The following is a 144,179-nucleotide window of genomic DNA, read 5'->3' as shown; positions in this document are numbered from 1 at the left end:
AAACTACGTTGCGTATGTCCTTAAACACTGCGGAAAATAAGCAACCTGTATTAAGAGACACCTGTCATATGTGACATTTTTTCCTTTCTCTGTTGGAAGGTCTCTTAATACAGGTTTGACTGTATGTTAAATTTCATATTGCTGTTCTACAGTTTGTAAAATAACCAAAAAAACAAAAACACTTTATAACATCATTTAGCATTAGTAGTGTTAAGTGACTTCTTAATTATGTGAAGACATCATGTAAGTAAATATATTTTCTATATTATAAATTCTATATTATAAAAAGGCTGAATTCTTTCCTCTAATTTCAGTAATGGTAATGGTTTTCAAAAGGTTATCAATCTTTAAAACCACGTACATTGCAATCAAGATTTAAATGAAAAGTAAAACTCCTCTCCTAATAAAACTTTAATTTACTGCAATAAGTAATCAGATTTTACCAAGGTCATCTATCAGTTTATAATTAACATCGAATAAACAAATTATGTTAAGCTTAATTTATGTAGCAAAATAAAAAACAGAAACGTAAGGCTTTAGAGAAGATTCCACTTTCCAGTATAGACCTTCCTTGGAAAGCTGACACATAAACCGTGGAATGTATAGCAGTAGCAACTTATCAAAAGATCTTCACAATTTTAGCATATTAGCATTTCTGGATCGAAGTATGTAATTGCACTCACTGTGTACTTTTGAAATTTGACCACCTGTAAATATCCTCCACCAGGGGATGCTTCCATATAACCTAAAAAATACTATTTAATCCCTCTTTGTTTGATAAAGCAATCCAAAAAACTCATTTGTGTAATCTAGAATGGGATCTCGGTCTAATGGAACACTGCATGCGTGTTTATTACATTTACATTATGTGTCAAAAGATAATGAATATTTTTGTAGACATTCACATCATTAATGAAAGATCATATTTGAGTCGCTATGAGTGTTGGTTACCTAATAGATGTATAATAACTTCTAAATGGGGTAAGCATGGTAAGTACATGTGTAAAATAAGGTGGTTCAAACAAGGCATTTCAGATTCAACTTCATGCAAAATTAATCTCATCATATTTTATTTAGTATAAATGGCATTGATAAGCAATGTAATAAAATATATCGTTGATGTTAGAAGATTTAATAAGATAAGAATTTCTACGTAGCATAGCAAAATGATCATATTACTTGGAGTTAGTGCCTTCTTCAAAGACAGAAGTACATAAAAAAACTTAACGAGGATCCAAATAATCCATTTATTGAAAAAAATTATTCCATTTTTATTTCTCCATTTAGAGAAGAATCTCGGATTATGTAATATAAATCAGCAATATGACATATTTTGCTTCAATCTCATCTCTTGAAATGTTGAAAATTCCTGGGAAACTGACTGAAATGTGATAAATTACGTTGATAAATAGGCTGCTATTTCAATTTACGTGCATATTTCAGTAAACACATCCCCTTATCAATTTTCTCTCGCCCCCCTATTCATTCAAAATTCGATTACCTAAACGAATGTCGAAAATCGGCTATATAGGAATGAAAGAGTTCATGGACGGTTAATTAAGGAAATTGTTATACAATATTACTGCAGATTTATACATGTACATGTTTATGGAAAGACTGAAATTTAACATGAAATTCAAAGACGCGAAAACTTTATTATTCTATCTAATCTTTCCCCTGTCTTGGATACAACTCGTAAAGTGAAGTTATTTTTATTTTTTTATGAGAACAGATTTCGAAATCATACTCAGAAGCCATAAGTGATGTGATAAACAAACGTAATAGAAATGATAATAAAATTGTTTGTGTCTACTGTGGTATCATTTTAGTTCGGGGGTGTCAATGTTCGCGCATGGGTAAGAAACATATTTTATTGGTTCGAGGGGAGGACGTAATTTCGTGGGTAACAGATAAATATATAAATCTGGTAATAAATACATGTATGTTGACAAAATAATTGTTCGTGGGAATGTAAATTCGTGGATAAGTTTGACCGACGAAAACCACGGACATTGATTCCCAACGAACAATGATGATTCCACAGCAATTAATCTTTTTTTTGAGTATTCTACAGACTTAAAACTGAAAGTTCTATATTTTAGAAATTTTGCATTTTGAAAAAAAGTTGACGATTGAACTTGCATAATTAAGTTTTCAGAATTTCATGAAATTTTAATGTGTATGATATATTGAAGACTTGAGCATATACGTACATGATTTATGATCGATTATTTCTAAAATTTGCAAAATTTTATCTTCGATAGTTTTGGAAGAGATCATCCAACATTTTTTAAAAATGATTTTTGCTTAATTACATGTTGAATCAAAAATCATGTGTTTCTTTACAGATATTTGTACAGTGTATCATAAAGCGAAAGATTTAGATAAAATATATGATTATAGCAAAGAAATGACAAACTCAAGTGCACTGTAAAGCAAGAAAAGACTGTAAAATATAAGTGCTGGAATTTATCGTCCACTAGTACCCTACCTTCAAAATTTCAGACCCGGGGACAGGGGACTTCGATGTCCCCGAGCCCGATGTTTATTCATATAGTATTATATAGTAGGCCTAAAAACTGGAGGGCTATATCACGGAAACTAGAGATGGTACCATCACCATTTTTTCATAGAAGTGGTAACTGACCACTAGTAGCCTACCCTCAAAATTTCAGACCCGGGGACAGGGGACTTCGATGTCCCCGAGCCCGATGTTTATTCATATAGTATTATATAGTAGGCCTAAAAACTGGAGGGCTATATCTCGGAAACTAGAGATGGTACCATCACCATTTTTTCATAGAAGTGGTAACTAACCACTAGTACCCTACCCTCAAAATCTCAGACCTTGGGACAGGGGACTTCGATGTCCCCGAGCCCGATATTTATTCATATGGTATTATGTAGTAGGCCTAAAAACTGCAGGTCTATATCTCGGAAACTAGAGATGGTACCATCACCATTTTTTCATAGAAGTGGTAACTGACCACTAGTACCCTACCTTCAAAATTTCAGACCCGGGGACAGGGGACTTCGATGTCCCCGAGCCCGATGTTTATTCATATAGTATTATATAGTAGGCCAAAAAACTGGAGGGCTATATCTCGGAAACTAGAGATGGTACCATCACCATTTTTTCATAGAAGTGGTAACTGACTACTAGTAGCCTACCCTCAAAATTTCAGACCCGGGGACAGGGGACTTCGATGTCCCCGAGCCCGATGTTTATTCATATAGTATTATATAGTAGGCCTAAAAACTGGAGGGCTATATCTCGGAAACTAGAGATGGTACCATCACCATTTTTTCACAGAAGTGGTAACTGACCACTAGTAGCCTACCCTCAAAATCTCAGACCCCATGACTTATGTTTAAATTTTGAATTGAGAACTGCGTTCTGGAATGCAGTTCACTTTTGAATTGCGAATTGCGAACTGCGTTCCAAAATCTGATTGCCTGTCAAGGTCACGCGAATTTTATTTTTAGCCTAAAACTTGTAAGCAACATTGAATTTGGTGCAAACAATATACGGAATACCTTCTGCTAATGTTTTTGAAGATTGTTAGAGTATCAAAATCCTCGATCTACCGACATTCATTTCTTTTAGACTAGAGACCATGGTAACTTCTTCAACTTATCTGCGAATGTGTACAATAAGGAGGAAGAAGTGAACTATTTTCTTCTTGGGGAAGACAAACTTTCTTCCACTAAAAGTAGATTTTAACCGTTTTTTTCTGCAGGTAAAATCCGTATTATAATGAAAATTGCGGATAGGCGGGCGGCTGCTAAAACGGTACATCATTTGTCCGGATAACACCTCGTGCAGTTTCCAAGATAAGGACATTTTATTTTCATACACAATTGTACATGTATCAGAAATGTGCATACTGCATGGATTTTGATTTGATATATTTTTTTTTAAATACTAGCTGTTGAACATAGTCTTTTTTTTCAAAATATTGCATATAGGGTAACCTATTTGTTCGGAAAACTCTTACAGTTTTCCAGATATAATTGTTTATATCCACAAATTTTCCCTGTTGTGAGAGGAGACAATTCTGGCTATTCGCAGCTTGTTTTTGCTTAACCTCTTGTATATAGTATTAAAAAAGAACTATTGGGTGAAAATGTCATTTATTGAAACTAACAAATGACTAAAACTACATTTACATATTACATAGACTTATATAACAATTAATTGGCTGGGCTTAAAACAAAATATACAGTAAATACAAATTGACTAGCTAAACATGCTGACTAGTCACATGACATAATTCTTACTAATCACATGACAAAAATAGCCCAGCCAATAGTAAAAATGGTAAAAACACTTAAGAAGCAAAAAGGTGGTGCACAAAAAAGCCAGTGCACAAAAAGTTATAAATGTTAAAACATACAAATAATAATAAACATCTAATCTATACATTCTTCATAAGCAAAATTATATAAGTTAAATGAGTTAGATTGCAAGTATCACACAAAAAGGCATTGGAGGGGAAGAGGTGGTTGTTGGAAAATTCCGTGACTTCCTCTCCGATTGAAAATGGATAATTTTGGCAGATCAGTTGTGCAAACTTTAGAAATGTACATACTACATGGACTTTGATTTTGATGATTTTTTTAAAATTATTTTTAATTTTTTCAAAATATTGCACGTAGGGTACACCATTTGTCAGGATAATTTCGTTTTCAATTTTAAAGACAGGATTTTTTAAATTTTGCAGATCAGTTGTGCATATATTAGAAATGTGCATAATGCATGGATTTTGATTTTTGATAAATTTTGAGAAAAAAAGCATCTGTTAAGCTTAGTTTTTTTCTCCTTTTTTGTTTGTTTGTTTGTTTGTTTTTTTTGCAAAATATTGTATATGTAGGATACATATTCATTTGTCCGGATAACTCCTCTTACAGTTTTCAGGATAAGAAGTTAATAGTTTGCATACATCAGAAATGCGGATATTATTCAGATTTTGATCTTTGATCATTTATGGGGTAAATGCCATTTTGTTGAACTTGGTCATTTATATGCAAATATCCTATTAATAGGGTACATTGATTTTATTGGGATGTCACCTACAGTTTTCAGAATAGAAAGTCTTTATAATAGACGACGTTCACATTTAAAAGAGTTATTTCTCTTCTGGGATCAATATACATATATAGGGTCAATCGGCTAAAGGTGCTGTTTTCCCTCTATGAAATTACCAACTTTATGACGGCAGTTTCTGATGAATAAAATCTGTTATGTTTATGTTCGTTATGTTTTCTTTGTTACCCCGTACTTTGTCATAAAGATACGGTATAAAATTGTCAAAAGACGTTTAAATATTTAAAAAAAAAATACAAGTAAGTTCAAAGGATATAGTGAGGAAAATTGGTATTTCACGACGAAAATAACTCTTGCAAATTGTCTACTGATATGAGAAAGACCAGTAATGTATTGTTCACACGAAAAAACATGGTTTGCTGCCACATTGACAGTTTTACATTTGCTGAGGTTCATTTTTTTTTCCAGTTTATGCGTCACATTGTCGCTTTAATTACGCCATACTCTTGTGTATGTTTGAATACTTAATATTCTTCTTGTATCTACCATTAAAATCGAATAATGATCTTCAACAGATGCTGGTTATCGCCCTTGATACTGTTTTTCTTTCGGTATGTTTGATTGTGAAATACTCTTTATGAATGTTTCCTAACTGTCGATATCGATGATGTCGTTTTTGTGTCAAATGAAGCTTGTTTAACAGTTTGTCGTTGATCTTGTTTCGTGTTTCTTTACACATGTGTATTTTGAATATACATTTTGTTTAGGGAGTTTTCATTGCTTTTGATATCGACGATATCGTCTCAGTATCGAATCAAGATCAATCACCTGTTGATAATTGCATGTATGCCCTTGCTGTTGTTTCATTTTACTTGTATATTTGAATGCATTTCGTTACAAAATACATGTACATGTATGCACTACTGTTGATGTCAACGATTCATATCTACATGTATATCGACATGGTCGTTCAACAGATAATTTTTTATAAAGCTGTTGCTTCTAACCCTAATCCTACCCTTATCCTAATTATAAACTTCTAATATCTAACCCTTACCCTAAATATGACTTGCCAGTTAATTTATTAATTCTTGTGTTAATATCAGTTCGATTTCAACAACGCACACAATCTTAAATGTATTGTTTCTGAACTTGGAAAACAAATTTACAATCACGATCGATATCACCATTTTATCGTTGAAATTGACGATTTTGACATATATTACTCAGACTATCTGTTATCCATAAACAAGAATGACCAGAATCGATATTGATACGTTATCGACATATTGTGGATATCGAGGATATAGACATTGATAACGGTTTTGCATTAAAAAAAAAATCTATTTGCTTCAATTAAAAAATAAATATCGATTTTGACAATGCACATGGTCTTTGGTATATGGTATATTGATGTCCTTTATTTTCATGTTCAAAATAAAAATTTGACAAAATTACATGTACAATATTGATAAATTATCGACAAAATATTCTCGATATTTTCGATAAAGACTTCTCATAAGTCTTTTGAAATGTTATCCTTAAATTTCAAATACAAATTTTACAGGTTTTGTTTGATATCGATACGATTTTGATATTATTGTCGATATTAAAATCTTACTCGGCCTTGAACATGTATGGCGTTGCAATTTCTGAAAAAAATTCTTTTCTCCATGAATTACATATAGAGCAATAGGAATATGAGTCAATATAGAAATTATCAAGTCAAAGAGATTTGAGCAGGATCATGCAAAACAGACTGAAAATCCATATACGAATGTATGCTTGAAATACCCTCAACGGGATTTTTGTAATACACTTACTAAAATGTGTTACAGACCTAAGTAAGATGTTTCATAAATATATAACCTCTGTGCTGTCGTTAAAAGCATGAACTTACTGAAGAGTGCATCGACAATCGGTGTGAAAAAGTAAACTGTGAGATTTTCGGTTAATAGCGTCGCTCAGACAAAAACATATCTTTTCATCTGACAGTTATGATGCAGGGATGAAGTAGGAGTGCTCGTAATTAAACTACACAGTTCCTAGTTGTCACTTCTCTGTAATTTACAAATCCTACTGATAATTGTTGATGGTGTGCGGTTAGTCAATAATGACCGAGAAGACATTAGAATGTTAATGTCCAACAATTCACTGTCTCCATAATACATGCGGCATGATAACAAACAAATTAAGAACTCTAGTGTCTCGATATTTGCAAAAAAAATTTTCATAATGTATCTCATATAAAAATGTTAGTATTATATATGCACATTGATGTACTTTAAATTCATATCCTAAGTTCATGTGAAATTTACAGGAAAAATGCCCAAAATGAGAATAATATCATATACAAATTTAAATTGAAAAATTCTAAATTTTTGTAGAAGACAGATTATCACGATGAAATTTGACTGTTTTAGAGATGTGTCAAGTTTCTAAATTAATGTTTTATGTTTTTAAAACAACTCTTTCTAAATTCTTGAGCTTTCCAAATTATTTTCTGTATTAAATTTACACCTTCTAACCCTTATTGAAATTAAAACATCGGCGATTTTAGGTAATCCAAGATAATTGGGTTTGACACTTGTCCCATGGCCGTAGGAACCGGGGGTGGGGAGGGGGTGCCCCAATAATTTTGCCGATATATGGAATACTATAGAATGCATAGCTACTATATGCTTGTGCCCCCTCAATAATAACGTTTGATGACCTTTTTTTTTTGTCAAGGAATTCTTGAAAGTTAATAGTATCCCTCCAACTGATAATATATGGTTGTGCCCCCCCCCCCCCCCCGCAATGAAATTGCTTCCTACGGGCCTTTGTCATCGTTTGATAGTGCTAAATTATCTTTATGCAAAATAACATCAAAGGCTCGATAATCTGATACTCCATTATTTCAAAAGTTTACGCAAGTGTCAAAACTTTTTATCTATATATCTCTAAATGTCAGTTTGTCATGCCATACTATAATTGATAAATATATTGTTGAATTTGTTTTGGATGATGAATCGGACAGCCGTCCCGAGCACACCGACCTGTATCTTAATTTGTCAGTTCCATATTAAAAATTTTAACATAGGTCGGAGTTTGTCTTTTTAAGACTCATAGCTAGAAAAGAACGCAAACCGTGTCTGAACAGGATTTTTCAATTTAAATTTGTATATGACAATTATAAAGACCCTGTAGAAAATGTGAACATCTTATTGCTCGCTTGAAGAACTTCTCTCTGAGAGAAGTTCTTCAAGTGAAAAATTCTAAATTTTTGTAGATGACAATAATAAAAATTCCACACTTCTTGATTCTCAAAAACTCCAATGAGCTTTCAGAAAATTTAAAATCACCTTTTTTTTTAAAGATTGCCAACAATCAAAATGTAATTAAATTACCATACTAAATGTTCTACCAAGTCTCTTTCTTTACTCCTCACTAAAATATTATGAGCTAGCAGTGAAGGATATTCAAGAAGTGGTGTAAATAAGATGTGGACACTTAAAAACTCCAAGGAATTTTTTGAAAATTTGAAATCACAAAATTTTAAGAAAATTAATAACATAAAACGTACGACTTTTAAGCACTTCAAACAACCATTCCCCACGATAATTTTAAGTCCAGGCTTTTTGATATCATACGCAGTGGCTTTTTCAATAGAAAATGGAACTCGTAAATTTACTTACATTGTCATTGGTCAATTGCAAATATTTTTTGTTAAAAAAAGCATTCTAATTGTACACACAGGTACTATGAAAAAGATATTCAAAAGATGCTCGAGTTTTTGATTGACAATACAGTTGCATCTATGTAGTTTTTGGAGATCAGGTCTTCCAACAATCTATTGGAATTTCCATGGGTACCAATTGCGCCCCGTTATTAGCAGACCTTTTTTGTATTCATATGAAGCAGAATTTGTCCAAAATCTTATACGTGAAAAGAAGAAAACACTTGCTGTGGCCTTCAACTCGACATTTAGATATATCGACGACGTATTGTCAATTAACAATGGCTATTTCCATTCTTATGTCAATACGATATATCCCGGTGAGCTTGAGATAAAAGATACCACAGTGTGTGACACATCTGCTTCATATTCGGAAAATAATTTTACTTGAAAAAGACGTTAATGGTAATCTAACAACCAAGCTTTATGATAAACGTGATGACTTTAACTTTTCAATCGTCAACTTCCCTTACTTATGCAGCAATATACCTTCATCACCTGCATACGGGGTATATATCTCTCAGTTGATTCGATACGCAAGATCATGCTCTACGTATGAACAATTTCTAAAACGAGGTAAATTATTGACAAACAAGTTGATGAAACAAGAATATCAGCTGTCTCGTTTAAAGTCATCATTTCGTAAGTTCTATGGTCGATACAATGACCTTGTAAGCAAATACAATTTATCATTGAGTCAAATGCTGACTGACGTTTTTCATACTAATTGTTAGGCCATTATTCACACACTGAATTGTCGACGGATTTTTCCGTTATTTCCCGATCATGACAAGGAGCATACGGCGGGTGTGACCGGTCGGCAGGGGATGCTTACTCCTCCATGGCATCTGATCCCACCTCTGACGTTTGGAGGTCCGTGTTTGCTCTGCTCCTATTTTGTATTGTTTAATGGACTTTGAGCCTGAATGCTGTTTGTTATCTCCATATATTTCATTCCATACATACGACTCCATATGTCCCAGTGAACTTGAAATAAAAGATACCACAGAATCTAACACATCTGTTTCATATTTGGACATTTTACTAGAAAAAGACGTTAAAGGTAACTTAACAAAACTTTATGATAAACGTGATGACTTCAACTCTTTTATCGTCATCCTCCCTTACTCATTATGTAGCAATATACCATTATCACCTGCATATGGGATTTATATCTTCCTGTTGCTTCGATACGTAAGAGCATTCTCTACGAACGAACAAACAAGTTGGTGAAACAAGAATATCAACGTTCTCTTTTAAAACCATCATTTCGCAAGTTCTATGTTCGATACAATGACCTTGTCAGCAAATACAATCTATCATTAAGTCGAATGCTGACTGATGTTTTTTATACTGATTGATAAGCCATTATTTACACACTAAATTGTCTACGGGATTTTTTCGTTTACCCGATCATGAAGATAAGGGCCAACTAACAGCTAAATTGCGTGGTGCAGTGGTCAGAGGGTTTTCTCTGGAGTCGCGGAATAAGGAGCTGATCCTTACATTGCGGGTTCTAATCCCACTGCGGGACGTAGAGATAGGTCCTTCGGATGAAGCCGAAATAAACCGAGGTCCTGTGTCGCAATAGGTGCTGACAAGGAAAAATCCCTTACTGGTCAAAGGCCGTAAGTGACAAATACAGCTTAAATTTGCAGCCCTCCTCCGGAAAGTGGCGGGGTCTCAATGTGAGTGAAAAATTCTCGAAGGTACATTAAACAAAAAAAAAAACATGACAAAAGAAATGACTTCAGCTTCTTCATAGTCATGTTTTCTTGTTTATGTAGTAATATTCCGCTCTCAGAGTTTGTGCCTCCAACTTTTTCGATACTGAAGAGCATGCTCTGAGTACGGTCAATTTTTAAACCGAGACAGGTTACTGACAAATAAGTTGATGTTACAGGGATTTCAACAACCTAGTTTAAATTTAACATTTCGTAAGTACTATAATCGTTAAAAATGACCTTGCTACCAAATTTATACAACCCGTCATTGGGTCGTATATTGACTGACATACCTTATACCAATTGTTAGGCCTTTGTTTTTTTAATACTAAATTTGACTACTTTTAAATAATCTGCCGCATTAGTCTTGTTTCAAGACTGTTTGACCTGTGAAGGTTTTCGGGTTTGTTTGTATACAGGGCACTCCCTACTTATTTTCATCACAAGGTACATGTACCTAAATCAATTTCAGGCACCCCCACTTCAAGCCAGTGCTTTATCAATTTATCAATCATTTACCTATTTCAATAAGACATAGTTCGCTTCTAGAGACCTTTTCCCAGAGACTTCCGAACTTTTTCTTCTGAAGTCTCTGGTTTTATCCTACACTATAACCATAACTGGAAGTTGATGTATCCTGTCTAACGTCTTAAAATGTCGCGAGGTAATTTTCTAGGAATAAATGGGTGATTAACAATAAAGAGCCTTGAACAAAGACGTCTGGAACGATATATTTGAAAAGAAAATAGTCTCTGGAAGTCTTATTCAAGTAGGTTAATGATTGATAAATTAATAAAATACTGGCTGGAAGTGGGGGTGCCTGAAATACTTGATATCGCGATTACTTAACTTAATGGAATTCTTTCGCGGTGAAGGTAGGGAACGTGTATTAGCTGGGGACAATGTGCTGTTGCATATCATGCGAGATCGAGCATTGAAGATTTTCAAGGGGGAGATATGAAAGAAGTCCTGGTGAAATATCTTGCGGAACATTCGCTGAACCACGCTAATGAATTTCAAGAGAACCTAGTCCAAATGTGTTACAATTTTATTGATACTTTTTCACTAAGCCGACTCTTCTAATTAAATTCAACCATTTCTTTCTGATAAAAGTTACTTTTGGAAGCTGATAAAATAAAACTCTAAACATTCCAATTAGACAACCAACTATTTGAAGTTCAATCCTTTGCAATACATTGTACTTTTGGCATACTAATTGTTCGAATAATTCGATTGTCGCTATAGCGTAAGTACTTCATGCCCCAAAAATCTCGTGAGATTTAGAGTTTCCTCGACTTCGTTGCAAAAGAGCGTCATTAAGTTAGATAGCTGTGAGGTAATCGCGATACTAAGCATTAAGTTAAGTACCTTGTGGTAAATAGAAGTAGGGGGTGCCCTGTATACGAAACAAGTGCCTGTGGTGGCGGTCATGAGTGATTTCGGGTGGCGGCCCCAAAGCGGAGAAAAAACAAACAAGGTGAGTAAACTTTTTCATATGTATAGAAGTATTAGTTCAGAAAATTATATTTTATGGAAGGGAGCAACTATCAGACAGCCCCCAAAAGTTTAAAACGACATATACAAGTGCCCCGTTTTCTCAAACACTCCGCACTTTTTGGGGTATCACTATCATGATTTCAACAAAATTAAATCTGCACTACATGAGGATGCTTCCATATAAATATGACTAATCATGACTTTGCTTTTCTTGAGAAGATTTTTAAAGATTTTTCCTGTTTTCCTATTTTTGATCGGCCTTTATGACCCCATCCTAACCCTGGGGGTCATGATTTGAACAAATTTGAATCTACACTATCTGAGGATGCTTCCATATAAATATGAATAATCATGACATGACTGTTGTTCTAAAAAGAAATCTATTAAAGATTTTACCTATGTATTCCTATGTAAACCTTTGATTATGGTGGCTTAATCCTACCATAGGAGGGGGTCATGCTTTGAATAAACTTAAATCTATACTACCTGAGGATGCCTCCATATAAATACTGGTATGACTATTCATTACTGCTGTTTCTAAGAGGGTGTCTGATTTTGATCGGCTATTGTAGCCCCACCCTATCCCCGGGGGTCATCATTTGAACAAACTTGAATCTACATTACCTGAGGATGCTTCCAAATCGATATGATTAACCATGGGTTTGCTGTTCATGAGGAGATTTTAAATATTCTTCCTATATATTCCTATGAAAAAAAATGTGATTGCACATTGTGTGAATCCCCCAGCGGATTATGAATTGAACAACCCTGAATCTTCACTGTTTAATTAAGATTTTACATAAGTTTCATCGTATCTTTTCTGGCCCTGTGATTATTAAGAAATTTTTTAAAAATGCCATTAAATTTTCGCTGATTCTTAATTATCTCGCCTTGAAAGAGGGTGTGCTCCTTTATTTGAACAAACTGAAATCCCCTTTACTCAACGATACTTTATGGCAAGTTTGGTTGAAATTGGCCCAGTGGTTCTGGAGATTTTGAAAATGTGAAAAGTTTACAAAAGACAGGCGGACGACGGACACCCCTCGATCAGAAAGCTCACATGAGCATTTGGCAGAGGTGAGCTAAAAAAATTTCAGTGCCTCCCTCCACTGTGTACTCCGGGCCTGGAAAGACTTAGAAAACACGCTATTAGTGTGGTTTAACTGTTAATCTATTTAAGGAATGAATTTAATAGCTACCTATTTTATACAGTATAAAGTGGGTTGGGGCAGTTTACGCTTTATAAACCGCGAAGCAGTTTATAGAAAAGCGTAAATTGTTCCAACCCACTTTATACCGTATAAATTGGGTAGCTATTAAATTCATTTCATATAATTTAATTTTCATTCATTTAGTTTAAGAAAAAAGATGATTACCCTTAAAAATGACTTCAAATTGTACAAAATTCAAATGTAACATCAGGCGGATCGATACGTTTTGACGCAATTAAGTCATTGTGACGTAGGCAACCCAATTCATACGATATAAAGTAAATTTTTTATCCAATCAAATACCGTGTTATAACTAGAATTAAATCATTTTGCTGTGCATATCTGTGTAATCATCTGTAGTCATGGAAATACAAAATTTCCTTTAGATTTTACTTATTACATGTAGTTACCTACAGTTCAGGAATGGGTTTTTAAATTGAATGAATTTTGTTTGTTTATATTGTAAGTGCCTTTGCATCGTTCTGCCAGGATAGCTGACTGGTTGATAAAACTTCCATAAATATCTCAGTCAATGCACTAAAGAGCATCAGTCATTAATGATCAACTTTTAATATTCTATATAAATGTTGTGCACAAATAAGCAAAAATACATTATAAATCGAAACAGTTAGTTCATACCTTCAAACAGTGATATTAATAAATAAATATTAACTGCGCAATATTAGAAATAACCTCTAACTACGCTTGCAATTGTTCAATTATAGGTGTAAGTCCTGTCTTTGATGATCCAAGTTTCTCTTTGAATTCGGTGGACACCTCGTTTTCCCGGTAAGCCGCTGATGCCCCCAAAAGCGCCCCAAGCGCTGCACCCCGGTGACAATTTTCCCCTGAAAATAGAATTATTGGATGAAATTGAGGTTTTATGTGTAGTTTATGACACATGCTTATTTGTGCACTATTATTATCAGAATCCGAGTTTTTCTGTGGCTAAAATTCACAGCCCAAGATTGCCGATCCTGTAGGCTTAGACTGTCGTTTCAGTATTATATGTGTTTCTCTGGGTCTGTGTCATGGGAACTTATCACACTAAACAAGAATAACCGTGACCTCGGTTTCTATGATGGTTCAGAAGACCGGTTATTTCAGTTGCTACCAGAAAAGCTAAGTGTTAGGCGAAAGAAAAGTCACTCCATGTAACTTAAAATCTTACTTTGAACCGCGCTGAAGTAAATTCATCACCTGTTACTAAAGAGAATAGGATGTAATACGCGAAGTTAAAGTTCCTAAAACTTATATTGAATTGATTTGTATATAATGTGCTCAATTTCCGTCACCTTTTTATACAATTTTCAATATCTTTTTTCGCATTTCCGGGTGATATGATCAATTGCTATGTTATTAAAACACCACTGCCATTGATTCTCTCAATGGGACACACGAATCAAATCTCAAGCATTAGTTACCTCCACAATTAGCATTTGCCAAGAGTCCCTCGTTAACGTCATCAGCAAATTCCAACGCTAGGAATAGCATGCTAGACATAGCACCTTCCATGTAACAAGCGGATCCCAAACGACTGGTGGCGGACTGGTACATTCTCAATCGGCTTTCAGACCCTCTCGGCGCTCTAAAATACGAAATAAATTTCAATGTACAACCTGATTAAAAAAAAACCTTACAACTTTCTCCTATTAAACTGGGGGGAAATAGTGACAATTATCCTCAAATTGGGAAAAACTGTCTTTAGTATATCAGAGTGATAAAAATGCATAATGATAATAATCACCATTATCATGATGACCATCATCAAACATTAGCAATAATAACTCATTTCGTTTGAAGTTTACTTCAAATTTGATTTAATATCATAAAATATTTTATTTTCATTTAACACGATATATATTAATTGGGAACATAACTGATATTAACCACATGCTTATTTATTTTCTTGGAATTACTCATTATCTAATTTCATTTCTTTCAAAAAGTAATTCACTTCCATTTGGACTCGTAATCTAGTAAACTGTCTTATACTAGTTTTAATAATCAGTTTACACAACTACAAGTTGCTGTTTGTGTTTATCTAATAAAATTTATTACAATTTTTCCAGCGATTTGTCGACCTCTGTTATTGATTCAATTTTCTTACATTTTATTTTTTTGATTTCAAATTGGGAAAAACAGATTTCTAATTGTAAAATATGGCTAATTTCAGTCGAATATTAGTGGTTTTGTCTCCCCCCTCCCCCCCCCCCCCAAAAAAAATATCGGTCAACCATTTTATAAGAAATTCCCTACGCTCACTCTGTATTTGAATTTTGCTTAAGGGAAACGAAATTTCTCATTTTAAAATATTATATTTCTTAATAAATCTGAAAAAATATTTTCTCTTCTCTTTAAATAAACAGTCACACATTAACCTTTTCTTCAAGAAAATAATTTGTTTTAATTACATATTTTGAAATTTTCATTTCCAATTAATACTTAATCAGATGCTCTTCTTATTGCCATGTTTTCCTCCCGCCTACCCATTAGCTTTGTCTAGGAGATTCAGCACGGATTCCCGTTTCTGTTGTCCTCCTAATTCAGCGTTACTCAGAGTCTTCATGGCTTCCTGTTTCAGTGGGTGTCCGTTTAGTACACCATGCAGCAGTCTGGCGTAAATATCAATAAAAGGAACCAGCCCAGACTCAGGATGTGTAAGTTTCAGAAAGTCTACGGTAGCTTTGGCACATTCTGATTCTGATTTATGTGCGTAGTGAATAATCCATGGAATAGCAGGTACAAGTGCACCGATACTGACCAGCTGGTGATCTAACGGCCCTTTGCTTGCTTTCATGTATCTGAAAAACATAATGCGGTTTTACAAAATAATTCCACGTTTTATAGTGGGATCTAATTGAAGTTTGATGATACAATGCATAAGATGTGATCTTTGTTTCCTTTCAGTCCGAGTCGTATAATTAAATTCTGGAAGGACGGGATTATAAGTATGCAATACTTGTTAAAATTTCTTTATTTCGACAAAAACATGAAATAACAGCCTCTCTATACTGTATTTTTACAGAGCAGTAGGAATATTATAAGTCTTTTAAACAGTTTATATTCAACTATTTTGAATTAATTAACTCGATCTTGGAAACTCTAAACACTGATAATGGAAATATTTTTGGGACGTTGAGAAAACTATATAATCATAAATCAAGTTTATCAAATTTACTTTCAACATGAGACACCTGCCATATTTCCCCAAATAAAAAAAAACATGTAGAAAAGGTTAAGTGAACAGCAAATACTGCTGTTTACTAAAATTGAAAAAATCCATGCATATAACAGAAGATGCCCATGGGCCACATCGCTCACCTGAGCCCTTTGGCTAGGAAAATGCAGAAATCAGTTCCGTATTAAAAAGTTTAAATATTAAATTGGTCCCGGGGGGGGGGGGGGGATTTGAACAACATGACTAATAATATCTTTGTTGTTCTTAAGAAGAATTTTTTTTATCGATTTATCCTTTATATTCCTTTGTATAACTATGATCCCCTGTTATGGCCCCTTTATACTCCCGGGGGGTCATGATTTGATCAAATTTGAATCTACATTGCCTGCAGAGGATGCTTTTATTTTATTATGACCAATCACGGTTTTGCTGTTCTTGAGAATAAGATTTTTTTAAAAGATTTTTCATATGTATTCTTATGTAAAACTTTGATCATCCATTGCTGCCCTACCCTACCCCCTGGGGTCATTATTTGATCAAATTTGAATCTACACTACCTGAGGATGTTTTTATATAAATATGATCAATCATGGCTTTGCTGTTCTTTAAAGATTTTCCCTATGTATTCCTGTTGTTAAATTTTGATAGCCCACTGTGGCCCATCCTACCCCCGGGGGTCATGATTTGAACAAACTTGAATCTACACTACCTGAGGATGCTTCCATATAAATATGACTACTCAAGGCTTTGCTGTTCTTGAAAAGACGACTTTTAAAAGATTTTCCCTATGTATTCCTATGTAAAACTTTGATCGCCCACTATGGCCCCACCCTACCCCCGGGGGTCATGATTTTTAAAAGATGCCATAAATTTTTCACGTATTCGCAATTATCTCCCCTTGGAAGAAGGCGTGGCCCTTCATTTGAACAAACTTGAATCCATTTTATCCAAGGATACTTTGTGGCAAGTTTGGTTGAAATTGGCCCTGTGGTTCTTGAGAAGAAGATGAAAATGTGAAAAGTTTACAACGACGACGACAGACAACGGACAAATTTCGATCAGAAAAGCTAACTTGAGCCTTCGGCTTAGGTGAGCTTAAAATTAGGTAGAGAATCAAAGTTGGTCTAAGATATACCTTACCACATGCTAAAGGACAACTTATTTGGTTACACAGAGCGTTTACCATTAGTTTCTAACCAATTATCGGAGAGTTCCTGGAATGTGTCCTAATAATTTACAATAGCAAGCAGATTGCTGATTCCGCATAGCACAGGTTCAAATTGCAAGTTTTGACAGTTGTTGGTTCATAGCATTTGAATTCTTACACTTTAATGTAAACATTGAGAAAATTAACCCACTGAACAGATTGGTAGTTTTATTTAACCGTATTAGTTATATCCCCTCAAGTTTACATGCTCTTGGAATTATTGAACTTACTCAGAATAAAAAGAAATTCGTGTAATTTTCGACTACTCAGAAAAAAATCCACTTCTACGAATGTTTCTGAGAATGGGTACATTCACTAAATTTTAGTTTTTTAAATGAAATCTCCATTTGAACCGGGTATTTGATTTTTTTTTTTGGTCATACTCGGAGCAGAGAAAACGTGTCTGAGAACTAATGGCAAGTCAATAAAGGTTTCATTGCTGAAATTAGCACAGAATACTGCATTTACTATCAAATTACTGTAAATGTCCTCATTGCTCGACATTACCTAACATTCTATCATTCATTCTTTCACAGAAAGAAGTCGATCAAAATATTTATTTGCAACATGAAAATTACAGTTACGATTTTGCCAACATCCATGACTTCGCATAATTACAAAGGCACAAGCAGAAACAAATATATTACATATTATTAAGCAGTCAACTTATAGTCACTGACTTCTAAGTAAATCATTTGGTTAATAACCTTCCAGTTGTCTCATTAAATATCGATATTTATTCTAGTCAATATCAAATCTTATTGTACCTCATATAAATAATCAATAGTAAAATAGAATCTGATTGGCCGAGACAGTCACGTGACCTCGTGTTTGCCCTGCAACAAAACTTCGTGTTTCACGATTATGACGTCACAATGCGACGACTGAGTTTACTACTGAGTTAGATTGTACCGTTAATTGATTGTGTCAATTTAAACGACGTGTAAAATATAAATATTTAGAAAAGTGTTTCATGGGTGAGATTTTAATGTTACTGGTGTGTAAATTACACTGACTTGTCACGAAGGAATGTTTTTTTTTTTTTATTTTTTTTTTATTTTTTTTTTTTATGAAGCGCGACTAATGGTGTAACTTACTTCTGTTTCATATTGTTCTTATCAAATATTTACTTTATTAATTGGATTTTCTTTATATTTCCTGCATTGTGCTTGATTCGGTATAATTAACAATTTATTGCATGATAGTGAGGGAGACATGAATATTTCTTCCCCCATGAAAAATCATATTCCCCGAGGGTGTTGCCCTCGGGGAATATGATTTTTCATGGGCGAAGAAATACTGTAAACCAACTTTTATTCGCGTGCGAGAAATTTTCACGAGGTTCGCTAGAGCCTCGTCATCGCGAATATTTCTCGCCGCGAACCGGTTCTTAGTCTCTCTTTCTATTAACAACAGATCAAAAAAAAGGCTTGATCGCGAAAATTAATCGCCGCGAACTAATCTTTAAAATTTAAAGTAATGCTACCATTTTTGAAAAGTAGGTACAACTTCATGGTCAAGGTGTAAAAAATCATGGTATATTTGGAAATGTCTTGTCACAGGTAATGAAAATATGTAATAAGAAATCACTATCTTTTCTAATTCAAAAGTTATGAACAATTAAAAAGTAATGTTAAAATTTTGAAAAGTAGGTCAAACTTCAGGTCAAGGGGTCAAAAATCACAGTATATTTGGAAAGGTATTGTCACAGGTAAAGCACCTGTCAAATATGAAAGCCCCGCCTCCCCTCAATCAAAAGTTATAAGCAAAGATAAAATTTTTGAAAAGTAGGTCAAACTTCAAGGTCACGGGGTAAAAAATCATAGTATCTTTGGAAAGGTCATGTTACAGGTAATGTACATGTGAAATATGAAAGCCCTATCTTCTTTTCTCATTCAAAAGGTTAAAGTTTTTTTGACATTTGACAGACAGACAGACGAATGAGATTCAATGTCCCCTTGCTTTCGCGAAAGCTGGGGACAATAAAGGAGAATATATTCAGTGGATATAAATTTATAAATGGAAGGAAAAATGACCATATCCAGTCAGAAATAGACAGTCCAATGAAAAGAACTGCTATTTTAAAAGAACAACAGCAAAGGTTAAGTTAGAGTATAAAATTATCAGTAGGTTTACTGTTTCGCTCTATGGTCCTACAGTATGAAAAGTAAAGTGGCTATAAATCACTATTCTTTATGTGCTTCTAAGCTGACCAATAAGTGAACAATGATCTACTAAAATAGAAATCTTTATAATCATATCTTTCTCTCATTTCGACCGACAGTGCTGCTCAACTTCCATATCATTTCAATCACAAATGAATAATAATTATCCTAAGATAATACAAACTGTTGACTCTGCGGAATTCAAGTTTCAAACCCAACTACTGAAGAAGTAAATACACCAGCCTATGTCTTATCTTTCAACTTACGTCACAAAAATACAACAGACAACAGATCATTCCAATTTTTGTTGTTTTTTCAGCGTCTATGTGCGTCTTGATTTTTGAAACCACAGATCAGAACCCCCCCCCCCCCCCCTACACAAACAAAATTAGTAGTACAGAAATTGAATTTTTTGGTTGAAACCATTTGAGTTATATTGATTTCTTTCTATTTGTCGACAATCTGTCATATAAGGTTCTTTTTAACTATCGTGATTTTTAAAGGAATGTAACTTTCTATGAGATATACTGTATTGATGGCACCATCTTTTGAATGATATGACCATAAAATGAGCGTTTTATTTTACTATGAACAAAAAACAAGTATACACTGACAAAACGTCAAAGATACTCAAGCTGTAAAAAAATCAACTAAGAAGTGTCATATATGTCCTAAAATGACATACTCTGTAAGATGTAGGCTATTGAGATTCAACAACTTCTGTTAAATAAAATACGAAAGTGCGGCTGCGGAGCATCACTCATTATTCCATCGTCATAGAATATAATTCGATATTAAACACTTAATATCTTTGCATACATGTATACAGACGTTTTGAATATAAGCTTCATTTTTGTTTCTAGAAATCTTTTATTTACACAAATAATATTTTTAAGTGCTTTTAAAATGAGTAAATCGACGACCTAGCATCGTTTTAGATAACCCAAGCCCCTCTAAGGCTTGAGTAAAAATATGGCCTGACCAAGTGGAAGGGCGTTAGTTTCGTGATTAGGGGCATTAGAAGTGAAAATCATGAATCTTGCTAATATGACCTTAAACAAGAGGCCCATGGGCCACATCGCTCACCTGAGCACTGTGACTAGAAAAAAAAAAGCAAAAATCAGTTCAGTATTGAAAAGCTTAAATGCATTAAGTGGTCCCGACCTACCCCTAAAAAGGAGGGGGTTGGTTGGTATAATTTGAACAAAATTGAATCTACACTAACTAAGGATGCTTACATATTTCTTTGATTAACTGTGGGGTTTTTTCCTACGAGTTTGAACTTTCATTGTGGCCCAACCCTACCCCCGGGGATCATGATTTGAACAAACTTGAATCAACACCACCTGAGGATGCTTCCATATAAATATGACCAATTATGGCTTTGCTGTTCTTGAGAAGAAGAGTTTTAAAGATTTTTTTCTCTATATATTCCTGTGTAAAACTTTGATCGTCCATTGTGGCCCCACCCTACCCCCCAAGGTCATGATTTGAACAAACTTGAATCTACACCACCTGTGGATGCTTCCATATAAATATGACCAATCATGGCTTTGCTGTTCTTGAGAAGAAGATTTTTAAAGATTTTTCCTATATATTCCTACGTAAAACTTTGATCGCCCATTGTGGCCCCACCCTAACCCCGGGGGTCATGATTTGAACAAACTTTAATCAACACCACCTGAGGATGATTCCATATAAATATGACCAGTCATAGCTTTGCTGTTCTTGAGAAGAAGATTTTTAAATATTTTTCCTATATATTCCTTCATGTATGTAGAACTTTGATTGTCCATTCTGGCCCCACCCTAACCCCGGGAGTAATGATTTGAACAAATTTGAATCTACTCTACCTGCATGAAGATGATTCCACGTGAGTTTCATCTTTCCTGGCCCATTGCTTCTTCAGAAGAAGATTTTTAAAAGATGCCATTAATTTTTCACTATTTTGTAATTATCTCCCCTTGGAAAAAGTTGTGGCCCTAGCTTCATTTGAACAAGTTTGAATCCCCTTTGCCTAAGTATACTCTGTGCCAAGTTTGGTTGAAATTGGCCCAGTGGTTCTTGAGAAGAAGATAAAATTGTGAAAAGTTAACGACGACAGACAACGGACAAATTTCGATCAGAAAAGCTGACTTGAGCCTTCGGCTCAGGTGAGCTAACAATGAAGTCCCGTATCATATTAGGCGTTGGCACAGGATAAAGAATCCTCAATACTATGGTCGTAAGCACCATGCATAGGTTAAATTTGTGGCATTTCACCTAAAAGTCAGGCGCGTCTTCACATGGTTGAAAAATTCTCAGTTGTCAAACACCTGTAACAATATTGTAAAACAACCTACAATCAATCAATAAATCTTATGTCACTAAAACGTTTACTTTAAGAAGGTGTTTCTTCCAGCTATCGCTACTAAAAAATTAAAAAAAAATGTTTTCTTTCGGCTTTGCTGATTATTTAAGTATTTTTGCATTATATCTGTCTAGAATCCTCATCTGAATGACGTATGTGTGAAGAGCCTTAAAACAAAACACGTATTTATCTATGTGGTGGATTCTTGTGACTTATTTATTTACAAGATATAAAAATATACGAAATAATAGTAACAAAATCAAACATAATGCCTTTGCAAGAATCGAAAGGATACAACAGAATTTGTCATTCTAGATTCTGTGTTTAGCTTTAACCTTATTCAGTACATACTCGGCATTGAAAATAATACATTGTACTTTGCTTGTATCAAAGGGTAATCATACTTCAGAAAACTTTAACTCCTATTTTCCATGTTTTACGTGTACATCATCCAAATGTCAAAATAAAGAACAATTGTCTGAAACTATAAGTTATCTCTAAATTAAATTATCCAAGTTTGAAAGATGTGTTTCAAATTAAAATAAATGAAAAAAAAAAATCTTTAAACAAAATTACCAAGAATTTTACACTGTACCCAGTTTTAAGCCGATTTGCATGAGTGCTTCATCTGAAAGGTATTCTTGTGAGAAAGCTATACACTTAAATATGAAAAGTTAGTCCTTAATAGAATAAACAACATGTATTGCTTAAGGACTGATGACGCGTTGCTCGAATATCTGTTTTATACCTCTACATAATATACATCAAATTTATCATAATTATCATTATTTTGTGATTTTTACACGTTTTCAAAATGTCTAAGTAAATAAAGACATCAAAAAATTGTGATATGGGCAATGTTAGTGATTTCCAGAAGGATTACATAGTAAATAGCATCCCCTGGTGTCTTGCACAAATGCCTGGTAAGGTACCTTAATTTTTTGTGAGGAAACTTTTTAAAGTAGCAATACTTCAATGACAAATTCTTGGAAAAAAATATATATTATTGAGGAACGTGTCGCCTGACCTTAAAAAGTAATTATGTTTTATGTTTGTTTATTGTTTAACGTTCCTCTCGAGAATTTTTCAATCATATGGAGACGCCACCACTTGCCGGTGGAGAGTTGCAAATTTTGACCTATACTCGGCACTTAGGGCCATTGAGCAGTGAGGGATCTTTTTCTTGCCAGCACCTACTGCGACATGAGACCTCGGTTTATACGGTCTCATCCGAAGGACCGGTCTCCACGTCCCGCAGTAGAATTCGAACCCGCGACGTAAGGATCAAGTCATTACAGCGCGACTCGAGAGCGAACGCTCTTACCACTGCACCACGCGGGCGACTACTCTACTATAGAAAATGAGAGTAAGGTGTTTGTTTAACAAGAGGCCCAAGGTCCTTAACGGTCACCTGAGTATAATACAACAATTTAGAAGTTAAATACACTGACAGATGAAGCTTTGTTGCCCTAAAGCAAGAGAAGTAGGAAGATCAGGATCAACAAAATAATTAGTCTAGTAATCAGTATCAATTCATAACTTAAGTTCTAATCTGTCCCCCACTTAATATTATCACCATGCAGACTATTAACAAACTATTAGTGCTTCTGTACTATTTTTTAAACCCATATTAAGACCTCTAGCATTGACCTCTCTTATGGTCTTTGAAGAACTTTTAATAAGATAAGTTATTTTTGTCTCATTTTTATTTATCTATTACTTACAGGTCTGCCTGATTCTTAAAACTAAGAAAGTACTTTTTGAATTATACGATAAACATTCTTGCATAATTATCTTATTCTATTAATCTTTCAAATACATTATTTACAGTGATTAATTATCAAAAGTGAATGGAAAAGGGGAATAACTTCTTTCAGTAGAATACAAATTAATAGAGCCCTGTCCAGGACCAGAATGCTTAGACAAATTGTCCAGATGTTCAAAAATCTGGTAGAAATACACTTACTTATATCATTTAAACTTTTACTCAGTTTGCTTTCGATATGTCCAGAAGCAGAGAAGAATTTCACACTCAGTCAGCTACAATGCATTTTCACTACAGATTCAACAAAGCCTTACCCTAACACCAGAACCCAAGACCAAAGGTCAAGAAATTTACAAATTTGGAAGAGTTACCCTCATCATCATAACTATGGACTTCAAAGAATTAACACTTTTCCACTATATTATCTAAAGCCCCCCCCCCCCCTTCCTCGTTATGCCAGAACCCCTGACCCTAGGACCACAAGATTTAAAAATTCTGTTCGAAGCTCCCATCTTCATTATAGCTAAGCAATTTATTTATCAGCTCAACACTAAGGAGCAGACAGGATTAGTTAATGATTAATTAATAGAATTAATGCATTTTCACTATATAATCAATAGAGCCCCCCCACCCCACCCCTCCTCAAGAACCCCAAAAACTGAGGCCATGTATTTAAAAATTTTGGAAGAGGAATCCTTGCCTATCATAATCATGCACTTAGTTTGTTTAAATAATCTCCAGTAGCAAAGAAGAAGATTTTCATAGAATCAATGCATTTTCACTATATAATCAATAGAGCCCCGCCCTAACACCGGAACCCCTGACCCTGGGGCCATGAAATTCACAACTTTTAAAAAGGCATCCTTATGCATCATAACCATGCACTTAGTTTGTTTAAATAATCTCCAGTAGCAGAGAAGAAGATTTTCAAAGAATCAATGCATCTTCACTATATAATCAATAGAGCCCCACCCTAACACCAGAACCCCTGACCCTGGGGCCATGAAATTCACAATTTTTGAAAAGGCATCCTTATGCATCATAACCATGCACTTAGTTTGTTTAAATAATACCCAGGAGCAGAGAAGAAGATTTTCAAAGAATTAATGCATTTTCACTATATAGTCGATAGAGCCCCGCCCTAACACCAGAACCCCTGACCCTTGGGCCATGAAATTCACAATGTGGGAAGAGGCTCTCTTGCTCATCATAACTATGTACTTAGTTACTTAATTTAATACCCAGGAGCAGAGAAGATTTACAAAGAATTAATGCATTTTCACTAGATAGTTGATAGAGCCCCGCCCTTACACCAGAACCCCTGACCCTGGGGCCATGAAATTCACAATGTGGAAAGAGGCACTCTTGCTCATCATAACTATGTACTTAGTTACTTTACTTAATACCCAGGAGCAGAGAAGAAGATTTTCAAAGAATTAATGCTTTTTCACTATATAATCTATAGAGCCCCGCCCTAACACCAGAACCCCTGACCCTGGGGCCATGAATTTCACAATTTTGAAAGAGGCACTCTTGCTCATCATAACTATGTACTTAGTTACTTTATCTAATACCCAGAAGCAGAGAAGAAGATTTTCAAAGAATTAATGCATTTTCACTATATAATCAATAGAGCCCCACCCTAACACCAGTACCCCTGACCCTGGGGCCATGAATTTCACAATTTTGAAAGAGGCACTCTTGCTCATCATAACTATGTACTTAGTTACCTTATTTAATACCCTGGAGCAGAGAAGAAGATTTTCAAAGAAATAATGCACTTTCACTATATGATCTATATAGCCCCACCCTGGGGCCAGAACCCCTGACCCTGGGGCCATGAATTTCACAATTTTGGAAGAGGCACTCTTGCTCATCATAACTATGTACTTAGTTACTTTATTTAATACCCAGGAGCAGAGAAGAAGATTTTCAAAGAATAAATGCATTTTCACAATATAATCTATAGAGCCCCGCCCTAACACCAGAACCCCTGACCCTGGGGCCATGAATTTCACAATTTTGGAAGAGGCACTCTTGCTCTTCATAACTATGTACTTAATTACCTTATTTAATACCCAGGAGCAGAGAAGAAGATTTTCAAAGAAATAATGCACTTTCACTATATGATCTATATAGCCCCACCCTGGGGCCAGAACCCCTGACCCTGGGGCCATGAATTTCACAATTTTGGTAGAGGGCTCAATGCTTATTACAATGATGCTAACAGTTTGACTACTTGATGTCCAGGAGTAAAGAAGAAGATTTTTAAAGATTGCATTATTTTTGGTGGTTTTAGCCCCACCCCTCAGGCCCCAGGGGGGAAGGGACCATGAAATTCACAATTTTTGTTCCCCTTCACCCATAGGTGCTATATGCCAAATTTGGTTGAAATTGGTTAAGCGGTTTCAGAGAAGAAGCTAAAAATGTTCAAATGTTAACGCACGACGCACGCCGACGGACGAGAACGGATGGCAATAGGTCACCTGAGTGACTCAGGTGACCTAAAAAACGATGTGTCATCATATGCCTGCTCGATTACGTAGACTTTTGCTCTATAATTTATTTTCTACATTCTAGTCGGGATCAGAGAGAGGAGATGCAGGAGACTGCGGTTGTTTCTTCGGATGTCAAGAAACTTCTCTACATGCCAGTGCCGTTACGAACAGGTCATCAGTCTAAAACTTGACATTTTGATTTTTTTTTCAATAAGTGCTATTCCAGGAAATTAATATACATCCTGACATTTACATAATCTTAAAATACAGTTAAATAACCTCACATAATCCCGAGTAATACAGCATAATTAATAAATTGCGTAACTACATGTAAGGTATAACGCCTGTCTTCATCATATTACGACTTACATACGGTTGTCTTTCACGCGACAGAAAATTTACTCTACAAAAAAACATATTAACCTTTTACCAATGAATAGCTAGTGACCGTCCAGTTTCTGTGCTCCCACCTATATATCATACATATTACAGTTCTTCTGTGAATGTTTTTTAAAATGATTTTCTAATGACAGTCTTGTATTTGATATTGACATCGTAATGTCAATGGCCACTTAGTAGACCTGTCAGACATTGAAACGTGTTTACATGTATATTCTATGAGGGTGTTGTTTAATCAATCTGGATTTCACACAAAACAATGTCTTTTTGCACGTTTGTCAATTTTTATGGGCTTTCCTGATCTCCTCCCACTTTTTGTGAGCGGCTTTGGAGGATCACGGTTGATTCTATAGAGACATCCGGCAAATGTACCTTACGCAACGGACAACAGTAACTTTGTTTGCTATATCATATTCAAAATTACAATGTATATAAAAAATAAGAATGTAACATATTTTTGTGTATTTGGCTGAGAGAGGTAACAGATACGAGCTCTTGCAATTGAGATAAAAATAAACATAGATGCTGGCCACAAGGAGTTGACCTTTTCACCTGCACGGTTACAGGAAAATGATTCATTGGCGTGCGTTTGTTTACTTGTTTATCAAAAGAGTTAGGATGAAGGAGCAACTCATAGTATTGAAGTGAACAGAGGTCAGTTGATGGTATAAATTAGCTGCGACAAATAAAATTTAAAAATTGGAAATGATTTTTAAAGTGCAGTAGGAAATTAAAGAGTGTGGAGGACAAAATAATGGTAACTAAAAATTCAAATTCAAATTTAAAGCTTTTATTGCAAATTTGAAGGAATATCAAATATGGGGATGTACGGATACAGGGATATAAACGCGGCGGGGTCTGTCTCTGTTTGCATTTTATTCACTTTGTAGATTTGCGCGTGTTTGTAAAATTATTAAATTTTCAGATGGCTCATTTCATTTACAGGTTAAAATATTTTATATTAAAAGTAGTAATAGTTATCATAATATTTAGTATATTGTGTGAAATTATTTATTGTAATTATAAATATATAGTACAAATGGATTGTTTAATTTAATAAAGAGTGCCGGGTAAGTTGAATTATGTCCGTCTCTGGTTGCATTTTATACAGGCTGGGTAACATCGCCACTCCACAACACATGTGAGCCGAATTTGGTCAGGAAAGGTCCTTCCTACATTGGAGGTGGAATTCTAATATCCAAGAGTCATTTCGCATAAATAAAAATTTGTTTAAATTTTATTTGGGTCACTCCGACCAAGCTCAAGGATTGTACGAGTTGCTCCGCTTGGTGTGTTCTCTCATTGGTTCCGGGAGCGTCCCAATGTCATCCTGGACTCTGCTACACTCAAATACTCCGGTGTTTAAGGTTTAGAAGGTATATGGGCTGGAGGCCCGAATGAGGTTGACCCGGTTATGATATACATTGTAGGGGTTCCTGTATTCCTGTAATTCTTTCAAATTATTTATTGTGTTGAAATCAGGAAAGAGATTTTTTTTTAAAATCATTTCTTGTCTCATGCTGCACGAAACAATTTTTCTAAATGAGCGCAGGAATTTGTCTGTTTTAATTGACTAGTCCCCTGATTTGGTTAACGAGCGCCAAGGAAAACCAATGAAGGTGTTTCAGGGACAACTTCGCAAACGATCTTGGATTTCCTAGTGGCAGAGACTGGAATCAAGGAGAGAAAACCAGTGCTAGCGACATTTGTTAAAAAATATTTTTTTATCAACTGTTTCGAGAAAAATTAATTCATAAACGAATGTTACGCAAGGACATAATTAACAATGCTATTCACGTTCCTTTTGAGAAATTTAGTTTTTCTGTGTGAAATCTTACAGTACGTTAAAATGTACTTGCCGATCATTTCTGTGTCGCCTGCAGGGCAGAGCACTTTACTCGACGTTTACTCTCTATCCATCTGTCATACCTCATATCTTGATAATTATAAGAGGTATGGATTTGATATTTTGGTCATGTATTGCTTGCCTAGGCATTATGAACTTTGTAAAATACCTTTTTACCGACCTCATGGCCTTTCAACTTGACCTTTGACCTACTTTTAAAAATTATAGTTCATAATGCCGATATAAAACATATTTAATTTTTATGATATCTGAGAGGTAAGTCTGTGCTATATATCACGTGCACTGTTTGTCATAAGACATTAATATGAAAAATACCAGCGTTACGATTCACTTGACATTGACTTTTGACCTACGTGTACTTTTCAAAAATACTCTGAACGGTTAATATATCTTCTGCCTTCTTAATTTTGAGACGCAGGGATTTGATAAGTAATATATATTACATGTTTATGACCTCATGCCACTGTACTTGAACCTGTATACAATACAGTTATCATACAAACTGAACTTAATTTAAATATAATGAAAATACATTTGAATCGGTACACCGAAATGGATCGTACTTCAAATTAAGTTGCAGTAAAGACAGATAGCCTAGGTCACGCAAGTCGTTTGACCCCCCCCCCCCCCCCACACACACACTCCAGTGATTTTGTATAAGAAGATCGTTATGTAGATGTTTAAGGTAATAGAAAATAAAAAATAAAATATGCCCACCCGCCCCAATCTTTAAAAAATAATTATGTGACCTTAATGCAAAAATCTGAAAGGACAAGGTTGACCTTTTTTCTTTCTCCATCTGCAATTTTTTTTCCATTTCTTCCACCGTCTTCCAGGCGCGGATCCAGGATTTTTTCCGGGGGGGGGGGGTTCAAATAATTTCCAACCCAGAATTTCTTGACAAAATTAAAAAAAAACATGAAAACCTACTTCTTAACAGGGATTCACGTTTTCTAGGAGGGGGGGGGGCAAAATTATTTTTTATTTGCTTCAATATATACATTTAATAACTCTGAAAATTCCGGGGTGGGGTGGGGTTAGGGTTCGGACTCCCGATCCCCGTTCTAGATCCGTGCATGTTCTTTTTTTTTCCTCAAGTGGGACTCACAAATTCTCTGAATTAGCTTGTTTATATTGATTTCGTTTTTCATTTTAGCTTCGATGGTTGAGGAATCACAATTCTATTTCATTGTCACACTTTATGATAAAAGCTATTCTCTCGCAGTCATCAGGTCATTATATGTGAATATTTTTTTTTCTTTGCAGGCAATTGCATGATTTATGAAATCCGGATAGGGCCACGTAGTTCATGATCGGACCATCGAGTATCGATTGAAGGGTCGACGGCACCATGACGATGATGTGCAATGGCGCGCTGACTATGGTGCGATAGCACGACGGAGGATAGTAAACATCGTTTATTGTCATCGAATCATCGCACCATCGTCATCGGGTCATCGCTAACGCACCGGCGCTATCGCATTATCGTCATCGCATTGTCGCGCCATCGCTTCATCTCATCGCACTATCGATTCAAACCTCGATGTTGCGATAGGGAACTACATGGTCCTATCTGGATTCCATAATATCCGGATTCCATTAATAGCTGACCACTCTTAGATTTATTATATCTTTGATGATGCTATAGCAGGCGACCCATGCCTTCCTTAGAGCATTCTAGTTTAAAACACAGGTACCTGAAGCACTTTTACGAAGATTTAAAATTTGGCAATATACGGTGTAATAAAAAATTATTATACTGTATATGACCAAATTTTAATCCAAATCTTGGTACCTTATTTACCTTTCAACGGTCCTAAACCACGTGATCGCAACACGAATGTAATATACGGTTGTTCGGGACTGTTGGAAGGAAAATAAAGTAACAAGGTTAAGAGTAAAATACCCGGTTAATTAACGGATACATGTACCATGCTCTTGGTGGGGAACGTATTTAATGCTAGCAATAATATCCAAAGCGTGCGACAAAAAAGGTGCAGTAAATCGAAGGTTTTTACAATGTTTGGATCTGTAGCTCTATGGTTTTTCTGTCCAGATTGTCTCAACCAGACAGCTACAGTTCTTCAAAAATGAACATTTAACACAACTTTCTAAACTTATTGTTTCCTGGTGCATAAAAATCAAGGTCTTATTTCCCACGACAAAAATTATCATAATTTGCTATTCATAAGGTGATAACTGTCTTGGCAACTGCAACCAAACAACATCCTTTTGAAAGAACGTTTAAGGGGCATATTTTCTATTATCATAGTGCTGGATACTACATAATTATATAAATCGTCTAACCTTTCCTCTGCCCACTTTAATACTTCTTCAGCTACCTTTGGGCGAGTTTTGCTCTCGCTCCAGTCTTTGAAAAATGATCTATGGAATGACTCAGCATATGTATCATTATGGGACCCTGGAGAAGTCATAAATTTCACGTATTGCTCCAGAACTTTACCACGTAATTCTCGTGGATCCATGGTAGCCTTTGGATCAGCTGTTTGCATGGTCTGTAGCATTTTTAGTGCCATTGAGAGATTTAGAGTATTGTCCCCTGGTTTCATTCCTGTCAGAATTGAGAATAAAGAAATTTAATTTGTTCCTATGGTTGTCCAGGAATCAGATAATTTTCTATACACACCTGTAAAACTATTTGATTTCAGGAAACCAGCAGTAATTTGAACATTAAACAGTAAAAGTACATTATTGAGGGAATCAGGAAGAAGCACTTCCACAATAGCAAGCCTAGATTTATTATACTGATACAAACAATGTTATCTGGAATATTTAAGAACCTTTCTTTAGATTAAAGAAATTGCTAGGTGTTTCAAATAGGTGTGTATAAATTCTTCAAACTGGTGCACCCTTTTTTTGCAGAGTGATTTTTCATCCATTTTTTATGAGAGGTAAAATAGTTATGGTTTTTATTTGTTATAAAAAAAAATTTAGATAGTATGGCAAAGGAGGCCTCAGTTTCAGAGCCTTCAGTTTCAGAGTGTGTTCCCTTTATCATCAACAATTTACTTCACATTTTTCAGATTTCAAACACTACACTCTAAGTTATGAATGCACTCTTCGTGCATCTTGGATCCATTTCATCAATTTTTTCATCACCATCTAGCTCCCAGTTTTTTTAATGTTTAAGTGTATAAAGCACTTTTAAGTATGCTGAAGTTAAAGCAAATAATTCTGACACTTTAACTAGTTTGACAATCAGAAAAAAATTGAGCTACAGTAAAACACGCTTATAACAAATTACCAGGGAGTGACAGTTTTGCTTCCTATAAGCATAATTCTTTATATCCGTTAAGAGTTCAATATATTTTCAAATCAAGAGGAATAAAAAATCACCTCACTATAAGCATCAATTCATTATAAGCGTGTTCGCTCTAAGCATGTTTTACTGTTTATGCACAGGCAGAGGATGAGACACAATAAATGTCCTGTCAGTAAACTGTGATAAAAAATAATTATATAATAAGTTTACTCACCTTGATGATAATGGACAGTTCTGTCATTGCTGGTCCAGTATTTAAGCTTATCATGTAGAATTATATCTCCTATTATGGGTTTGCTCTTTTGACCCCATCCAGATCGACCACTGCCTCCTATAATGGAATTACATTCAAATTTAAGGGATATCAAAGATAGCCCAAAAGAGTAGAAGAGTACATATCTTGTCTCCCTTTCTGGAAGAATGATCACAATTACAATTTTGATATGGAAAATTTAAAAAAAAACCCACAATATTGTATGTGACAGTAAGCTACAGAACCAGCTAGTTACCTGTGGCAGATATAGTGAGGATACTCGAGGGATGGTGTTTCTCCGGAGCCCTATAACCAGTCAACCACCCTCCATAACCAGACTTGATGTCTGCTGGATTGTAGTACCAGTGTACTGGCATGGCTAGAGCATCTGCCACAAACATGCCCCACAGGGCTTCCTGCTTAGCCTTCTGTAGTTTGGCAGACATCTTGTTGCTGGGGGATTAAGCAATCTTTTATAATCAATTTCAGACTAAAATGTCCCATTGTAGTTGTGATTTATCAATAAGTAATATCATACAAAATGCACTTCATCCATATGATTCAATTACAAAATACTAGTATCTCACACAACCCATTAATAAGTTTCTTGTTTTTATACATAATATAATAATAAATGCATTAAATGTATTATATTATTATAAAAACAATAAACATGATTAAATTTTAATCATGTAACTTAAAAAAGTACAATTTGGAATAAGAAATTCTGAAAATAAAATCAGTGTAAATGATGGAAGAAAATAAATACCTGGATCAAATCAGTCCAGTTTATTCCACACACACACACACATATGTATACATACCTACTGTTATGATCTGCAGCACCTGGATCCACTGACTGTTGATGGGGACAGTCTACTAAGGGTGTTTTACTGAAGAAGGCAAGGGCAAGAAATGATGAAACAGCTGGAAAAACTTTCCTGGTGGGGCTTCTGTACATCTGAATTACAGTCAAATATATAGTTATTAGACAATATAATAGATACCTCTTTGATGCAGTTTTCACGAAAATTCTGTGAGTGCACATATTATCAAAGATCGGATTAAAATTCTGCATTTTACAAAGTATAACTCATTCTACGTTTTGAAATACCTGATGATCATTGAAAGAATGAATTTTTTTCTGATTTCCAAGATTTCTTGATGTTGCCGCTCGACCTCTGGAAAAGAAATAAATTATAATTGCACTTAATTGTTATATGTAACATGTGTATGATACACCTTACAGCTGTCTTATGCATATAGACTTAGCCCAACCCTCTTATGTAAATTGTTTTCATAACCAAGATCTCCTACACCCATCTCAATTGTTCATACACTGCGATAGCTGCAGAACTGTAGCGTTATGGTTTTACATTTTAGTCTTTGACCAAGACTAAAATCTAAAACCATAACGCTACAGTTCCAAGACTAAAATGTAAAACCATAACGCTACAGTTCTGCAGCTAACACTGCGAATTTCTTTCACTTTGTAATAACTTGGTGTATACCGCAGATACCGGTTTCACTTTGAGAAGAGATTTTACAAAAATATTCTCAAATTGAAGTTATTTGAGCTAGTCATAAAGACAATGATTGTAAAAATCTTTTGCGCCTACATACCTGACCATTCGTGTACCCAAAAATAAACCCCATTTCATGGTTACGAAACAGAATTATATATATATAACAAATCACGTTGTTTTGTTTACAAATATTGGAACTCTTTTCTGTTACGTTCAGATGTAGCTAAGTCGCACAGTGGATTGTCGCTTTGCACTAAAATTTTACACATTGGTTTTGTTGAATGGTTTCTTCTTAATATTAATGGATTTTATGAACTATAAACAAATAATTATAAAATTTGCTACAAATCTTATATCTTTATATTTTAAACCTATGAACAGATTATTTTATCTGTATGAATTTGTTTGTGTTCGCAATTAAATAAAAGAAGCTGTTTATTATTCGTTTCCTACGTAAATACTGTGTAAAATCAAGTACGCTAACGTTGCATTTTTATTTTCGGATTTTCTAATCTGTAAAAAATGAAGTTTATTTGAATTGTAATTTTATTTCATCATATACCTTATGTTATTCAAAATAATTATTTGTTTCATTCATAACATATTTCATTTCTTATCGCTGAATGCATTGCCTTGGGAAAAAAATAATAACAAGAAAGGAAATTCAACAAAAACAGAACACATTCAATTATTAAAAGGTACATATATGATTTTTAGACACTTTTTTAAAAATATATAATAAAAACAATACATGACAAAATCTGTATCACACCCCATATCAACCCTCGACCAATATCAGTCCTCTGGCCTTCGGCCCCCTGGCTGATATTCGAGTCTAATGTTGATATGGGGTGCAATACAGATTTTGCCGGGTATTTTTCTCTATTTATTTCACATATGTATAAAATAATGTTGGTTTGTGCAATATTTAAATACAAACAAAGCATGAAAAATTTTGTTTGATTTTCAAAATTATTTAAAAACCTATTGTAATATTGATTTGAAATTTTGACTTGAGTTTATTTTCAGTTTATGGTGTTGAGGCCTTGTCTTCTTTGTTTGATAAAAAGATTCATCGCTGATTAAAAAAAAAAAAACCTCCGGGGAGGTGTGTGAGTAGGGGTTGGGGGGTTTAAGAGCCCCAAAATGTTTTCCTGTATGACATCGAAGTAGATTTTACATTATTGTTATTTCAACTGTTTCTTTTCGAATTAAAAAAGATAAACTATTTGTAGTAGTTGTAAATAATCTTTGAATCAACATTCATCACATTTAGCATTTTTCGTTTTCAGGAGAGGAAAGAAAACTATCGTTGTATGAATTCATTTTTTTTTTTTGGTCAGACATTAACTTCTGATCTTACTCCTTAAAAAAAAGTAATCAACATTTTTAAAAACATATTTTGGGGAAGTGCATCTACAACACAGGCACTTGTCTTTGTAATAGTTCATGTCTGTCTGCTATGCTTTGGGGTACTATCTCTTATACTACTGAATAAAATTTAATGATATTTTCACATAACCTTTATTTCATATAGTGCCATTGTGTACCTTTTAATTATTTTACGTATTGATCAGACATATTTCGGGTTTCCCACAGCGTAACATGGACACTGCCCTTCTTTTTATAAATGGTACCCATCTCTTTTCTGCAACTCATTCTATACCACTGAATAAAATTTTATTGAAAATTTCACAAAATGTTTATCACACAGTGCCATTGTGGCCTCCTATTTTACTTTTTGATTGAACACTTATTTCAGGTTTCCCATAGCAAAACATGGACACTGCCATTCTGTCTATAATATTAGGGGTACTCCTTTCTTATCCGCAACTCCTCCTATACCACAGAATAAAATTTAATGAAACTTTCACAGAATCTTTATTACATAGTGCCATTGTGCACCCCCTACTTTATGTTTTGATCGAACAGATATTTAGGCTTTCCCATAGCAACAAATTAAATGGACTTTGCCATTATATACTCATATGGGAGCGGGGGGGGGGGGGGGTTCGTTTTGTGACCTCGGTGGTCACAGTACCTCTATATACAAGTTTTATGCTGTATATTAATCATAAACCCTAAAACACATCTTGGACATGAAAAGTTACAGTAGACAAAACTATTTTTATTTATGCTGTATATTCTGTGTTATTATAAATCCTAAAGTACATCTTAGACATGAAAAATTATACTAGACCAATAAACTTTTGTTTTTTAATATTGTATATTTCCAAATTCCATCCTAAAATGTTTTGAAAAGAAATAATAATTTCTAAGATAGCATTTGCTTACATACATAACGCTATCATAATTTACCATATTTATGTTTCTTTACATGTATATTAAAATATGTATTTATTGGCACTTGTGTCAATATCATTATGACTTAAGAGGATAAACTTATATTATAGAAACAGATGCCTTCATGTGATCTAGAGGCATGGAATGTCTAGCAAGAGCAATTGATGGAAAGTGCAGGGTTAATTCCCTTTCCTTGTTTATCTGTTTGTTTTGGTTGTTAGTTTTTGTTTTAGAGGTTCTATTTTATTTAAAGCATTATCTAGTCCACACATTGAGTATAAAAAGAAAGATAACTCAATAGAGTTTCCCGTAATCGTGGCGGAAATTTTTTTTGGTTTAACGTCCATTCGAGATTTTTTCACTCATATTGAGACGACGCCACTCTGCCGGTGGATACCTGTACTAGACACTTATGGCCTTTGAGCAGTGAAGGATCTCTATCGTGCCAGCACCTACTGCGACATGGGACCTCGATTTATACGGTCTCATCCGAAAGACAGGTCTCCACGTCCCGCAGTCGGATTCGAGCCCGAGACCTAAGGATCAACTCCTTACTCCAAACGCTCTAACCACTGCGCAACGCCGGCGACGTTTAAGAAATGAAGAAGACAAACAGACAAACAAAACTCGGCTGTGAAAACAATCGCAAACCCGTTTAGTTTGCAGTAAACTGGTCTGCGAAATGGAAGACTGGAAACTAACTCTTTTTGGTATGTAAAGTGGGAAAGGCAGTATGAAAATTTATGGCTGGAATGGGAATCGTACCTGGGACCTCTTTTTGTACTAGTAAGATGCTTTGACCAAACCGATATTCACGATCCACATAGCCCTAACTACCACATTCCTTTCTCCTTAAAGTCGAAAGACACACAACTGCACTAGACATGATTCTTTAATTTGCCCCTGGCAGGACTTTCACCTGCAAGTGTAGTAGCCCTTTTCACAAAAAAATCTTAAGATTAATTTTTATCGTCAAAATTTTCAGCACTTTAATATTATACAACGGTCGCCAATTAATTAAGCCATCGCTATGATCCTTCAGTCTCACACAATACCTCCACAGTCTCAGTGGTCTACCCAAAACATTCACTTAACGATCGAAAAGGTAATTAGTCTCTCAAAGAGCGCAAAAAGCTCTGTCAACGATCTCTTGGATCTTCTAATGATTCCTCAGAGGTCTTTCAAAGAATGCAAAAATGTTAAGTACGCCTATGGATCTCTCAGTGATCTCCTTTGGTTTTACAGTGATACCTGTTGGTTACACTCGATCTCTCAGATATCTCCGTAGATCTAATGGTAGCAAAAGTAATCGCTCAGCAAACGCCTAGAGATTGCTACGGAAAAAATTGCAACCACAAATCTCTGAAAGATCTCTCAGTGTGCGCTCCTTGATAAACTAGCTCGCCCAATGATCTCGACAGATCAAATGTGGCAATTTCCCCAACTTTTCATCTCGCAATAAACGCATTATGATCTCCCTATGACATTTAAACAGAAACCGACTTTTCTAGTCTTTCTGAGGTTGCAGATCTAGAGAACTGAACCTTCAATGAGCTTCAGGGGCCCCTACTTACATGTAATCATTGGATTTTATATACATTTTATGAAAAGGGGAATTTTTTCTTGAATTAGGTATTGTTGAAATCATCTTCTTTTATTTATTTCATGCTTTGTACCATTCACTCCTATCCCGATTTTCAATAGAAATCATTTTTGGCCCGTGCAAAATCGTATGTTTCAATAAAACAAATTTTAGGACAATAAAACACAAGAATTGGTGTTATAACAGCGTACATAATAATGATGTAGCAGAAAACTTTATTACTATAATTCCTTGATAGAGATATCTGTGCTCTTTGAAGATAAATAAGTCACAGAAGATGTGTTCCTTAGTTGTGAATTTATGTAGACATTGAAACTTTGTTCTTATACAGCTGCTCATAAATCTATAAAGAAATCAAATTTTTAAAAATGTGTAAAACATGAAAAAAATTACGGAATGTCTTTTTTTTTAGACAGACATGAACAATGACTAATGGTTTAAATAAGTTACCCGAAACCTTTATATTTTCAAAAAATATATACATGTATTGGACCAATTTTTCTTACTTTTTTGTTTTTGATTTTGTTTTGTTTTTAAAAATTTACTTATTTTTAAGAAGTGTGTTTGTAGTGAATACTCTAAACTACTAGTAATCGAAATCGAACATACCGTATTTGTAGTCATGATTGTCAAAATTTCAATTAGGTTTGCAGAATTTTCTGGTCTCTTGAAGCACTGGAACAAAACTCCTTTTAAAAAAAAGTAAAACATCAATAAAAACCATGGAAAGATACCAACTATTCAAAGATCTTTTTTAGATCTAAATCTAAAAGAATAACAATAAGGTAAACTCTCAGGAATGACAAAAAAATCTGATGTTTGAATCAAAGCACATGCGTATGAGGACGGCTTGGTCAGAAAGGGTTTCTCAAAAGTCAAAATGTATACAATTGTGCGCCAAATTTCAATCCAGCATCTCAAGTTTAATGATAATAATTAAAAAAAAAGAATATTCGTCTTTATACGGACGCCGGTAGGTGCTAGGTAGAAAAATATTTTATCTGGCGGCCGCCAAATAATTATCTGGCGGCCGCCAGAAAATTATTTGGCGGCCGCCAGATAACTTTCTGGCGGCCGCCAGTTATTCATGTGGCGGCCGCCAGATAAAATATTTTTTCTACCTCGCACCAACCGGCTTCCGTACTCAGGGCCATTGAGCAGTGAAGGATCTTTCGTATCTTATCATGTAGTGGAGGACATAAATTTGTGTTCTCTTCATATCACGAAAACAACGAAAAATAAACCCCCTCGAAAAATACAGTAGGAATTTCACTTTAGACTGGGGCCGATGATCACGCATAATTACACAAAAATAATTAAGTTCGCGTGCCTATAAATGTGATTTACATACCTGATTTGGGAATTGATTCTCCAGCAACATTAAAAGACCCTTTAGAGATGGTGATAATATCACATAATTCCATGTCGAAGCTTAACTGATCCTGTTGTAGTTGCCTGAGGGTCGGGGATGTAGGGCCCTGGAGTTTTGATAGCTTTGCATTGGCATTAATCAATAAATCTTCCTGTGTTCCTATAAAGATGGTCCCGGGGACGTTGTTGTTAAGTGTAAAATATTTGTGTGCAAGACTACCTGAAAAAAAATGAAAATGTCCTTTGAACATGTTGTTAACATTCAGTTTGAGAATAGGCATCATCGAATGAAACTTGGTAAAGCCATGCCTGGAAAATAGTGGATTATGAAAAATAAGCATATTGTCAGTGGATATTTCATCTTTTCCTGTAGAGATTCCTTCTTTTCCTGTATTCTGAGAACTTTAAAAGAACTTCAGGAAATGAAAGATTATATACTCATCATGTAAAGTTCGAATATGCTGGAATTTTTGTTAATCGTCGTTTACTATCAATTTGAAAGTTACAAACGAGCCGCATAAAGGGTAATTAGTAATTTGAACTTTGTAGGAAATTGTTTCATTTCGATATGATGTGAAATTAAAGGCTTTGGTCATTAAAACAATTTCAAATGTTCAAAAGTGATAATTTCTAAAATTATGATGATAATATCAGCGTTGTATAAGGGTTGTCCGGTAAAATCGTGAACAAGTTGTCTACAGTGAAAAATAATTAACACTGCGTTTTAAAATTTTCACTTCTTTTTATTACATTTTTCATCTATATATATATATATATATATATATATATATATATATATAACTCTGATTTAAGGACTAGGGAGACCAGACCATTATATATGGCTTAAGGAGACAATATACAAATTTTTTAAATTTGCTTTTTTCTAAAAAGAAATACCAGATCAAAGATCTATAGAACACCATTTAGTCGACTCTTGCTTTATTTTTTCATAATAAATGCCTCCTAAAAATATATGAAAAAAATGGTCTCCTTAATATTTTATGTTTCTCTCATATGACTTAAGGAGACCAGTGTATATTTTTTATAAATATAACTTGTGGTTTAAGTAGACCATTTTTCTTCCATAGTAATTTCACTTATTATGCATTAATTAACATATTGTTTCCAACCAGAATAGTTGCGGATGGTCATTAGTCAAGGTCAGCAGAAAGATATTTGTGCTAATGTGACTCAACATGATCAGTACAAAACGTTGAATTAAACTAAAGTCATTGCACAAGTGACTTAAATAGAGAGTAGTTGCCCCAGTGGCGCAGTGGTTAGAGCGTCTGCTCTAGAGTAGCGAAGTAAGGAGTTGATCCTTACGTCGCAGGTTCAAATCCCACTGTGGGATGGGGAGACCGGTCCTTCAGATGAGACCGTATAAATCGAGGTCCTGTGTCGCAGTAGGTGCTGGCACGAAAAAAATCCCTCAATGCTCAATGGCCGTAAGTGCCGATACAGGACAAAATTTGCAGATCTCCACCGGCATGTGGTGGTGTCTCCATTTGAGTGAAAAAATCTTGAGAGGAATGTTAAACAACATACAATCAATCAATATATATAGAGAGTATAAGCCCAGAGTAGCTTGTTCTGATATCCACATTTAACTCTCAATGCTGTCGCCCACGTGGTGCAGTGGAAAGAGCCAATGCTCTAGAGTCGTGGAGTTAGTTGATCCTTTTCTCACATGTTTGAATCCCACTGTGGGACGTAGAGACCGGTCCTTCGTACAAACAGAGGTCCAGTGTCGCAGTAGATGCTTGCATGAAAAAGATCCCTCACTGCCCATTGGCCCTGAGTGCCGAGCATAGCTCATTTGCAGCTCTCCATCGGCAAGTGTTGGCATCTCCATATGAGTGAAAAATTCTCCAGAGGGACGTTAAACAACAAACTCTCAATGCCCAAAACAGTTTAACCTAAAAGTGAATGCAGACATAGATTATTCTTTAGACCAAGTATAGTATACTCCATATTGTTTTGTTGAGGACACAAAGTTCACAGTGGACTTCAAGTAGTTTTTCCTGCTATTTATACCAAGCTTCTTTTAAACCATATAGTCACTGAGTGCATTCGCTTTCCAACTAATTGATGAAGTTCTGACCTATCTTTCTGATTTAAGAATACATTTGACCAGTTGAAACCAAGAGTACATGTACTACATAAAATTTCAAGGTTGTGATTAAGATTCAGTAAAAGTTATGCCCCATCCAGTATAGCAATATGTGGATGCCATGTTCAATATACATATTTGCTATCATTAAACTTGCAGAGACCATGAATCAAAATAATTCAAATGCTTAAAAATCATTTTATTTTTACTGCTAGTCAAAATACAGTCACTCAAGCATATCCTTTGTTAATTTGAAAAAAAAAATGATAGTTTAACATTTATTATTAATACCATACCAAAGCACAAGATAGTGCACTTCTTACATAATCCAATGATTCATGCTGTGACTTTACCTATTTAGATGTTTCTTATTTACAGTTCAGTATACATGATATACCAGTACAATGTGACACTAACCTAGTATCAGTTAAATGGATCATTACTATTCTGTTTTTAAGAAGTTTGCAGGGTAAAAAGTATAATAAAATAAAAATGTTGATACATTTATTGATTGCATATGCTAAAAACTTTTATAAAATATCAAACATTGCATTATAACAGCTTTTACAAATGAATTCAATACATTCAGGTACAAAAATCAAATTATTTTCATCCACAGTTTTATCATATTCAGTTGAACAACAGCTACATCTATTATATAAAATGTATGGTAGTTGGCACTGATGGTATATATATCCTGAGCAAAGAAAAAACATACCTAATCAAAGAATACAAAGCTCACTTCTATAAATGTTATCTACTAGTAAGGCAAAGTCTCACTCAACAAACACTCTGGTAATGTATATCACCTGGATCCAAAATCTATGCAAGTTGGTCTGGGTTAGATTTAACTGCTCAATAACCCTGAAAATGTATGTTACATCCAGCATCAGAAGCAGGATACATCATCTATGTTTACTGATCACCAAAGAGTATATTGTTACTTTGAATGAACCTTCTCTAAAAAACTGGTCATTAATCCAGAAAATCTAAGTCAAATCAAGGATTGGTACCCTGAAACATTTACATGTACATACATCATCTTTGCAGGTTTGTTCAACATAGAGTTTATAATTACATGAGAATAGGACTGCTAAAAACACTTAATCTTGTGGAGTCCCCCATGTGGCGCAAAGGATAGAGTTTGTAATCTAGAGCCGCGAGTAAGGATTTAATCCTTAAGTCTCAGGTTCAAATCCACTGGGGATGTGGGGACCAGTCCTTCAGATTAGACCATATAAACCGAGGTCCCGCCTAGCAGTTGATGTGGGCACAAAAAAGATCCCTTACTGCTCAAGGCCCTGAGTGCAAAGTATAGGTCAAATTTTGCAGCTCTCCACCAGCAAGTAGTGGCATCTCCATATGGATGAAAAATTCTTGAGAGGGATGTTAAACAACAAACAAACAAAAACAAAAAAAAAAACACATGAGGAAAATGTAGATCAGGTCAAGCATCTGAAGTAAATCTGTTAATGTGCTTTAATCCATGCAAGTTTGTCAAGGTAGAGCTTAGGAATGAACTTTGCTCCTTAAATTTTAACTGGGATGACAATGCTAGGTATATAATAAGAACTCATCTAGACTGTCCAGAAAAGCTAAAAAATATTTAGCAATTTCTTACTTGCATGATTTAAAAAAATCTGCAATCTAACATTATTTAAAAAAAAAATTCAACACATTTTCTAATTTTCAACAAATTCAATGCACTATGAGACGATTTAACATTTCTTAACCACATACACTGTACTTAAAGTGCAATATACATGCATTATACTGTATGTTAAATCTTTACAGTTTTCTTCAAGTACTCTAATAGTATATGAAATATGAAGATTACAAACAGTGATCAAGCTTTAAAGTCCATTGAAACAATACATAATTAGAGCAGAGCAAACACAGACCTCTAAAAACACCAGGTGCAATGGAGGAGAAAGCATTTCCTGCCATGTGCTCCTTGACATGACTGGGCAAATGGAAAAATCCACAAACAATTCAGTGTAAACAATTTTGATGAAAAACATTAGTCAACATTCAACTTAATGATCGATTGAATTTGCTATAACAATTAATTTACACGTAAGTGTACACACATGTATGCATACTAGATGAATTATTTCACAATATCCAAAATTGGACAATATTAGTTTCTAATCTAGCTAGACAACAGGAAATTTTCATTATTACTTACATTACATGAAACTATTGAAGTCTGTGAGCTACAAATTATATCTAAAAATTATACACATTTTAACAAGTGTTTACAGTTTAGTGTATTTATTATACACAAATGATGACTTAGTAATTGTGACATACTAGTAAAGTCCACAGATTGACCTCCAGATTTCAGCTCAAAGGCTTGAAGATTTTTAGTGGCTCTTTCATCATTTTTTTTTTCACTGAATATTTTCATTTTTATTTTCAAGACGCTGTTTTTGTTGAGGTCTTTTAGCAGTTTGATGCAATCCAAGAACTCCAAGGGCAATTTAAGAACTCCTGAATTTCTTTCTTACCTGGAAAAAATAAAAATTTAAAAGTTTAAAATATATTCAACTTACATGAAGAAAACTAGTAAAACTAGTGATAATGTAATAGACCTTTCAGATGTTCCAAAGCAGCTACATGTATCTAATTAAACTAGAACTGTCCAAAAGGGACAAATACCCCCCGCTGGGTTTTTCAGAGAAGGTACCAAATCACTAATGTTTTCTAGATGTGAGAGGTGTTCACAATTTGCTTAAACATTTAGAGTGAAAATTTAATTACTCATTATATTTTTTTTAATGAATGAAACTAAGGTGCAGCCTCATAAAACATCGATACTAGTCACATGCTAGTAATTACAGTGTTTTTTATTACATTGAAAAAATAGTTTGCAACTATATGTCATCTTTGTGAGACATGACACTCTGCAAATTGATTGTTGAAAAAAAATATATCATAATTAATTATACAAAATCAAATTGATCTTAATATCTTTATATCAAACTCATTTAAAAAATAAAAGGCTGGTTCCAGTAACTATGTATTTTGACAGACATAAATTACAATTCAGAGACTTAGACAACAGAGATCTTTATTTCTTTCTGCCCAATTCCTAGGAGATATAGATAAGACCTGCTTGATCAGAGATGCCCTGACAGCTTCCCACACTGAACTCATTAATTAATCTTTAACTGGATGCATGTCCACTCATTACTCCAAAGGGACAAATGGATTTACACTATGTGCTGTGTAATGTAAAAACTGTTTTTAATACTTTGTGATTTTTTTTAATTTCTAATGAGTAGTTTTAAGCTGTAGTTCACCTTTTTGTACAGATGTTCTAGATTCTATGTCTCAAACCTTAGACATGAACCCGAAATGACTAAGTCAATAAAAATGAAAAAAAAAAAACACCTGTAAAATGCAGAAAAATTATCAAATAATGTTGAAAATACCAGGTGCACATCTTCATAATTATGGTAAATAATAAGCATACAAATTTTCATACAAATCTATGCCATAGTCTCTGGGAACAGATCCAGACAAAACCACATAATAAAAATGAAAAAAACACCTTTAAAATGCAAAAAAATTATCCAATCATGATGAAAATACCAGGTGCACACCTTCATATGGCAAAGAATGAGTGTACAAATTTTCAGACAAATCCTTGCAACAGTTTCCAAGAAATGTTCCGGACAAAATCTCGTCTACAGACAGACGGACAGACAGACAGACGGACAAGCTGATTCCAATATACCCCCCCTAAACTTCGTTTGCGGGGGGTATAAAAATATAAAGTTTGAAGTTTTTAGAGTCACCTGTACTCTGAACATGGGATATATGTATTTGACAGACAGATGAATGAATAGACTGATCACTATAGAGCACCTTAGTCTTTTTTCAATAATCTTAAGTTTATATTAGTGAAAATCAAATAGGAACTAGAGTGTTTCAAGGAACGTATATGTCACCTGCTAGGTATCGTCATTAAAGAGGTAAATAAATCTAAGAGTGGTCAGCTATTAATTTAATATTAGCATGGAGGTTCATGCATTTGCCTGCAAGGAAAAAAAAGGATCCAAAAGTAAAAGACTGGCATAGAATCTGGCAATCAAAGAAAATATGGTTCCCCAGTCCTCAAATGAATAATTTAATTGAAATTATGAGGAATAACTATTTATCATTTTATTGATACACATGTAGGTGCTTCCAACAATCCTCGGAGGAAAGGAATTTCAGACTGTCTTTACTTTAATTGTCACTTTGTCAGTCAACACGATTCATTGTGGAATACTGATCCCAATGTATTTTCATAGTATTTAAATATAAGTTTGTGTGGTAACTGAATTTCATACAGTTTCAAAGTATAGTTTCATGAGCTCAAAAACATATATAAATGCTAATTATCAAAACCCTGCCTCTCAAAATTTGGGAGATATAAGGTGTGACAGACGGACAGACAGACACCAGGTAAAGTGATATCTAAGTGTCGTTCTGCTCTGCAGTTGACAAAAAAATGAAAGTTAGTCAATTTTTGACCATGTATATCACTTCAGTGATGAAAGGAATGCTGAAGTGGTAAGTCTATCCTAATTATTTGAAAATACGGCAACCCCATTTGTCAGAATATAATACATATGCTGTCCAGCCTTAATTTCATTGGCATAAAGCAGCACAAAACACGATTTGATTGGATGGTGCAACTTGTTTTTCTAGGGGGCGCTGTTGCAACCCTGGAAAAGAAAACAGGACTGGGGCTTGCCCTAGGGGGCACTTACTGACCGGAAGTAAACAAACAACAGAAATAGAAATACACTAGAAATATGTCCATAGGACATGTATGCCTGCCGAGTGTATAGTAATGCAACATGAAATTTTGTGTTAGTGTATGAAGTTTGATGAGAATATCTTGAAAAGTTTCTTTAAAATTGAAATTGAAATCTAAAAAAAATGGATATAGATGATAAATTCTCACCAAATTATGTATAGATGCATAGCCTTAGATATCAATATTTTAAATGGTTTTAAAACCATGCAAAATGCAAATTGAAGGAAAGTGAGGTCAAGGTCACAGGAAAGGTCAAAAGTTTTTGAAATAGTTGAATAGGTCTTACTAATTATATATGTATCAGCATAGTAAGTTTGATAAAAAATATCTTGAATGATTTCTTTAAAACTGAGCTAGTCACAAGCGTGGCGCCATGGTTAGAGTGTCTGCTCTAGAGTCGCGAAGTAAGGAGTTGATCCTTATGTCGCAGGTTTGAATCCCACTGTGGGACATGGAGACCAGTCCTTTGGATGAGACCTTATAAACCAAGGTCCCGTGTCACAGTAGGTGCTGGCATGAAAAAGACCCCTCACTGCTCAATGGCTTGAGTGCAGAGTATAGGACAGAATTTGCAGCTTTCCACTGGCAAGTGGTGGCGTCTCCATATGAGTGTAAAATTCTTGAGAGGGCCTGCAGATTACCTGTAATGATTGCGCAGCTATGTTTAGGCTTCCCGAAGCTTTAAAATGGGCTCAAAACATAATATGTCATTGCGAGGTTGGTTTTAGTTTTAATTTAAAAGTATTGAACTTAAGTATTTCCAATTTATATAGAGGATTTCCTCGGCTATGTATTAACATATTTGTTATGATATCACATGACTTTGCTGATCACATGACGGTCATTTATAATTTTTTGAAGTGTTTCATATAAATCGCTTCGGCGCAGTTGATTTACACAACAATTATTAACATTTTGTTATAAAAATAAGCTCATCGTATCCTTGTGTATCCGAAATGTGCTTGGGAAAAGTCATAGTATTACTTAGATACAAAATATTTCCAGAGAAATTCAACTTACCTACAAATTTGAGGGTATTTTCCACACAATATCGTTATCTGTATTAAAACAAAGCCAACACACATTTTTCCCAAGCAAGATTCAGTTAGAGAACAACCTCTTCTTACAGATTTCAACAAAAATTCTCAGATTAATCCTCATTCTTCACCTGCGCCAGACTCTTTTATACACACTAAATAAATTCTACCTCCAACCACGGGTATAAAACAGAGTACATTTCAAAAGTATATTTTTCATAAGCATTTTGAACATGCTGAATTTCAATCAAGGGTAGGTAAGCGGTGTATTTTTAAAATATTCTGACATATACGACTTAAAAAAACCTCTAACGACCCGTGAATTTTGCAATAGCTACCTAGCATTTTACATGCAGTTTCAAATAAAGTGTAAAGTTCATGACACTCTCCCCATCATAACACCTCAAGATTTCAGTGACTTGACGTCATTTTCCATTATGACGTCATATTTTGGTAGTTCAGAGATGTGAAGGCACAGAGTGCACTGTGATATTCTACGGGAAGCCTAACCTACCTGCGTGACCAAAATCCCTACTAGGCTTTAAACTCTTCATTCTTGACCTGTATTTCGTCAAATAAGATTTTTCCAGTTAATTAAGGTAAAATTACTAATTGTTAAAACTGTAAATGATTTTTTTTTTTTTTTTTTTTTTTTTTTAACCTGAGCCAGATTTTTACTTTTCTAAAAAGTGTCTGTATTTGACTGTTGGTTCCACCTATCTCAAGGAAATGATCTGTAAAAGCTAGTAAATGTTAGAAATCATAATCTATTCTCTATCTACTATAATCATGGGAAAAGGTGTTGAAAATTAACAGATGGAGATAAAATCAGCAGTCATATTAAAGGCTTTTTTTCAATAATCAATTTATTAGTGAAAATCATAAAAGTATTAGGCAAAAAGGAAAAATAAATGTTGTCATTAATTAACCTTGCATATCTCTACAATTTTCTGATAAGAAAATTATACCGGATGGATGCAATATAATCACCCTTTGCCTGCCCCTAAATTAAATTATGAAATTTTGATAGATTTTGATCTAGTAAGCAATTATTTAAAACAAGGTTCTTTTAGAGGTGCCTAGGGTCGAAATTCATAGAAAAAAAACTACAAAAAACGTGAAAACCTATTTCTAGCATACTGGTTTATATTTATTACAAATGTCCTCATAGTCAGCATAGCCCAGAACGATAGACCGCAGACTCTCACCATGAACATTTTTAGTGTCCTGGTTCGAAACCATTTGTTGGCACATTTTTATTTTTTCAAACTTTTTACCTGTATAAACACTTAAGAACAAGTGCACTTATGGGCCCCGGTAAAATGTGACAAAATGAAGAATTAAATTAAGCATAATTTTCCATCTCAGATCATTAATTGATATCTAAACCATAAGATTCAACAAATTTTATCGCTGAAATTCATGAATATACAAAGAGCAATGCCATACAATGTGGTAGGGGTCAGCCGACATTCGTGATTTTTTATAGTAAATCGAGGACGGTCATTCATTTCAAAGCTTTTGTTTATTGTCAGCCTAACATTGTACAAACTTGTGCGATTGACAAAAAATGCATTATACATTTATAAAACTTGTGTGAAAGTAGGAAATTTGTACATGATTAGGCTTGTACTTAAAATATTAAAAATGTATGAAAAGTTCAATGTTTTTCCTATAACAAGCAAGAGCTATTTACCTGTATGACCTATGTTGAACCCACCCGTGGAATAAATTATTTAAAATACTGGTAGTCACGTGAGTTCTACCCAGGTAAACATTCCTCAAAGATGCTCACTGTAAAACATAACCACGTTTTGTATCATTATATCGAAGTCAAGCCGCATAGAGAAGTTTGTATGTATTTGGTTTTAGGAACACGGGATGGTTAAGAGAGTTTAGTGTCGTTAAAATGTCATCATAAATAAAAGTGTCAAACATTTTTAACATTCATGCAAGACAATGGTACTGGTATTGAAAGCCACCTAAATACACTTTTTTTCATTTTAAAATTTAAAGGAACTAATGTTAATAGTTATTGTATTATTTCAAACGCAAGCATGCAAATTTCTTAGTTTGATCACTATGGGTACAGGTATCTATACAACTTCATTCTATTTTTTTCTCGGGTAAAATAGCACAAGAAGTATCATTCGGCAAAAGTGGATGCTCTAGTGTATCGAATCAACTGAGAGATATAAACCCCGTATGCAGGTGATGAAGGTATATTGCTGAAGAAGTAAGGGAAGTTGACGATTGAAAAGTTAAAGTCATCACGTTTATCATAAAGCTTGGTTGTTAGATTATCATTAATGTAGAACTAAAGCAATACATGAGAAACAAGAAACTACACACATGTGACCTAAAGTCAGTGACCGGAACATATATCGGTAAGCTTTTTCTAAAGACTGAAACCAATATTGGTCCTATAGGTCATCTCATATTTTTAACTAGAAGTGTTCCTTTGATATACTATATTTTACTTAATTTCTATAGACTTACTATACCCTGAAAAAAAAAGGAGGAAAACAGGAACTACCTGTTTAAATGACCCCGACCACCGAGGTTAATCTAAAGTTTGTCCCTGCCTACCTGAAAAACAGACTGCCTCAGGCAGTCAGTAATTTCCAACTCTGGTTATGAGATGCTAAATGTTTAATATTTACAATTAAATGCTTATATTTACATTTTTAAATTCATGATAGATTGAGAAAGTCGATAAAATCATTTCTATATTAAGTCTGTATACTGTATAGGGGGAAAATAACTCGCGGTGTTAATATTCGCTATATTCACGGTGTGAATAAATCCGTGAATTCAAGAAACAGTGAATAAGTTTTCAATAACCTACATGTTATATTTGGAAATTTGAGAATAGACTACGATATCATAGGTAAATATACGTGTAGTGCATGGTCATTTCAGTAATTACGAATCGTACTTGTCATTCAATTATTTTAATTAAAATGCTTGACATTAATTTAGATCACCCATCAGATAATAACCTGTATTTGTTTAAAAAAAAACAACTTTTTTAATAGCCAACGCTACATGTTTCATCAATCAAAACACTAGGGTCATGGGTTTTAAATAGCCGTACGTAACTATGTTACGACGTGTATTTATTACCTGCATTATCATGTTTTTATCGACATTTTGGTTTTAAAAAATCATTCAAATAACTATTGAACTTGCTGATGTATATATAAATCTACCCTGTTGTTCGTGAAGTGAATACATAATGCTGATTAATGCCTTCTAGCTATGCTATGGATTAAACGGATATAGACATTGAAGGGAGGTACATGTAACCTTAGTTATATACCGATTCTGGGAATTCAACAAACCGCGATCGTGTCAGAGGAGAGAAAAACATGAAAATTACAACCCCTGAAATTAATCCCCTATACAGTACTTCAACCGAGAAATTAGTTGAAACTGGTTCCAGAAAAGAAGCTGAAAATGTTCAATAGTTTACAGACAATACTTGACACATGATGACTGAACAAGAACAGACAGCAATAAGTAATTTAAATGACTCAGGTGAATTATAACCTGTTCAATCTTAGATCCATCTTTTTTCTAATACGAGGGTTGATCCAAAAGTTCATGGAATTTAATTATTTCTAAAATTTTATTGTGATTTGATGAAAGCAAACAATAGGCATATTTATAATATAGAGTCATTATGCAACAATACTGGAAAATTTCACCACGTTCCAATTACCAATAAGGTCACATGAGCTTTCTGAACACTGATAGTTGTAAAATCCGGGGGAGACTTCGACGTAACGTCAAGTTAAGTATGTCATGTCATGTTATAGGAGCATCTCACCCTCATGTTCAATTCAACTAAGTAATTCTACAGAATATTCTGCCTTTTTCTCTTTTTTTCTCTCAAGAAAAGCCTGGGTATCCACCAATCGACTTATCTTTATATTACACTCATATTTCAAAAATGCTCCCCATCTTTCCATATAATGTTCCAATTTCAGTAGCAAAGTCAAGCACAGTACGTCAGTGGTCAACATCCATCAACGCTTAATTTGTCTACGAGAAAAACAGACCCTCCAAAAGCAGCCACACCTTTAATCAACCTCCATGGAAGTTCTATTGTTCTTAAATTTCTCACACCACTGGAAAATCAGTTGCTAAATGCATTTTTCTCCAACCTGTATCAGTAGTATACCCCTTTAAGTCAGAGTGTTCCTAAGATTTTAATAAAACTTATAACTTGACTGAAATGTGACGTTCTCTAACAATTAAAAGATGAACAAGAAATCATCAACTAATAATCTAAATATCAAGTTAAATCAGTAAAACTCTCACAGACAGGTATATTAGTGGTCAAGCAATCGTAATAATGACAAAATTCTCATTTTATTTGCCACTTAGCGCAGGTTTTTTCTTATATCACGTATTAAGAATTAAAATGATAAAGAACGAGTAATTGTCTCCCCTGCATTTTAAAACATCCTTTGCTATGGCAACTGCCATAGAGTTACTATCAATAATATTTAAAATATTTTTTTATTAAAAAAATTCAACAAGTGTCTATATTTTTATTTGTAATTTTCAACCACTTTCACTAATAAATAAATAAAATAAGAAGAAATTCCATGAACTTTCGGATCAATCCTCGTACATGTCAGTCATTAAATTTATATAATATACAGTATGCATAAGGGAGACCAAATGTATTATTACTGCATTAAGGAGACCAACCACTATCCATATGTAAATCAGTATTCAACCACTTTCACTTATAAAAAAATAAAATATGAAGAAATTCCATAAGCATTTGGATCAACCCTCGTACATGTCAGTCATTAAATTTATATAATATACAGTACGCATAAGGGAGACCAAATGTATTATTACTGCATTAAGGTGACCAACTACTCTCCACATGTAAATCAGTTTTCAACCGCTTTCACTAATAAATAAAAAAAATATAAAGAAATTAGTGATGAGACATCGGTTAATTTTCATAATCGATTATCGGTTGGAATTGGTTACTGCTTCTGATGCGATTTCACCGATTATAATCAGATTTCTTCATAGTTTTTGTATACAAAAAGCAGACTATTACAATAATTTCATTTATTTCTTTAACATGAATATATAAAATACATAATATATTATTTTCTTTGTTGTTTTGCTTCTTTTACACTTTCTAGACCTAAAAATATTTACAGTGGACACCCAACATGGCTGCCTAGCGGCAGAAAACGAACTTCAAAAAGTTGTGGGGGGAATTGATCACTCTATATTTAAGGTAAATGTTGACTAAGTTGCATATTTTATATCTCAAATAAAAGTTACAATTAATATTTTTTGAATAAAATGAATCAGCTGATTGATCAAACCAAAGAGCAAACACAAATTTGGCAGAAAAAAATTCACCCGGGGGTAAATTGAATGGGTCGGTCGGGTTATTACAGGAAACAAAAATAATTTTTTTTTAGGCCCTATATATGCATCTTCGGTTCTTAATCACCTCTGCTCCGTGCTAGTTGGCTAGTATCCAATGCAGATGCCATTTTCTTTCATCAAGAAGAAATAAATTTTAAACCAGAAATGGATAATTCCGGAATGTATTGTATTAGAAGTATGTTTCCGATGATCGATTATGAAAAACTATAATGGATCATAGGAATCAGTAGCATTTTTTTTGTCGACAATCGATGTTTTCTGATTATCGGTACAACACTAGAAGAAATTCCACGAACTTTTGGATCAACCCTTGTACATGTCAGTCATTAAATTTATATAATATACAGTATGCATAAGGGAGACCAAATGTATTATTACTGCATTAAGGAGACCAACTACTATCCACATGTAAATCAGTATTCAACCACTTTCAATAATAAATAAATAAAATATGAAGAAATTCCATGAACTTTTGGATCAACCCTTGTACATGTCAGTCATTAAATTTATGTAATATACAGTATGCATAAGGGAGACCAAATGTATTATTACTGCATTAAGGAGACCAACTACTCTCCACATGTAAATCAGTATTCAAAACTTGAGATTTTAATACCCTAATAATTTACCTGTTTAGTTACATGAACTAAATCTATTTACCTTTGTCATAACGCAAGAACTGTTTTACATTCAGCCAACTTTAACATTACACATGCATACAGTGTATGCCATGCATTAAGAAGACCAAATGCATTACTTCAACATTAAAGAAACCAACTACAATGGAACAATTAGACAGTATTCCAAAAAGTTCATTCCAATACCATAGTAATTTCCCTTAATTTGTTTGTATTTAGATGACTTAAATCAATTTATCTCAGCCAGAATTGGAACAAAAAAACTAATCATAAAAGTGGCCAAACACATGAACAGAGAGATGGACATGATGATTCCTATGCTTATATACTCCCAAAGTTGCCAAAGTAGAGCAGATGCAGTGGTTAGAGCTTCTACTCTAGAGTTGCGGAGAAAGAAGCTGATCCTTACATCGCAAGTTTGAATCCCACTGTGGGACATGGAGACCCGTTCTTCAGATGAGACAGAGGTATTAACCGAGGTCCCATGTCACAGTAGGTGCTGGCTCGATAAAGATCCCTCAATGCTCAATGGCCGTAAGTGCTGAGTATAGGACAAAAATTTGCAGCTCTCCACTGACAAGTGGTGGCGTCTCCATATGAGTGAAAAATTCTCAAGAGGGACGTTAAACAACAAACACTCTACACCCAAAACTTTGTTTGCAGAAGATTTTGTGATACATGCTTTACAAGTATACATATTGTTCATAAGGGAATAAAAATGCTATAATATATCATTAAGGAAAGCAACTGAAATTAAATGTGCACTTCTAATTGAACTAAACAAAATTACCCTTTGTCAGAATGTAGATTTATAAACAGGAAGGCTGTTTTTCTTCATTTTTTCCATGTCAGATTCAGACTGTTCTTGAAAAAATTCTGGCATTCACCCTGTAAAAGTGAACAGTGCAGATAATAAAGAGCTTCTAAATAAACTGCATAATATTTAAATGATCCACTTAAAAGGGATAACAAATGCATTTAACTCCATCAAGGAGACCAACTGATATCCATATATATATATAAATCAGTACATGTATTTTAATTGTGATATTTTAATATCCTAGTAATTTACATGTTTAGTTTCATGAAATAAATCTAGCTACCTTTGTCCAATGACCAATGAGCACAAGCACTGATTTTTCCTCTTTTTTCTTAACGGAATCACCAGGGCCAGTCTGCGGTCCATATGATTCTGGCATATGTACACTCTGTAAAATGCATATTTGTACCATGTACAGGCATATGAACAATATTTCTATACTACATACATGCATCATTAAACTTAATAATCTTTTTTTTCCAAAATTCATTATTCATAGTGTTTTGCTGTTAGCAAAATTCAACAAAAACTATACCGTATATATACTTGCCTATAAGGTGGTCCACCTATAAGTCAGTTGTATTTTTTGAGGTTATTTTGGAGGGATTTGCTATTGACCCGCTTATAAATTGGTACAACTTTTTGCCAGAATCAATTGACAATTTCAAATCAATGCTCTGATGTTTTAACCTGGTTTCAAAATACTAATCTTTTTATGACTCACCTATAAGCTGGACATAGAATATATACAGTACCTGCATTATACATGCATTAGGAAGACCAAATGCATTATTGCAATATTAAAGAGACCATTGTGGCAAATGAAATCAATGTATGAATTGTATTCAAAACTACGGGTGTACTAATTTGTCTGAAGTATATCATGATATAATGTGATACACAAAGACTTTAACAGGATATGTACATATACCCACATGCCTAAATGTAACAACAGGAATTATCGTTCTACAATAATTCATTGAAATTGCCAATATGAATAAACAAAAGCAAACTTTGTTTCGATTGTATGAACTTTAAGTTTTCTTTTTCCACTACGGTCAGATAATCTAACTATCCCCCCTGGTTGGCTACCAGGTCCTTCGTTAGACTGCCTTATCAGACATGATATTTACTGAAGATTTGATTTTTGGTACTGACTTTTATACTCAAAATAATGTCTTTAATTGTTTAATTTCTTGAGGTCAATATCACTTTGATGTGTTCAGTGTTTACTTTGATATGTAATGATGTGTATAAGCGTGTATTTTCGATAATTTAAATTTCTAGTACAGTAATCGTCCCCAAGCTGCTGTTTCATTATCGTGTCATAGTATCTCTGAGAGTGCATTTTATTAACACCTCCAAATCACCTGGCCTGCGTAATTAAATTTAACTACCAAAAACAACAGCTTGGGACTAATAAGGTGTGATTATCAGCAATGGTCCCATGAAGCCTGTGCTAGACCTAACGGAAACGTTCAACAGACCGTAAAATTAGCATAATGGGATTATTGTGTACTAAGGTGTGAATTCAGTGGAGAGAGAATTTGTTGGACTTCGAGATAACGCATGTGTTTATAGCACTTGGGACCGTAAATCTACTTCGACAAAAGCGAGGTATTCGAGATTTCCGTGTTCGAGATACCGGGGTTTTTTAAAATCATAAATATAATAAAAACGGCTGGGACCGTTGATTCACTTCGAGATATCCGTGGTATTCGACATACTGGTGTTCGAGATACCGAAGTTTACCTGTATATTGATACATATCTAGATTAATGAATATATCGTATCAAAAACAAGAGGCCCATGGGCCACAACGCTCACCTGAGCACATTGGCTAGGAAAAAGCACAAATCACTTCAGTATTGAAAAGTTTAAAGGGGAGGGGGCTTTGATTTTGAACTACCTGAGGATGCTTCCATATCAATATAACAAATGGCTTTACTGTTCTTGAGCAGAAGATTTTTAAAGATTTTTTTCCTATATATTCCCTTGTTAAAAATTTGATCCCCCATTGTGGACCCTCCCTAACCCCCCCCCCCCATCATTTGAACAAACTTGAATCTACACTACCTGAGGATGCTTCCATATCAATATGACTAAACATGGCTTTCTGTTGATGAAAAGATTTTTTCCTATATATTCCTATGTAAAAATTTGATCCCACATTGTGGCCCCACCCTACCCCTGGGGTTTATGATTTGAACAAACTTGAATCTACACTACCTGAAGATGCTTCCATATCAGTATGACAAAACATGACTTTGCTGTTCTTGAGAAGAAGATTTTTGAAGTTTTTTCCTATGTATTCCTATGGAAAACTATGATCCCCCATTGTGGTCCCACCCTACCCCAAGGGGTCATGATTTGAACAAACTTGAATCTACACTACCTGAGGAAGCTTCCATATCAATATGACAAAACATGGCTTTGCTGTTCCTGAGAAGAAGATTTTTCAAGTTTTTTTCCCCTATATATTCTTATGTAAAACTATGATCCCCCATTGTGGCCCCACCCTACCCCCAGGGGTCATGATTTGAACAAATTTGAATCTACACTATCTGAGGAAGCTTCCATATCAGTATGACAAAACATGACTTTGCTGTTCTTGAGAAGAAGATTTTTGAAGTTTTTTCCTATGTATTCCTATGTAAAACTTTGATCCTCAATTGTGGCACCACCCTAACCCTGGGGGTCATGATTTGAACAAAGTTAAATCTACACTATCTGAGAATGCTTCCATATCAATATGACTTAACAAGGCTTTGCTGTTCTTGAGAAGATTTTTCAATTTTTTTTTCTGTATATTCCTATGTAAAACTTTGATCGCCCCTTGTGGCCCCACCCTACCCCGAGGGGTCATGATTTGATACAATCTTGAATCTTCACTACCTGAGGATGAATCCACATCAATATGACTAATTGTGACTTTGTTGTTCTTGAGAAGAAGATTTTTCAAGATTTTTTTCTACATATTTCTATGTAAAATTTTGATCCCCCATTGTGGCCCCACCCTACCCCTGGGGGTCATGATTTGTACAAAATTTAATCTACACTACCTGAGAATGATTCCATATCAAAATGACTAATTGTGGCTTTGTTGTTCTTGAGAGAAAGGTTTTTAAAGATTTTTTTTCTACAAATTCCTATCTAAAATTTTGATCCCCCATTGTGCCCCCCCCTCCGCCTGGGGGTCATGATTTTGTACAAACTTGAATCTACACTACCTGAGGATGCTTCTATATAAATTATGACTAATTGTGGCTTTGTTGTTTTTAAGAAAAACAATTTCAAGATTTGTCCTACATATTTCTATGTAAAACTTTGATCCCCCATTGTGGCCCCACCCTACCCCTGGGGGTCATGATTTGAAAACTTGAATCTGCACTACCTGAGGATAATTCCATATCAATATGCCTAATTGTGACTTTGTTGTTCTTGAGAAAAAGATTTTTAAAGATTTTTTTCTATATATTCCTATGTAAAACTTTGATCCCCCCTTGTGGCCCCATCCTACCCCTGGGGGTCATGATTTGAACAAACTTGAATCTACACTACCTGAGGATGATTCCATATCAATATGACTAATCGTGGCTTTGTTGTTCTTGAGGAGAAGATTTTTAAAGATTTATTCCTATATATTCCTATGTAAAACTTTGATCCCCCATTGTGGCTCCACCCTACCCCAGGGGGTCATGATTTGAACAAACTTGAATCTACACTATGTAATGAAGGTCTCACCTAAGTTTCAACTTTTACAGCTCAGTGGTTCTTGAGAAGATTTTTAAAAGATACCACTAAATTTTCACTAATTCTTAATTATCTCCCCTTGAAAGAGGGTGTGGCCCTTCAAACTTGAATCCCCTTTACCCAAGGATGCTTTGTGACAAGTTTGGTTGAAATTGGCCCAGTGGTTCTTGAGAAGAAGATGAAAATGTGAAAAGTTTACGACAACGACGACAGACAACGGACAAATTTTGATCAGAAAAGCTCACTTGAGCCTTTGGCTCAGGTGAGCTAAAAATAACTTAATTCCAATACATTTTGGGCAGGCAGTTTTTTTTGCAATTTGCAGGCAATTCTGTGAAAAACTTGGGAATTTCAATCACCAAAGATTATATTTACCGGTAATTGTTTTGAATTAAAACTGATCAAAAATGATATAATCATTAAGGAGGTAGCACATCTTAAATGATTATTACAAAATCATAAAAATACATAGACAACTTTACTTAGTATGTTGATTTTACAGTCAAGAAAAGTTTGAATTTGAAGTGTAATTTTTAAAGACGGTGAGACAATTAAAAATGAGAAAAAAACAATTATTATTTTTATTAAATTCATGCATAATGATTTATAAGACTTTTTTGATAGAATTGTTAAAGAATTCAATATATTGCATATCGCATTAAAAAATGTCTTTCTTTCTTTTTTTTTTTTTTTTTTGCTCAATACACAGCCCTAGCAAAAATGATATACAACAAGGACTTTGATTGGATTATTAACATTCATTCGATTGATCATAATTATTAACTGTTATAGCACTTTCATTTTCAAAATGTTGTTAGCTACATTGTTTGATCACTCTTTTGCATTGATATTATAATTTTATAAAAGAGTATTTTAGCAGAAAAAATTATCAATTTACCTTTCTTGGAATAAAGACATGTTGACCCTTGAGCTGAGATTTTCTCTCTTTCCATAGATTTGTTACACTGGGGTCCACATGATTCTAGCAGAGACCCTGTAAAAAAGGACTTAACTATGGAAAAGCATGAAGAATATATGCCTATTATACATATCTTAAATTCTAATGAAAACAATGTTTTTTAATTAAGATCCATATATTTCTAATGATTGACATAATACAAATTCAAAATAAAATATGCATGTCTATATTATACACTGTACCTTAAGCAGACCAATTGCATTATTACATCCTTCAGGAGACCAACTTAAATCAATGTTTGAGAACTACTTGTGAGAACAATAAATTTGTCTACTTCACAGTACTAAATGTACATGGAATCTATAGGATCATGTTACTTTAATTGACCTGCCTTAGTTCAACACAGTAATCTAACAACTTTTTAAGACTTTTTGAACAGTGCATGTTCCTATCATTTCAAAACCATTACCAGTAAAAATGCTAATATATAGGAAAATGATGACAATTAATTAATATTGTACTTTCAGGTATATTAGATGAATTAATCTGATTCGTCAAGAAACATTTGTTAAAAAGCACTATTATCCACTGAATAATGAAGCCACGCCCAGTGTCGCAACAGTCAACATTGCTTGACGACGGGTGATATTCAAAAAAATAGTGACTGCGCAGATTTATGCGCTCAAGGTTCACTATTATTTGTAATTGTATAAAACATTCAGTATAATATAATAAATATTGCATGTAGTTGAGTGTAATATTGAAAATTTTCACCCCTCGAAAACCAAATACGTCAAAAAGGGGATGGGTTTCTTTTCCAACTTCTACATAGTTTCGCCCCTGCAAAAACTGGTATAGACCTTGGAAATGTTTAAACGGGCTAAGAGAAATCAAATGCATCAAGAGTACTTAATTGTTTTTACCCAAGTTACATGCCAAAAAAGATTCAGAGAGACGTCACATAAAGTTAACGTTGATTTGAACTGAAGTTAGGGTGTCGAAAGTCATTCACGTCCAAAAGTGACATTGATCATGTGTGGTAGATAACAAACTCCTACGGGCTAAATATGCTGCCATAATCAAGTGAGGATCTTTCCCTAATCCTACATATAAATCCATTTAGTACAATATTATATGCACTTAAGCAGCTGTTTATGACATTTTAAAATTATATAAACAAGACCGGTTTATATAATTTATATCAATTTATATAATTAATAATATAATTTATGTAATTTTATCAAGATAAGTGTATGGGGTAGAGGGAGCAGACATTGAGAATCAATGTTGTCGGACCTCATGAAACTAAACTAACAGTCTTCCAAATAACCCGGGAGTCCAATGCCAGGGACCTGTTAAATTTGCAGCCGGGCATGTAAAAATTGCCAAATTACATGTCCGAAGAGGGCATATGTGAATCTTCTTTCATTGTACGATCTTTACTTGCCATTTACTCTGTCCTACCCCCATTATTCGCTTAAACGTTGCTATATGTAATGTCGATGGATTGCCTGTCTACATTCTCGATACGACCTGTCAAATGATTGTCAATCTAATCATTGAAGTGTTTAGTTTAACCTATTTGTTTTCTCGAAGTTGCTTGCTAAATTAAGAGATGTTCATCAAAGCCACATACTGTGGCACTACAGTCATGATCCCATTTCTGAAATTCAGTTCAGCTAAACCGGCCAACAAATGACCAGCATGCAACTCAAAAGTTATTTATGAACAAAAACGCTTTAGAAAATGGCAATCACAGGCCATGGTTGGTTTACAACGCTGAAAAAATTAATATAAACCTTTATTCCTAATGGGGTTTTTTTGTTGCACAATACTTGTAAATGTAAGAATTTTGAGTAGGACATGTACAAATTTGAATGGGCTGGGTAAAAATGATAGGTCTACATGCCCGAAGGGCATGTGCTGAAAAAGAATTGTTGTGAAGACTGAACTAAAGCGACAGCGCCGGGTGATCATATAAAGTCCCCTTTATTACATAATAATTTGGCAAATTATCAACACATCAAGCTAAAATTTCCAACATATCTTAACGGTGAGAATTTTTATTTTTTAAGTTGAAACCTCGTGACCTGTGAAAAAAATGAAATTTGTATCCCATCTAAAGTCTTAAAATGTATCAAGGTAATTTTCGATACAAATTTGCGGTTGGGGTTATAAATGAAGGATAAAACCAGAGACCTCGGAATGGAATACTCGGAAGCCTCTGGTTTTATTCTACCCCCAACTAGAAGTTGTATCCCATCTAAAGTCTTAAAATGTATCGAGGTAATTTTCGTGGAATAAATGAGTGCTTTACAATAAAGAGACTCGACCAGAGATGTCTGAAACGATTTATTTGACAAGAAAAAGGTCTCTTGAAGCGAACGATGTCATTTTAAAGTAGGTTAATGATTGATAATGATACATGAACAAAATACGAGCTTGAAGCGGGGGTGCCTGAAATTGAGTTAGATACCTTGTGGTAAAAATAAGTAGGGGTGCACCGTATATGAAACAAGTGCCTGTGATTGATAGTCTGAAATTTCTCTTCACCTAAATATTAAAAGCTTGCAGTGATCGCTATAAATCTATACAACAGTCAAGTTACAAATGGTAAACTAACATAAAAACAAGATTACAACAGTCATGATTACAGAAGGTATATTTTGAAGACTCTAGGTCAGTAGGTGAATGTAAACAGGTAAACACACGTGGGACAGTCACCGCAAATATGAACCACAAAACGACTTATAACATTAAAATGTAAATATTCATCTGCACACAGATTTTTGCATAATAATAATAATTTTTAAAAGTGTAAATTAAAATATAAAATAAACAAACCTCAAACCTTGTAACAAGGCTTGTTTCCCTACAATCTTATTCTGGTTCTCTGTGGTTCACTGAAAATGCAGGGAACCAGGCTGCGTTATTAACTCGTACACAGATTTGTTGATACGAATAAACCTATAAACATATACGAAATAAAATATTATCATAAAAAATGAAGAATTTCAAATTGCTTGAAAAATTATCTTTATGTAGTTTATAATAAATGGTTGTAATTGTTTATTAATTTCTATCTATCCATTAAAATTTGATACGTATATCAGCTTAATATGTATCCGTCTGAACAATTATTGTTATTACACTCCCTGTCACATCTTCATAGTTAAGCCTGTAAGCATGGTAAGTAGGAATCAATTTCAGTTGAAGGGGACCAAAACCAAACATTTTTCAGTTTCATTTGGTGGGGAGGGGGGGGATATAAACCTTAAATGATTATTTTATCTCTGTCACTGAACTGCTGAAAATAATGAAGGGAACTAGGCTGCGACAATGATTTGTTGACAGAATTAAAATACGAAATAAATTATCATACATACGAAATAAAATAATTTCATGAAAAAATGAAGAATTTCCAATTGCTTAAAAAAAAGAAGCTTTTCATGTATGTGATTTACAATAAATGGTTGTACTTTTATATTTTCTATATATCCATTAAAATTTCACAGTATCAGTATTTCACTATTTGTAAACATTAACAATAATATTAAATAAATGTTACACTCACTGTGGCTTTGACTGAGTTACTGTCACATCTTCATAATTAAACGAGAATATTCCCTTCCGTAAATATTGCTATATATATCTGAACTGTTATCAATTCATCTTTCTTTGGTGAAAGAAAACCTCAGGGATGGAGAATAGGCCCGTACGTAATTTAGTTGGAGGGGGGGGGGGGTGAGCACAACCAAACAACATTTTTCAGTTTCAGGTTGGGGGAGGCTACAAACCAAAAAAATTTTTAATAAGCAAAAGAAAAATACATTATCAGAGGTTATTATTGAGGGGACCCAAAAGCAAAAGAAAAATAGATCATCAGAGGTTATTATTGAGGGGGCCCAAGCATAAAGGAGCAATATTTTCTATAGTATACCTAAATTTCAGCAAAATTACAGGGGGCCTGCCCCCCCCCCCCCCTTCCTTCAGCCATGTATTGTATCAAATCTGCTTCACCCTGATTCAGATTTTTTTTTACAGCATATATATTCTATTAGCAGAGGACCACATTATATTAATAAACAATTATTAAATTACAGCTATTTTTTTCTTACAGGGTCTGTTTCATTTATACTATATCATGATGAACATGTCCTGCATGATGTTTACAGAAAGTTTAATTTAAATTTTTAAGCTCGAAATAGCTGCGTCAACTTGCGAGACTATTTTTTCAACGTTCGGCCTAATCTTTAAATATTTAATTTGTTTGTGGACTTGCATAAAAGAATTTAAAAAAAATATAGGGGCCTATCATTTAACTTTATTTTGAATTTCCTTCAGGATTTTATATACCGAACTATAGTCTAACGATTATTTAAAATCATACTTTTTCTCTTGAAAGCTAAATTACTAGGCAAAAAAAACAAAAAAAACAAAAAAACCAAACGAATGTTTGTCTTGTGTATTCTTAATTACAACTTATTACTGTATCATTTTAGTTACTTACCCAAATTTCTCAACATCCATGGTGTTCAGAGGTCATTTTCTGAAAACTGAAGGGGCATTCCGATGGCATTCGGAACAAATGACGGAAAGCACTTGCTAAGAATTCAAAACATGATTCATAAATTTACAATATTTTTCCTTTTTAGGTTTTTAACATAAAACATGGAAAACTAAGTTAAAGAAACACTCATTTGAACAAATCAAAAGCGGAAAAAATATATATGCTAGATTTTTTGTTTAATTGCATGTTTTTCATGGTCTCCAAAATGCAGAAAAATTATCCTTTGAAATTATACGTAGGTTATAAATTCTTTTCTTTTTTAGGGAAGATGATAGAAATTAGACAACTTTTGAATGTTAAATAACAGAGTTAAAGATTAATAATATTTAATGGCAGACTGTTTATTTATCTATAAAAAGACATTTGCAATACTGATGAGGTCAAAATAATAGGTAGACCGAAAAAGGTCGCCTTAATCCAGTGGTCTCCCTAAGCCAAAAAATATATCCTCCTTGGTCTCCTAAAGCCATATGTCATATATATATATATATATATATATATATATATATATATATATATATATATATATACGAAGTTTCAAATAGATACATGCTGAAATAAGCAAAATATGGGATTCTATGCTATATGAATTGTGTGATATCGGCTTACGGAAAATCACGTCCAAGTGTCTAATGCAACCTCAACTCCACTTTCCCATTTCAAATGCTCAGGCGACTGCTGAAAATTAAGCAAATGCCTTAACATAACTATATAAATTAGGGATGGCAATTTGTAACCGGTTAACCAATTGCTCGGTCAATCTGTTAGTCGGAAAAAATTAAAATATGTAAATTTGAACACAATTTTCTTAAAATTCATTTTTACAAAAGAAACCTTTGAATTAGCATTTTCACATATCTGTTTTAGCTGATTTGGAGGTATTTGTGGCTCTCTGGATTGAGATCGTGGGGTAATTGGTCAGTTTGTGAAATGTTACTGTTTAAACACCATTATATGTTTACCCCCGACTGTCCACCTAGTCCTTGTTATGCCCGAGGACACATAGGGCAAGGACTAGACTTCTCCACTTCTCTCTGTCTTGAGCATTCCTCTCCAGTTCTCCCCATGTTAGTTTATGGTCTCTAATTTCCTTTTTCACAGTCCTTCGCCAGTTGATGTTGGGTCGACCAGGTTTCCTCTTCCCTTCTGCTGTCCATCGCAGTGCTACTTTGGTGATGTTGTTGGCTGGTTTTCTTAACACATGCCCTATCCATTGCTATCTCCGTTTTGTCAATAAAGTTCTCATATCGTCTGTGTTTGCTTTTTCATGGAGTTCCACACTGGCTATTTTATTTGGCCAGAAAATCCTCATGATCTCTCTGAGGCATCCATTGTGGAAACTAGAAAGTCTGCATATGTGCCCTTCTGTCATTCTCCAGCATTCTGCCCCATAGAGTGGGATAGACAGGACGCAGCTGTTATAGATTCTTATTTTCGTCTTTCGACTTATGTCATTTGTTTTCCAGATGCTCATGAGGTTGATGAAAGCACCCCTAACTTTACTTAGTCTGGCCTTTATATCTTTGTCTGCACCCCCATCTGATGTTACTATACTGCCAAGATGGGTAAATGATGTTGTGTTGCTCAGGTTATTTCCATCTTCCTGTATTCTTGCTGGTTGTTTGGTATTTGACATAACTTCAGTTTTCTTGATATTGATTTCAGTCCAATTTTTTTCTGCGTTACTCTGTAATTTTGATGATTTACTTTTCTAGACGTGACAGTAGGGCCAAGTCATCTGCATAGTCTAGATCGTCAAGACTTGTAAAAAGAGTCCATTTTATTCCACTAAGAGTTGATTTCATTACCCCGTCTTTTGCTAGTATAAAAATAAGAGCTGACATCACACAGCCATGTTTCACGCCAGATTTGAAGCATGCATCTAATGAGCTGACTATACAGCAATTAAACTCCAAGTAAAAAAGATTTAATCAGTTCTATTATCTTTGATGGTATTCTATAATGCCTTTAGATCTTTCATAAGCTTTCTCTGTGAATACTGTCAAAGGCTTTTTCACAGTCGATAAAGTTGATTATAAGCTGCCTTTACCACTCTGTGCATAGCTCTATAATGTTTCTTGGGGTAGACACCTGGCCACAACAGCTTTTTCCTTTCCTGAAACCTGCTTGCTCTTGTCTTATTTTGGCATCGACTGTAGTCTCAATTCTGTCGATTATTATTCTGCTGAAAATCTTACTAGGTATTGATAGTAAGGTGATGTCCCTCCAGTTATTGCAGTTAGATCTCCTTTCTTTGACAGTTTGATGATATTTAATTTGGACCATGTCGATGGTATTGTGTTATTATTCCAGTTCTTGATGAATAATGGGTGTAAAATGTCAGCTGCTAGGTTTGGATCAGTTTTAAATAACTCTGCTGGCAGTTGGTCATTTCCAGGTGCTTTGTTGTTCAAAATGGATGTTATTGCTTTGTATATTTCAGCTTTAGATGGTTCCTCTGTTTCAATTTCTAAATAAGTGTCAGCTATGTGTTAGGCTCTGGGCAATTCAATATTACTTCTTCAAAATGCTCTCTCCATCTTTCATCTTACTCTCTTTTGGATGTAATGAGGTTGCCTTGCTTGTCTTTCACAGGCATGTTTGTTTTTCTTCTCCTTCCACTCAACTTTTTTGTTATTTGATAGAGATCTCCCATTCTTTGTTCAGAAGCAGCTTTCTCAGCTTCTATTGCCATACCTTTTATAAAGCTTTTACGATTTTTCTTTGTTGCTTTCTTCACATCTCTATTACAATTGGAATATTGTTCCCTTAGTCTCTCTTTTATTCTTTCCGAGTGGATTTTACATAACTTAGTTTTAACGTTTTTTCTTTTGTCAATGATTTTCCAAGTATCTTGATAAGAATAACCTATTAATCGATCGGAACTTCTTGCTATTAACCAATTAGCAATCCTGTATTCAATGGCCATCCCTAATTTATGTATATGACAATCACTATGGGTAGGATAAAAAGCAAACAGATCTAGTTTAAGAAGTATTTTATTCATGATATACATAGAAGTATATACAATGAACATGGATTGAACAGCACACAAAAGTGGCCTATATTAGTTCTCTCCATTTGAGAATGAACAAATAACTTGGTCAAATAATAACATATTTTCTCTAAGAGATAGACAAGCATAACCAGATAATACAATATTGACATCTCTTAGTTTATCATGATCATTTCATATATGTAACCAAAGAGTTCCTGGCAAGATCATAACACGGGCATTGAAAGAAAAAATGAAGCGAATCTTAAAAAAAACCCCCACTTTTTAAGCATTTAGGTGAACCAACTAAGTTATGATTAAACAAATCTGCATTTAGATTACTTGACAAGTTTCTCAACTGACAATGGAGTATATTTAATATCCTTTGTCCATAACTGTATAATTTGGATTTTATTTTATCATCAAGATTTTTATTTTGTATACTTTGCTTGAATTTAGCTACACTTGTTGCAGATTTCGAGCTATCTGGCAAATCGTTCCATAACTTAATTGTAGATGGTAAAAAGCTATTATAAAATGCAACTGTTCTAGTGATTGGTATGTGATAAAAATTATTATTGCGTAAGGCATAATTATGTGAAACAGGTAGGCACTGTTTAACCATGAAATATGGAGATAACGAACAGTATTCAACCTCGAAAGTCCAATGACACGATACAAATTTAGAGCAGAGCAAACACGGACCACAAAATTTAGAGGTGGGATCAGGTGCCATGGAGGAGTGAGCATCCCCTGCCGACCGGTCACACTCACCGTGTGCTCACTGTCATGATCGGGGAAAATCCGTAGACAGTTTAGTGTATGAAAAATGACCCAACAATTAGCATGAAAAACGTCAGTCAGCATTTGACTCAATGATAGTTTGTATGTGCTGACAAGGTCATTGTATCGACCATAAAACTAGCGAAATGATGACTTCAAACGAGACTGTTCATATCCTTGTTTCGTCAACTTGCTTGTCAATAGTTTGCCTCTTTTTCGAAATTGTTCATACGTAGAGCATTCTCTTGTATATCGAATCAACTAAGAGATACAACAACAATCATCATATGCAGGTGATAAGGGTATATTGCTACACAAGTAAGAGAAGTTGATGATTGAAAAGTTGAAGTTATCACGTTTATCATAAAGCTTGGTTGTTAGGTCATCATGCAAATATTTATGTGTATAATTATTAAGTATTACACGTATGTACAAAAGAGTAAGCTTGTGTTTAATTCTTCTTTCAATCAGTGTTTCCCATCCTAATTCTTTATAGTAATTTTGTTTCGAAGAATAGCGCCTCTATTTGTACACTTAATGATAGATTACTCTGCTCCTCTGTGCAATTATTCCACACTACATTGCCATATTTTAAAAAGGGAATCCCTGTTTTATTTATATTTGAGTCTGCTTCAAAATCAAGGTATTATACGAATAGGTACATGTAACTATTTTCAAAATACTAATTCTAGAATAATAATTTGTTTTCGATTGAATAAACAGGACCTGTTAAAGAGAAATCGTCACATTCAAAGTCTGAAACGTCAAAAAATGTTTGAAATTTTAGAATTGCTTTAGATTTTTCCAAATCGTAATCCGGCTGTATATTCTTCATTCCAAAAATGTCTTCAAGTATTGAATTTGTATCATTGTCAGATTTAGTCAGTTCTTTAAATGCTGAACTAGTATCACAACTTGGAAGCCTTGAAAAGGATGCATGATTTTTTTTCGGCCAAAATTTCAAATGTTTGAAATATTTCATTTAATATATTACGGAGAAAAAGAGGATATGACAATAGGGTGAAACGTATTATAATGAATATATGAACATCAAACGGTTAACTAAATGAACTTTTGCAGAATAGTTTTGGACTGATATCCCTCACCTACAAAATGACCCCCGGGTGTCAAAGATGCAGTGCTTCCATTGAGAGGAACACAGTAGAGAACTACACAGACAAGGTTCGATGTTTCCTCTGAAAACTGCTAACAAGCTCTTTTTGGGCAGTTATTTTATGTCAAAGAAAAATAAACTTGAAAACTAAACAAACTGCTGAATTTAAGGAAAACAAACATTTATTTTAAACGTACATATATCAATTAATATATCTATTCAGTAGAATTTTGGCTATATCCCACTAGCACACATGAGATTATATCATTATAGCATAATGTTACTGGTAATAAAATTGCAGAGACATAACTTTTTACTGTTGATAATTTTCCTTGAAAGCCGCCCCCCCTTTTTGTTACAGCAAAGTTAAATCATGGTAATGTGGTGATGCATTAATAAAATTTGGTTTTAAAACAATTGTAACCTATCCCCCTCCTTTTATGTGACTTATTTCTTGGAGATTTATCGAAAGGTTTGAAAAAAATTTAACAAATAATATTCTTTATATTCATATATTATTTTTATCCAAATATATATATATATATATATATATATATATATATATATATATATATATATATATATATATATATATATATATATATATATATATATATATATATATATATATATATATATATATATATATATATATGACTCAACATGTTTTATTAGATATTTATAGTATGCATTTATTAACTTCAAATTTTAAACTATAGAGCATTTTATTTGCAAATAAGACCTTTTAAAAAAAAAAAATCTGGAAAAATGAAGGGAAAAAATCTTTCCACACTGAAACCATATTTTTAATAAATAATTTTTTTGGTGAAGCAATCCTCCTTAAATTGACGGAATCCATCCTAGAGTAAGCTTAACTAAAAGTCTTCCTATCCCCGATAAAGAATTTTCAGAGCATTATCTTCTTCTGTTAATTTAGTATAAAATGCCTATTGAAAGACTAGTTGCCCCCTTTGTTGCAATATAGTCTAATCTCTCAAATGTTTAATTATGAATTGAAAAGTTTTTCTTTAAAAAAAGTTAGAGCAGCTAGTCCCCATTTTACAAAAGAACTTACGACGAAAACCAAAATGTAATTTTGTGATTAATTTTCTTCTTTACATTAATTTGAAAATGATAGTAATATTTTCAGAGTTTTTAAGAGATATTTTTACACAAGCAAGTTTTTTTTTAACAAAATTAATAATTTTGTAAAATTTTACATTCAGCTAAATTTGTTGGTCTTAGTCGTAAGTTCTTTTGTAAAACGTGGCTGCACCTGAGAATATTTTGACGAAAATATCTTTGAAACCTTAATTTAAAAAGAAAATTTAATTTGATTAAAAAAAAAGTCCTTCTCTATGTATTTGTTAGTTAGTTAGTTCAAATTGCAAAACGTCATTCTTTAAAAATAAATATATAATTTAGTTGTTAAAATGTTACCGACAAATTATGACGAAATAAGCAAACAACACTGAAAAAGGTAATAATAACGGGTTAGTCACTTAATAAAATCCAAAAACAAAAAAAAAAAAAACAACAACAAACAAACAAAAAACAAAAAAACAAAATGACCCTAATACATAAAATTTACATCAAATTAAAAAAATTGCATAATTATTTACTATTTGTTTTAGCAAGTTCATACACAACTGATCTATTTAGCAATTTTAAATATGTATCTAAAATGCACAATCACTTGACTTCATATTTTTTCTTACCACCAAATATGATAAAAGAACTAAAAAGAATAATAAAAAAAAAACAACAAACAAACAACTTCCTACATTGTGCCTTATAGAAAATTAAGAATTTTTAGATTTTTTTCTATGTCTTTTTTTTTTAAATTTCTATTTGATTATTATAAGTTTATTTATCTATTTATTTTTAACGTCAAGTGCTTGGGCTAAAACTGACAATGACGTCAAACGCAGCTATTCTCATTGAGATTCGTGAATTAATTATCAACTATGAAACCATTTATGGGTAACAGATTACCAAATGACACAGTTATAGTATGTTAACTAAGGGAATAGGGTAAAGGCCGACTTGAACACACACAGATCCTGGTCTGTGATCATGAACTGAATCTTATCTTCATTAATAAATACATCAGCGAATTGTATTACTCACGGTCTATTACTATCTTTGTTATATTCCATTAACTAAGGGGATTAAATAAATTTACTATATAAGACATGCACTTCAATTTCAAAATTCAAATTGGTTTTGACTGACATCTGAAGGTTAAGACAAATTTGAAATTTAAGCAAAATGGCATCACGTGTTTTGAGCTGTCTTCTGCTTGTAGCATTTGTTCCTGCTAATGCCTTTTTTCATGTAAGTTGTCCATCAGTATCTTTGATATTAAAATTAGATTGACATCACTGTTGCATACATAAGTAAAATATGAGCCATATATAAAATATAGGTATTAAAGGAGACAAATCTTTAAATCAGTTCAATAAGTAGCAATTTGATTTTTTGTTCTTCGAACTTTTGAATATAATGCGTCTTCAATGTAGTTTATATTAGAAGAGCTGGGTTTTAACCGACGTGCATAATGTAATACAAGTACTCTACAAGATTTCATTGTACATGACATATTTTTATGAATTTATAATATTTGTAGTCTCAGAGTTACTCCTGGGAAACGAATTTACCAAATGACCAGCTTGTGAATGAGTGTGCCAGATACTACCCCTTATTTAAGATAGCCCGCATTGCCTCCACCGATACTAATTTGGCTAATGCAGGCTTTTTTTCATCCCAAACCCAGTACGACATCAACAGGGTAAGTCTATAGGAATGCTTTATAGTTTTGAGTGTATTTTCCAGGTAATAGTTGTTTAATATACAAAGATTTTTTTCACAAATAAGCCCTTCTCATCCTCATTTTATGGATAAAAAACAATGAAATCTTTCAGTTAAAAAAATTTCTCTGTCAGTTATTTTTCAAGTTTTTGTAATATTAAACCGAGTGATTGTCAGTTCTTATAGTTGCATGCTTAAGATAATCATTACATGAAAAAACGATAACATTGTGTCTTGGTTAACTTTTCAGAACAAGATGGCAATCCGTTTCCACGCTCCCGTGGCACAGTCCACCACTTCTACACCAGTTTGCTTCGTTATGGACAGTAACGCTGTGGAAGAAGAAATTACTGGAGAACTCGTCAACAGAGGCGACGTAAGTAATGTCTCAATAACATCGTAGTCTTTTCAAAATTCAAAAATGTATGCTTATTTATTTTTTGTAAAAGACCTGGAGTTTTATCTTTAAAGATTTTGAAGTTACAAAATAGATGGGTGAGAGGTATAAACCTTCTCTTAAAATGATAAAATTTTAGAAATAAATGCTTATAAAATTTTGGCTAAGTCAAGAACCTAAGACTTTTACAATACGTCAATTATTAGGATAAGAAAATTGAAGATATCTGGGAATGTCAATGTTTCATAAAATGATAGGTAATATGGTATACCAAGTAGAGGAATTGTAAAACAATAATTTTACAGGCCCATAGAACACAGGGGTGGGTGGGGCAGGGGGGGGCCCCACTTTTTCTGAGTATAGTATTTTGCTATAGCAAAATTTCCTATAGATGCTGGTTGCCCCCCCCCCCCCCCCCACACACACTATTTGTTGCTGTAAGGTCGAGCTTGGGCAAATTCCAGCATTCGGTTGTCAGATTATTTTGGGAAGTCCCCCCCTTTTGGTCTGTATGGATTTTTTAATATTTTTGTTTTGCTTGTCAGATTTATTTGGGAGGTTGCCCCCCCGCCCACTTTTAAAACCGCTGCTACTGGCCTTTTTGAACATAAATAGGTCATTTCTGGATACATTTAATCTGGTTTGGTTTATACATGTTGAAAGTCCTAACATGTAATATTGGCTAAAAAAAACCTTATAATTTATTGCGTAATGCCAATTGTGATATATACCCACTATCGTCCAGACAATTCAATGTAATCAAGATACATATGTAACTGCAGATGTGAATAAAACATCAGTATGGTAAATGTTCACTAAATTTTAGGCCGGGGAAATAGAGACTGGAGAGGCCTTGACTCGCTTTGTGGAGGTCGCTGACAGGCTGACCATTCAGTCCTCCATGGCCAGCAATGGTTGGTTTACTACTGCCTTTTGTTGTAAAGCCATCAACAAGGGAAACGCTTATCTAATGAAAACTAGTGAGTATTCTCTGTATCTTTCTCACTCGATTTTTTTCTTATTATTTCAAAGAACATTTAAATAGCAAATTAATTATTTTTTGACTTTGAAGGTTCTGTTGCACAAGTGACCCAGTCGTTTATGGTCAGTGGACTCATTGATCCTTCCCAGCCAGAGCTGAACGTGCCTTTCAACATCAATGTCACTTCCGGAATCGTTTTCAACCCTTAAAAAGGAACATGTTTCTAATCGTGTTAAGAATAAGATATACAACTTTTTCTTAACAAACAATTTAAATCTGTGATATCATACTTTGATTTTAGATGTCATTTTTTGGTAATGTTTAAATTCAATTTGAGGCAAACCCTTAAGTTTGCTTTTCAAGTCGAAGTGTGTCCATTTTTCCATGATGATGTCATGAACCTTTTCTTTTTTGTTTGATTATATAAGAATTAAAATATAAAGAGTTCATTTTGGTTGATGTTGTTGAATGTTACCTTTAGAACTTATATTTACATGAAATATTTGAAAGAACACATTTTTCCTCATATATGATACATCATGACGTCATGGACAAGCTCTCAATATGTATTGTCCATCTTTTTGAAGATAGTGAAAAGAATATCATTATTTACAGCAATGAACAGAAAAATAGATCCACACATGGGGAATTGAGGACAAAGAAAAATATATGGTCAAACAAATCGCATAACTTCTGTTCTGCAAGATACCGAGTGGTGATTTACTTAAGTTTTACAGAATTATTTTGTACAGTAATAAACGCCTTCCCCCGTATTGATGTTGATTATCCAAAAGGTCGGGTTTTATTTTATGGAAATTTTTTTTTCTTATTTTATGTTAATCCAACTTTAATTTCATCAAAATTTGAAACATGGAGACAGTTTATTTACTTTCAAATGTAAATACCTGATTTCTTTCCACATTTTGACCTTTGAAATGAACATGGAAAGCTATAACTATCATGTAACGTTATTTCGTTGTAATTCTTCATTAAAAATAGTGCAGCTTTTTACGAAATTAATGCAATTATTCCAAAAAATACAATTGATATCCTCCTATATGGAACAGTAAGTTTTCAAATCATTATATTTTACGATGGGATATTTTTAATGGAAAGAATCGAAACTCAAGACTATCACAACTAACACTGACACTTTTCAAATAGTGGAGCGTTTAAAATTGATACAAAGTGTAATTCAAAGCATGTTTTAATTACTTTATACATAAAAATGCAACCACCCACACACCTCCTCCATGTTTATTTTATACATATCTCAAAATACTAAATGATAGAGAAAGAAAAAATAAATACACACTTTTGCTTTATATCAATTAAGATTATATAATCCGGGAAAAAGAACAAAACATGTTCAAATCGCTTATTGTGCAATAATTCTTTATTAGTACTCCAGCATACTCGAGGTTCACCGCAAGATACTTTTGACTTGCTGTGGTACATGTATATATATATATATATATATATATATATATATATATATATATATATATATATATATATATATATATATATATATATATATATATATATATATAAGGACACACATGCTACAAAAACAAAAAAAATAGATGCATGGATTGTATATATTTTGGACTTACTTCAGTTGTAAATTATGAGTATTTCAGATCTCTAAAATATAAGAAATTGTAATTCAAATATCTTTCTTTTTGCCATCTACAGGATGCATACCTACACATTCACTTATTTCAGTTTCTGACAACTCAGTTTAGAAATTTAATTTCATTTTGATGATGACAAAAGTTTTTTTCCTCGCAATTTCTCCTCATTTTTTTCCTTCTCTCTGTTTATTAATTGAACGAGATCCGGCCATTTCCTGTGCTGTTATAACCTAACACGATATATGCATATACACTGCAAATTTTTCTATTCATATCTGTATTTTTTTTCATTATGTATATTAATATCCTTATAAAAAAAAAAGACAATGGTATGATTAATATATTATGATGTGTGTAAAACGTCTGGCAGTTGTACGTCTGTTATTTGCGGCAGAGTATTTTGGGAGGGGGTGGGAGAGTGCAAACTTATTGTATTTAGAAAGGACATTTTATTAGAACATTTTGTACTTGTCATTTGTAAATGTCATTAAATGGTGATGAATAATTTTATATTAATAATCATATCATGAAGAACATTCCTAAAAATCGAGCAGTAAAACTGAAAACTTTGAAGTAAATAAGAAAAGGAGCCCATGGTCAGAAATACTTTTGTAATGGGGTGTGGACTGAGCCCATAAATATTACAATCGTACGTAGTAGTATTGGTGAGTTGAACAACGTTGAGGTTAGCTGGTCAACTGGAAAGAACTACGGGCAAGCGTAGATTGCAAGGCGGTGGTAAGACAATCAATAAAAAATACCTGTACCTGTATATCCAGAACTATGATCATGAAAAAACGCGTTAAACTCTCTCTCTCTCTCTCTTTAATATTCTGGCTCTTCATATCTTTTTTGACTTTTTGTCTTTCATTTCAATTTTACAATCTTTTAAGACTTTGGCAATATTTAGACTGATCTAAAGACTTAAACATATTAAGATTATATCAGTCTACTCTATAACAAGATTCCAGAACTTATTTTTTTTCATTCATTCTTTATTTCCTCCATCTGGAGATAATGAAATATAAACCATACATTACATCAATATTGCCATTTAAACAGACATATACTAGTATAAACAAAAAGGATATGGAAAAACGTACATGTATTTACAATACCCTCAAAAGGATGTGTTTGAGAAACATAAGTATTAAAAACTAATTTGTTCTGTCTGACAGCTAGGGGAGCTAAAACTGAACGAGAACCCCTGTGATGGTGCGCCGCTGCGCATCGAATTAACAAGCTTAAACTATTAAAATTTAACAAGCCAAAGGCTTCACTACCTATCCGTTTCGTAAATTGAAGAGTGCCCCAGTAGAACAAATAACATTTCACGCTGGGTCAAGCCGCATAACTCTGCAATAGGTGTACATATCGAAACAGTTTGTGATCACGTTCCATCAAGTGTCCCTAATGATTGCAGTGGCTGGACACGCACAAGAGGAATGCTGAAAACATTAGAGAAAGAGCTTTCATAAAATTAAAAAAAATTAACGATCATTTAAATAAGATTTTGAAAACATTCAAATCTTGTTCTTGGCTTACACGAGTGGAAAAAAAGTAGTGGATTGGTTCTGATCACAAAGTAGTTCAATACGACTCAACATATCTTTCATATAATGAAATAAAATCTTGGGCGTATATGTTTAGTCATGGCCTCTAATTACGGATTGCCTGAGGATTGTTAGGTTACCGTGAAAATCGTATCTGTTTATTGTGCATGATTTTTATGTCACGGTCAAATGACAATGCAATCATCGCTCTAGGCACTGTCCACTTTCCCATCTGATATTCTCCTTCTTATCAGGACCCTCTATAATTTCATGTCCGGTGGAATATAAGATTAAGAATGACGAAACATTAAAAGAAATTTGTTACTGCATAAAAACACGAATGTGTGAAAGTGGATGTGTTTTTGAAAATTACAGAAGAAGCACTGAAGCACAAAAGGTATGTATGGTCAAGGCAGGTATTACACATTTTAATAGCCAGAAAATCTTTTTTGTTAATACACTTTTTTCATAGTTTTCCTATTTCAGTAAGGTGTATTCTATACATAAAAACATAGTAATCACGGAAATTAGATAGAATATCAGTTACAGAATGTAAGTACATTGTAGTTATTATATATTTATTTTTTAATTGATTTATGTCCTTTCTTTTGAAGCTCTTTACTTTTGCCCGTTGCTTTCATCAAGATATTTCATATTTTGCATTCTTTCCAATGGTCTTTAACTAGTAAATACTACATAGGCCCTAATGTTAACATGGCCCCTCCTCTATCGCCTAAGTTGTTCTCTCTTACTGTAAACAGTTTTACACAGCGGGGTAATTTATTTTATTCTTTACATCGACTAAATTGGATTTTAATCTAGATAAGAATTCAGATGTGCAACTATACAATGTACATGTATAATTATGTTTTATTTCTCAAAATTATTAAGGGGAATCGATCCTCTTATAAGAGAGATAACTTTCCAAGTAAAAAGTCCTAATGTTACTCATAGTTCATATATACATACTTATATATAGAAATACATACATGCATCAGGTATAAATAAGATTAAAATGTTTTTCCAGCAACAGAAAAGAAATCACCAAGGATGTACCTATTAATCGAACCGTTCTAAAATGTTGACCTTCCGGTCTGTCTAAATATAATAAACCTGAATGCATATATATCTCGACGTAAGTGTCGAAATGAATGATAAGTACTTTTTAACGAATCTGAACCATACGTTTTACTCACATGCTGAATAGAACAAAACTATTAATATCCTATCCTATAGATCTTCTTGTTCAGGGATACAGAGAAAATATATACTAGCTCTTGATCATATTGTACTCCATTATATTTTTACACTTTCAATCCTCCCCGAAAATAACACCCCCAGCCTCAAGTACAAATACCCAAGTTACGAGCAGGTGTACATTGTGTATCATTGCATAAACTGTCCATCTAGGGCTTAAGCCCCTATACACTGCAAACTAAAGAACTCTGATTCTATGGTATTTTTTGGAGTTGAGAAATCTGCCCTTAGATCTAAAATAATCTTCAGTCTTATATCTGTAGTTAATGCAAGCATTAATTTGAATAGTCCCAGATAATAAACTGAACTCTGCATTTGCATGCATTTCCCCCACGTAAGTCAACAACAGTGATCTCTGTTCATCATGCTATACTTCGGTGTCTGAGAATATTTTTCCTGTTGGTAAATGCCACGTGCCCAATTTTGAAAATAAAATAGATAAGCTCATTATTTATACCCTTATACAATAAAATTTTCTCAATGTTCAGTAAACGTTTGATTTAGTGTATAGCAGGTCCTTAATTGACCCTTTTAGGGGCAGGTTCAAATACCATTGCAATAGGGAATTATAAATTGAAAAAAAGTGGCAAAGTGGAAATTACTGATGACTTTTAACACATTTTACTATAAGATATAGACATTAGGATTGCAGGCTTATCCTCTGTTCACACACATCTTGACGAATTAGTATAATCGGAAAATAAAGATTTCCGAAAGTACCCTGAAGAATTCAGTCTGCTTGTTGTTTATGAATTTTACCTTTTTTGGGAAAATGGAGTCAATTGGGACTGGGTTTACCGGACTTACATGCAACAGATATTAAGTCGTGAGGTGTCACAACATCAGCCAATTGGAAAGACTGATAATGCAGTATTATCATAGTATAAAGTTCTTTTAAACAAAGTTCAAACTGATTTTTTTTTAACTTAAGACTCTCAAATCGAATACTACAAAATCTGAATCATTGAATTCTTTATTAATTTGGTGAAGGAAGATTACAGATAACCATTTCACTTTTGGACAAATTGCTAATAAAAACATAGCCGTACAGTCTACTTATTAGTTTTTCACTTCAAATATATTAATATGTAATTTACTAATTTCGAAGATCGGCTTCTCTCAGGCGTGTCATATGAACGTGTCTGTTTGAAATAATAAGCGACAGAAAAATGTAATAGATTTAATGTATTTATAATAAATCAATTAGTGAAATAGTATTATAATAATTGATCTTTGTATCGAAAAGCGATCGTGGATGTATTTCTCACATTTACGATAAATATGCCAGACTTTTCTTCCGTATTTTTCTTCTCAACCTGCTGTAAACAACAGGTACAGGTAAGTTTACACGCTGACCTTGGTTTGACTTTGATCATGACACTTTTACAAGCTACACCACAATAAAACCGCCAATACACAAAATTCTAAGTAAAATCAAACGAGGAAGAGACACTTATAAAAAGAACACAAAAATAAGGAAGAGTTTCAAAAGCTGTCACGGGTTTTATACTTTTATAGTTACTTTAAAATGCAAATTTGCTTTATGATAGCTTAGTTCGATAGTACATTTCAGGCGAGTAGAACGGGGGGGGGGGGGGAGAGACCCCCTTCCCATTTTTTCTGATCGTAGTCTTTTGCTATAGTAAACTTTCATTTAGATGCTTGTCGCCCCCCACTTTTTGTAACTGATTGGTCGAGCATTGACGAATTTCAGTATATGAAAAAAATATACCAAAAAGTAAGAGAAAGATCCTTCTCCCCACGAAATTAGATTTTTGAGTTTGGCCAGTTAACCTTTTTTTAGCCCACCTGAGCCGAAGGCTCAAGTGAGCTTTTATGATCAAAGAGTGTCTGGCGTCCGTCTATCGTCTGTAAACTTTTCACGTTTTCGATTTCTTATCAAGAACCCCTGGACCAATTTCAACCAAACTTGCCACAAAAATCCTTGGGTGAAGGGGATTTAAGTTTGTTCACAGGAAGTGCCACGCCCTCTTTCGATGGGAGATAATTAAGAATTCTTGAAAATTTGGTGGCATCTTTTAAAAATCTCAAGAATCAGTGGGCAATAAAAGATGGAACTAATGTAAAAGCTTCATTACATACTCTAGATTCAATTTTGTTCATATCATAACCCCCGGGAGTTGGTCGGGGCCACAAGAGGGGGTCGAACTTTTACATAGGAATTTATAGGGAATATCTTTAAAAATCTTCCTCCTGAGAACAGCAAAGCCATAATTAGTCATATTTAAAACTCAGACAGAGCTGTCTTTATAATCATTCCAATCATTAACCCAGACAGAGTAAAAGGAAAATCCCTATATCCCTTGTAACAACCTGATTATACATGATACATGGGAAATATCTTTAAAATCTTCTTCTCAACAACAACTAAGCCATTATTAGTCATATTTATACAGAAGCAAGCTTAGGTATTGTAGAATCAAGTTTGTTCAAAGTATGACCCCCAGGGGTTGGGGTGCACAATAGAGGGTCAAAGTTTTGCAAAAGAATATGTAGGAATCATCTTGGAAAAAATCTTCTGCTCAAGAACAACAAAGCCATGATTAGTCAAATTATTATAGAAGCATCGTCAGATAGTGTAGATTCAAATTTATTCAAATCTAGGGTGGGTAGGGTGGGGCCACAATAAGCGATCAGAGTTTTACATAGGAATACTTGGGGAAAAAATCTTTAAAATTCTTCTGTTTACGAACAGCAAAACCATGATTATAATAGTAATATTGATATGGAAGTATTCTGAGGTAGTGTAAATTTAAAGTTTGTCCCCCGTAAACTTTTCAATATTGAACTGATTTTTGCTTCTTCCTAGCCAAGCCCAATGTGTGCAGATGAGTGATGTGGCCCATGGACCTTTTATTTATTTTTTTGGGATCCCCCCTTTTAAAACCGTTCCTACGTGCCTGCATCTAGATGTGAAACATCTGTATTTATCATGTATAGAGTGTATGGTCACAGGACCTAAATTAGAACAAAACTTTTATGTGAGGATGTACCTGTCCTTGTAACAGAGGAATTTATTAATAGATATGATCAGATCGGTTCACTATTGTCAGGATGGGTGCTAGTCACTGCGCCCCAAAACCAGAACGCCCCATGCATGAGCGCCCCAAACATTTTTACCGGCGCCCAAGTACAAATATGAGCGCCCCAAATTTAAATCACGAGCGCCCCAAACTTAATTCACGAGCGCCCCAAATCAGCATTTCGATCGTCCCAAGGCTCATTAACTAGTAAAGAAATAAATTATTGGCTTTTTTGTTTTTACATTTCATTGTTAAAAATATATTGATATGAACAATTCACGAGCGCCCCAAGTTATATATATCATGAGTGCACCAGATTTTAAGTACAGTATAATTTGTCCAAACCGGACACCATACTCCTAACAAAGAATGAAAGAAATAAACAAGAAAAAAGTATAAATAAAGAGAAATCTTATTTCTTCCCCCCCCCCTAATTTTTCCAACAAAAATAACTTTTAACACGTGTTAATTCAAAAGAAGCAACATTAAGTCGGTTCAGGGTGATACTGCTTGCAAGGGCACAGTTTCTGGTTTTGTTGTCCTTCTTGTTTTTGTTGATGTTATTTTTGTTGTTGTTTTGTTGGCTCTTTCTTAAATTAGCTTATCTATTTTCGAGCGTGGGCGTATTTTGATTAAGATATGTCCCAAAAAAAGAGGGTTATCGATTCATACAGTAAATTATACTGTTACATGTTATGGCTTGTGCACTTGTTAAGCTTCACAATGAATATATGGTAGGTTATCTTAAGAAACAATAAAGAGCATATTTAGGTTATAAATTTCCTACTATATGGGATTACAATAAAATCTTTTATATCTAATTAATTCATGTGCTTATTGTGACATAGTGACCAAGGGAATTCTATCTATTCATGATCCATTCAAATGTTGACACACAAAAAGATCCTGTTTATCCTTCAAAGGTTAAAATGATAAACGCAAGCGTTATGGAGTTTTACTCATTACCCGGATGGCTATATCCTCTGTTGCACTAGGAAGATCATGAAATCGGTATTGAAACAAACCAAGAGCGCGTAACATTTTCCTTCGGTCCATATATAAAGCTTTCAATTATGATGTTAATTAGTAAATTGAAGGAAAATGAAGTACGCGTTTACTTTCACTGTTTTACTCCTGTTTGTGGGGTTTGCGGAGATTCTTGGTCGCCCGGGCAAAGGGCGAGGAAGACGCCCCGGAGGGAGGGGACGCGGCCGTCCCGGGGGTGACAGTAATGAAGATAATGTAAATCGTCCCTCCTCCAGAAACGTAAGTTAATTTTGGGATTGAATAACATTATTTAGCCAGAATATAATATAAATACACTTTCCATGTTTGACGATTCCTATTTGATTATCGTGTACATAAAATTTTCACTTTCTTATTTATTTAGTTGGGTGCTACTTAAACATCTCTACTGAGATATGTAACGTCGGTTTTAAATAAAGTTAAAAGGTGTTAAAATTGAGGAGAGGCGACTCCCAGAATTAAGCTTTACTTTAATTCCTCCACTACTTATGTCATTGAAATTAAACTAGAGGATAATGAAATTGGACTCTTAAGATACATTCCATCATATAACTCTTTCAAAAATCCTGGCAGGTCCAAAAATTTTCCTGGTTGACCGATCTTGATGAACAAAACACCAATGTCGCCGTGGATGTTGACGAATTTGCACGTGTGCACGTAAACAAACAGAGAGCCGTAATGGTATCAAGAGACAGACAATTGAGAGATACCGAGTTTGACAAACACCACACAATGTTTGATTTTGCAACAGTGGGTATTTCTTTAAGTTTGTTGTTTGTTACTTTGGCAATTACACACACAAAAATATTTAAGTATTAATTCCAGTCAAAGAGAACCATTTTTTTTATTGTTACAATTCAGAACCTTTCAATGTGACAGATTAAGTGTTCCTAACACTCTTCTCTTTTGGAAAAACGTTAACTATTCCCACCAATAATATATTCGGTTTCGTCTCTGTTATTCAGTTTTCATTAATCTTTTAGGGAAAAATTGGAATCCGTTTCAAGTTCCGACTCCCCCCTGCTGGACATATCCTTCCAGGTGAATCAGCAGAGGATCCAGCTGACGCTGATGACAAAAATGTTGGTGATATTTTTGAGGATGGTGATTTTGCCGATAAAGACTATCCAGCAGGATTTTTCGGTGGCTTCAACCGCATTTTCCGATCCCGGCCTGTTGAAGTTTGCTTTATAGGAGATAGTTTGGTTAACATGACACAAGCTATGGAAGAGTTTGAAAGAAGACAAATGGTATATATATATATATATATATATATATATATATATATATATATATATATATATATATATATATATATATATATATATATATATATATATATTATATATCTATATCTATATGAAATTATTTTCCTGATAATCATTCAAATAGTTTTGTATTTTTATTGTCCAACAACAGTCGTTCAAAAATGATTATTATGAAATAGAGAGTTCATGAAAAGTGGAATTGACAACTTCTCTAAATATTTTTAAAATGAAAATACAGTAATATGAGGAAGAAAAAAAACATTTTTTTTCCATAATTATCATTGGTTAATTGTATACAGATGGTTGAAATTGAAACTGGTGCTAGAGCTGCTTACAGTGTGGCAGCTGCTAACAAATTGACCTCTGACCAACTGAAGGCTCTCAGTCCAGCCATCGCTAGATTCTGCTGCAGAGCCGCCAAGCTGGACAATGTATACCAACTGACCGCCACCGGAATCGTGGGACCTTCCACTTCCACACTCCCTTCAACGAGCTCCTCCACCTCCCCCTCCACCACCACCACCACCACTCAACCTACAACTACCGGTGGTGGCATACTACCCAACAGGCCATTCCACCCAGGTATGTAAAGTTGCTATTTACGGCATGGATACTTTGGATGTCCATTTTCAAATTAATGAAAAGTTTACATACTCACAAGTATATGCATTTTCATTGATGAAATGAAGAATAGAATTGCTAAATAAAATATGAATTAAAATCACGTGTAATGCCTGCAAAATAAATGGGTAATAAATGTACCTGTTGTGCAATTTCGTGTTTAGCTTGTTTCTTTATCAAAACAAATTTTTCCATTATAGGGCTTATTGAAGTAAACCCTCCAAGCTCCTTCCTCGCCTCTGGATTCATGAACCCAGCCAACCCATCTCTGTCCATTCCCTTCCAGATATCTCTGGCTTCTGATGTTCAACTGAACATGAGGAAAGGGCGCCGAGGATAAGAAGGATGATTGACAATGTTCTATAGAATCAGCAATTTCTTTACATTCACTCACAAATTCATGGAGGAGTCACATCTGAATTGACAAAGAATCTATGAATGATTTTTTTCTATAGATTTTAAGAGAGGTTTGAGAACGCTTTAAAGCAATAAAGACGGTTTTGTCTGGGAAATTCTTGTTTTCTTTCTATAGTTTTTTTTTTTCAGAGAAGAAATCATGTGAATTTCGATTCAATTTGTATGAATTTCATGCAAGAAATTGCCAACTCATCGTTAAGACTTTTATTTTCTTGAATGGTTGTACAGAGTGACTACTTTGTTATGAAAACTGTTATGACGTCATCTGTACATGTGACTGTATCAAGCACGTACTTTTTATATACATTGATTATGCACCACATTTCGAAATTATTACGAGATACAATTATAAGAGAGATATTTTTTTCTTTTCATAACTATCTGAATCATCTTCTTTGTTGCCTTTTTGTCAATTTTTGCCCCGTATGGTATAAAAATATTCTCGAATTTCATTTATATCTCTTTTTTTTCCTAGCTTTTCCATCAATGCTATATTAAAGTACAAATCGCTTACGCGGGTTATATCTTTTTATGCAATGTTGCAACCGTTCAACTGAAGAAAGACATTTTATTGTTTGAATATATAAAAATCTTTAAAATTACATAGCAAAATCTCGAGTCGGTGGTCCGAGTATTTCATGTGAAGCACATTTTAATTATTTCTAAAATTGTTCAAATCGAAGTCAATCTATGGACATCGTAGACGAGAATTCGGGGTTAATTTTAGATAGTGGTAACATGATAAAAGAAACTTCGGAAAATTGCATTTCTCATTAGCATTACTTATTAAAAAATGAAAAAGAGGATAATCAATGTTTAGAATTGAATAAGGAATTTATTTCACTAGTGGGACAGGATTGTTTTATTTTTCACAAGTGCGAGGCACGATTGGAAATACAAAAAAAAAAAAAAAAAAAAAAAAAAAAGATCCTGTTTCAGGAATGAAGTAAATTCCATATCTAAACTACAAAATGTTGAATATTTGTCATTACATTTTCTTTGATTTTTCCTTTGCCTCTGCCTTTTCTTAAAACAATGCCTTAGGCTGTGGCATCATAGTTGAGATGGTGAGATGTCATAGCTAGGAGTTTGTGAGATTGAAGACATTGTAAACATGGATTTCAACAACATATTTGGAGAAACTTTTGAAGATTTAGTCTCTGTCAGGATGGTTTATTCTCTCTCTTATAACATGGCAGGGAGTATATTTTACAAAGGAAAGGAAAATCTAGAGTTTGCCGCACTGCTTATTTTCTTTCACACAGTGACAAAATATCACTTTTATTCATAAATAAATTATACAATATTTCACTGTTGAAAATGTCATAAAGAGTTTTCATTTCATCACAAGGATACATGTAATGTGCAATCAAACTGAATAATGACCTTCAAATCTTGAAAGATTGATTTAATGTTTTAGTGATGAAAGTTGAACAATTTTTAAAATGAGAGCTAAAACGCACACTTTGTAAAAAAAAAAAAAGGTGAGAATTCACAGGAATAGGATCAAAGTTGTATCAACATTACATCGAAAATAGTATTAATCAGTTCATGACATGCACTAAATTTTCCTTGCTGAATTGTAAAAGGTTCCTGTCAGTCTAAAAAAAAATCAAAGCATTCATCACACTGCTTGGATTCTGTTTCTGACATCTTTTGTTTATCCTTTTTCTCTATTACTGTTTCTTCAAGTTCACAGAAAGTTTGATTGGTTCAAAAAATTGTTAAAAAACAACAAAAAGACCAAAACGATGAGGTATTGTAAATTAATTTAAAATATATTATATAATATAACATTCTGTCTCTAATTTTAGAATGAAGAAAATCTCATTAATAATGAAGATATAACACAGATTTGTAAAGTGTAGATCCGAAAGACGACCCTTATGCAATTTTACATATAGTAATCATGGGAAGTCGTTGAGAAAGTAAAAAAAAATGTAAATTTTCAAGACTCTGCTCTACGTGACTTTTCAATTTCAAAAGAGATGGGTGAACAAGAAGTGCAGAATGCCTATATCTTCAGATAAAAAAAAATCAAAATCAGTTTGTGAATTTAGTATTTAGAGTGCAGTTCTCATTATTGAAATTTATGAAATTATGATAAACATTACAGTTCTGAGGAAATTTTATACAGCAAAAAATATTCTGTTATTCAAAAAATAATGTGGTATTTGTTTGGGTTCGAACCCTAGCAAATAAAATCCTGAATATCATTTTCCTCTGAGACTAACAAGTTAATTATTACGCTACCCAACTCCTGATGAATAGTGGCATTTAAATATATATAATGTTGTGATATGTCCCTTGACTAAATGGACTTTAAGTATATCTCGGAAAAAATGCGAATGTTGTGTTTTAAGGTATAGTGGGTCTTTGCTCTATGTTTTTGTTACTCATAAAATGTACATTTTTACACAGACTTTGAGGATAAACTTTCAAAAAAAAAAAAAAAAAAAAAAAAAAAAAAAAAAAAGACGTAGCTCATATCGAAAAATTGTCTTATAGTGTGAGAAAATGATCCTTTTTGTCCTCTTTAGTGTGTGTATGCTATTTCATAGGCATATAAGTTCAATCTTTGTGAAATTTTTGCAAATTGTGGAGATTTTACATTAAATATAGTTTAATTTTAGATGAAATATCAAAGAAAATTTTGTCATAATTGAGATTTTATTTTTCACCTTCATGTTTGTCGCACTATAGGCATTTTGCTCGCCTTGTTCGTCCATATTCTTTGCAAGGATAGGGAGGGATGGGTGGGTGGGTGGCATATTCACTGGTGAAAATTTATCTCAAACATTTATAAGAATCAACAGATTAAGGAATTATAAATACGTTTTTTTCAGTGAGAGGTCTATTAATAGATAGGAATTTCACTATTTGGTGTTTCCAAAGTCAATTTTAGAGTACTATATATACCTTGTATAAATTATTTTCCAAATTCTCAAAGTTGGGCAAAAACGCCCCCTCCCCCGCTCATACATGACTCATCAATCAATATTTTTAGTGTACAATATTTTCATTGATTTATTTTTCAGTAACAAGATGAAGTCGCTGCTTCTTTGCCTGAATCTCCTCATTGTGGCGGTGATTGGTTACCCGAGTGGGGCCCCTCCAAGCGTCTGTGAAACTATGGTCCCTGGTCATAGGGGTGCCGTACAAACGGGGGCGTCTTCGTTTACATTGACCATGAATAGTACAAGTTACACGGCTGGTGACGTCATAGAAGGTTTAATTCATTTTTTTTTAATTATTCTTTTAATTTTCACATTTGTTTATATCTTACGAAAGCCGGAAAGGCCCATTTTTGACAAGACCAAAAAAATTAACTCGTTATAACAAGATAATTAGTCGCCCCCGTGGCGCAGTGGTTAGAGCGTCTGCTCTAGAGTGGCGAAGTAAGGAGTTGATCCTTACGTCGCGGGTTCGAATCCCACTGTGGGACGTGGAGACCGGTCCTTCGGATGAGACCGTATAAACCGAGGTCCCGTGTCGCAGTAGGTGCTGGCACGAAAAAGATCCCTCACTGCTTAATGGCCGTAAGTGCCGAGTATAGGACAAAAATTTGCAGCTCTCCACCGGCAAGTGGTGGCGTCTCCATATGATAATACACAATAAAAAGGTGAAGGTCAGCAGGCTGAAATGTAGTGCATGTAGGAAATTCACATGCGTCACTTTAAAAATAGTGAAACAGTTGACATATATGTCTTTTTGGGTATAGAATGAAAGTTTAATATCTAAAGTTTACAATATGATACGCATTAATTTAGGTGTATTTCAAGCATAAATTATGCCTAGAAATATGTATTGTATCGTGAGACAGGATTTTTGATATTTTTACTCGTGCTTCGCACTCATGAAAATATAAAAAAAATCCTGTCCCACTCGTAAAATAAATTCCATATCAACTACAAAACATTGAATATCCTCTATTTATTGCCCCCCCCCCCCCCCCCAATTTCATCAATCTCTTTTTGAAATAAAAAAATTATATGCTTGCAAAGTATACATAATAAATATTGTGATGAGGAAAATAACGACATTGCTTCAATGTTGTATTGATAAATTTGATGTTCTGTCACCATGTGGTAAACGTAGGATCCGCCAAATAGAGGTGAATCTCAAATAGGTCTACGTGAATCTCCACAGCTTGGACCCCCCCCCCCCCGCAAAAAATATAAACAGTGAATCATGACAGAATATTAGATAAAATGCCAATATCAGCAGATCAGATCTAACGTCTAATTACTCAGAAGGATGTAATATCATTTTTGCTTCATCATTCCTCGTGGACAATCTGCATATGCTTAGTCACAAAGTTCAAGGGGGGGGGGGGGGGACCAAGTAAGATATTTGACAAGCAAATAGAGAAAAAAGAGATATGATATTCCAACTTCGAGTATTCGCCATTATTTTCAGGAGATATTTACTCAGGTAAAAAAAAATCTGGAGGAAGGGGCACAAAGATACTCTTGACCAGCCCCTTTTCAAAGTGGTGGGGACATTAGCCCCTTATTACGACGCCTATGATCTAACTGCTGATGTCTCACCATCCCCTTCTTCAAAACATTTCTGAATCTCAAAAATAGCATAATTATCACACTGTAATCGTATATATTATATCTTGTATTAACGCCTGCGATATGTTGCACTTATATTGTCTCTGATATTTAATTTTAGGGGTACAGTCATTGATATATGAAAGTGTATAAGTCGTCCAAAACATGTCGAAATAGTGTCATTCATCAGAAATAGTTGTCATAAATAAATTGCCAAAGTTTGAAGCAAGTATATTTGGCAATATTATTAAAGAAAAATATCGCGTCCTAATGCAACAAATTCACGAATTAATGTGTAAATGTTTTTCGCCTTAGAGTTGCTATACCTATCAAAATATGATTATTGACAGCGAGATAGATCAAGATTTAATTATAAGTAAATCCCAGAGCAAATTAAATTTTCAACCATTTATCAAGTAGAATTTGATTGATATTTACTAGCTAAAAATTCAATGGCATTAAAAACTACAGCCATTTTTATTCCTATATTGCTATTAAATCTCGAAATAAGGAGAAAACTATCTCGTTATAACGAGTTAACTAACCCGTTAGTTATAACGAGTTAGTTATCTCGTTATAACGAAATAATTATCTCGTTATAACGAGATAACTAACTCGTTATAACGAGATAACTAACTCGTTATAACGAGATACTAACTCGTTATAACGAGATAACTAATTCCTTATAACGAGATGATTATCTCGGTATAACGAGATACTTACTCGTTATAACGAGATAGCTAACTCGTTATAACGAGATACTAACTCGTTATAACGAGATAACTATCTCGTTATAACGAGTTAATTTTTTTTTATCTTGTCAAAAATGAGCCTATCAGACTTTCGTAATATCTCGCTTTTACAGAAATTTATTTTAAAATAAAAATTACTTAAATGGAAGAATATATTTTTCTGAATAATAACGACATGAAAAGTACATATTTTTATTGGGAGGTTATATATATATATATATATATATATATATATATATATATATATATATATATATATATATATTATATATATATATATATATATATATATATATATATATATATATATATATATATATATATATATATATATATAAACAGTTTAAGTTGTTCTAAAGATTTTATGTGACTTTTTCACTTTTAATACAGTTACTGTGTCCGGTGGGACTTTCAGGGGAATATTTATCCAGGCACGGTCTGCAAACTGCTCGACCGTCACTTTGCCGACTTTTTCGCTGATGACAAATGAAGGAAACCTTAAGACTCTCACGTGTAATAGTGTGGCAGATGTAAGCTTGACAAACAAAACCTTTAGACTCTCACGTGTAATAGTGTGGCAGATGTATGCTTGACAAACAAAACCTTTAATCCCTCACGTGTAATAGTGTGGCAAATGTAAGCTTGACAAACAAAACCTTTAGACTCTCACGTGTAATAGTGTGGCAAATGTAAGCTTGACAAACTGAACCTTTAGACTCTCACGTGTAATAGTGTGGAAAATGTAAGCTTGACAAACAAAACCTTTAAACTTTCACGTGTAATAATGTGAAAATGTAAGCAAGCATAAGACTCTCACCTGTGGAAATTAATGTGGAAAATGTAAGCTTAAGACTCTCACCTGTATAATGTGGAAAATGTAAGCTTGACTAACTAAACCTTTGGACTGCTACCTGTATTAATGTTGCAGGTGTAAGCTTACAAAGAAACTTTTTAAATCTCACTGTAATAATGTGGCAAATGTAAGCTTCACAAAGAAAACTTTAAGATCTATCCTGTAATAAAAGGGCAAATTTAATGTTTACTAATAAAACCTTTAAAATCTCACCTGTAATAATGTAAAAATGTAAGCTTTATAAAAAAAAATATATGAAGATTCTCAACAATAAAATTTGCGGCTAAATGTAAGCTAATCATAGCAAACATTAGAATCTCGTCTTTAATAATATGGTAAACAAAAGCTTAACAAAGCGAACTTCGGAATCCTGCCTGTAATAATGTGGTAAACGTAAGCTTTAAAAGGCAAATTTAGAATATCGCTTGTAATAATGAGGCAATTGTAAGCTTTTCAAATAAAAAAACCCTTAAGACTTGCGCCTGTAAATCACTGTAACACAGTTTCAGGGGTATTCATGTAACAAGGTTTCTAAAAATGTTTTAAACAGAATAGAATAAACATGCATTTTCACTAAAAAATTGTTTTGAAATTCTTATGTTTTGAAAAAAAAAACAACCATATTCCATCTTTCAATTGTTTTGAAATTTTTATATTAAAAAAAAATACTCCATCATTCTTAAAGCTTGCAAGTTCACGTTTTCCTTTGTTAAAAACCACAAAATAGGTCCGATTTTGCTGACCAGAATGACAAATCTGATGTTATTCACGATTATGTTATTATGTCGGGATATAACAGGAACCATTAGTTTTATGTCCCGAATTAATTTCTTATTTAAGTACGTATATTTTCCGGTGATGAAGATGAGTTAGTCAGATGCACTTTCCCTAAATTGGACAATTTACTTTCCACACTTTTCATCATTTTAAAAAGCTTTTTATAAAATTACATTGCACTGTTTTTTCTTTTCATCTTTTTTTATTATTATTATTTTAAACTTTTTTTATTTTTACGAAAGTAAATTATAAGTACCATCGCAATGTTCTGTTGTGTATTATCTTCAAATCGGAGCAAGTCATATCTTTATTTCTGATTTTGGTGAATCAATTGCAATCGGAGAATAATTTTTACCTACTTCCATCTTAATGTAAAGATTGTAAACTAGTAAACATGAGCTCAAGGATAAACATTTTGCGCTTGTTTAAAATATTTTCAAAAATGTAATTTTAATTTTAGAGTGCTGTTACACATACCACTAAAAGTGACAAAACCCAAGCAAAGTTTTACTGGACACCTGCAGCTAATGTCGGCCATATTTACTTCCGGTTAGTTTCTTTTTTTTCTCCATGCCTTGTTTTATTGGTTGATTGGTTTCTTTTACATGTTAGAAGACAATTTATTAATTGATAACATTTTTTTATATTTTATTTCAGCGCAACTGTCGTGCAAGTATACAGCACATATTGGGTTGGTATTCAGTCATCTGTGCTACGTGACAGTAACTCTAGTGATCCCGTCCCAAATTCAATTTGTCAACCCGAGGGAAGTGAGTAAAATCAAAACAATTGCAATTATTTATTTATTGCAGTTTAAATAAATCAGAGCAATATATTTCTTAATTCTGAAAGAACTTCCTTTTATCATTATTTCATGGATATTAAAGTTATCTGAGCCATTCAATGATTGCCAACAAAACCGGGATAAATTACCTCTGTTTTGGATACAAGTTATCTTAAACATTTGAATTTTCCGAAAAACCATTGAGACTGTGAAATTTTAAAGGAAATAAGAGTCTGGTCATTGAACGTTTGTCTTCAAATTACACTGAAATCATAGAGAACTTTGGTATTTTACTCAAAACATGAACGTTATTGGTGAGCGTTCTCTGATTATCTTATTTCCTTTATATTTTTTTTTTTAAAATAAAGTCTGTTTTAAAGTCATTTTATAATGAATCCGCCATCTTATTTCTGCATGCGATTTCAAATTTACAGATTTTCCTACTTCTTCTTTGAAAGCAAATTGAATGAAAATATAATTTGTACTTATATTAACCTCATAAATTATATTTTCACACACTTATTCCAGTTTTGTTTAGAAATTTTTAACTTTGTGTGATATTTTTGCGCAGGTACAACTGTACAAACACCTGGAGGAAATAGCGGCAATGGAGGGGTGGATCTTCAGCCAACATTGTCTTTTTTAACTATTTTGTTGATGACATATTTTCTAACAAGATAGCATTGTTTTTTTTCCTGTTTCAAGCATATAGTAGTAAATAAATCTGGATGCTGTAATGTAACTTTGAAAGTGACATTTTATTCAACATTGTTGTGATCAATGTCAAAATAAACTCAATAAATTACTTGCCTTTGTTTGTCGTTTTAGAATTATATAGCTATAATACAACAAGCTATGAAAACGGTGAAGCTAACGAACATTGATCAATCTTAAAAAAAATCTACAAACAATACAAATCAGTAAACAGGACATAAAACACGGACCTCCTAAAATTCCAGAGGTGGAATCAGGTGCCTAGGAGAAGTAAGCATCCCCAGTTGACCGGTTACACCCGCCATGAGCCCTATGTATTGATCAGGTAGACGGAACATTCCGTAGTCAAATTAGCTATCTTTCTCATACTGGTAAAAATGATGTGCTCTTTTTAATACAGTTTGATGATGTAAAATATTAGCAAATTGATATACATACAGTAGTTTCATCAAATCGTATTAACTTAATTCAGGATGGTTGGAATAAATTAAAGTGAAAAAGCGATAAAAGAAAAATTATACAATGTAACATTGGTCAGCTTAAGAAAACAGGTAACTCGAAACAAATTGTGCTATTGAAATATGCTTCTTGAAGAACTATTTGAATGAATGAATTTTAAAATTTGTCAAAAATAACCCTCTTAAAATTTTTTTATTTATCTGCTAAACACAAACTGTTCATATTCCAGTTTGTATTATAGAGATATCTGATATCTATGTAATGCATAAACAAATATTAAGATTTAATTATGTTTCCATGAAAAAAAAGCGTCCTCATTTTGAGTATATGAAATCCCATTATTTGTTACTTGAACTAGATGGATATATCGGATAACTATTATAAGGTCAGCTGAGTGCCATAATTGTAGGTATTAGTAATACACTAAACTTTGAATCTAAAGAGTTCTTATATACTAGTTGGGAATTTTTTTTATATTTAAGCATTGAATCATTATATTATGAAAGATATTGTCTCATAACTGCAACGGTGTGTGCAAACAAATCGAGTAACGCGCGTTAGCGCATTATGAAAATTTGTTTGTACACACTGTTGCTGTTATGAGACTACATCTTTCATAATATAATAATTCAATGCTTATATTTACATTTTAACTCCTTGTCTTCACTGCAGATGTGATTTATATTTCAAAATCCCTGTTAGTATTATCCTAGGATTAAGTTACAATCAATGGAAGAGCCATTGCAACAGCTTCTGTTTATAATATGAACGTGAATTTTGATTTTCGCTCATGACGTTGCTCCTGTACGGCGTTCAACGTTTGTGACTCAAAATAAAAAGCATACTTTACACTTTCGACTCCCTGTCCGTGTTATGGTATTTTGAATGTCCTATCTTTCCTCACACTTATTAAGCAAAATACATGTGGAATGTAAATATATTCTTAAAAAACTATTTTAAAAATAAAATAAAATATTTGTAGTTTGTAATCAATTCTTTTTTTTTTTTTTTATCAAAGAACAATACTTGCTACTTTCTAATGTGGATTTTTTATGAATTATTAATCATTTACTTTGTATACTCCCTGTTGCTAATGTTTAAACTGAGTGTTTTTGAAAACAGAAAGCCTATTGTAGATGTTTATAATAAAAGAATTTCAAAACCAGTGATACTTCTTAAATGCTGAGTATTCCAGTGTCTACTTTTTTGTTTCAGGTGGGACAAATTTTGAAAAATGGAAAGGAATTCAACAGAAGGAAAGAGCTGATAGGGTTAGGAGAGTAACCCCATTTTTTTCTATGCATTATGTTGTTCTTGGTGAGAAAGTATCCAAGACTTCTTTGATCTGTAAATGCTAGTTGATTAGGCTTACCAACTCTTTTCCTTAACAATATTCCTCTTTTTCAATATTTTGTACCACGCAGTAGACAGTGAAATACTCAGTATTTTAGAAATATCACCAAGTTTATCTATCCCTTACTAAGACATACATGACCGTATCTTAGAGGCTTCGTATTTTCAAAAGCAGTGATTTTGATCATCATCAGACAACAGGAGGTATATAAAATAAATAGGAGTTTATTTTAAAAAACTGCATGTACCATAAGAAAGTAGGGTGTACTGTCATTAATTAAAATATTAATAAAATTATACGTTATTAATCCAATATTTTGGATATACAGGGTATTTCATAATATATGTTACATTTTTAAATCTAATTATTTTTCTTACCTATCATTATTCTATTATAAACTATATATCATTTTAAACAACAAATCCTGCATTTTTATTCCATATGAAAAAGTCTAGAAAATCATGGTATCACAATGAATAATTGTGACATAAACGCCGATGTCATAATTTGAAAAATTTTCAAAATGGACTTAACTTATCAACATATTTGCTAAATTGTAAAGCTGCTTTTTCAATAGATGTCGCCAATATTCATTCAGAAGTTGATGAAGGAAATATTCCAAAAGAATGGAAGCTTTTTAGGATGCTTATCAGAAGGCTAGTAACAAGGTTAAAGGACAGGGACACGGGCAATATGCGATAAATGACACGGTACTCCAGAAAGCCTAAGGACTTCAATAACCAAACATTTAATTGGTGACATGGAGACTTTGATAGTTTAGCAAACTCCTGCGAAAAGTGTCAGATAGATGTTTTCAGACATTCATGCTGGCAATATCAGCATTTCCAGCATATATTGAAATTTGATATAAAGTTATCAGCGTACAGATTTTCAATATCGCAATACCCCAAGGAAAAAAGAATTTGTCCTCTGCATTCGCCAATCTCAGTCTCTGGGCCCTTTTCTGTAGGGGTTCTCTAGGAACAGGGTCTACAGATACCGAATGAGCTCAGAGAGAACACACAACTTCAAATGAGGAGTGTCTAAGCAAAAATGTGTGACAAGGTTATACAAATTTCGAGCAGCAACATTCATTTGTAGTTGAAATAGTCGAGTTCATTAAAAACATGTAATGTGGGCTTTTGACGTTGTGAAATACAACGTAACAAAAATTGACGTAATTTAGAAATTTCACTAATTTTCATTAATGTTTGAGATTTTGTCCAATGTGTAATAGTTTAGTTGGTAATTGTACATAATGAATCTTACAGATACATGCATCAAGTTGACAAAAACGCTTGTCTTTATCTTTTTCTTGTGTTTGTGAAATTGATGATTCAAAATGTAACATATATTATGAAACACCCTGTATGTATTACAAAAAAATCTCAGAAACTTCTGGGAACACTGAAAGATTTTTTGTATGAATTAAAGGGGTTGAAAATAAGTTATTTAATTAATTGAGCATTGAATCATTTTTTTAAAGATGTTGTCTGATAACTGCAATGGTGTCTGCAAACAAATTGAGTAACGCGCGTTAACACGTAGCACGTTATGATTTTTTTTTTCACACACTGTTGCAGTTATGAGACTATATCTTTCAAAAAATAACAATTCAATGCTTATATTTACATTTTTAACTCCTTGTCTTGTCTGCAAATGAAATTTATATTTCAAAATCCCTGTATTATTTCCTCGGTTAAGTTACAATAAATGGAAGAGCCAATGCAACAGCTTCTGTTTAATGTGAACGTGGATTTTGATTTTCGCTTATGACCTTACACTTGCAGGATGTTGAACGTTTGTGACGTCAAAATAAAACGCATACTTTAACCTTTTGACCCCCTGTCCGTGTTATGGTGTTTTGAATGCCGTAGCTATCCACACATTTTATAAGCAAAATACTTGTGAAATGTAAAACCAACACCAACCCTTTTTAATAGTTAAGATAAATGCTTTTAAAAACACTTTCTTCCTATTCTCTTTTGCTTTAATTACAGTAGAATAACTCTACAAATATAAATGTGATTGAAAATTTGCTTTTGCTTTTTTTTTCTTCCCATATTCTCAGTTGTTATTTAAGAAATAAATAACAAGTTTAAAAATTTCAATGGGAATTGAAGTGGGTCGGTCACGTGATCAAATCCTGTGAAGGCCGAAGGCCTTCTCAGAAGATTTGATCACGTACCGACCCACTTCAATTCCCATTGAAATTTTTAAACTTGTTATTTATTACTTATATATACATTTGAGACGGACAATAGAATGTAATCGAATATAAATTGCACTAACTGTACGTCGTAGATTTTGACAAATTACGCTAGGTGTAAATCGGCTTGAAAAGCGGTTACGCTTCAAATTCATCAGGCAAAGGATTCTGTTTTGAAGGGAATATTCTGTGAAAGGCTACTTGTGATCAATTGTAGTGAGCATATTGGTCTCTGGGAATTTTTGTATTCATGAGAACCCATATTCGATGTTAAAAAACACAAGAAACACGTCCGATGTTTGATGATAAAAAGTTGGAGGAATTTCGGTCGGAAAGGGATGGATGGAGACACTTGTCCGGACCAGATAACTTGAAATCAAGTACAAAATTTGATCAAAAACATAAAATCTACGATTTCAGTAAGGCATATTTATTAATTTATGATGTTGACGTGGAGACACTGGCGACAGCTTACATTGTTAAGACAACGTCACAACGATCTCGATGATGGAGGTGTGCCTACCGAACTTCCAAAGTGCAGTGTTTGTCAGCTGTTTGTGGCGTGATTGCATTACATTGATATTTTTCAACAGATTTTCAAATTTATTGTGAGTAAAGTTTAATGAAAAAAAATTATAGCATTCAGAGGTCTGCGAGAAAAATAAGGTAAACGTTGAGATATGCAGCTCAGACATGGAACTTATAACATGTAGTTTTCTATTCTCTATGTAAAACCGATCAAAAACTGTATTAAATACTCGTTTACATTGTAAATAAAATGATTATTATTTTACTTGCGTATTTTGTACATTTTTATGCATGAAAAACATGCTATATTGCTTAGTGGAGTAAGTCTTTTTATGTAGATATTACTGCGCTGTGTGATTAGGTCACGTAATGACCTATGACCTTCGAAAAACTTCATACAGGTATGAAGATATTAGCTCTCTGCATGTTTATATAATAGAGAGATACCACAAATGTATATATTAAAAAATAATGTATCATTTTTGAACATCTATCGGGATATAAGTACGGGTTGGTCACGAGATCAAATTCCATAAATCCCGAAGGGCTTTATGGTAAATTTGATCTCGTACCAACCCGTATTTATATCCCGATAGATGTTCAAAAATGATACATTATTACTTATATTTACATTTATGACTTATTCTTATCTTATTATTTCCTGATTACAATCTTTAACGCGTGAAATGTTTCATTTTTTCAAACCCAACGGCACGTATTTGAACCATTGATTGCGCGTCTACCCTTTATGACGTCACTGAGAAATTACGTCGACTGTTTATGACGCGAGGAACCCGTGTTTATACGGATATAGATACGCGTTGCTTTTAATAGTGTTACATAAAAGGAAACATTTGCAAATGTAACTATAAAGTTTTAAACAGAGCTTCATAAAACTTTATTTGAATTCTATAACGATACAGCATCTCCACATGCCTTTAAAGTGCCAACCTACATTAAGGTCCTGTTTGATATTAACAAACCCTTAAAAAACAACTAATCAAAATGATTTAAAAATGGGATCAACATCTTCTTTCTTTTATAAATATAACGATCTTTAGGTTTCATTTTGCCTACATCCTTTTTACAGATTTTACATACATACTTGGATGGATTTGAATATTTGTTAGGCCTTAGTACTCTTGTCCGTTACGCAAGACTACCATTGACAGTACATATACACCAAAACAAGCTTAGGATATACCCACTTCACGTATTCACTTAAACGTCAGAAAGGGCAATAGCTATCATTTTAAGTCTCATCCTTGAAGGATAAAGATGTGTAGTTCTATCAGGTAATAACCAGAAATTGCGGAATAATGTTTCCTTAACATACTGAGTGATATAAGATGTAAAATTTTGAATTAATATACTCTAGATATTGAAGTCTTTTCTAGTGCAACAATAACAATATGAAACATTGAATTTTAACTGATTTTATTTTGATTAAAAGTGTAATGAAATTACATTGAAATACTTAAAATATTTGGGGGGAGGGGGGTAATGAAGTTGAATGAGATTAAAAAAAAATCAGTGGATACAATTAACTAAAATTTTCATAATTTGTTCTCTGGAAAAAACGCGACAAAAAGATGGAGTTGACATTTTTATTTTTTATACTGTATAACATTCCAAGTATTGATGTTCTCCTGTTATTAACATGTTTGATAAATTATCACCTAGAATGCAGTCGGTAGCTGTTTGCCTGAGTTTCTTCTCGGTAGTTGTTTATGGGTACCCGACAGGGGCTCCTGCGGGTGTATGTCAGACTATGGTCCCTGGTCACGGTGCTGCCGTGCAAACCGGGCCTTCGCCTTACAGAGTAACTATGAACACCACAAGTTATACAGCTGGGGATCGCATCATGGGTATGTAATATAAAATGTATTCTGGCGTTATTTTATTTTTATTGGAGACTGTTGAATTTATCGTGATCTTTCTCCGGGATACGTCGTCTTACAATTTTTGATTAATTCACTTGGCTAAAACAAATATCAAACAAGAAAATAAAATAAAATCATTTTCATTTGAATTATTGATGAAAGATTAAAAATGCAAAGAACTAAATTTTCTACAATAATTATAAGATATTTCTTTTCAAAGTAACTGTATCTGGGGGAACCTTCAGAGGATTGCTTGTCGAGGCTCGTCCTGCAAACTGTTCTACGGTTACTTTCCCGACATTTTCTCTGATGGTCAGTGAATCAAACCTCCAGACCCTCGCCTGTAATGGTGTGCCAAATGTAAGTATATCATCAACATCATCATCACTGGAAAACTATCGACATAACTATAGACCTATATTGTACTAAATGTAAATGGACATGCAGGATTCGTGGACTTCTCTTTCCATTTTTTAAAATTTTATCTGAGGTATTCATTACTTTTTTTTTCCAATTTTCTGTCTGAAGTTTTTTTTTCCCAACTGCTGTTGCCTTACAAGCAAATTTTTAAATCATGCAATCTTAAAGTAAAATGTTACGAATACTTGAATTCAAAAAATGGAAACTATGGATTGCCAACATAAAAAATAATTTAATTTCGAGGATATCATATTTTTTAAGCACTTAAGGCATACTTTCTCTATATTTATAAGTTGTTATGTGTTTGATCAAAAGTGAAAAATAATATTTCTTGTCGATTAGTTAACATCTTACTGAAGTGTGTTTATTTCCTGGAGATGTTGCCTTTAGTCATTTTTACTTAGGGACCGGAACTGTGTTACATGCACTTTTGATTATTATATTTGACCCCTTTTGTTACCTTGCCATGTTTTATATATATATATATATATATATATATATATATATATATATATATATATATATATATATATATATATATATATATATATATAAATGTATATAAGATGATGATTTGAATGAAACAAACATATGATATTGTTAGTAAATTATGCATCTTTGTTGTATTGAAGGCTTGCAAATGAAACCGAATTAATTATATAATTGATGAAGTATTTTACATATAAATATGTGTCTTTGATTTTTAGAGTGCTATCACACATACTAACAGGAATGACAAAACTGAGGCAAATTTTTACTGGACTCCCTCTTCTAGTCTTGGCCACGTATACTTCCGGTTAGCTAATTGTACTTTAAAAATTCAAATAATCTTATTTTGTATTTTTTGGAGTCGTTGCATGCCTTGGACTTCATTTTATTTTGTTTTATTAACAATTTCGTGGAAAAATATAATCTGCTTTTTTTTTGGTCTATTTAAGTGCTACAGTAGTACAAGTGTTTAACACGTACTGGGTTGGTATTCAGTCTCCCGTTCTGCGTGACAATAATTCTACTGACCCCGTCCCTGATCCTATTTGTCAGATTGGTAAGAGACATTTAATCAAATTTGATAACTTATTTAGGGCTGAACAAAAATTATTCCCTTTGCTATTACTGCTGTAAATATCATTTGAGTCATCTCCGTCAATGGAAGATGGCTAACCGTTAACAAATTTAATTTTGTATAAACTGACAATAAATGTTCTTTAGAAATGTATCTTTGTAGAGATTAATATTTTGAATAACTTGATTTCAATGCATACTTATCCTAATCTCTGTTACAAATAGATACTACTGCAGCATCTACTACCTTATCAACAACTACTACTACTCACTCAGTTACTACTAGTCAGACAGGAGGGAGTGGAGGAAATTCGGGCAACAACGCAGGGGCGGATCTAAAGTTAGCTGTGTCGCCTTTAATTATCATGCTTGTGGCATTATTCCTAATAATATAGAGTTCTCTTTTTGTATATTATGCTATTTATTCAAATTCATGAAAAGAAAAAATGTTATTAAACATCCAGCTATAAAAACTCCTAGACAACCAAGCTATGAAACAAATTTTAAATAAAAGTGACTTTGAAAGTGGCATTTTATTTGACATTATTGATATTGCTCTTGAAATGCAGAAATAAAACAAAAACAATTACATCCTTGGCTTTATTAGTTTTCCTTAATGACGTCTGTGTATAAACACAGAATAAAGAAAGCGACAATAAACTTTAATCGAAAATCTAACAAGCAAACATATACTAAGTTTAAAGCATTCAGATTGAAGATTTATCAACAGAATTCTTGGCAGAAAAAAGGAACTTGACTTGACGTTTAATTCATCAAGGTTCTGAGTAGTGTACTGTCAATGATTAAAATGAATAATACTTCAAACTATATATACAACAGTTTATTTATACCCTAGGTAACCCAATGGAAAAGAAAATATCTTAAATTTGTTTTGAAGTGAGTTTAATGCATTACCAGATTATTTAGATTCATTGCAATTGATATAATTCATAAAGAAATATTGACTTTGTGGTACAATCTTAAAAGAAAATCGTAGAAGGAGCGAAATATGACCAGAATTATTTACTTTGAAATTGGATTGCTGGATTAACTGTCGCCTTGGGATAAATTGAAAATTAGAGTACTTGATCTTGTGCAGATATTTGATCATTTCAGCTTATCTGGTATTTGGTACGATACTTTGATCAATTTACTTTGATTAGAACTAGGGCAATTTTTTTGATTCATTGATTTATTCTGTCAAAATACAAGGTACATTTAAATGGTACAAGAGATACTTTAGAATACAGGATCAATACATGTCATCAAAATAATAATAATATGATAATATATCCATGTATCATACATAATATGATAAATTTTTAACATGATATAACATGTAAATTATACATGTTGTGAAATCTCTGAAAAGAGGAAATAAAGATGGAATAATGAAACTCATCCCAATCTTATTATTATTATTACACAAATAATGCCATTTTTTAATTTCTTGAACAATATTGTATCTACCAACTCTATTGGAAGACAGTTGTCATTTGTTTTCAATTTCGCGAAAAAAAAAAAACAAAACAAAACAAAAAACCCAAAACATTTATATGTTATAACCTTAACTAGAGATATTTATATATTACCATTTTTACATAATCTGATCTTTGAACTTTCGGTTATTGTTTTAACAATCCACACCATGAAAACTTTTACAATTTCAATTAAACATTTCTTAAGTGTTTAGAATAAGATGTATACAAGAGATCCATGGAACACTGCCCTTTTGGTATATACATGTATATTGTAAAAAAGAAAAGGTAATAGACCTGCCCCCTTGTCTAACCCCAACAATCCAATTAAAAGATTCAGGTGACACACTTTCACATTGATTCTTGATTTTATATCCGCATACATAATTCCTAATGAAAGGATACATTTCCCATCGATACTACATGTAAAAATGATTTGTACTAGAGATAATCTCTACAAACCATATCAAAAGCTTGTTTACAATCAATGTAGACATAATTAATAGAACTTCTTTTTGAATAAATTTTTAATCGATTTCTCAAAATACAGTTTAGAGTTTTCCAGTGCAGCTCAATAAAGTTATAGGACGATAGTTCTAGGGTTGTTGGTTTACCTGTAGTTTTATATATTGGTTTTACAAAATCTATAATCCATTCTAATCCTTTCCGGTACTATTTCACAGTGACATATCTAATTGGCTTGCAGAAGCAACAAATTTAATCTTGTTTGGTGAATGTTTTTACAGTACTTGGCCCTCCTACACAATTAATAGATGGTGGATTAGCTTTTGATTATGGCTTAGTGTCTAATCGGAAACATATTTGAGTTGCTAGTAACATTTTATACATGTATGTTTATTTAATACTGCATAAAAATAGTCCTGAATAGTTCATCATTCAAAAATGCTTCCTCCAATATTTAATATTTTGAAACTTCCTAAGAGTTTCACAAGGAAAAGACAATATTTTTTGCTTTATTCTTAAAGGCCTTTCAAATGTCCTGCTTTAATAAAGCATCCCCTCGGAAATAATTTGTTTTAAAATGGGATCATCACCATCTCTCCTTTATAAAAGTAACAATTTTTATTATTTTTTTGTCTACATCCTTATTTTTAGCTTTTATGTGCGTACATGTATTGATGCCTGATGCATTTGATTTTATGTTAGGCGTAAGTGATCTGTCCTTTACGCATGACCAACGTCACAAAGTACATGTACACTAAAAGAAGCTTAGGATATACCTACTTTACATATAAACTTTGAAATTTGCAGAAGTTGTCATTTTCCAGTCTATCCTTGAAGGGTAAAGATGTTTAGTACTATAAGGTAATTTTGTAATATCTTACTTGCAAATAAAATAAAAATTATGTAATTAAATACTTTGTTTTATTTTCTAGTCGGTAATGTAAGACGCAAAGATTAAAAAAAATAGCTGTTAAATTTTCTAAATTATCTTCTAATGTAACATAAAAAACCCATTAAAATTTGTGTGTTTTATTTAAAACTTTAATAAAAGATAAAATATTTTTACCGTTTTATATTTATCTAAATTGTATTGTATTAAATTGAGTTATTTAATAATGGAATGAAACACAGCAAATTAAACTTATAAACCATTATATCGAGTTGATATTAAAGACATAATACAGACAATACTTTGTAGTGTATACGATAATGATATTCTATTATCAACATATTTGTCACATTATCGCCTAGAATGCAGTCGGTGATTCTTTGCCTGAGCTTCTTCGTTGTTGTTGTCTATGGATACCCGAATGGGGCTCGTGTAGGCGCTTGTGAAACTATGACTCCTGGTCATGGTGCTGCCGTGCAAACGGGGCCCTCACCATACCGAGTGACCATGAACGCTCAGAGTTACACAGCTGGTAACCGCATCACAGGTGTGTACATAATTTTTTAAAATTCATTTTCCCCCTTAAACTTTTGGACATTGTTTGCTTATTTCCCCCAAATGATGTCATACATGAAGATATCAGGCCCGTAGGAAGAAATTTTTCTCCCTGTGTGTGTATGGGGGGGGGGGGGGATTCTGTGAAAAGTAAAACAATTAAAAGAAAGTACATGGAAGTTAACGGTATTTTTTTTTACTGTATATTATGTACTGGTCAAGTGATTAAGGGGACAGACTATCCCCGGTATAATATACTTGTAATATAGCTTTATTTTCTAATTAAATGTATATAAATGTATTTTGCAAAATTATTGGGGCACCCCCGTCCCCTTCCTACGTGCCTAGATATATTGGGATACTCCTATATATATTTAAAAATTAATTTAGTGATTGATATTTTATTTTCAAAGTAACGGTATCTGGCGGGACTTTCAGAGGAGTGCTGGTCCAAGCTCGTCCTGCTAACTGCTCGACAGTTACTTTCCCGACATTTTCTCTGATGGCCAATGAATCAAACTTCCAGACTCTTGCCTGTAATGGTGTAGCAAATGTAAGTATTTTTTCAACATCGTCGTCATCATCGCCATCATAGCGAGGTTATGATATTTTACATTAATCTGCAATTTTTACAGATGTCTCGGCTTTTTGGTTGGTTCTCAATAGTTAATCTTCTTTGTCCTTTTCCCATGTGAGATATATTTATTTCTCTCTTTTTATTTCCGAAAGTTGATTAAGATTACATTATCAAAATCGGTAACAAAGTAAGAAATACAGGTATCCATTGTGTATGTTGAAGATTATAAGTGTTTTAATCTAGTTTTAAAACGACTGCAAAAATTTATCTTTCGAAATTTAGTGCTAATTCTTCTACTGAATTAGTTAAAATTATCCTTCTTTCGCACCTATGTGTTGAGACGGGGCAGCAATACAACTTAGTTAATGGGAGAGGTACTAAAATTAGTTTTTCGGATATGCATGAAATACACTGTTTCAAAAATTAACTGAAAAAGTCCTCCATGGTTATATTTTCGGTATTGATAAAAATTCAATGATGCAAAATCGATTTTCGGTCATGCAAAACTGCAGATATTTAGACTTCCATGGTCCACAACTTTGAAACACTGCACTATATCTGTGTATTTGCAAAGTGGACTTCGGTGTAGGCCAAATAGCTCTGTGTAAAAAAATTAAAATTATAAGAAATTGCATGAAATATAGCTTGAATCAACATGTGGTATTGTCTTTACAAATAGTTTATGGCTGGAAAAAAATCATATTTTTAAGTGTATCCGTTGGGTAATTTGTTGACCACCCAGTCTTAAAACATTAAACAAAATATTTGCTTAGAGTACGGTATATATATATACATATATATATATATATATATATATATATATATATATATATATATATATATATATATTTATATATATATATATATATATGATATTTTATATGCATTGCACAAAGGGATATTTTTTTTATAAATGCATAGTAACTCATATGAGTTGTATAAGTTTAAGGTAAGTAAGATTATTTATGCTCCATAGATTCTTAAACCCTGACAAATCTGTTTCTTTAAACAATAAATTGGTTAACAAAGAAAGATATTTTATTGTTTATATTTATATCTATCAAATAATCATATAAGTATGTTAAAGTACGTTAAATATTGTATTTTTGATATGTACGTCACAAATGTACCATTCATTGATGGAAGAGCCACTGTTCAACAAATCTATATAGGTGGCTTGCTTAGCGGCTTTAAGGTATTGATAGATCACCGTGGTTTTCAGAAGAAATAAAGGAGATAATATTCAGTAGATGTAAATATATTTCTATTCTTTGCTCAGTATGGAACAGTTTTGATAATGTCGACTATTCATAGATTTTACAAGTAGTATATGGTGATCGTATACAGTGTAATCATAATGATTTTATCATCCTCTGAAGGATACACGTACATCTTTGTTTAAGTAATTGCTAAATCAAGCACATTTAGATTGTTTTCTCGTTTTCGAGACGAAGCAAAGCTTCCATACTCTTAATATTCGATAAAAATAAATTGAACTTCACTTCAAACATACATTTCGAATATCCAAACACTTAAATGACTGAATCAGAGTGACAAATCAGTATTATTCATAATATCCCGGGATATGAAACGGTGTCCTGTAATTCTTCAATGAGTTACTTTCCCGGTGATGTTACCTTTAGTCATTTTTACCGGATATGTTTATTGTACTTTCTATCATATCAATTGACCTATTTGATATAAACCATAGGGGCTTCTCTCCCTCATTGCTAAAGGTAAAATAAATTTATAAAATTGAATCTACTTTGAATACAATAAAGCTGCTTCAATAAGGAACCTAAAACTTTCAGGCAAGAAATACCATGTTGAAAAGAAAATACGTACCACACCTATATACGCTTTTTTCTAAACACGGTACTAGTATTTCTATAGTTTGACATGCCTTTTATAAAATTGTACACTGGACATAAAAGTTGCTTCAATAAAGAACCTAAAACTTTCAGGCAAGAAATACCATGTTGAAAAAAAATACGTACCACACCTATATACGCTTTCTTTTAAAACACGGTATTTCTATTGTTTGACATGCCTTTTATAAAATTGTACACTGGACATACCTTAAGCACAAGTATTCTATGACTCCAGTTTCCATATATATATATATATATACATATATATATATGTGCGATTTTTGCCTATGACACAAAGTTGTACTTAGATGGTTTAGTTGTTTTTACTCGTTTCATTTATATTGTTTTATATTTCTTAATTTCTAGAGTGCTGTTACACATACCAATAGGAATGACAAAACCCAGGCAATGTTTTACTGGACTCCTGCAGCAAGCCTGGGCCATGTATACTTTCGGTAAGCTTAAGACCACAAAATAGATTTTAAAACTCATAAGTCATTCATGTTCAGTGTACATCGTTCAAACATGAGCGTCAATTTTTGATCGTCTTTTTCCCTTTTTCAGTGCTACAGTAGTACAAAGCTTTAACACATACTGGGTTGGAATTCAGTCTCCTGTTTTGCGTGACAGTAACTCTGCTGACCCGGTTCCAGATTCTGTATGCCCACAGAGCGGAGGCGCGGATCTAAAGTCAGCCTTGTCTTTAATGGTTACCATGCTGGTGGCACTATTTCTTACAATATAATGTTTCTTCTTCCTTTGTGGCAGTGCACAACTAGCTTAAAGGAGGAACGATGCCATTTCTTGATGCTTCATGATTATCTTTAAACTGTACATCCGTACACCATTATTTATGTGTTAAGTACAAATATGTTTTGGAAAAATGCTCTCCAAAGTACAGCGACTCTGAAAGCAACAATCTATATAATATAATTTTATCATTATTAAATTCCATACATTTCCGTACGATTTCCAGATATTTTTATATGTATAGAATTGAAAGCGATTGATTTACATCATTTTTATGTCTATCCAGGAGATGGTAAATCCTGATCCTATGGCTGAACAATGTATATTTCTTTCTTCGATCTTTATCTGTGTTAAACTTTTATAATCTTTCTTATTTGAGAGAGAGAGAGAGAGAGAGAGAGAGAGAGAGAGAATAATGTGCACGCATCGAATGCTGTATAAGAGTTTATAAAGTAAATACTTGTTCGAAAAGTAGTCCTCCGGGTTACAGTGTATAGGGGATGGTCAAAGCTTCATATAAAAATAAACGAGCAAGTAGTATATATTCGACTTATTGTTTTTTACTTGTTTCATGTACGTCCCACTCCCTTCCAGAAAATTTCACTCATGGATATTGGGACATCACAAATAGGCTGCAAACTCAGACCTGTACTCCAGTTTATTGTCATTGGCCCCTCGTTTTTTTCCGAAAATAGCCTATTGTTAATCTTGATAACCGTTAATCTGTAATGGAAGATTCGATAAAAGATCGGTCCACCCCAACCTTTACTTCCTATTGAAGTATGGAACACCCCCCCCCCCCCATTTTACAAGTTTTTGTGAGTGGACTTTTATATTTTTTAAGTTTTAGTCTTCCCGGAAATTTTATTTTTTTGCTAGTCAAGTACATTTTTCTGTCCACTTACCGTTTTGCGTGACAGTAACTCTGCTGACCCGGTTCCAGATTCTGTATGCCCACAAAGCGGAGGGGCGGATCTAAAGTCAGCCTTGTCTTTAATGGTTACCATGCTGGTGGCACTATTTCTTACAATATAATGTTTCTTCTTCCTCTGTGGCAGTGCAAAACTAGGTTGAAGGAGGAACGATGCCATTTCTTGATGCTTTATGATTATATTTGAACTGTACATCCGTACACCATTATTTATGTGTTAAGTACAAATATGTTTTGGAAAAATGCTCTCCAAAGTACAGCGACTCTGAAAGCAACAATTTAGATAATATATTTTTATCATTATTAAGATATCCATACATTTCCGTACGACTTCCAGATATTTTTATTTGTATAGAATTGAAAGCGATTGATTCATATCATTTTTATGTCTATCCAGGAGATGGTAAATCCTGATCCTATGTCTGAACAATGTATATTTCTTTCTTCGATCTTTATCTGTGTTAAACTTTTATAATCTTTCTTATTTGAGAGAGAGAGAGAGAGAGAGAGAGAGAGAGAGAGAGAGAGAGAGATGTGCACGCATCGAATGCAGTATAAGAGTTTATAAAGTAAATACCTGTTCGAAAAGTAGTCCTCCGAGTTACAGTGTACAGGGGATGGTCAAAGCTTCATATAAAAATAAACGAGCAAGTAGTATATATTCGACTTATTGTTTTTTTACTTGTTTCATGTACGTCCCACTCCCTTCCAGAAAATTTCACTCATGGATATTGGGACATCACAAATAGGCTGCAAACTCAGACCTGTACTCCAGTTTATTGTCATTGGCCCCTCGTTTTTTTCCGAAAATAGCCTATTGTTAATCTTGATAACCGTAAATCTGTAATGGAAGATTCGATAAAAGATCGGTCCACCCCAACCTTTACTTCCTGTTGAAGTATGGACACCCCCCCCCCCCTCATTTTACAGGTTTTTGTGAGGGGACACTTTTACATTTTTTATGTCAAAGTCTTTCCGGAAATTTTATTTTTTTGCTAGTCAAGTACATTTTTCTGTCCACTTACCTTATAAAAAAATATTTTTTTCTCCTCTTCCCCAATTTGAAAAAAAGATGTAAAACACCTGCATTAAACATAAGAAAAGATACTCGAAATTTTCTAGTGCAAAATTCAGGTGCTCCTTGATGAGATGGAAAAAAAATAGATATCATCTTCTGTAAATTATCGAACATTCTAACTTATGTTGCAAAGAAGAAATTATCCGACATTTCAAGGGCCATTTCAATATCAGCATGACCACGATTTTTGTAAATTTGACCCTTGTTACTTTACTGTAGATTAAAATGGTTAATAGTACGCACGCCGTAGCTTTCATCAGATCATTGTTACAAAGCCTTATGTATGTATCAAAAATGCAACTGAAAGTTTTAAATTCAATAGCACGAGTCTTTGTTTAATAAAATCTAAACCCAGAAACGACCCCTTTGCTTTTTTCAGATTTTTTAAAACGATAACCTGCAAAATCCAAAGTTTCTATGTCAAGTGAATTGTTTTGCTTCTTGTCACCATTTATTAAAGGCACAATTTTTTTTTTTGGGGGGGGGTCTACAATTTTGAAGGGCCAGGCATATACAGCCAAAAACAAATTAATAATACGGCCATCTTTTTAAAAAAAATTGTTTGTTTGCCCTCTCCTGACTGACTGGCTAAAAATGACCCTACTCAAAAGCTTTTTTAACGTCCAGGATATGTTTTTTTAATTCTTTCCGGAATTTTCTGATGCCGTCAACAACTACTTTTATTGTATTTATACCTTCAGTTTAAACAGATTTTAAAAATTTAGCATTAATGCTGAAAATTTCTGAGGAAAAACATCTTCCCACTTTCATACCGACCCAACTTTTTTATCCTGAGTCGAGAGTGGGCAAACCAACATTATTTTGAAGGTGACCAAATGCATTGAAGGAATTAGAAAGCTGTTATCGTTTCAGCTGACAAAGCTTGTAACAATATACTAGTAGTCTTTTCTTGTATGGTAGGTTATTACAACTGCCTTACAAAGAACTTAGCTTTATTTTCACATTAGGTAATCCAACTTATGCTTACCGTTCCCTTCCAGAGAATGAAATTCTTCAGAATCACGTGTCAGTTTACTTTTAATATTCCAGTCAATGGAAGTGAATTGTATTTACCACACCTACTTATATATTGGATTCTAAAACTTCAAAAAAAAAAAAAAAAAAATAAATAAATAAATAAATAAATAAAAACAAAAATAAATAAATTGGAAATTGTAAATTTGCCACCAAACTGTGCACCACAATATATTCAACAAGTGGTGTAAATCAAATGTGATTCTCAAAAACTTAATAAAGGAAAATTTAAAATCACAAAAATTTTCGAAAATCAATAGCATTAAAAGATTTGACATTACAACGCTTTATACAACAATTCTTTAAGAAATAAATACCAGGCTTGTTGACATTATAGAAAACTGCTTCTTCAATAAAAATGGAACTAAAAAGGTGAAAGGAATTTTTCATTGACAATATCTATGTAGTTTTTTTGAGACCAGGACTTCCAACAATCTAGCTGTTGGATTTTTGATTGGCGCTTTTTTTTCAAATATCTCTACTCGAGTGGAGGAAAACTCTTGCTGTGGTTTCTAATTCAACATTTCGATACATAAACAACCTTTTGTTTTTTTTATTACATTTTCTTTTATTCATATGTTACATGTAACTTAATATTTCCAAGTAAAGTGAAAATTAAAAAAAACAAAACTACATCTGTTTCATACTTAGATGTTTTACTGACTATTAACGTTAATGGCCTACTAATAACTAAACTGTATGACAAACAAGATGAAATACCACTCTTTTTCAAATTTGTCTATGTGAAAAATTTTCATAACTATACATTTTTCGATATTATATTTCAATTTAATATGACTTAATAGCCCCAAAAGATGAAATTTATCTTGCATTAAACATGTGAAAAGATATACTGTTTTATATATAATATTGTATTTTTTTTTTAAACTTTGTTGTATGTCATCGGTATAGTTCGCCTAAAATAATATTTTTAACATTAAAACCAACCCTTTTGTTAATTGCTTTGTAAACTGAGGTTAGTCCACAAAGATGTATCTTTTTCACAACCAATGAAAACATGTTGAATAGTTTAGAAATACTTCTTGTTTACAAACAGTACAAGTCCGAATTTTTAATCTTATTTTTTTCAAATAAGAGTCAACGGGTAGAATCCTATGTAAAATTCTATATTTTAACACTAAATTGCAGAGTCCTTTTTTGTTTTGAAACAAACTTAAAAAAAACTTTTACACAAAAATTTCATTGATACAATATGAAGATAACTCCACATTCCACCTAAATAAAAATTTTAAAACTGTTTACTTTGTATTTAAACAATTTTAAAAATATTTTGTACATTTTTCATAACAATATGTTTTGGAAATAAACAGGTAAAAAAGTCCATACGTTCTTTTCACAGAAAATTTATCTATTGAAATATTCTTTATGTACTTTGAAATTGAACAAACAGCACGGTTATGTTGCATAATACATACAGTAGAAATAGTAAATCTTTGTTAAAAAGTGTTTGTTTGTTTGTTTGTTTTTATTTTTTGAGTGAGAAAAGAGTCCCTTTCATCTAAAAGAAAAAAAATCGCCAATAGTTTTAACACGATTTTTGTACCAATCTTATGAAAATGCTTTTGTTATTAACTTTTGTTATAGAGTTATACTACGTTTGTATATTAAAAAAATCGTTTTTTAGATTGCAAAAGTATTTTGTGGGTTTTTCTCCTTCCTCCAACCCATCTTGCTCTAGATCTTAAAACATGTCCATGTAGTTTTTCCTTTCTTATATTTTCAAGAGCTGACTTCTTCTGTTCTAACAGGTCCACTTCAAATATCATTATTATTTTCTAAACTTTCTATTTCTTCTTTCAAAACTTTCTCTCTCCCACTTTTTTGTAGGAGGAACAAGAAATTGTAATCCCACTAATTTCCATCAAAGGAACTCAAGAAACATACTATCATAAATATTTTCAGGGTATTGAAGAACATCATTGTCCTCACCCTGCAAATATTTTCTTCGCACATCTTTTTTGCATGGTTTCTTTAACCTCGATGATAAACGTTTTATCTAATAATAGACTATTGATAAATTCCCTCTTTCAAAAAAAAAAAAAAAAAAAAAAAAAAAAAAAAAATTAAATTTCACTTCTAAAACAACTGTTAAATGGTCTGACCTACATCCAAATAGTAAATTTTTCAACTAAGTTTAATTTTTCAAATAAGAATATAATCAAGGCGTCCTGCTTTAGATGATTTTTTTCTTCTCCTTCAAGTGTATACCTTTTATTTATTAGGATTTAAAATTCTGTAATAATCTACCATCTGTAAATGATCCATTATTTCCATATGTTTTTCTCTTGCATTTGGATTGTTTACATTCATATAATTTTGTGTATCAATTGATGTGTTTAAAACATAAAGATGAAAATCACCACATAAAATATAGTAATCATTATCACATTCTGAGAAAAGATCTCTTACTTTTTCATAAAATTCGGGGCTGCAACATTTTGGCCATGGATATTTACAGACCAAATATCTTTACTTATAAGCAAATATATATTTTTGTATAATTAAAGAGAAGACTAGTAAGAGAATTTATGTCTCATTCTTTTGACTTTATCAATAAAATACGTTCAATTCAATATACTCTTTTAAGAAAGCTCGAGAATAAAAATTTAAAGAAATGTTGAGGAAAATCTAGCAGAGACTATTCTTTAATTAGCTCTAAGTTCAGAGCCTGATATGAAGAAAATGCTAAACCATAGAGATTATGGATACAAACCATCACCATTACAGAAGCACATGTTACAGGAGAGAAGTATCAAAGGAACATGCCTGAAACCCATGCAAAGCAAATTAGCCAGATTTCGGCACAAATAATTCATATTGATGCGCACATTAATTAAATTGATGAAAGCCATAAATGATTTTCAATGCAGCTTGCATCAAGAGCAATATAACTAAGTATTGTTCTTGTCGACTGCATTGATGTGCGCATCTATTCAATTGTTGAGCTTAACAATGTGAAATTATTGTACGCAAATATTTATTTAATTTTTGACTTCAGTGTAATAATTTAATTGAAGACACCTTTTATTATTTTACAGTAATTTTGCTAGAGGATCCGAAATTTTTGTGTACATCACTTTTTCTTAGCAGAGCAATAATTATTAAATTAAGGTTTATTGGATTAAATATATTTTTACGACATATACATGTGCGTATTGATATATGTGTAGCGGCTTAGAGCAAAATTTCACCCAAATATTTTATTAGTGGAGTCAAGCATGAAATTTGGCACAATTATCTGTCAGATAATACTGTTTCTAAAATCGTTGGCCATCGCAATTTCCGCCATTTTCAAGATGGTTGCCGCTAAAACAAAATGGCGACATTTTTACACTTCTTGGTCTTACAAACGGTCGATTGTAATACTTACCTTACTTTGGCCGTTTTGTGATATATTTTGGTTATAACTAAGCTTTGTTAAAGACATCTTAAACAACACATTGTAAAACAAAAGCTGAATAACGTTTCATAAAGCAATTCAATTTCGCAATACATGTCTATTGTTTCTATATTGTAATTCAGTCAAGAGTTGCGTGCACTAAGATTGTGAGAAGAAATTGTAAGACGACAACTTTTTGTGTGGCATGAATGCAAAGATTGTCAAGAAAGTAAAATCAGAGAGAAGACAATGGTAATGGTGTATCTGCAGGATGCATCTGGGGACGTGAATGCAAAAGAACTTCTGACTGAATTTTGTGAAATAAATGCTATTGTTGTCGGAGGCTCCATATTTCCTCAAGAATATTTAGAAAGAAAATGGGGGTCACAAGAAAGTTTTATGAAAACCAGAATGATCATTTAATGATAAGTCAGAGGTGAAAAGCGCGAACCTCAGTTATGTAAAATGATGAAAAATAGAAAGACACGAATCAAATAAAAATTTCCAATCCCACTTTAAAATCGAATTCAAAGTCTAGATACCACAGAAGACCTATATAAATGAATGGGATGCAGACAAAGGCATTTTCCAAACAAGAGGCCCATGGGCCATATTGCGCACCTGAGCACACTGGCTAGGAAGAAGCAGAAATCAGTTCAGTATTGAACAAGGGGGGGGGGGGGCAAACTTGAATTTACACTACCTCATGATGCTTTCTTATCAATATTCTAATTATGACTTCGCCTTCGGCTCAGGTGAGCTAAAAAGTATTGAAATCCTAACAAAAAAAAACAAAAAACAAAAAAAAAAAAGTTATTAAATTAAAGGAAAGAATTGGTGTTACTAAAACATTTGGCAGGAAGCTTAGGAAAAAAGAAATTCAAGGATGCAGAAACAAGATTGCAAAGACGTTAGTTCTATACTAAATACCAGGAGCTAGACAAAGAAGTCGATCATAACTGCAGGCAAGGACAAGAGACTTTATAAATGAGCTTGCTAAGAAAGATGAGCTGGCAGCCCATAGATGAGATTTGAAGATATATAAAATCCCCTAATATCACAAAAACTCTGAAAAAGAGACGATCTAGTGTAGCAAACCCGGTAAAAAAATGTTTGTAAATCTAGATCTATAGAAAAAATTAAATAGATGAAACAAACACATCAGTGAAGTACTAAATAGACTAAACTCTACAGCACCAATACAATTTACTTTGGGGGAGATCTGGATGCAAAAATAGCTGGAAGAATCTAGAAGGAAGTGACAACAGCTACTAGTGTTAATTTTTTTCAATATGGAAATAAGGGGGAATCAACAAAATACTAACTGAGGCATTGAGGACTATATGACAAGAAAAAGAGGAATATATGTATAGACTGTTAAACAAAATATATGGAGATAACGGACAGTATTCAAGCTTAAAAGTCCATTAAACATTAGAAAAAAGGAACAGAGCAAACACGGACCTCCAAAACATCAGAAGTGGGATCAGGTGCCATGGAGGAGTAAGCATCCCCTGCGGACCGGTCACATCCGCCATGTGTTCTTGTCATGATCGGAAAAATAACGGTATAATCCGTCGACTATAATTCAGTTTGTAAATAATGGCCTAACAATTAGTATGAAAAACGTCAGTCAGCATTTGACTCAATGATAAATTGTATTTGCTGACAAGGTCATTGTATCGACCATAGAACTTACGAAATGATGACTTTAAACGAGACAGCTGATATTATTGTTTCATCAACTTGTTTGTCAATAATTTACCTCGTTTTAGAAATTGTACATACGTAGAGCATGTTCTTGCGTATCGAATCAACTGGGAGATATAAACCCCGTATGCAGATGATGAAGGTATATTGCTACATAAGTAAGGGAAGTTGACGATTGAAAAGTTAAAGTCATCACGTTTATCATTAAGCTTTGTTGTTAGATTACCATTAACGTCTTTTTCAAGTAAAATATCCAAATATGAAACAGATGTGTCAGACTCTGTGGTATCTTTTATCTCAAGCTCACCGGGATATATCGTATCGACATAAGAATGGAAATAACCATTGTTAATTGACAATACGTCGTCGATATATCTAAATGTCGAGTTGAAGGCCACAGCAAGTGTTTTCTTTTTTTTCACGTATAAGATTTTGGACAAATTCTGCTTCATATGAATACAAAAAAAAAGGTCTGATAATAACGGGGCGCAATTGGTACCCATGGGAATTCCAATAGATTGTTGGAAGACCTGGTCTCCAAAAACCACATAGATATTGTCAATCAGAAACTCAAGTATCTTTTTAATGTCAACTTCAGAGTACTTGTGTGTACAATCAGAATGTTTTTTAACAAAACAATTTTGCAAATGTCCAATGACAAGGTAAGTAAATTTACGAGTTCCATTTTTATTGAAAAAGCAGCTGTCAATGATATCGAAAAGCCTGGACTTTAATTTATCGAGGGGAATGGTTGTGTATAAAGTTGAAAAGTCGTAAGTTTTTAAGCTGTTGATTTTGGTAAAATCTTGTGATTTCAAATTTTCCAAAAGTTCCTTGGAATTTTTAAGTATCCACATCTGATTTACACCACTTCTCGAATATATTATTGTACAGTAATCTTGAAGTTTCTCCTTCACTTCTGTTAATATCTTAGTGAGGAGTAAAGAAAGAGGCTTGGTTGAACATTTACAAACTATGAAAAACATGCAGAGAGAATTCCTAAATAGTGGAAGAGGAGACTGATTGTATAATAATCATAAACCAAAGAAGGGAGATCTTATTCTCTGCAAAAAGTGGAGAAGCCTTATATTGTTTTTTGTACCAAGCAATATCTGCTGCCTGCTTAAGATTCTAAACTGTGTTATTTGGAATAGATTGAAAGAGACAATAGACAAAGTATTATAAGAGAAGAAGGAATCAGATTAGATTGATCAGAATTGGCACACAAAAGCTTTCTTATAGAGCATTAAGCAGATTGTAGAATGGCAATAATTACTTTACAGCAACCTCAACGATTTCGAAAAAGCGATTTCATCAAAACAGAGAGTATCAGGGGAACTACTAAGAATTTATGGAATCCCTGTTAAGATTGAAAACATGAAAAAGACACTGTACGAAATCAAGAGTACAAATAATTCATAAAGTAACTTTGACTGATAGAATCATTTATTGAACCATTTGTTGTAGAACAGGAGTATTAAACAAGGTTACTACTAATTACCAACAATATTCTTGAAAGTTGTCAGCTGGGTAACAAAAACCTACAAGTTTCACTAAAGTGCAAGAGGAATTCAGTCCCCTTCGGTTAAATAACATACGACCTAGACTTTGCAGAGGAACCTTCCATTTTTATCTCGCATAACAGGCTTAAGAGACCGGATACAACAAACAAAACATGGAAAAAGAAGCCCAAAATCTATCAAGAACAGTAAGATACGATTATATTTGAAAAAAAAAATCATTTTGAATTTATCCCCCCCCCCCAACTTTAGATATTGCTTCCAAACAAAGAGGTAGCAATGGTTTAAACATTGGGAGAAGGGGCAAACTCCCAGAGAAATCTATCAAGTAAAATTTAAACAATTAAAAAAAAACTTTGAAAATCCTATTTTGTGTGTTCGTGTGTGGGGAGGGGTGGACTTTCTCTGTTTGTAGATTTTTTTTCAAGTGCTGGAATATTCGCCAGCGCTCGACCTTACAGCAACAGAGTGTAAGAGGGGGCAACATCTAAATGAAAATTTACATAATAGATCCATTGGAATAGACTATACTAAGGGAAAAGTCTTTGCTCAGAAAAATACCCCCTCCCCCCCTTTTCGTTTTATGGACCTGTAAATGCGACGTGAAAAAAAGTTCTCCATGTTTAATATAGATTAAACAAAGCTTAAAATGTTAAAATGTGGTGTAAGTGATGCTTCAATTAAGTGCAAAGTGTTAGGTTAAAAAAAGTTATGCTTGAAAATAATTTATAATAAATTATTTATTACATGTACATGAAAAAGTATTTAATTGTTTAGTGCCTTCAATTATAGCAAGTATTTAATCAATAAGTCTGTGCTTTAGTTCACAGTTTTATCAGTAAATATTAAATTATTTTATTTTGGCTACTTTTTTCAATCAAGGTAACACAGGTAAACTCTACCGGACCCCTTAGAGGGCCTCTTAATTGAGTGTGATAATTAAATAGTTGTTTTAGCCAGTAGACGTTCGGGGAATAAACCCATAGCTGTAATGGCAAAACCGGGATTTTACAGTGAAGTATACGATTTTATTTAATCGATATAATGTATATACTGAAAGTCTCTTTCCCAAAAAAAATCTTTTATGAGTATCTATACAGACTATGCTTGAAGACTTTAGCTATAATATAACAATGTTCTGATTTGAAAAGGTAAAATTCTGCATTTAAAAAGCAGTGTTATGAAGATTCATTCTTTATATAAAATGTTTGACAAAAAATGAAAATGCTAAATATGCAATATATATAAGAAATAACGCATTTTGAAAATCATGGCGGTCATTTGAAAATGGCCGAAACTTGAATGGCCAACGATATTTCCTATTCAGGCACAAGACAAGGAACATATTCTTCCAAATGTGGAGATTGTCTCACCAAGTGAACTGTCTATTTTTTCAACTATCCGCTCCACACTGCAAAGGATACAAGATAGCAAATAGTATATACACTGTAATTATGATTCAAGTATTTGTACACTAGCATTATATTTCATAGCAAGGTGGTTTTGGCTAAAAATTTTCCTGAGTTACACTATTTCTTCTTTTCATTTTTTTTTAAAACTAAATAAAGTGAATAAAAGATCGAGAGCATTTATTTATCTAAATTATTTATGTAATGAATCAAAAATTTTAAAATAGTTAATCTCTCAACAGGTTTTCTGTTCGCATTGGTATTAGTTGAATATTTATGTGTTTGAGTTGAATGATATCGTACGCAACGAGGGCAAATGAATCGGCTGTTTCCGTATTTACGGAAATAACCGAGTATGCAATCTCGCGAGATATCCGAGAGTTTACGGCCTGCCTAATTGAAGACCTACAGGTAATTGAAGACCTACGGAAGACCTAGGGAAGACCTACAAAAGTATGGGCTATATACAGCAAAACTGATGTGATATTCTGATTAAACATGCCATGTATATATAACGTATACAAAAAAAATTATAAAAAGAAGTTTTAAAGTGTATTTTTCAAGCTCGGTATGGGGAACTATTTCTTCTCTCAGACGACCTACACAAGAACGGTAACTCTGGTTGACTTGTAAACAACAACACATGTTTATATTATCGGTAAAGGGGAATACACAAATAAAAAATCCAAATGATATTTGTTGAGTTTTTCAATCATGTTTATAATAAAGATATAAGCTTGAATATGAATTTTGATGAGATTTATATATAAAAATAATTATTTCACATCAGATGTATACTGTCAATGTTATCTATTATAGTCAATATTTAATTCATATTACAATTCTTCAAACATGTAATATGTTTTATGGGATAAATATTAAAGATTCTAATCTGAAATATTGATATGTATACTGTGGATTTGTCTTAAACCATGTCACTCTGAACTAAAGGCTTCAGCACTAATGTGTTATACACACACCCTGAGGATATATCCGTGTTTTGATTGCAATTATCAACATACCCCACTTGCTCTGATGAAGTTAATTTACAGTCAACATAGCAAAGATATATTTTAAAAATCCTTGAATTATATTATCTTCTTGCAGAGAAACTCATTGTCTCTGCTACATGAAAGAATTAGATTTCTTAATATAAAATAACTTTTTAAAGCTATTAAGTGAAGAAATAAAAAAAAATCAACGAGTTTTACATGTGGCTTGATAACATTTTGAAAAAAAAATAATTTCCAAGATGGTCACCTTTTCCCCTTAATCAAAAACATATTTATCTTACAGTGGCAAGAATAATTAAAAAAAAATAAATGTATTTTAAAATAACCTGTCATGTACGCCAAGAAATACTAATTAAAACATTAAGATTTTTTTCAACATGTAGAGCCAAAATCGATCTTTTACACATTTTTATTTAAAAATTTGGAAGGAAATGGAAACAGAAGTTCTGAAACTTACATTGGTTGACATCTCCTAAAAATAAGAACAATATATGTCATGAAAAATAAATATTAGCTGAAATATGAATATAATAAGACTTTCAAGTGGAATTCTTTGAAATATAAATTAACACAACAGTTTAAAATCTACAGAATTAATCAATGAATTTATGGATAGCAGCAAAAAATTATTCTGTTTGTTAATTACATACAAAGTATACAAATTCTTTTTATAATTAAACAAGTAACATGCATGTAATCACTTGAATGAAATGTATGCATATTTTGAATAAATTATTATTTTTTGCTGTTCAGGCTCAGTGAAATACAAGAAGATTTTGTAAGTGATTGTGGCTCTGATCTTTAAGAAAAATTACTTAAGATTTTTTAGTTAACTTATATTTAATAAGTTTTAACACTCTGTCAAAAGCATAAACATATTTATTTCAATTATAATATTTAATTTGTACATTGATATAGCAAAATAATTTTGAAAATAAATTTAAAAAAAGAAATAAAGGAATTCAGTAAAAAAAAAAAGTCCACTTATAGGATCTTGAAAATAATATCTAATTGAATATTCCCTTTTATTATTTCATATTTGATGTATTTATTTTTATTAATAAATATCTTCAATGATTATATTTTTCTTCATTTAACTATTGATTCATTTTTCTGATATGTTTTGGTGAAATTTACGCGAGTTATCGTTCTTGTGTAGGTCGTCCGAGAGAAGAAATAGTTCTCCATATCGAGCTTTAAAAATACACTTTAAAACTTCTTTTTATAAAAAGTTTTTGTGTATTTTATATATTTAAGACATGATTAATCAGAATATCACATCAGTTTTGCTTTATATAGCCCATATTTTTGTAGGTCTTCCCTAGGTCTTCCGTAGGTCTTCAATTACCTGTAGGTCTTCAATTAGGTATTCCCGAGAGTTTATTCGAGAAAATGGCCGCAGTTATTCAACCACCTGTGTTTGTGCCACAAACACAGCAAATAAATGGGGACATGATGCAGGTAATGCATTATGTTAATGTTTTATAAACTATTTAGAAGGCAATTTATAATTTTCGTTGAGGTTAAAGAAGGAAGAAGTAACAGAAATAGAATAATACCACTGTGCATGTCACGTGTGGTGTTCACAAAATCAGAAGTCATTAGTTTTATGATTTTTATCTCAGTAGACGATATCTTCATATATCACAAACAGGTTTTATTGTAGTCTAAGAAGATAAAAATTATTTTATTGTTTGAATGGTGTTTCTGTATGTTGAATAATTTTTATACTCTAGGTTTTTAACAACTCGGAACGTTTTCACAATGTAATCAAACATAAGCAATGAACAGGTCCAGTACAATCAGTATATTTAGCTACGTAGCTAGAATTACCTACCGTAGCTTTATTTACCTACCTACCAGACCTGATGAATTGTTTAAATTTTGTTGATTACACCATGCTGAGAATGATCTGGTATATACAGTTGAACTCAGTATCACAATACAAAGCACTTCATTCTCATTCTTGCACCTTTCCCCAAGAATAATTCAATATAATAAAATATCACCAAAAAAATACAAGTTAAGAGAATGATGGACAGTGTAGACATGCAGAGCTCTTGTACACCGCTTTTTGGGACTGGGGCCAGGGCTGTAAAAACTGGGAAAATTGGCGATCTTTTATGAATTTTGGGAAAATCATTATAAATTAAAATCATTGTACATTTGGTTTCTCAACTAAATTTTTCTCTTTATCTGTAAAGAGGAATATGAATAACAAGTTCAGTTATATCTTACTATATGTTCTTAAATTTTTTTGGGGGGTGGGGGTGGGGGGAGATGACTATTGGGAAAATTAACACATTCAATTAAGAAAAAGGGTACCTTTTTTTTGAATTGGGAATGAGGCCTTTGAATGGCCTCAAATATAGATGATCAAGAGCCCTGACATGTATGTCTATGTAAGTAAAATGACAACCATCTAGCTCTAAATCACATCAGGTATAATAATATATTAAATAATAAAAAAGATATTAAAAAAAAGGGATCTGGGGTTCCTCTGCTAACAGGAGATTGAGGAGGAATACCAAAGTAACTTGGGGATTATGTCATTATAGGTGGGGAAATTCCCTGGCCCCCGGGTCTTAGGGACAACCCTGATGCAAGGTAAATGTACATTTAAATTTTATTTAACTTTTCTTTTAAATAGGAAAATGGCCCGACAGAAGCAAAAAGAATAAAGACAGATGAAGAACTGATGTTAGGTATGGTGACTGGAGAGAGGGTTTTTTCAGCAAGTGACATTAAAATAGATGTTACTATTTTCATGTCACTTATAGAGAAACCCATGTAATAGACATTCATGTTTTATATGAAGTATACAGTGGAAGGGAAATCTCGGATACTGAATACATTTCCTATATTGTTTGTTTTATATACTGTCAAAAAATTGTTCTTGAAGATGTAACTAAAAAGTGGATTTTTGTAAATTGTAAAATCTGAAGAGTGTTGTGTGTACCGATGTGTTAATGTGAGATACTTGTTGTTCCAAAGAATGATTCTAGGGTTTGGAAGATTGAATTCTGTACAGCAAATGCACACATTTTTAAATGTATATACAAAAAAAAACATAAAAGGGAGAAACCTTTACTTGAAAATCTATGAAGTGGTTAATGAAGCAATATATTTATTAGTGTGTATTTGCTCTAAGTTTGAGAGAGGACTGGGTGTATGAGTGGCAGATCACCTTTTTAGTACTACAGTACAACCATGAATTGAAGGACACTCTCTTTTTTGTATTTTATGAGTAATACAGGCTGAGTTATCAGAGGAGAAAAGCTGGAAATCCATTGAAGAAAGTAGACTTAGGAAAACCTGCTACAATGGAAATCACCACCGCCCAGAACTGTAGCAATTCAAGACGAGTCTTGAGTCAGCATCAGGAACTTTAGTCAAACTTAACCAACATTTTTTTGCCCCCCAAAGAAATTGTATTCAGAAGTTTTTGCAGTGAATTTTTTATTTGAGAATCAAAATTGTTTTTAGCATAACCTATGACAGACTCAAAACAAAAATTCTTAGAAATATTTTTAGGGTACATGTTTTTTTTTCTTTAATTGTTTTATATGGGGAAAAAGTACCAAAATTTTAAGTGGATGGTCTCTGAGGTCTAAAATTATGAATTATTTTTACTGAAAACTTTCTAAAAAAATTGAATGATGATATTGGACATTGCCGTATCATGTTGAAGATTTGTCATGGACAGAGACTTAATGTGTCTTTTTTTCCCTCTTCTCTCTGTACTTTCAGTCGTCGTCTAACAAGTATCCCAGGGAAGAAAGTGTGCACTTTGCAGGAATGCCCACATGGATTACCAGCGAATGTCATCAATTTCATATCTACTCATTTGCTCACCAGTAGTGTCTTATGCATCATAAACCAAAAATGATTACATTTAAACCCTTTTATTTTTTGTACAACATTTGCTATTTGAATGAGACACATACATATACTTAGAAAATCGTAAACAGAAACAAAAAAAAAGATAAATTTGAATATATACATGTACATGTATAAGAAAAATTTTTCACATCAAGACACTTAACAAAAGTTTAATAAACTGTGTATGTAGAATTCGTTGTTATGAGTGAAAGTGTGAGATGGTGTGCATGTTTCCATATAACCTCTCTGTTTGTATTTGCAGAATTCAGCCAGACATGAAAGGAAAAGAATTTTAAATTTCTACTAATACTTCAGAAGTATCTGAATATTTAAAACATTAATCAATTGTTCTGTATTTTGGATTTCTAGAAAGATTATTTATTTTTTAGAATGCTGTATGCATTGTTTATTTCAGGTGAAACAGTCCTGTCATGAATTTAACATGATGAAATCTGAGAAAAAAGTGCTTTAATGTGGACATCCCACGAGAAAAATTCAACTGATAAAATGGACTGTGAATTTTTTGCAAATCTTCATATTTTGTTTGTGTCTTCGCATTTATAGACTCACAAGTGTATTATGTAAATGAATGTAAAGACTTGAGCACAAAGTTGCAAGGATTATTTTTAAATTCTAAATATTTTTAACAATTCTGTCTGTGACATGGCACACACTGTGCAGTCATAACTCCATACTTGGAGGGTAAGTATCAGGAATGAAAGGCACAAAACATGGCCCACCCGAACAAAATATTCTTTTTTTTTTTTTTTTTGATTCCCTTTATTGGTTTTATAGGGTTTTACATAAATTAAAATGTGGTCCTTTATATGAAGTTTGCAAAAAAAATGTCAGTTGCATAGACAGGGAAAGAGTATTTTGCAATGCTTGCATTTATGTGTTGAGAATATTTTGCCTGATGAACACTCACCCATGGTTCTTTTCTTTCCTTCTGTGTTTTTCATGTAAAAAGGAAAAAATGAGGGTGACCCCCTTTTCATGTGGCGACCAATATTTCATGATGCTGTGTTGCCATGACAACATGAATCAGACATCCTCCACTGGAGCGTAGCGGTAAAGAACGTTTACAGAAAAGTTTTCTGCTGAGAGAATTTTTCCTGGTCATTTGTTTTGCTTTTCAGAATATGCACACACAATGCACATAGAAAAATGTACACATTGATACATAACTATATTTACATGAATATGGATATACTATAAAGAGAAAAATCTTTCTAAATTTTAAAGAGGCCTGATTGAAATGACAATTAATTGTTCAAACTTTGGAAAAATTGGCAAAGGATTTATAAATAAACCATCAAAATTTATCCTCAAAATGGAAAATTTAGGGTTTCTACAACACTAAAATGGGAAAATTTAAGATTTCCAGAGCATTATGTATTTTTAAACTCGCATAAGCCACTCTTTTTATTAAAAAGTGTGAAAAAAGGCAATGTAAATGAATTTTAATTGAATACTGATTGCAATCTTGGTAAGACTATATTCACTTCATTATACACATATATATGCTTAAAAAGAAATTTTTGGATGGAAAAGGGGTTGGGGGAGGTAAAGATTTGATAGTTTGTAAATTACTGAATATATGTACGTACCTGTGTATACTTGATACATACTTAATTGTGATGGAGTTTTAAAAATAGATTTAAAATGAAGGAAACTGCCATATATCTATTCAGGCTCTAGGAAAAACATTCTCCATTACAATTGTACGATTATTTTTAACTTGTACTTACTATTATTTTTCATTGTTACAGAGAATGGAGTTTACATACCACAAGCTGAACAGATTGGGTCTATTCTGGAAGGACCAGGGGCCAAACGGGACCAAAAACCCTTTGTTCTTCCCAAACTCTCATCCTCCCAACATGAACTGGTACAGAAAGCAAAGAAATATGCCTTTGAACAGAGCATCAAAAGTGTCTTAGTTAAACAGACAATCGCCCATCAACAACAGGTGAGAAATTAAGAAAGTCTGCTGTAGACCACATTTTCTGATACCTCTATAATACCATACTTGGAACATACACGTAAAGATAAAAGATACATGCTACAACCGAACATGAAGGAGAATTCAGGCTATTTGAATTTTATTATCTTTAAAGTCAGCAGGAAGGGGTTGGGGTGAGTTTGGGCTAGAAACCAAAGTAAAAACCTGCTTTTGCATATAATGCAAAGGGGGGGGGGGGGGGGGGGCTTCTCTATTTGGGTAATCTTTAATTTCAACTGATTCAGACAGACATTTTTTACACAATGAAGATTAGTTCTCTATAATTAATCATTAAAAGAACTGAACTCATATTTTTCATAGTGTACCATTGAGAATACCATAATCAATGCTACTGAATTATTTTATTTTTAAGTTTTATATTTATTCATGTAGCAAATGCAGAATTTCCAAACAACTGTCCAAAGACAGCAGGCTCTGGCTTTGATGTGTCGGTAAGTTGTATCTCTTCTTTATTCTTATTAAACACCACTCTGTACATTGGCTCACTTATATCACTATGATTAGTCCATTAAAAAATGCATTTGTTTTAATTATGACCCCCTTCGAAGAAGGGAGAGCATGTTGCTTTGCTGTTGTCTGTCGGTCTGTCTGTCTGTCTGTCGGTCCACCAACAGTTTTTGGTCATTTTCTTTGCAGAGGTTGCACATACTGAAATGAAATTTGATATACAGATTTATCATAAGAATATCTAGGTCAAGTTCTGTTTTGGGTACCATCGGGCAATTTTTGAGTTATGCCCCTTGGACTTGGAAAAAATCCAATTATTTGCAGTTTCCATACATTTTCTCTGCAGAGGTTGCACATACTGAAATGAAATTTGGTATACAGATTTATCATAAGTATATCTAGGTCAGCTTTTGATTTGGGTACGATTGAGCAATTTTTGATAGAATTATGTCCCTTAGACTTTGAAAAATTCCAATTATTTGCAGTTTCCATTAATTTTCTTCGCAGAAGGTGCACATACTGAAATGAAATTTGGTATACAGATTTATCACAAAAATATCTAGGTCAAGTTTTGATTTGGGGATGGTCGAGCAATTTTTGACAGAGATATGCCCCTTCGGACTTTGAAAAATTCCAATTATTTGGGAAGGGGGGGGGGGCATAAGTGTTTCACAAACATCTCTTGTTCATTATAAATAGATGTTTTCTGTAATATTTGTTTTTTTAAGGTAGATATTTACTCTGTATATTGTATACAGGGAAATTTTGGCCCTATTTGTGTTCTTGCCCTTTTTTGTCCTTGTTTCAAGTAGGTGAATTTAAAATGGGGCAAATTCAAAGAAGACAGCATTAAATTTTAAATACAACTGTCCCTGGACCAATTTAAACTGGGCAAAATTGTTAAAAAGTGAGAAAGGGCAAAAATAACATGGGGTGAAAATAACCCTGTATCCAGTATAGGAACAAAATCCTTAAAAATCTTTTTCTGAAGATAAGCAAGATCAGGTGCTTGTGTTTGTTTTGGTCTATTAGCCTTTTCTATAACAGAAGTATTCAAGTAATTTATCCACATGTTTTCAAAGTGAACATGTGGTCTGTGATCTTTATTTCTACATTAGCTTTTACAAACACTTTCAATATGTAAGTTTCAAAATCTCTTCAGTTTTGTGTGTTTCAAAGAGGGTTTAACAATGAACATTTTTCCACCACAGGATCTATGTGGGCAGTATTAATTTTGAGATAAAGGAAGACACCATCAAGCAAGCCTTCATTCCTTTTGGTCCAATAAAAAGTGTAAACCTTTCATGGGACCCTGTCACCAACAAACATAAGGGCTTTGCCTTCATCGAATACGAAATTCCAGAGGCAGCCCAATTAGCCTTGGAACAAATGAACAGTGTCATGATTGGAGGGAGAAATATCAAGGTGGGTAGATCATGGCTGGTATATATTTCAGTATTAATGATCAGCATTCATAAAGATCTAATTCTCAAGTCATTTGTCTTGTTCTCAGTGGTCTGAAATAAGTTACTTTATCAAGGTGTAAGTGAAAAAATAATTAGAATTTCCTGTATTTTTCAACCCTTTTTTATCTGTAGGTGGGTAGACCCAGTAACATGCCTCAAGCTCAACCAATCATTGAACAGCTGGCACAGGAGGCCAAAAACCACAACAGAATATACATAGCCTCAATACATCATGACCTCACTGAGAATGATATCCAAAGGTTAGGGAACTGATTTAATTAAAAGTCTTCACATGATTTAATGTACTCTATTTTTTGTCTATTTTAATTACTTTAAAATAAAATTATATTCTAAGGGTGTTTGAAATTTTAGCCATGTTGCTATTTTCAGTGTCACAGCAAACTTCTTTGATATAGATGTAATTTTTCAATGTCAGATGCGATGTTGATTTAATCAGACATTTTTTTTTTATGCAGTGTCTTTGAGGCCTTTGGAAAGATCGTCAATTGTAAACTGGCCACAGAAACTGGAAAGCCAGGCAAACACAAGTAAATCTTTTATTTTTGGGTTATTATAAGAGCATACATTTGAATGATACATACTGTGGAATCATCATTGTTCATAGGGAACTAATGTTTGTGGTTTTTGTGAGTCACCCTTACCCATGAATTTATAGTCCCATGAATAAACTGTCAAAGCATTGAATCTTCATTATATGTGAGTTAGAAAAGAAAATGCCCAGCAAACCAGCCCCACAAATTAAAATGATCCCACAGAATTCATATTTAAGGGGCTCTTATTTAAAAAAATATATATTAACTGAAAATGATGTTACATGTATTTATATGTTTCTAAGTAATTGTATATATATACTAATATTTTTGTTAACAGGGGGTATGGTTTTATAGAGTTTGACTCTCAACAAGCTGCACAGGATGCTGTAACATCTATGAACTTGTTTGACTTGGGAGGGCAGTATCTAAGAGTAGGAAAGGTGAGTTTATTTGACAGACTTAGGATGGAGGCTAAATATGCTATTTCTTGAGAGGGAATATTTATGTATTATGTCATTGTCATGTAATCAATGATTTGAAGATATTCCTATTGATTTGATCCATCATTGAAATATTTCATTTTTGTTCATTCTGTATAAGTTAAATGTTAACACTTCTCCTTTGCTTAACCATAAATCTCTGATTTGTGTGCTGTTTAATAACAGGCCATCACACCTCCTGATGCACTACAGCCGATGGCCGGTCCAGGGACACTCCCCACAGCTGCTGCAGTGGCTGCCGCGGCTGTTACAGCTAAAATTACAGCACTCGATGCTCAAGAACAAATTAAGAGTCTGGTAAGTGACTTCATTGAATTATATCTTTCATCAAATATCAATATTAAACCACATTTTCTCTTGCTGTAAGAACAGTTTAATTTTTTCTTTTAATTGAAAGACTTGTAGTTGACAATTTTTGTGTCCTAGTCTAATTTTTGTTCATTCATGTAAGTCATGTGCTTCATTATTCCTTACCAAAATATTACATGTAACTCTTTTTAGGCTCCCCCAGGAATTGCCAAGCCTCTCAGTTTAGCAGACAGTCCCGCTCTTTCTAGCTCCCCTGTCCCCCCACCAGGTGTTGTAGCCCCAGTCCCGGTACCCCCTGTATCTGTTGTTGTCCCACAGCTAGGGTCAGTGGGCATTGTGACTCCAACCAGTCTTGGAATGGTGATGCCTCCTAATGTAGAGGGGGTTCCTGGAATTGTCCCTCCTTCAGTTGTGGCTCCAACAGCTTTAGGTTCTGCACCTGTACCTGTGCCAACATCAATACCAGGTAGGTTTTAATTAAAGTTATTGGTTAAGGGTGGGAGTTGAGGGTGGGGGGGTATGGGAAGGTAAATTTCTTTGACACACTGTATGAGTAGATTCAACTTTAATATAAGGACATACATGTAGATTTGAGTTAATAAGTAAATAAACTTCATAAAGAGACCTATTAAAAGAATGCTGATGAGTTAAAGTTTAATTCAATGGTGCTTGAAAATCTGAATTTGGGTCCATTAGGTTATATGTAAACTACAAATAAGGACAATTAAGATGTTTATCTTGGATAAACATGTACATGTATATTAATTCTTGTCACCTTTTTTCTCATTTCTTTATACAGTTTCAATCCCAGCCATGATCCCTCTGCCACCCCAGGATAAAGAAAAAGACATGAAGAAGGAGGAAGAAGAGAAGAAGAAAAAGAAGGCTGAAGAGGATGCAGCACAAACATTGGACCAACAAGAGAACATGAAAATCAGTGGCACCAATGCTCGACACATGGTTATGCAGAAACTGATGAGGAAAACAGAGGTTTGTTTCACTGTTTATAAATTACATACGTGTACATGTACATGTTGAAAAGAAAAATGTTTATTTACTTGGAGAAGATTTATTGCAATATTTTTACTTAATGATTTTGTACATTTACTACATTTAATGCTATCTCTCATAGGGATATATACAGTAAAACATGCTTATAATGAAGTGCCAGGGACAATAAATAGCTAGTTTGACTTAATGCCTGAAATGGCTCTGTCTGTACACCAATTAATTGACTCTCACCCATTTCAAGTATTGATAAAAAGTAGAGAATTACTGCTTTTATTTCCTTTATTTAAAGAAAATTTATTTAGAGTCTCAATGTATTGAAAACAAGCTTCATGAAATTGCTGTATCTTGAATTTTGCAGAAGACATGTTTATTTGAGTACCTTCAGCAAAGAATTAAAATACCAGCACACCCTTTCATCCAAAAAAGAAAACGTGTTTTGTAATCTTCAGTAACAGTGCTATCATTTTATAATTATACATTTTAGATCAGAGATTATATGCTCTATACAAAATATAAAACCAATTTCAAATATACTGTCCATATTTGAAGCAATTTTAAGGACATGGGGATAGTGATACAATTCATGTCATATTTGATCAGCTAGTGAGAAAGTTCAAATTTTTTAAAAGATATGTAGTCATCAGGGCCATACTTAAAAAAATTGTTTGGTTAGAATTGCTGCCTTGGGGTTTCACACCCAGAAGGGAGTGAGGTTTTTTTTTAAATTGAAGTTAAAAACTGTAGATAAAAGTCTCAATAAGCAGTGAACACTTTGTTTTGCTGACATTTTGTAAAAGGTATCTCCCATCATTTTTTTCAGGAGTGGCCATTTTGGCAATTCCAAACAATAATTTTATTTTGGCCCAAGTCAGGTGATATTTTATGCATTACCAACTAAAATTGTGCAGTTTTATTTTAAAGAAATTCACAAGGCCCAAAAAGACCCTAAGTGAACCTTGCACAGGAAGTATTTGGTACTATAAGTTTCTGATTAAGATGTAAACTACCTCTGTAAATTAATTACTTGAGGCTGTGTGCTGTATTTTCAGTGTAAGGTGATGGTCTTGAGAAACATGGTTGGACCTGAGGACCTGGACAGTGAACTGGAAAATGAGGTCACAGATGAGTGTGGAAAATACGGAAATGTAAATCGGGTCATCATCTACCAGGAGAAACAGAGTGAGGAAGAAGATGCTGAGATTATCGTTAAAATATTTGTTGAATTCACCGCTCAGTCAGGTAGGTAAAACATTTAGATGTATTGTATACATGTACTTACAAGTGATTGTTCTGCAATTTTTAGTGAAGGGAAATGGGCTTGCTCTTCAAAACTGGAATCTTGCCGACTCCCTCAATGATATACTTTAATTGTATACTACTGTGATGCAAAATAATCTGAAATGTGTACTTAGCATTGCACTTTGAGTATAAATTAAAAATGTAAATTGTATTTCTTTTTTTCCTTTTCAGAAGTGGAAAAGGCTTGTGCAGCTCTTAATGGCAGATACTTTGCAGGTAGAATCGTCACAGCAGAAAAATATGATGAGGACATGTTTAATGCAAATGATTTATCTGGATGAAGAAAGTGATTGTTCTGAAAATCTTGTGTTTGTGTACATGATCATCCACTCAAGTAGACATTGAACCCTGCCAAGGCTGGGGTATTGTTGTAAAACATTGAGATAATGATTCACTGTCTAGTGCTGCTGGTTAATCCCCATCTTGTACCAGGTATCCTAATGTTCATAATGATGTCATGTTTTATCATTGTCTTTTGACTCTTCGAAGTGGGCATATCTATTAGAGATTGACTGTTACATCCAAGATGTATGCTGTTTGTGTTGGCCCATAGAGAAGAAGAACATTGATTCTGTTCTAAAATAATAAAGATAGCAATATTGCTGGATTCTTCTTTTGTTTTTTTTTAAACAGATGATTCTTGTTGAGAAGTTATTTCGCTGTTATAGCAGAGACATTATAACTGTTAAATGTTTTTTATGTCTCTGGTTTGAGTTATCATGACTTTTCCTTCTTTAAATACATGTTCACTGTAGTTTTAGGTCAAATTGTGAATACTGTGATGAGGTGATTACGGATACATTTAGTTTAAACTGCGCAAATGCAGGAAAATAAAGAACTTGGTGGTGAATGATTGCCTTAAAAGTAATTCTTTGCAAATCAATCATCTTCGTGATTCTTGTTAACTTGTAGAAAGGCTCCATGTTGCTATTGTAAAACCTTGAAATAATACACATTAAGTGGTGGCCGCAATGCTTTTTAATATGAAAATCAGCCTGTAATTATTAGATTTAAGGGGTTTATATGTGGGGTCAATTGATGTCGGATTTTAATCCGTGATGGTGAATTAATGTTGAGGTTTTATCTTGTGGTAAATTGATGTTGGGGTTTTATCTGTGGTATAGTGACTGAGAGATGACCAAATCGTAACGAGTGAAGATATCGCAAGAGGGGAAAAAGATCAACATTGTCGTAGAATTGAAAGATCGGATATTGCTAAGAAATACAAGTATATTAGATCATTCCTGAGAAAGTCCTTATTTATTTTATCATTGTATTACAATGCAAGAGCACATTAGTTTAAACATTTTTTGAACAAATACCTGGTAATTAATATGTAAAAATCTTGAAAAAATACTTTATTACAAGAACATTGTTATACGATGATATAAACAATAACTATACAACATGAACTTAAATATAACAATATGAAATGAAATGAGAATGTATATATACCCGGTATGCTTTACATGGACAATTCATGTACAAATATAAGTTCCACAATCATTGTCCTTGGTTTGAACAATGACATGAAGAATATCCTCTGGTGAGGTGAGACACTGTATGATATGTATTATATTGTGTAGTACTGGCACTAGCCTATCTCTGCTGATCATCTCCACTTGCACAAAAATTGTTGTATACAAAACAGAAGTCCAAATAACACAACTGAAAAACTGAACGAATCTGAAAAGGAAAGAAATATATATATATTAGACATAGAATGACAGGAGAATTAAAATGACCCACTTGACATCCTTATTGAGAGTAAAAACAGTAACAAGTTTGTATTTGGAGCACAAGCTAAGTTTCCAGTTTCCGAATCCTTCATACAAATAAAATAGGGGTAGATTGTACATGTTTCTGTATACTTACCTTTAAGCTGAAAATAGTGCTTATGTAATTGGGAGTCATGAACGGTAAGTTTTAAAAGTTTAAGCTATAAATTGATTGGGGCACTTTTTTCCTGAATATATTTTGCTATAGTAAATTTTCCTTAAGATGCTGCCCCCCCCCCCCCCCCCCCCTACTCTTTTTGTTGCTGTATGGTGAGCACTGGAAAATTCTAGGATTTGGTTTTCAATTCATTGGTGTTTCAAAAATGAAATTATTTTAAACACCCTTGCAAATGACTCACTATAAGACTTAATAGTTTATACAATTCTGAATTTTCCCTTTATCTTTATTATTTTTGGCCATTGATAAAATTACGAAATTTCGTTAAAAATGAGAAATGTTCAGTATTCAAAATGATCTATTAAGCTCTCCCTCCCCTCCCATTTATTTTTTCCATTGTCATGCTTGCATTGCACTGATAACTCATCTGATTGCATGACATTCCACGAAAATCTTGTATAAAATCGTAGAAAAGATATTTGGTAAGTGAAGAGAAAAGGATAAAAAAAAATAGCAAAACACCCTCCCGCTATGGTGCCAGCTGGACCTATAGTATATATTATAAAATGCTGAATCCTTATGTTTTAGGCAAAGAAAAAATTTACATCCTTTATTTTTAAAATCTCCCATCAGACATAAGTACGTGTATATGCTTACCTGATCCTGAACAGGTTGGTGCATATGTACCAAGTAAGTTGGAATTTTGTCTCATTAAGGAATCCAGCTTACTATACAGTGTTCTAGATTCTGGGCCTGTAGAAAATATACAAGAGTTGTTTACACAACATAGCCTCTCCCTCCCCTCATCCTCGAATTTTTAATACTTTTTCTAGATTTACGCGAGGCATTCAATGTCATTTCCTTCAAATCGTATAGCATTTTAAACTTGTACCCATGAAGTAAACAGTGGCCTGCATGCAGCTTCCATCTACGACTGCATTAGAGGGCATCTGGTCTACCATAAGGTTATATGTCTGGGTGCCCAGTGCTGCAGCAATCTTTGTTCTCATGGTTTCTCTGAAGTTATTTAAATAAAGGTGTAGGAAAGTGTTTCACCAAGGATTATTTAAGACTTTTATTCATCAGACAGTGGAAAAAATGCGCCATAACAAATATAGTTTCAACCTAAAGCACACAAACCATGCAACCTGCTCTACAAAATCACTGAATTACAGTTTGATGGCTGCAACTCTATCTTGCGTGTCATTTGTAATTAACACTGTATACGAAAATCCATGCTATTTAAAATACAAAAAGTCAGTGAAATACAGCACTTACTTATTGAAATTGGATTGCACTGGAAACGACATTAACATTGTCATGCCATCCAAGGGCATGATATTAGCGCAAGCCACACGAGGCGCGCCCCCATTTTCTGCGTGCACAACGAAGGATCGGCTAATCACTGAAAAAGTGTCAAAATTCAATTATATTTTTATATAAATCATAATAGCGTAGTTAGGACTTGCATGCAATTGAATAGTCAGAAATGCAATGCTATAAACTTAAACATGCAAGATTATACTTTTTCTAGAAGACCCATATCAACGATAAATCTGATATGTTGCTTACGTTATTAGATAGTTCTAAATTATAACGATGTTATGCACGTATTGATATAAATAAAAAATGATTTTAAGGTACCTCCGAATTGACCCATCAGAGGAAGATAAACATCAGTATAGAATCGTCTACCATTTCCTACGTCATATTGTCCTAACTTTGAAGCCTGATCCCCCAGTTCACACCGAAGAGGGTTAGAAAAGCTACACTCATCATAATTATTCTGGAAAATAACATTCATGTATATATATTGCAATTGAAACAAATGTGTTTGTGAAACAATGATGCTCTGTATGTTGTGAAACAATGATGCTCTGTATGGCATCTCATCACTAAGGTTCAAGTCTTTCGAAAGTGGGTCAAACTCCAAGGTCGAGGTCATGTGGTCAGAAATGTTTGTACCCAAAAAAGGTCTTGTGACAAGGAATACACATGAAATATAAAATCCCTAGCACCAATCGATAAGAAGTAATTGCCAAAGTTGGAGTTTTTGAAAAGTAGGTCAACTCCAATTTCAAGGTCATAAATGTTGGTCTTGTCACAAGGAATAAACATGCAATATATTAAAGCCCTGGTACCAACCGTTCAGGATGTAGTTTATCAAAAGTGCATTACACTCATAAGGTCATAATGTTGAAACCCAAAGAAAGTTCTTGTCACAACGATATGAAAGCCCTAGCACCAATCATTCAAAAGTGATGACCAATGTTAGTTTTCTTTAAGTTTTTTTCAGAAGTAGGTCAAACTCTAAAGTCAAGATCATGAGGTAAAAAATTCTAGTCATGTCACATATGAAATACGAAAGTGTTAGCAAAATCATTCGAAAGTCATGGCCAAGGTTTTTTTCCCCGGTTGAAATGGACAGACAGACAGACGGACAGAATCCCTGAATACAGGAGCAGAATAAGATGGACAGACAGATAGCCGGACAGAATCTGATTACGGGGGTATAAAAATGGCATTTGAAAAATAGATACTTCTGTTGCCTTATCCAAACCCAATAAGACAATAACACATGCAATAGGCCTGGAAGAGTTCATGGCTATGTTCACAGAACGAAGAACAATTTGTACAGGGATGTTGTGGCATGGATGGGGTCGTTCATTGATGGATTAAGATGAAGAATGCCTTAGTAGTTTATTGACACGGTACAACGTATTTATGGAAATTACTTAACTGCCCGATCCAGTAAGATTTTACTAAATAAATATTTTTTAAACTTTTAAAACTATTACACGTAACGTTTTATCTTCTTAACGAATGTTCAGCCAGCCTGACTACTACTTTAACATAATTGAACTCGTTCAATTGGTTCAGCAAATTAAAAAAATAAATACCCTTTCTTCTTGTTCGCTATTCGTATCCATGTTTTATTATGAACATAGTGATCCCAAAGCACACAAAAACAGAATATGTAGACAATTTTATCTGGATGTTGATCTTTCTGAATACATTAATATTTGCATTTAATAATGGAAAAGCTAGTTCTAAGTCGACAAAAATTCTTTTGTTAGTTTTCAGTCAGGTAATTTAAGAAGGAAGGGGAAAAGGATGGATTAAATGTACCGTGCATGTAAATATAATCAACGGAAAATCATTCAATTCAAAGGAACCTTGAGAACATTATTTCGGAGAAGTAAGATATCAAGAATTGTTATCTTAAAATAACATGAATTCTCTATATGAAAACATTTATTAGCCACGAAATTGATAAAGAGGTCAGAAATGAAGTCCTGTGAGGGCAGTGGGGTAACAGGGCTACGATGCTTTCCAGATACACTTCTTGGACTAAATTCGATCACTGACCTTTGCTGTTCGTTCCTTGTCTTCCTTCACGTAATTATATCATTCTTCATTAAACATTGAACAGGGCTTGACAAATGAAGGTATTTATAATTTCAGAATGAGGGACTTTACTTAAATATAGTGATAAGGCATTGTTTACAACAAAGTAAACATAGTTTGAATTGAAGGTTGGACTGGCATCTGATAAAAGAACTTTATGCGAGACAGTCTTAAATAAATTCAAGATATGAATAATTTAACATAAAATATGAAATATTTACCTGTAAATCAGCTTGGAATGGGTTGTAATGACCTCCCGTAGAAGCACAGTCGGTGGTTACTTGTTTCTCATGAACATGCCAGTTATGTTTAGATGTCTGTAACGTGATAACACACGATGCGATTATAATAAAAGTAGGAATCAAATATTAAAATAAAGAAAGATTTAAATGATAGTGTATACATGTTACTTTTACTTTCATGAAAGAGAACTTACAATTTTACTTCGGTTTTGTGCGTAGTACAAATCAACTAAAATATCGGTATCACTCATTCCTCCGTCTGGGTAAGCATACTGCATCTACAACAAGACAGGGTATGCTTCTCAATATAAATAATCACTGCACGTTAATGAAGTGATCGAGTTCCATTTTAATGATTAAGAGGAAGAACTATGGTTTTAATGTAATGGGAACTTAATTAGTGCTGTTGAATGATAAGGTTTCGCGAATATCCAATTTCGTGGATCCCCCCTTTTTTTACCCACGGATTTTAAATCTCCATGAAGAATATTGAAATGTTGTAAATTCAAAAAAAAACAAAAAACAAAAAACAAAACGAGAGTTAGCCAACTCCATGGTTTATTCCCTCAAACCTGCAAATTAAATGATTCGGAATCCAGTCAATCCACAGTACTTAACTTACAGAGGAGTGATACATCTTACGTTGATAAATCAAAATATATTTTTTAAAATATCTTTCCAATCATCAAAATAAACTAGATATTCAATAATATTATGACGTGAATTATGGTGGCACTTCCACAAGACATTATTGACTCGTCCTGAGAATACTACTAGTATTTAAGGCGACATTTCTACTTGCATTTACATAGGGACTAGTGGTGCCAAAAGGAATGCAAGTTTCTGCAAATAAAAAAAAATCATACAAAAACGACCAAAGACCTACATATATACTAGTTCTAGTATTATATGTAAAAAAGATCTCTGTACACTTACTAGTGTGATTGTTCCTTGAATATCTCCCTGAGAGAAAGTCGCTCTAGCCTTATACATGACGCCCTTTGTAACTTCCGTGTCCTCCATGATGTCACCACAAAGCCATCGAGATGAATCAACTTTGTGTATCACAATGGATCTGCCAACAACACTTAGAGGACCACGGAGTGGTACATTGGTATCCATGTCGGTCACATCAACACTTGTCTGTCCGTTTAGTGGGTTGCCATAGCGACCACTTAAATCCCCCACCTCGTATTGATCGTCTGTCCCAGTTCCGTTAGCTGGACTTCTATTCACGTCTACTTCGAATGGATTGAAATGTCCACCAACACTTGCTGGTGAACAGGGCGAATTGCTTCCTGTAGGGACAGGATACTCGTGCACGTGCAGACCACCACCTTGTGTAGCCAGGTTGTTAAGATTTATTTCAGTTGTGGACACTCCACTCAAACAACCTGCAGAATCTTCAGTCAGTTTAACGTATCCACTCACACTTGAACTTACCATCTGACTCCATTTATCCACTTTTACAACACGTTTCGGAAGCTCGTATATATTTCCACACGACATTCTTTCACCGCCTTTGTTTGCACCATGAATCACCACAGACTTTCCAATTATGCTCAGCGGACCAGAAAGTGGAAGATCAACGTCCGTAAAGAAATAGCGCTGTTTTCCTTCAGCTGTGGTACCGATGTCTATGTTTCCATGTTTGTTTGCAACATCTCCAACCTCACATCTTAGGGGATTAGAAGAACTACACTGGGAGGCATAGTTCCCATCTAGATCCACTTGGTAGGGATTGTAATGTCCAGCTGTAGAGCTGCACCTGCCAGTTGAATCTAATGAATCTGTCCCAACCATTTTTTCATGGACGTGCCATTTGTGATCTGGAGATTTTCCTGTCTGAGCTATCATGTCAAGTTCTACGTATATCTGAGTTTCAGCATGGTACCAATTCATAAGAGGTTGCTGGAAAACCATGTATCCGATGTATGGGTAGGTAAACATTATCTGTGCTATCCTCATCTCATCGCTGGATTCAATATTTGCACAAACCCATCTTTCACCACCACTTTGCTTGTGGATGACAATGGATCGTCCAATTACACTGTTAGTGCCATATAATGGAAGGTTATAGTCAGTGAATGTATCTACTAGGCCTGTTTTTCCGTTTAAAACACCAAACTTTCCACTGATGTCTCCTATTTCGTACTGGTCTGGAGTTCCAGTGCCGGGACTTGGGGAAGTATTAACGTCAATGTCATTTGGATTAAAGTGACCTGCAACATACGATGGGTCGCAAACTTTCTCCATCTTGTTAAGTTTCTGTGGTACCGGCCATTTGTGTATGTGGTAACCTCCAGCCAAGGATTGCAATCCAGTTACATTCACATCAACTGTCGTTGGATCATACATGGATTCTTGGGACAATTTTATGTAACCTTTGACCCCGTCTCTACTGAACCGGGTCATTGTGCTTCTTTTCATGACTTGGCGGATAGTTCCACATGAGACGATTGTTCCATCGTTGGATTTGATCGCCAGGGATTTCCCAACCAAGGACTGCATAGTCAAGCTTTTATCAACAAAACATCGAACATTTTGTCCTTGTTGCAAGCTAGCACTAAGTTTGCCATGTTTTGATGTTAGATCTGTGTCTAGGGAACCAATGTTTGAACATCTTTGACTGAATGCAGTGTTCGAGGTGTCAGCAGAGACAGATTTTGTGAATACCTCCCAATTTAACTCCTCCACGGTTGTATTATCTGTGTTGGTCACTCTGTAAAGATCTACACACACAGACATTGGAGCGTTGTTCGGGTTACTGGCCTGTCGGAATGTGATCTTCCCGGCGATGTTGGATGGGAATATAGCAGATGCTGTATGATGTGTTTCGTTTGTTTCCAGAGTCGTGCAGACTGTGGAGTTGGAATCTGTTGTGTCCGTCAAGACTACAGATCTTCCTAAAAATAGAACATTTAGATCAGTATTTACCACATCTCTCTCGTTCAAATCAAAAGAAGTTCTTATACATTTACTTTGTGCGCACATTTTCAAAATCTTTAAAAGTTTTGCATTGGACATTCGTAAGCAAAAAGGAAATTATGATTTATTTGCACCTGTTAAATCATTGATATCGTTGAAATCGGTGATACTGTTAGTGCTTGCGCCATTACTGGGTACAGTTGCACTGAAAGTCCCCATTCTGAAATGAAAGATTTATCAGCGTTTGTTCAAAATGTAAACAAGATACACGTGTGTTCTCTCTTCAGAGTCACTTTCCTTTACAGGTAGTTTGTGTGTCTATCAAGCAATTCTTACTGACCTTAAGTTGACTTCACACCGTAAATTATGGAAAGAGCATTTACACTCTATTCTGAAGCACCGTTTGTACAGTTTCCCAAATTCTTAACAAATGATCTGTTTGTTTATTGATGAACGAATGAAGTTTGATGGGGAAAGTAAAAAAGAGAACTAACTTATGCCGGGTATGCAGGAAAATATGGGAGGGATAATATTTTCAAGCTTAATTGCAAGGGCAGTCTGTTTAGAATGATTACACCCCTCTCCTCATGACATCAGATTTTTACAATTTGGACTGGTATTGACTGAATTTACACAGGTATTACGCTCTACAAACAATGATACATGTATTGTCTTCGTTGTTTGTCGTAATGTCTCGCGCTTTTTCTTTTCTTTGAATATATATATATATTTACATTTCCAATGTCTTTGTCCGAGATAAAATTACAAATTGTAAAAATACTTTATTTCTACATAAATCTACTGGTTCATCGATAGGCGCGGTTAAAAAAAAAGCACGTGCGGGGCGGGACAAATAGAGACAGAAGCGGGGCTATTAGCACGGGAATTTGCAGAATCAGGAGCATGTAAATATAAGGAATAACTGTCAGATTTTTTGGATTCATGACGATGATCAATCGATTGGCTTGCGTGATAATTTTATGCATAAACGCCTTCGGCGTTTATGCAAATTATCACGCAAGCCACTCGATTGATCACATCATGAATCCAAAAAATAAGACAGTTATTCCTTAAATATATATATATATATATATATATATATATATATATATATATATATATATATATATATATATATATATATTGTTCGATCTGTTTGTTTGTTTTGTTGTTTTGTTTTTTTTTGGTGTGTGTGTTCTTTGCTTGGCAGATTGTATAGTTCTCCCAATATGGAGGCGTTTGGCAGTTGTACAACCATGTGGACATACATGTGGACCATGTGGATTAAGTCCTATTTCTGCTACTTAAACCCAACAAACTGCCGCATTCCTTGTTTGTTTTTTTTTTTCGAAATTTAAAAAACAAGGTAACGTGAGACTTCTTTTTTATCCTCTTTTTTTCAAATTTGGGCTGCATTATTATTCCGTCATATTAAATGTAACTCAAAAAATGTAATTTGTAGACCTACACACTTACTGCCTACCAAGACGGACATCAGAACACATTGCAGGGGATCCATCGTATAACAACCGCACCTCCCGGATAACCATCGTGTTACTTTGCTTTAGCCCCGATAATGATGTGGTCACCGATATTGCCTGACCTTGAGATGACTGGGTCAAGGTCACAGTGCCAGTTACTCCTTTCATTTTAATGTTTCCAATTAAAGTTGATTGCGCTTTTGTGGAAATAGCTAGAAAAGAAATCATGCATTGTTCAAATTATTTATATGCATGTAAAAAAACATCTTTGATAACAAAAATCACAATCAAAGTATGATTGATTTCACTTGAGAGATCCTATGAGAGGATGAATTCTATTCTTGTCCGTCTCTGATCAAATTTCTTTTTATTTCTGTGTCTTATCAGTTACAAATGGATGAAAAGGCAGGTCGACATACTGGGGTAGCGAATGGGGAGGGGTAAGGATCACGACGAAGTTTTCTTATTTAACTTGTTATTTGATGTTTGTATAGGAATATTACAGCATACTCATCGACATTTCACACATACATGCTTATATATAATCAATAATATTAAATGTACACAACCGACTTAAAAGTAGACGATATGATCGACAGTCAATGAATAATCTGAAAGTAACGCATGGGACGGGTTGTTAAAAATTATGACTTTTACTTGTATTATTTCTTATACAAATTCAGATGATTTTTTTTTTCATAAAAAAAGAATTACGTTTCGTCAAACCTCTATTGAATAAGAAAAGCCCTCGAATGTCAATCCAGCTACATGTGTTGTTAACATTAACATATTTATTTAGGTTTAATTTTGATATTATACATTCAATTTGAATATAAATTTATAAAAATATTAACATATTTACGACTTGTTTTGACAGCAATTTTTCGGGAAGGGGAAGGGGGATGTTCCACACCAACTCAAACAAATGTTAGACTCGGAAATTTTTTTGATTTTCAAAAAAAATGTATTAATTTGCCAAAACTTCATGAACCTATTTCAAGAGGGGGGGGGGGGGGTAAGGACAAGTTACTTACCTAGTACACGTTCTAAGTCAACTTAAACCGTATTACTAGGGGGAGTGTTTCAGAGGTCATTTTCTCGTTACTTTACATCGGAATTTAATATAACTCTGAAAATCCCAGGGGGTGGGGTGGGGGTGCAGACCTCCCGACCCTCTCCAGATCCGCGCATGTTTTGAATACGACATGTAATGGTGATGGCATATACGGCTGTATGCCACAAATTTCTCAGTTCATTAATTAAAGATCTTTGTGTTTATACAGTTCAATTTTGGTCTTGAAAATAAAATATCATTTCAATAATTTGTCTTAAACATTTTGATATTCCTGTATACAATTTGCTGCCACAACATAAAACTTCAAACATACATCTTTTTTTAGGCAAACATAAAGTGAAATGGAGGAACGATATTTAATTATAACAAGTATGTAATAAACAGTTCTGCTTCTAAAATTCTAGGCTACCTTCTATCAGGAAGTCAATTGTCAAGAAACAACTTTTTTATGTTTTGCTTTTAAAAATAAGGTGATTGTGTCATCTTTAAGATTTTGATATCATTATATCATATTTAGTTTTCGTGAAGATTTCTAGCTTTCGTGGTCTACAGAGCGAGTCATTGTATTACAGTACATAAAAAATCGGGGTGTTTCTGAAACGTATACGTTGATCAGGATATACACATGTATTGTATCTAGGAACAGGGGGACATTTTTTGCACATCTGGAGACGGTACCCTTCAATTACTATTTTCCTCAAAGTTTTGACAAAAGGGGTTGATACACCTATTTAATATCGATTTGGGGGATCTTGCAGAACTGTGCCAATTTAATGTACATGTAGTTTTACACCAAGTTAAGGGACTTACTTGGGCGTTGTTAAATCATATTTGCATTTTCAAAAAAAGGTTAACTGCATCGACCCCCCCCCCCCAAAAAAAAATAATAAAATAAATAACAACATAAAAATAAAAAAGAGAGACCCCCCCCCCATTAAAATATCTGGATTTTCTTTCGTGGACTGAAAGTGAACACAAACAACATACACATTAAGATTTGTTGATGAAAAAAGATGGATCATTAAGCATTAGGATAACATACTTTTAGGATTAATTTAGACCCAGATAAATGTTGAATTGTGTTTGGTAAAGAGATCATTTAATGGTATGTGGGGGAAATTTACATTGAAGGCTGTCATTTAATTAAATTTATAATAAAGTATAAATAAAGGGACATACAGCGACCCTACTATGTAAACCGTATTTACTCATTTCCGTTCCTTATCCTATACGTCAAGGAAATATATAGGAAGTATTGTACTGGACACACACTGTTAGTCATACTGAAACATGCTTATTCTCGGCTGACCCCCCAAAATTAACAATATATCTATTGACAACTAGTGGTAAATCTTTTATTTAATATCATCTGGTAAAATCAAAATTTACTTCATGAAACTTCAATGGAAGTGTAATCTCTCTCTCCCCCCCCCCCCCATTCATTTGGGTGGGTGTTGAAAAAAAAAGAACATGACTGTTTCTTATATTTGTATGTTCACCTACCGGGGAAATTCAATAAAGACATTTTGTTTGGCTTTCCTTTTCGTTTCAACAAGTAATAAATAATGTACATTAATCAAACGTGTTTTTTTTTTGGTCGCCAACCACATCGCGTGCAATTCTAAATAGTAAGGTATATATATATATATATATATATATATATATATATATATATATATATATATATATATATATGTGTGTGTGTGTGTGTGTGTGTGTGTGTGTGTGTGTGTGAGGGTGTGTGTGTGTGTATACTATTAAAATCAGCACTTCGATATACACATGCACTTTTTTAAAATTGCTTTTACATTTTTTTTCAATTCTTTTCTTCTCTTTTATATATTTCCTTGTTACCAGGATACAGAGACCAGATACACACATTCTACAAATTTTTTTTCTTCAAAATTATCCCTTTTTAGACGATCCGATTTATTATAAGGAAATAGAAATTAAAGTCATACATGGCGGTTTTTTTTTTTGAAGTTCAGACTAACTAAAATTAAAAAGATCTTTCTATTTGTTTTATTACTTTATATAAAGATAGGACTTTCCTGTAAATTACAAAATTTAAATCAATTACGTCTCAAAGATTTTAGAAATTTAAAACAATAACCGATTCGTCTATCGACTCCGCATTTAAATAACAGACACCCTTTAAAGTCAATTTAACTATAGAAACATGAGATTATTCAAGTTCAAAACCGGTGAAAATTTTAATGTGAACGTAAATAACATATATCGTGTTTATTACACTCAATCTCTCAATTTATTTTTTAGCTCAGATACGCCAAATGTTTAGTGCTTTATATATTATTTTTACCAAGCCTTGCATTAATCATGAAGCGTTTGAAATGTAAAATCACTTATTCTTTTTTTTATTACATTGAAAAGTACAAACAAGTACCAAATATAATGGGTTCCAGTTGATGTTATAAGGTCTTTCTATTAAACATCGGTATCTTACTACTAGGACATTGTGTACTGACCAGCGGTGTGGAAGGCAGGGGGGGGGGGGGGAGAGAGTTGTTCGACATGTTTACATGTATATCATGTATATGGATTTCACAGACACATTGACTACTCTAGAAACAACAATAGAATCTTTATAACCCTTCAAACATTATAATCAGTGGCAGATTTGAGAATTGAACCCCTTTCATAATTTAAGAAACTCCTCTGCCACTCCAAGTAGATCCGCGCTCAAGGATCGAGACTCTTCCCCACATTATCAGATGTGACAGATGTACGGGGGAGGGAAATCTTTCCGCCGAAAACCCCTCCCCTGGCTCCCATACTCCTTCTTGTAGAAGGTATATAATGCTTAGTCAGTCTGCATGTGTACCGAAAGCTACATACGTAGATGGTATACAGTAGTGATGCACAAGTTACAAAACTGCGATAACCCAATTAAAACATAAATACGACTGATTTAAAATTATTAAATAACATACGGTCTGACAGCTGAGCACGTTGTTAACGGTTTAATTAAACTCTTACCTGCAAAAACAAAAGCGGCAATCCATTGAACAAAAACTCCAGCCATTTTTAAAACTTTAATAAAATTTCGAACTAATCTTAGCTCCCTGATAACAGGCTTATCATTGAACACTGTGTTCACGAGAACGCATTCTCCTTTAGCTCCCACGGCCGAACACTGAGTGTGTATTCACGTATAGTACAGAAATCTTGGGGGAAAAGGCTGTGACACGTGACCAGTTTATGTTGTCCTGTTTGTGACTTTATGAGTGTACATAAGTATGTACATTATATGTACATGTTTATACAATCCATCATTGATAAAAGAGTGTCTGACCACATATGTAACGGAATATTTATAAACAAGCAGGTATAGTAGTTATTTATAAGCCTCGGGCGGATCTACCATATTAAAATTATGACGATGTCAAATAAAAGCGTCTCTTCTTTGTTTACGTTGTCTTGAAAAAAAATCTCATTTCCCTAAAATATAAATGAAATTCCTCAAATATAAATCAATTTCTAAAAATTAATTAAAAACAGTCCGGATCATTCATAGGTGCCATCAGTTATTTTTAATCGGTGACTTTATTTTCCTACATGGATGAACTTAAGTGAACGCGGTATGTCATCGATGTGTTATTTTTCAGAATCGCCACATGAATATCAAACAA

At 33.4% G+C, this 144,179-nt stretch overlaps 7 protein-coding genes and 2 long non-coding RNA genes across 14 annotated transcripts; 5 read left to right on the top strand and 4 right to left on the bottom strand.

Annotated features, from left to right (window-relative positions):
* Positions 1-13,747: 13,747 nt before the first annotated feature.
* LOC133181237 (uncharacterized) lies at positions 13,748-33,872 on the bottom strand. Of its 2 annotated transcripts, XM_061315771.1 has the most exons (9): positions 33,789-33,872; positions 33,280-33,346; positions 32,990-33,126; positions 32,422-32,618; positions 32,127-32,243; positions 30,937-31,201; positions 15,687-16,001; positions 14,622-14,785; positions 13,748-14,045 (listed from the first exon to the last, which is right to left on the bottom strand). In XM_061315771.1, exons 1-9 carry the CDS (start codon positions 33,824-33,826, stop codon positions 13,897-13,899), a joined length of 1,449 nt encoding a protein of 482 aa, XP_061171755.1. In that variant the 5' UTR covers positions 33,827-33,872; the 3' UTR covers positions 13,748-13,896. The 2 variants fall into 2 exon arrangements, with proteins under 2 accessions (XP_061171755.1, XP_061171756.1); XM_061315772.1 differs by lacking the exons at positions 33,280-33,346; positions 33,789-33,872 and having other exon boundaries at positions 32,994-33,069.
* Positions 33,873-37,810: 3,938 nt separating this feature from the next.
* On the bottom strand, positions 37,811-39,250 carry LOC133181132 (uncharacterized). Its single transcript, XM_061315674.1, has 3 exons — positions 38,950-39,250; positions 38,208-38,287; positions 37,811-37,941 (listed from the first exon to the last, which is right to left on the bottom strand). Exons 1-3 carry the CDS (start codon positions 39,248-39,250, stop codon positions 37,897-37,899), a joined length of 426 nt encoding a protein of 141 aa, XP_061171658.1. The 3' UTR covers positions 37,811-37,896.
* A 2,016-nt stretch (positions 39,251-41,266) lies between these two features.
* Positions 41,267-61,463, bottom strand: LOC133181236 (uncharacterized). Of its 3 annotated transcripts, none has more exons than XR_009720440.1 (5): positions 61,340-61,463; positions 58,475-58,570; positions 54,107-54,211; positions 53,794-53,891; positions 41,267-43,592 (listed from the first exon to the last, which is right to left on the bottom strand). It is a non-coding gene; the product is annotated as an uncharacterized LOC133181236 (long non-coding RNA). The 3 variants fall into 3 exon arrangements; XR_009720441.1 differs by lacking the exon at positions 41,267-43,592 and adding an exon at positions 47,645-47,666; XR_009720442.1 differs by lacking the exon at positions 41,267-43,592 and adding an exon at positions 48,634-48,726.
* A 9,635-nt stretch (positions 61,464-71,098) lies between these two features.
* On the top strand, positions 71,099-72,336 carry LOC133181235 (uncharacterized). The gene is made up of 3 exons (XR_009720439.1): positions 71,099-71,144; positions 71,992-72,145; positions 72,238-72,336. It is a non-coding gene; the product is annotated as an uncharacterized LOC133181235 (long non-coding RNA).
* Positions 72,337-75,678: 3,342 nt separating this feature from the next.
* LOC133181243 (putative defense protein 3) lies at positions 75,679-91,500 on the top strand. Its single transcript, XM_061315779.1, has 6 exons — positions 75,679-75,734; positions 86,009-86,199; positions 88,672-88,811; positions 90,372-90,460; positions 90,569-90,681; positions 91,267-91,500. Exons 2-6 carry the CDS (start codon positions 86,016-86,018, stop codon positions 91,374-91,376), a joined length of 636 nt encoding a protein of 211 aa, XP_061171763.1. The 5' UTR covers positions 75,679-75,734; positions 86,009-86,015; the 3' UTR covers positions 91,377-91,500.
* LOC133181131 (uncharacterized) lies at positions 79,670-99,902 on the top strand. Its single transcript, XM_061315673.1, has 11 exons — positions 79,670-79,745; positions 81,227-81,414; positions 81,648-81,914; positions 82,232-82,514; positions 82,754-82,857; positions 93,084-93,139; positions 97,643-97,827; positions 98,063-98,202; positions 98,970-99,058; positions 99,201-99,307; positions 99,550-99,902. The coding sequence occupies exons 1-11, from the start codon at positions 79,670-79,672 to the stop codon at positions 99,717-99,719; spliced, it is 1,665 nt and encodes a 554-aa protein (XP_061171657.1). The 3' UTR covers positions 99,720-99,902.
* Positions 99,903-102,096: 2,194 nt separating this feature from the next.
* LOC133181234 (putative defense protein) lies at positions 102,097-107,486 on the top strand. The gene is made up of 5 exons (XM_061315770.1): positions 102,097-102,128; positions 102,519-102,703; positions 103,125-103,264; positions 105,526-105,614; positions 105,724-107,486. The coding sequence occupies exons 1-5, from the start codon at positions 102,112-102,114 to the stop codon at positions 105,902-105,904; spliced, it is 612 nt and encodes a 203-aa protein (XP_061171754.1). The 5' UTR covers positions 102,097-102,111; the 3' UTR covers positions 105,905-107,486.
* An 11,901-nt stretch (positions 107,487-119,387) lies between these two features.
* On the top strand, positions 119,388-130,101 carry LOC133180920 (poly(U)-binding-splicing factor PUF60-like). 2 transcript variants are annotated; one of them, XM_061315374.1, is made up of 13 exons: positions 119,388-119,466; positions 120,656-120,710; positions 123,660-123,859; positions 124,286-124,344; positions 125,572-125,785; positions 125,959-126,086; positions 126,303-126,374; positions 126,718-126,820; positions 127,046-127,177; positions 127,382-127,655; positions 127,989-128,179; positions 129,250-129,439; positions 129,671-130,101. In XM_061315374.1, the coding sequence occupies exons 1-13, from the start codon at positions 119,398-119,400 to the stop codon at positions 129,778-129,780; spliced, it is 1,797 nt and encodes a 598-aa protein (XP_061171358.1). In that variant the 5' UTR covers positions 119,388-119,397; the 3' UTR covers positions 129,781-130,101. The 2 variants fall into 2 exon arrangements, with proteins under 2 accessions (XP_061171358.1, XP_061171359.1); XM_061315375.1 differs by lacking the exon at positions 119,388-119,466 and adding an exon at positions 122,858-122,958.
* A 741-nt stretch (positions 130,102-130,842) lies between these two features.
* Positions 130,843-143,689, bottom strand: LOC133180919 (uncharacterized). 2 transcript variants are annotated; one of them, XM_061315372.1, is made up of 11 exons: positions 143,527-143,689; positions 139,450-139,666; positions 138,108-138,193; positions 135,982-137,951; positions 135,240-135,323; positions 135,025-135,120; positions 133,040-133,181; positions 132,674-132,800; positions 132,288-132,412; positions 132,053-132,148; positions 130,843-131,185 (listed from the first exon to the last, which is right to left on the bottom strand). In XM_061315372.1, exons 1-11 carry the CDS (start codon positions 143,570-143,572, stop codon positions 131,112-131,114), a joined length of 3,063 nt encoding a protein of 1,020 aa, XP_061171356.1. In that variant the 5' UTR covers positions 143,573-143,689; the 3' UTR covers positions 130,843-131,111. The 2 variants fall into 2 exon arrangements, with proteins under 2 accessions (XP_061171356.1, XP_061171357.1); XM_061315373.1 differs by lacking the exon at positions 143,527-143,689 and having other exon boundaries at positions 139,457-139,591.
* Between the last annotated feature and the right edge of the window lie 490 nt (positions 143,690-144,179).

This window comes from Saccostrea echinata, unplaced genomic scaffold (assembly GCF_033153115.1).
Source record: "Saccostrea echinata isolate AGI-Se365-2 ecotype Australia unplaced genomic scaffold, CSIRO_AGI_Sech_v1 ptg000008l, whole genome shotgun sequence".
NCBI lineage: Eukaryota > Metazoa > Mollusca > Bivalvia > Ostreida > Ostreidae > Saccostrea > Saccostrea echinata.
The sequence above is the reverse complement of the archived record's forward strand: the minus strand, read 5'-3'. Positions and strand labels throughout refer to the sequence as shown.

What these genes read in the sequence shown, in the direction of transcription:
- LOC133181237 (XM_061315771.1), bottom strand. Translation starts at nt 33,826, where the DNA reads ATGAAATGGGGTTTATTTTTGGGTACACGAATGGTCAG. An exon ending in AACTGTCCATTATCATCAAG is followed by an intron (nt 31,202 to 32,126) that starts GTGAGTAAACTT and finishes CAATTCTGACAG; the next exon opens with GAATGAAACCAGGGGACAAT. An exon ending in TTAAAGTGGGCAGAGGAAAG is followed by an intron (nt 16,002 to 30,936) that starts GTTAGACGATTT and finishes TATGTTTTTCAG; the next exon opens with ATACATGAAAGCAAGCAAAG.
- LOC133181234 (XM_061315770.1), top strand. An exon ending in AGCTGGTAACCGCATCACAG is followed by an intron (nt 102,704 to 103,124) that starts GTGTGTACATAA and finishes TTATTTTCAAAG; the next exon opens with TAACGGTATCTGGCGGGACT. An exon ending in CTGGGCCATGTATACTTTCG is followed by an intron (nt 105,615 to 105,723) that starts GTAAGCTTAAGA and finishes TCCCTTTTTCAG; the next exon opens with TGCTACAGTAGTACAAAGCT.
- LOC133181243 (XM_061315779.1), top strand. Translation starts at nt 86,016, where the DNA reads ATGAAGTCGCTGCTTCTTTGCCTGAATCTCCTCATTGTGGCGGTGATT. An exon ending in CGTGTAATAGTGTGGCAGAT is followed by an intron (nt 88,812 to 90,371) that starts GTAAGCTTGACA and finishes TTTTAATTTTAG; the next exon opens with AGTGCTGTTACACATACCAC. An exon ending in AATTTGTCAACCCGAGGGAA is followed by an intron (nt 90,682 to 91,266) that starts GTGAGTAAAATC and finishes ATTTTTGCGCAG; the next exon opens with GTACAACTGTACAAACACCT.
- LOC133180919 (XM_061315372.1), bottom strand. Translation starts at nt 143,572, where the DNA reads ATGGCTGGAGTTTTTGTTCAATGGATTGCCGCTTTTGTTTTTGCAG. An exon ending in GTGCAATCCAATTTCAATAA is followed by an intron (nt 132,413 to 132,673) that starts GTAAGTGCTGTA and finishes AAATAACTTCAG; the next exon opens with AGAAACCATGAGAACAAAGA. An exon ending in ACCAACCTGTTCAGGATCAG is followed by an intron (nt 131,186 to 132,052) that starts GTAAGCATATAC and finishes TTTCCTTTTCAG; the next exon opens with ATTCGTTCAGTTTTTCAGTT.
- LOC133181131 (XM_061315673.1), top strand. Translation starts at nt 79,670, where the DNA reads ATGGGTGCTAGTCACTGCGCCCCAAAACCAGAACGCCCCATGCATGAG. An exon ending in AGATATCTCTGGCTTCTGAT is followed by an intron (nt 82,858 to 93,083) that starts GTTCAACTGAAC and finishes TTTTTGTTTCAG; the next exon opens with GTGGGACAAATTTTGAAAAA. An exon ending in AGAAGGAAAGAGCTGATAGG is followed by an intron (nt 93,140 to 97,642) that starts GTTAGGAGAGTA and finishes ATTATCACCTAG; the next exon opens with AATGCAGTCGGTAGCTGTTT.
- LOC133180920 (XM_061315374.1), top strand. Translation starts at nt 119,398, where the DNA reads ATGGCCGCAGTTATTCAACCACCTGTGTTTGTGCCACAAACACAGCAA. An exon ending in GCTCTGGCTTTGATGTGTCG is followed by an intron (nt 124,345 to 125,571) that starts GTAAGTTGTATC and finishes TTTCCACCACAG; the next exon opens with GATCTATGTGGGCAGTATTA. An exon ending in AAGAACAAATTAAGAGTCTG is followed by an intron (nt 127,178 to 127,381) that starts GTAAGTGACTTC and finishes AACTCTTTTTAG; the next exon opens with GCTCCCCCAGGAATTGCCAA.
- LOC133181132 (XM_061315674.1), bottom strand. Translation starts at nt 39,250, where the DNA reads ATGCCTATTCTCAAACTGAATGTTAACAACATGTTCAAAGGACATTTT. An exon ending in AGAATCAATTCCCAAATCAG is followed by an intron (nt 38,288 to 38,949) that starts GTATGTAAATCA and finishes TTTTTTTAAAAG; the next exon opens with GAGTTTTGTTCCAGTGCTTC. An exon ending in CAATCATGACTACAAATACG is followed by an intron (nt 37,942 to 38,207) that starts GTATGTTCGATT and finishes ATTTCTTTATAG; the next exon opens with ATTTATGAGCAGCTGTATAA.